At 35.8% G+C, this 141873-nt stretch overlaps 8 protein-coding genes, 1 long non-coding RNA gene and 1 pseudogene across 10 annotated transcripts; 5 read left to right on the forward strand and 5 right to left on the reverse strand.

Annotated features, from left to right (window-relative positions):
- The first annotated feature begins 9927 nt into the window (after window positions 1-9927).
- Window positions 9928-13209, forward strand: LOC109011628 (probable WRKY transcription factor 31). Its single transcript, XM_018992914.2, has 5 exons — window positions 9928-10465; window positions 10562-10660; window positions 10786-11376; window positions 11467-11580; window positions 11924-13209. Exons 1-5 carry the CDS (start codon window positions 10118-10120, stop codon window positions 12638-12640), a joined length of 1869 nt encoding a protein of 622 aa, XP_018848459.1. The 5' UTR covers window positions 9928-10117; the 3' UTR covers window positions 12641-13209.
- A 3784-nt stretch (window positions 13210-16993) lies between these two features.
- On the forward strand, window positions 16994-23594 carry LOC109011629 (aspartic proteinase A1-like). Its single transcript, XM_018992915.2, has 14 exons — window positions 16994-17224; window positions 17833-18206; window positions 18293-18353; window positions 18979-19073; window positions 19160-19272; window positions 19479-19647; window positions 19753-19792; window positions 19908-19972; window positions 20426-20539; window positions 20679-20743; window positions 20892-21048; window positions 21124-21243; window positions 21608-21696; window positions 23261-23594. Exons 1-14 carry the CDS (start codon window positions 17176-17178, stop codon window positions 23343-23345), a joined length of 1596 nt encoding a protein of 531 aa, XP_018848460.1. The 5' UTR covers window positions 16994-17175; the 3' UTR covers window positions 23346-23594.
- A 4107-nt stretch (window positions 23595-27701) lies between these two features.
- On the forward strand, window positions 27702-29120 carry LOC109011630 (mitogen-activated protein kinase kinase kinase 18-like). The gene has a single exon (XM_018992916.2). The coding sequence runs from the start codon at window positions 27729-27731 to the stop codon at window positions 29019-29021; it is 1293 nt and encodes a 430-aa protein (XP_018848461.1). The 5' UTR covers window positions 27702-27728; the 3' UTR covers window positions 29022-29120.
- A 6894-nt stretch (window positions 29121-36014) lies between these two features.
- On the reverse strand, window positions 36015-36560 carry LOC109011633 (dirigent protein 22-like). The gene has a single exon (XM_018992918.2). It carries the CDS (start codon window positions 36558-36560, stop codon window positions 36015-36017), a length of 546 nt encoding a protein of 181 aa, XP_018848463.2.
- Window positions 36561-37989: 1429 nt separating this feature from the next.
- LOC109011631 (B-cell receptor-associated protein 31) lies at window positions 37990-45079 on the reverse strand. The gene is made up of 2 exons (XM_018992917.2): window positions 44551-45079; window positions 37990-38602 (listed from the first exon to the last, which is right to left on the reverse strand). Exons 1-2 carry the CDS (start codon window positions 44831-44833, stop codon window positions 38220-38222), a joined length of 666 nt encoding a protein of 221 aa, XP_018848462.1. The 5' UTR covers window positions 44834-45079; the 3' UTR covers window positions 37990-38219.
- A 13195-nt stretch (window positions 45080-58274) lies between these two features.
- Window positions 58275-60333, reverse strand: LOC109011627. 2 transcript variants are annotated; one of them, XM_018992910.2, is made up of 2 exons: window positions 59927-60333; window positions 58275-59304 (listed from the first exon to the last, which is right to left on the reverse strand). In XM_018992910.2, the coding sequence occupies exon 2, from the start codon at window positions 59001-59003 to the stop codon at window positions 58374-58376; it is 630 nt and encodes a 209-aa protein (XP_018848455.1). In that variant the 5' UTR covers window positions 59004-59304; window positions 59927-60333; the 3' UTR covers window positions 58275-58373. The 2 variants fall into 2 exon arrangements, with proteins under 2 accessions (XP_018848455.1, XP_018848456.1); XM_018992911.2 differs by lacking the exon at window positions 59927-60333 and adding an exon at window positions 59679-59783.
- A 1388-nt stretch (window positions 60334-61721) lies between these two features.
- On the forward strand, window positions 61722-65670 carry LOC109011654 (annotated as a pseudogene).
- Window positions 65671-67129: 1459 nt separating this feature from the next.
- On the reverse strand, window positions 67130-67810 carry LOC109011653 (glycine-rich cell wall structural protein 1-like). The gene is made up of 3 exons (XM_035695132.1): window positions 67707-67810; window positions 67396-67640; window positions 67130-67290 (listed from the first exon to the last, which is right to left on the reverse strand). The coding sequence occupies exons 1-3, from the start codon at window positions 67808-67810 to the stop codon at window positions 67130-67132; spliced, it is 510 nt and encodes a 169-aa protein (XP_035551025.1).
- Window positions 67811-89742: 21932 nt separating this feature from the next.
- Window positions 89743-90621, forward strand: LOC109018257 (aquaporin SIP1-1-like). The gene has a single exon (XM_019000420.2). The coding sequence runs from the start codon at window positions 89837-89839 to the stop codon at window positions 90554-90556; it is 720 nt and encodes a 239-aa protein (XP_018855965.2). The 5' UTR covers window positions 89743-89836; the 3' UTR covers window positions 90557-90621.
- Window positions 90622-103731: 13110 nt separating this feature from the next.
- On the reverse strand, window positions 103732-108504 carry LOC109011626. The gene is made up of 4 exons (XR_001999354.2): window positions 108317-108504; window positions 107652-107851; window positions 107414-107568; window positions 103732-104806 (listed from the first exon to the last, which is right to left on the reverse strand). It is a non-coding gene; the product is annotated as an uncharacterized LOC109011626 (long non-coding RNA).
- Window positions 108505-141873: the final 33369 nt, after the last annotated feature.

Below are 141873 nucleotides of genomic sequence, written 5' to 3' on the forward strand. Positions count from 1 at the left end.
ACTAAAAATAATAGTTAAGATAAGGAAAATAATGAAATGCTATTGTTTGAAAGAAAAGAACTTTGTAGCAGTTAAATCCTAGCTAGTACCACAAGGAAACAAGTTCTCATGATAGATCTCTTGGTCCTCCTTATAGTAACTGCGACAGCTAGCATGATGATCATCATGTTCTAGTCTTCCTAGCTAGAGCCTTTTTATTTTACTTTTCCCCTTTTTTTTTAAATACTAAAAGGGCCTATGGGGTTGTTAAGATCCTCGTCAGATTATGGATAACTTACAAATAAAAATCAAAGCCATTTTGTATAATTACAAACTAACCCTAAATTGCCAGCAACAACACCCTCATTAAACTTGTTATCAAAGTTAACATGTTATTAAACATGCTAAAAGCCAACATGTTATCAAACTTGTTTTTTGTCCCAAACTGATGAGATATTACGGCCTCAGGGCGGGCTCCATCTCAGGAGCCGAGGGGGAGGTTGAGATAGGGAAGCGGCCAGACGGAACACGCTTTCTCGAAGGCAGCGGCATATATGATACTGCTTTTCCAGGGCGGTGAGGCATATTTGTACCAAACTATAAACTTGATTAATGTTTCAAGGGCGGTGAGGCATATTGTACCAAACTAGCTAACTAGCTAACCGGCCTTTGCCCAAATAAAAGGACGTATATAGCTGCGGTGTAGTTGACACTATATAGATCAGTAAGCAAGCATACGGACCGGGAAACCTCTTTGAAAAACTGATTCCTCTTTTAACTTTAAGTAAGTAATAATGCGCGGCTCATGGTAGGCGTGCAGGCCGTAAGGGTTAACTTCTCTCTTTCTCATCATGTGTCTTCAAGTTCTCACTGCCGTTTGCGTGTACTGCGCGCGCGCGCACATGCATGCGTCATGCGTGCATGCATAATTTGAGGCAGAAAAGATTTGGATAAGATGCATTATGTGCACGCAGATGGGCAAATTGTTCAAAGGGAGAAACTTCTGCTACTTAGACTCTGATCATGATCCAATATATACTTTGGAGTCGAGTTTCCAACCTTTCACAAGACTTAGTCAACCATTTTTAATATGATAGCTAGCTAGCATGATAGAGAGATCAGAGTATGGGTCTTGACTCTTGATCACATGTTTCACTAGTCCATTGAACTTGGACATATCTTTGAAAGTGGTGATCAGTACAAGACCTACAGAGTTAGGCGGAGGCATGCACTTTGTTAATCGTGCAATGTGAACTTGACTCATCGAGTTATTCTCTATACACAATTCTTCCACTAAAATTTCCACCCATTTGAATGGCTAAAAAGCTTGCAGATTGATAGTAACAACTTATAAACTCATTCGAAGGAATTAAGGTTAAAAAAAAAAAAAACAGAAAAAGAAAACATGATGAGCAAGTAGATCATCATTTTCTGTTAATACATGTGTTAATTAAGATCAGGCCTCTTCTACTATTTTTATTATTTAGTAATTTACACAGCAGGGAAAAAAAATGGGTTATTTGAACTCACCTGATTAACTTGTTAATTTTACAGTTTGTGTAAATTAATACACTAGCTTTAAATCTAACGTTACATTTACGCTAGAAAACAAGGAATATATATTCGGCGGTAGGTTTTGCCTTTGGTAGGTTATAAATATTCCACAATTCTATATAAAAGATATGCGACTCATGATGTTTAGGGATTTCATACTGTTGAGAAAACTGAGTTTTTTAAATATCTCATTATGCAAATAAATAAATTCTGTCATTTCACTAATGTGGAGGACAAACCCTAACGTGCAAGTGTTAGAAATGTTTTAATTAGTGGACCTAGATAGATCATTAATTTTACATTATACAAATTGTCAAATATAAGGTTTGAATGATGTCTATAGGCCAGCTCATTATAAGTGTGATTAAAATATAATAATAAACTGATATAATCGGGTTGTTGACACATCAATCGATATATCGTCCATGATTTTAGTCAGATTATGAGCTTTCAAATTTACAGGTCTAATTCATCTGTAGAGATCCAATAAGGATCCATATAATTCCATTATTTTATAATAGTCAAAATTGGAATTTGAGCACTATATATGGTAATGGTTTCCACTCCAAATTCATTATTGATCTTGATTCCTCTGCATCTCATTGCAATGATATCAAAGAAAGTGAATATTGGAGTAGAAGATCATTGAACTGCGCGGTCGTCTTCTCCACAACAATTTGACATGTCATGATACATGTCATGATACATATTATCGTAACAGGATTCTCTGATTCTAAGAGCAAGCAAAGGTCTCTCATATGGAAATTATTTTTGAAACACTACTAGGTATTGTTTTTGTGTATAAAATAAGATATTTGCATTCAATTAATAATTTTAAAACAAAACAAAAAAAGATGTGGTAAAATATAAAATAGTAAAAAGAAATTAAAATTTTAATCTTATATATTCTTTTTATGTTTGAGGTGTCATTTTATTATAAATATATAAATATAGTTCCTGGAAAATAATTAATTAAATTGCAGTTTGGATTTTGGAAAGATATTAAAATCTGGTTTATCAATATATAATTGTCTTTTTTTGTAAGCTCAGGTAGTACTTGATTAATTGGTCAGCAAAGTGCCTTTGAATCTTCAGAGAAATCCGTTTGAACATTGACAAAAAGTGATTTTTAATATTTTATTATTGTTGCCGACTCTTTTGTTCTTACGAAACTTTATATTTTTAGTAATTAAATATTAGAAGTGTTGAAAACGAGGCCTGTAATTTGGAATAAATTAAATCATACACGTCTTTCCCTCGTTTCCAACAGGAAATTCAATCCGAGTCTGGAAAGCATCTTTTTTCTTTCTGGCACGTACGTCATAAGATGTACACTTGAATATTTAAGGGCTGTTTCGAATTGAGCAAAGATACAATGACAACGATTCATTTACAACGTATTAATTAATACTTTTTTATAATTTAAATGCATCAAATCAAAATTAAAATATATTTTTTAAAAATTATTATTTTAAAAATTGTAGACAAATAGTAAAGTCTCTGGTGTTTTATCATTTCTCTTTTGGATTATGTTAATTGTCTTAAAAAATGTTTAAATAATTTTAAAAAAATTTTATTATAAAAATTAAATTATTTAGATATTACATACTAAAATACTTAATATTTTTTAATCTCAAATAAATTAATTTAGAAGATAAATTTTCAAATCTTACAATTTTAAATGATATGGATGCATTGTGTGCTCTTTATTATACCCACCGAGTTGAAAATAAAATAATTTTTTAAATTTCATCTATTTCTTATTATAGCTCCTGTTGTACATTAAGTTAAATTAAAATTCAGCCGTCCATTATGTTCTATTTATTCAAATTCTGAAGTTGATAAGTGTATCCTTATCTCTCATGATAATCTGTCTACTTCGTTTTTTTAATAAACCAATCTTTTACAGGTAGACACTACTAATTATTATTATTTTTTTTATAACCAAAAATTCATTCATAAAACATTCAATACAAACTATTTTGATCAACCTAAAGAGATTGACCAACAAACATAAGAACATCATCCCACCACATGTCAATATTATTAACATTCATTCTCCATGCGATGTACATGTTGAATATCAACCTCATGAAAAAGATGCAACAAGCTCTTTGCTTCCTTGATAAGATTACCATATGCTGAAAAAGAATATTGATATTCTTTCATTTCTTTGACCATCAACAAACAAACACTTTCAATAACAATTTTGGAGAATCCCAAATAGACACAAAGTTGTAAGCCCTGCAGTAAAGCCAGCAATTGAATAGTACTAGGATCCTCTGCCTCATTTTCCATCTTAGCAACCATCACCAACTTTCCTTTGTCATCTCTAAAAATAACACTCACACCAACTTTTCTCAAGTCAAAAAATATGGCTCCAACAACATTCAGCTTGAAAAAACCCACTGGAGGTGGCTTCCAACAGCACATACTTTTTGCTATCTTACCTAATGAATTCATGAGATCCTTATTTGTTTTCTACAAAGACAAAACATGATTAATAATCTGGTTAGGCTCAATTAAGATTTTATCCATCTGCATTTTCTTTCTATTAAACCACAATCCCCAAGTTATAAGAAAGAAAGTAGAGAAGTCTGAATTGGTTCCTTTTTCCAGTACATATGTAACCAAAGCCAAGAAATCTATTTTTGAATTCATATTCTGCATAATAGGCACATAATTCTTCCACAGATCCTTGATGGCAGGACAAAAAACTAAGGCATGTAAAACATCCCTAGTGTTGCCTTACAGAAATAGCATATGTCCTCCACCTCAATTTTCTTCTTTTTAAGGTTACTAAGTGTAGGCAAAATATCTTTACAGACTCTCCATGCAAAAGTTTTTATCTTTCTAGGGACCTTCATCTTCCAAAGCTTTCTCCACAGTCTAGATTGATCTATACTTTTAGAGCTTTCCTCCTAACTTCTTTTGCATTATTCTTGAATGAATCGATAAGCACTTCGAATGCTAAAGTTGTCATTTTTTTCTTGAGTCCATATCCGCCATTTATCTTCATACTGATTTGTTGACAGCATGATTTTCCAGTGAATTTGTTGACACTACTAATTATGTTTGTAATGGAATATAGTAAGAACTCCTTTTAATAATCTTTATTATATGCATGTAACATCCCTCGTAAATAAGCCTTTTGGACATCCTTAATTACCTTGGTAATTTAGATAAAATTTACCAAATATTAGCAACAATTTGATTACATGCAATGGCTAATAATTTTCTCTGTGGTCCTTACTTTATTTAGACTCAACAACATTATACATCACAAAAAATTTAACAGGATTTCTGAAATATTGTTTTTCTAATTTCTAATTATGTTTTGTTATCACCAGTCGCATATGCTTTTATTTTTTCTAATTATTTAAATAAATAACCACTTAGAATATGTCATATCAACAAGTATGATCAAGCATTAAAAGAAAGAAAAATGATATTTTCACTCTCACACACACACACACACATATATATATATATATATATATATATATATGGTGTGCAAGCCCCGAGCATGACTCCCTTTAAAAAAAAAGTAGTTAAATATGAGATCCACTTGATCAGAAAATTAATTTTTTGATAGTGGACTAATCTACCCTTTTTAAAAAAGAATATTGTGCAAGACTAGGAGTGTAAACTTAAACCGGAAAACCGGTCCGGACCGGACCGATTTTACCGGTTTTAAACTGGTCCGGTCCGGAACTGATTTTTAAAATGTAAAAACCGGCCGGTTCCGGTTTTGAGATTTTTTGGACCGGACCGAACCAGACCGGACCGAACCTGTTAATTAAAAAAAAAATAATAATATTTTTATATATAAGTTTTATACAAAATATTTTAAATATATATTAAATATTAATATAAATAAGTTTTATATATAATGTATAATTATAAATTTATACATTAAATGTTAATTTATAATTTCATATATATATACATATATATGAAATAATTTCATATTATAATTTATAAATTATTACATTAAATGTTAATACTAATATATAAGTTTATAAATAATACTAATAGTCTAATATAGATTATAGATTATAGTTATACTTATAATTAATACTAAAAATTTTTACTAAAAGATTATAACTAATATGAATACTTATAATTAATACTAAAAGTTTTTTTTTTTTTATAAATAAATTTTTAATGACAAATTGTGAAATTTACATTTTAAAAAAATAGGAAAATCGGACCGGAAACCGGTAAAACCGAAAGTACCGGTTTAGGAGGGTAACCGGTGCGTAATCGGTTTTGGAAAATACAAAATCGGTACATATCGATTCGGTCTTAGATTTTGTCCAAAACCAGACTGGACTGGACCCGTTACACCCCTACGCAAGACTACACTCTAAGTACATTGTACCTAATATTACTCAGAAAAAAATTCTTAAATACATTTTTTTATCAAGAAGCTAGATCTCTTTGTACCCACAATTGTCCAATATTTTCACATGACAGACGCAAGGGACTGGAAACAAAACTAGTGAACAACAATATCAGTTGGGCATGCAATTATAGAGAAATAAGAAAATGCTCACTGGTACTCATGCATGGCTTTTTTACAAGCTGCTTAGCTGCATCACTCACGACTTTCTAAAGTTATAACATCTCAGATTAACAGCACCTAATCAAGTAGAAGTACATCATCATATATTCCCATGCATGCATATTAATATATATGACTAGAAACAACTCATGAATTAATTGAATCACGTTTTGGTCATGTTCTCTTTTAATTACTATTGGACTTTTTAATCATTTTTTGTACGTGACTATCTTTTCAAGAAGAGCAGTAGTACTAGTACTGCATGCATGGTCTGCTTAATAATTAGTTCAATTGTCGAGTACTGCCGCCAAGCTTCCTTTTTCTGGGCCTAATTGTTGGGACAACTTAGATCCACCTTTAATTCTCTCAATCTTCAAGATAGAAATCTTAAGGCTATAGTCTCAATCAATTAATTGCTTTAAGAAATTATATATCACATGAAGTGATCACGTGATTCATGTTGATCAGGGAAAGATCAGAAATTAGGGCAACTTGTGAAGAATGTACGTAATTTGGGTAAGGAGATCATGATCAAGGAGCTAGCTCCTTTAATTTTGATCACTACTTCGTGATATCTTAATTCAAATGATGCGGCCGCCTCCTTTTTGTTTAGGTTAGCAACTTTATGAGAAATTATAATCGAACAAACAAGACTAGGCCTAAGATCAGATCTTGCATGCATGGGGTCCCCCAACTATTCAATATATATATAGAGCTAGCACACAAAGAAAGAAAAAACTAGACATCCGGCCAGCTATGAGCTGCCCGAGCACATGATCAGGAAACAATGGCTAATCTTGAATAGCTATGTTAGGATGCCGCAATTAATGTTCTACATAGATAAATAGATCATTGAAGTGAGAAGAATAATGAACAATGCATAATCAGAAAAACTAAAACACAAGAGTTACGTACGTACCAAGAGTAAGGCCTCATTTATTTTCACAATTCATCTTAACTCAACTCATATCATCTCATCTCATCTAATCATTATTATTTATCAAATTTCTAGACAAAATAAAATAAACAATTCAATTTTTTCAAATTCAAAAATAAAAATAATATTACAAAATATATATTCTAACAATATTTTATTTAACTTTTAAGTTTAATATTAACTCATCTCATTTCATCTCATATCCGAAAACAACCGAGACCTAACATTCGAGAAAAAAAAAACAAAGCGATTGAAGCAATAGCTAGCGTGATCATTAGCCGAAATAATGGGCAATGGATCTAATATATAGATTGAAGATTGGCTTACTCTAGAATGGGCGCGTCATCATGTAATCCTGTTGGTGGACTATGGAATATGGTTCGATCGAGGTTAAGTCGGAAAAGGGCAATATTAATGTAGTCAGCTATTATACAATTTCTTATAAACAAAATTCGAAAATTAAAATTTGCAATGTATCGGTTTTGATAATTTGAGGTATAGACTATAAAATGCTTAATGATTTAAGAGTGAAAGTATATTTAACCTATACAAATGGAGTGAATTTAAGATTAATCAATTAGCATGAGACAAAAATGTTATGTTTTTATCATGATGTTTCTCTTCAACATGTATATCAGGAATGGAGAAGTACTAAGAGCATTGGTATTGGTTTAGTCAAATACTAGTAAAAGTCATATTTTGAAGAATGCCGGCCACTAAATTTTTACTATATTGGATTAGCTAAACACAATTCATTTAGAAGATGAGCTACAATAACTTCATCCTTAGAGTCAAATATGAAGGGAACTGTAGCATCTTTATTCTAATATTTTATTATTTATTGTATTTTCCTTTTCCTTCCCTCTAGTGTAGCTTCATTCCTGAAATTACGATGCATTTTCTTATTATATATTAGGTATATTTTTATAAAATAATATTAATCATTTTTCTTTTAATATTTTTTAAAATATAAAAATTATTTTTTGCATCTATCTATAATCATGCAAAAATTATAATAATATGAGAAAATACGAATAAAACTTTTATTAATTATTTATAAAGTAAAAAATAATGCAATAATCTTATCTTATAACAAATTATAATATAACTAATGTTCATCTATATAATTTAATTAAAGAAATATTAATAAAAATAATAATATTTTATTATTATAAAGAATGTGATGGCTAATTCAATGTAGACTTTAAATTTTGAGTAATTGACTAAAAGTACAAAAGTTTCATATTAGTCAAATTTTAAAAATTGAAATGACTAATCAAATGCCAATACTCTAGGCGGGATAGTATTATATAAAACAACAAAGCAGCTAGGATTGCATGAATTAATCCTTACATAATATTCTACAACAACACTTGATCGAGAAGCCACCGTAATTGTTGAACATGCACCGTCTCTATTAGTCACTATATATATATATATATATATATATATATATATATATGTTTTTAACAAATAATTATCTATAGACATGCATATTAATGTTGTGTTTATATATTAAACTCATCTTAATTTAATTATTAATAACATTCACTATTTTTTCAACTTCTTATAAAAAAATTAAAATCATCTTAACATATTTCATATATTTAAATACATATATCAACTTATTTATATTTAAACATATCTCAATAGTATCCATAAAACATTACTTTTTATAAATCAACTTAGATTATTTCAATATCTAGATACAGCCTAATTGTCGAGTAATGATATGCTAAAGTCTATAAATTTGATTTGAAATATAAATTTTATAAATTAAATATTATTATTTAAATAATATTATGATATTTTACACACATACCTAAAAATAAAATAATTTATTATCATATCCCATCATATTAATCAATCAATCCATATATATGACTTTATCAACCATGATCAATTATGATCGTGTCAGGGCAGGGCAGAACAAGGACTTAATTAGTTCATTTTGGGGACACAAATATAATTAAAAAAACATTATTTTTGAAGGTGACAAAGTTATTTTTTATAGAGTTAATCTTATAAAATAATTTCTTTTTATGATATTTTAAAAGCTTGTGGGGCTGAAGTCCTCAGGACCAAACGTAGGTCCGACCCTGGTTTAGGTACAATATTAAAATCCATGCGTACACAATTAAGCAACCAAATCAAGAGTATGGATTATTTTAAAACAATATTATAAGGGAAAATTAAAATAATGTTGCGAGAAAATAAATAATAATGCTGTCATATACAAAATTGGTTTTTTCTCATTAAAATGTTACGATTTTAGTTTGTGTATTAGAAGGAGAGAGAGAAATTGCAGGTTCGGAAAGGGCGGGTCCCGAATTCTGGACGGCAATAGACGGTGGGCCTAGGGTCCCCACCAGCAGGACGGTTGACTCAGACAGAGTAGTACCTCTTTTCTACGGGGGAGTGTCATCGGGCCAATCGGGGCGGTGAATATTTGGAACGTGTCAATGTTCCTCCAGCCCCACACTTTGACCCAAACCAAGCATCCCAAAAAACATTATAAAAAAATTCTTCAGGTGGGCCCCAACTGTGTCGTGGACCACACAAAGCAATCTGACCGACCTGATTTACCACCTTTTATTTAGAAATATGTGTCTAATTAATATACATCTGTTTTTTTTTTGTAAAATTCTCGAAAATATATATATATATTCATATGATATTTTTAAAAAGAATTTAAAATAAATATTTAATTTTAAAAATAATAAAGTTAAAAATTAGAATGTAGTTTGTATTGTTGAATGGAAAAAATTAAAAAGAAAAGGAAATTAATTAGGAAGGAATTAAAGGAAGAAAGTGGCAGCACGTAGTAGATACACGTACCTCGAGGCCTGGCCTTAAAATCGATGGCAGTCTCTGATCTCCCATCACAAACCAATATTACAACATTGAACACAACACCAGCACCACACTCACAACTACTACTACTCCTTGGTCTTCTTCTAAAGGCTCAACCCCCCCTCTTTTATTGCCGAGTCCATTGCACCGTTTCATCCAAAGACTTTGTAATATCTCTCTCTCTCTCCCTCTCTCTCTCTCTCTCTCTCCCTCATTTTCTTGCATTTATGGCCAAAGGAAGTGGACTTTCTGTTGATTCAGATCCGATTGGGTTCTTTTGCCACCAGCCAATGGTACTCAACTCGTTCCCTGAAGACAACCCTGGCCGAGAACCCAAGTGGAAGCTGGGTGCCATGGATGCCGCTCTCACCAGCTCAGCTCCCCCGACTATCCCATTCAACCTTAACTGGTCCCGTCGCCAAGATTCTCCTTCATCGTCAGACAACAAACGCACTGTTATCGACGAGGTGGACTTCTTTGCCGAGAAACAAGGCCGAGACAACAAAGCTTCCTCTACCGATACCGACAGAAAAGACTCGCGGGACTGTCCGGTCGCGTTAGAGTTTAACGTAAACGTACGGGATCGATCCATATTATGTTTGTTTTATCATATTATATTGGTTTTCTCTGATAATCGGATTGAATATATGTTTCTTTTTTTACATATATAGACTGGTTTGAATCTTCTTACTACCAACACTAGTAGCGACCAATCCATGGTGGACGATGGCCTATCACCGAACGTGGAAGATAAAAGAGCTAAGAGTGAGGTAAGGGAACGAAAGTCTTGTTGGATTCTGTCATGGGCTCGTACGTTTTAGAATTTATGTTTTCATTTGATTCAATTTTAAGTTTGTTGCTGATGATGATTTTGTATCACTATGTTGTGTTTCAGCTGGCTGTTCTTCAAACTGAGTTTAAGCGAATGAAGACCGAGAATCAGCGTCTAAAAGAGATGATTGATCAGGTTTCTACCAATTATAATACTCTACGGATGCATTTCGTTACTCTTATGAAGGCTCAGACATCCAAAAACCCTGAAGAAAGTGGTATATTGGTGGATGGCAAAGTAGATGGCAAAAACAATGGATCATTAATAGTGCCAAGACAGTTCATGGATCTTCGGCTGGCGACTAATGGTGACGCTAATAATGAGAACTCGTTGTCTACATTAATGGAAGGAAGAAGCCGGGAGTGGAACCGGTCAGGATCGCCAGGTAAAACGGCAGAAGTCATGGCGTCGGAGTTTATAATGAGTAAAAGTGGGAATCTGAACGAGGAGCTTGCGTTTCATCAGGATAAAAAGGAAGATGGTAGTAAAATTGGGAGAGGGGATCGTAGCCCAGATCAAGCTTCACAAGAATGGAGTCCTCCTAATAAGGTTCCTAGATTCAATCCTCCAAAAGATGTACTTCATGATCAAACGGAGGCCGCCACCATGAGGAAGGCGCGCGTGTCGGTTAGAGCTCGATCTGAGGCGCCTATGGTAGGTGATAAAGAATGAATTTACGGTCATAAAGTGGTTTACTAGATCTTAATTCTTGCAGTTTATTGATTGAAAATTTGTTGATGTTAGATCACTGATGGCTGCCAATGGCGGAAGTATGGACAGAAGATGGCTAAGGGAAACCCATGTCCTCGAGCTTACTATCGCTGCACCATGGCTAATGGTTGCCCCGTCCGAAAACAAGTATGTTCTCTTCTCTTTTATAAGAGTACTACTACTTCTTAAGGACATCTTGAGGGTGCAGTGCATTACCGCTGAATTATACATTTATTTGCCAAATTTCTCTAATTTTGGGGCTAACTAAGCTTTTGATCAAACCCTTTTTACCATTTTAAGGAAGTAAGCTGCAGCTAGGCACCTTTTTCTATGTTTTAATTTAGACCCGACGTTCGAGTTAAGAAAATTGGGAAAGAATCGAAATAATTTCAATCTGTTATTTGATTTTTTAAAATTCAGTCATAAACTGCTAGCTTTTTATTTAACAACGAATTATAGCTAGTTTAAATTAAATGTGATTCTTAAACAGGTACAGAGATGTGCAGAAGATCAGACGATCCTTGTAACAACATATGAAGGCAATCATAGCCATCCCTTACCCCCGAACGCCATGGCAATGGCATCGACAACTTCATCAGCAGCACAAATGCTGCTGTCGGGCCCTATGTCTAGTGCTGATGGAATAATGAACTCAAATTTCCTCACTAGGACACTGCTGCCATGCTCCTCTAACATGGCAACCATCTCAGCCTCGGCCCCATTTCCCACTATTACATTAGACTTAACTCAATCCCCCAACCCATTACAATTCCAAATCCCATTCCCAAACCTAGCCCAGAGCATTTCCAATGCCCAGACCACATCGCTGCCTCAAATATTTGGTCAAGCACTTCACAATCAATCAAGATTCTCTGGTCTTCAAATGTCCGGCCAAGATATGGACCGGCCTTCTCAATTGGGTCACCTTCAGCCACACGCATTAGCATTAATGAACCAGTTGGGGCAGCAGAACTCGCTTTCTGATACCCTCAGTGCAGCCACTGCTGCCATTGCCGCGGACCCGAACTTCACTTCAGCTCTTGTAGCAGCCATCACTTCGATTATTGGTGCTAGTTCTCAAACGAACAACAATAGTAACAACAATGCCAACTTGACAAGCACTACCAGCAGCAATGCCAACTTAACTTCTCCTAGCAACAGCAATGGCAACAATAATATCAGCAATTCAAGTTTCCAAGGCAATTGAGGCGAGGCTACTTTTCTTTCAGTTTTCTTTTATTGGGAAGAATTCTTTAATGAGTTTTTGTTCTGTTTTTATACTTTGTTCCAAATTGTATGTCGATACAAGTGAAAACAATAGAATGGAAAATTAAAATATATATAGAAGAAAGACATGCGTAGTTTCCTTGTTCTGTACGGATACAAAAACCAAAGGAAGGGTGTTTTGTCTTCCATCTTTTATTTTTGTCAATGTATGTTATAAATTAGATATTTTGTTCCTAAAGCTAGCTAGGACCGAAACAAAGCCAAGAGGAAAAGAACAAGCTGGAAAAGATAAAGGAAGAGAACAATGGAGTTCATTCCAGCTTCTTGGAGTTACGTGCATCATATGGCACTCGATCGCCGAAAGGAAAGAAACGTATCACTTGGCAGTCAATAGAGCTCAGAAAAATGAAAAAAAGAAATGGGATCAGTCTGTAGAAGAGGTCAAGAAAACCGTCTGAGTGAGGTTAGCAAACATCATGGTTTGTTTGACACGTTAAGAATATAGAAAGTAAGCATGTTTGCGTGTGAGAGCGAGAGAGAGAGAAAGAGAGCGCGACTTTCTCGCAAATTAACATATTTGATCTTGTCTTAAGGCATTTTGTCCCATTTGACAGTGGTTAACTAGATAGATACATTTGTTTCCATTCATTCATTCATAATGCTTTCGTTTTTCCTTTCTTTTCCCGCGTACGTACATTCCTTATCCATTTACTTCCAATCATAAAATAACGAAAAAACTTGTAGTATTAATTGCAGCTAGCGTATTAGTCTACCGATCGAGCCAAGAAGAAGAAGAAGAAGAAGAAAAATGGACATGTCAATATATTATAACTTATATATTATCAATAATATTTACGGCTTCGCATGCAGCTTATAATTAAAACAAGTGATCCAAATTAAGAGCCCCAGCTAGATACGGACTGCAGTACTGCATATATGCATACATAGATCAGGAAGTACTCATGTTCTTTAATTATATATATTATAATACATGCAGCCGGCTGCAGGCCAGTTATACGTACGTACGTTATAGTTATATGCTTATAAATTTGCATGTTCAATGCATGCAACAATATATATATATATATATATATATCGATATTCATTAATTATACGTTGTAGGAGTAGTGAAATAAAGTCTAATCTGATATATAGAAGTTTCAGATCATCTGGTTAAAGTACTGTTCTCATATTCATGCGCTCTAGGTAATCAGTCGTCGTGATGATTTGAGAGTACAAAACCGCAAAGTTTAATTAACAGAAATCAAACTAAGAGATCATACGAATAATTAATAGCCAAATATATATATATATATATAAATATAAATATATACACACACTGAAGACCCAAGATCATATTAATTAATGAACGTACGTAGATGCCAAGGCCAAAAACTTCAATATTATTAATTAGTTGACATGATCATGAAGTTTTCCCAGTTGGTACAGGTAATATATTTCTTACCGATTTAAGTATCATGAAATATTTCTTTAAATTATGCATAATGGTTGAAAGTGCGCTGTATCTATGATATGTTAGATCAGTTGGTTATGAAATAAGCAGATTAGAGGCTGTGTATTTTGTCTTTGGTTTTTGTGCCTTGAACTCAGTTATTGATCATTTCTCGAAATGGTAGGTTTAAGTTGACAAGAAATGAATATGGCAATTTATGAATTCTGATTTTATTTTTGTTTTGGAATAAGTGTAATTGTTGCAGAAATGATAGTTACTTGGTGAAGAGTGAAATCATATAGAGAAGGAAAGAAATTATGAATCCTAAGCTGTAATTGATGGATTTATGAACTATATATAGATAGAAATAAATGTAGTACTATCCGGTTTTGAGGAATGGTAATTGTCAAGTTTAAGTATTAGCTTGAGTTACAGATGCCATGTTTCTGTGTTAGTATCAATATCAACAGCTCTGATACAAATGGAATGTGCAAACGTTACTATGTCAAACTTGATAAACATATATGGAACCTCACTAAACTAATCATGCTTATGATCATTGTAGATCCTGACATGTTGGAAGTGGGAAATGGAGGGATGAGTATTTACTATTGAGGAGTATCGATCTCATTTTAGTATTTGGGCTGCAATGAAAGTCCGTCTCCAATTTATTTATATCTTTCCCGTTTTTTGTTGTGATCCAAAATCCTAAATGTGAGAAATGCTAGGTAATTAAATTTTAATTTTATTATGAATAATAATCAATAAATTAACATTTCTATTTGAATATTTAGATATTTTAGTTGTTGCAATCAAAATTAAGCAAACTAAAGAGATAACGATAGTATTTGGACCAACAACAATCCAAGAGATATATGTTATTGATGAAAAGTAAAAAATTCTTACTTCTCATTTCTTTTAAAATTGAATTTCAATATTAATTTTGATAAATTCTATTAACTTACCATGTAATTATAATTCCAATTTTTTAACCGTGCTAGGAGTTGTCAAGCCTATGTTGAAGTTGATGATGTTACGGGACTGCAGTAGTATTAAGTGAAATTGCAAAAAAAAACGTTGGATTATTCAGCAATTCATTTTATGAATCATACTGGCAATGTAATATAATATTACATTTTTTTAATTCTTTCAATTTAAATAATAGAATTATAAGTCAAAACATAAATTTTTATAATAAGTTTTTTATTTTTTTACAGGAATCTACCAGTTTTGGGTATGGCCAAAGAAATCTTACGAAAAGAATGGATAATCAACTTTGACCAAATGAACCAAAAACACCACAAAAATTTTATTATTTTATCAATTAAGTCTGCAAAAGAAAAAGAAACATTTTGATCATGATTAGATGATAATATGATATCATTTTCTAAACTTCATTTCCTCTTTAAAAGTTAAATCAAACTATATTTTGTAAGTTTATATCAAACTTCTTTAGCATATATATTACTATCATTGTTGCATATATTTTTTGCTTTCTTTTCTTTGGAATTTGCTAATCTTATTTCCTTCACATTTCATTTTTTTCCTAATTAAATTATGGTTTTCTTTTACTATGTGATTTATAAATTTGTAGGAAAATATAATCTTACATATAATGCATATGTGTTATTTATATTTCATCTATATATAGCTCATATATATATATATATATATATATATATATATATATATACTAGGTGAAAGTAATGTGCAATGCACGTTTGCTTAATTTATGTTTAATTTTTTTGTTAAGAATTATTATTTTTTTATTAATAAGGACATAATATTTTAGGTTAATTAAATAACGATGTAATATTTATGTAATTTATAAATAATTACACGCTGCGATATATTATAAAAAAAGAGCATTAATAGAAGTTTTAACATGATTCTATAAATAAACATCACAAGTAAAATAGATCATTACATACCAAAATATCTATCTCTACAGCATTTCTAGAATATGCAGGAAAAAATAGAAAAACATGTGGTGCAGCCGGTAAGACCAAATGTGCATTATTTTGAAATTAAACTTGGGAGGAAAAATATTTTTGTACTTTCTCTAAACAAAATTGAAATATTGTTTCCAAGTAACAAATAATTAAAACATAAATTATTTGTGGAAACATCAAAAGATTTATATTTTAAACTAATGTTTTTATTGGATTTGTATTAATCTTATCGCAGACAACTTTGTTAAAACATTACGCTCAAATATTTGCTAGAAGAAAATAAACCCGACAATTCATTTAATAAACCAATAAACCCATAAACCGACTTCATACGTTTATCAACGTTTCCATTAAAGTTTTTGACGTTTAAATTTTTTTCTCTTAAATCATTTATGCAGGTCGGTTTATTTTTAAGTTTCTGTGCCGTTTGTATTAATGTCTACCTTCCTTTTTAAATTGGAAAGAGATTGGCATCTGGTGGGATCTATCTTTTCACTATAAAAGTAGTCACAAATAGAATATAAAGAGAAATATAATTGTATTCCTGTGTTCTGTAATTATTAAAAATGGAGGAAAAATTAATAAAAACTAGCATATTCTATTAAAATAAAAAATTTCTGTTAAAAGAAGAAAATTTTATTTCATAGGCTCTTTATATATATATATATATATATATATATATATAAACTGTAACTTTCTTCCGAGAAAACAAGCGAAGACCCAGGAGACTAATTATGGGCCTGAAGTTTAAGAATAGAAAGGCCCAGAACCCAGCTTCCAGTCCCAGACAGATCTAAGACCGTTGTGGAGATACCCGTTAAGGGAGGGGATCGAACGGCCAGGACTCAAGGCCGCCATTACTTTCTTTCGAAAGTGGACTGGTAGTTGGAGCCTAAAAAAGTCCGTTCTCCGAATATTTATTTATGACTGACGATGGCAACCAATCAATCACCTCCCGCGTCTTCATTTTGAAGCCACCGAAACTGCACTGCCATATTAACCGTTGGATCTATAAACCCTCGAAGTCAAATCAACGCTGAAACGCCCGAGTGCACTACTCCTGAAGCAGACAAACTCCCCCTCTCTCACATTTCCTTCATTACCTCCGATATGGTTTCCTCGAGTCCACTTCATTCCTCTCCGTTCGTAGCAATTTCAGGTGTGTTTCCAATATTCTTTTGTCCTTCCTTTTCTTTCAACGATTTTTTTCTGTTATAACTTTCTGTTCCTTGATCGCATAGTTGCTGTTAGATTCCGATATTCTAGTTGAATTTGGTACTTTTCTAGCGTTTTGATTGATTCGCGGCTCCATGAGCTCCGTTTGGTTGCTGATATAATACAGGAACAAAACAAAGGGAAATTTGAAGGATTTTCTTTTGGTTGATCCTATTTACTAGTGGGTTAATGGTCGTGTGACTGGCAGCTTATCTACCCCCCTCCCTTTTGACATCCAAATCAGATTCTACAATCAAGCCCAAGATTGTATCTCAGTGGTTTTGTGATTTACTGTAATTCTTTGCTTGGATTCTGAGAATCTGGAGTAGAGTTATATTTCAAAAAACCGGTCTACTCTTATTTGATAGAGAGAAAGAGAAGAGAGAGAAGAGAGAGAGAGAGTTGGCTTCATGGATTTTTCTTTATTAGCTACGTGGTTTTAGTGATTGATCGTATTTAATCTCGTTATTTCAGAATTGGTGTAAGTTTTGGGTTGACAATGCCTTTGTCAACTGATCTCTAAGAAAAAAATGTGCATTAATTATTTTGCAGTTTCCAAGATGAAAACCAGATCTAGAACCACTTTGGCTGCTCTTCTTCTCTTGTTCCTTCTGTCCCCAACGGTGTTCTCCACGCCCAATGATCGGTTGATCCGAATTGGACTCAAAAAGAAGAAATTGGATGAAAGCAACCGGCTTGCTGGACAAATTGACTCTAAGGAACGGGTAACAGTTCGAGCTCCTGTCAGAAAATATTATCTCCATGGTAACTCTGAGGATGACACCAGTATTGTCGCACTAAAGAACTACATGGATGCTCAGTATTTTGGTGAGATTGGAATTGGTACTCCTTCTCAAAAGTTCACTGTGATATTCGACACTGGAAGTTCTAATCTTTGGGTGCCCTCTTCGAAGTGCTATTTCTCAGTAAGCATCTTTAATATTTTCTCAATGGATTTTCATTGCGATTGGTTGGGAAGGACCAAAGTTGATACTTTTGTGTTTTGGTCTAGGTTGCTTGCTTTTTTCACTCAAAGTATAAGTCCAGCCAATCAAGCACCTACCAAAAGAATGGTATTATCCATTTCCTCGGTTCAAAGAGTCTATTTAGCCTGCTTTCACACCTCATTTTCCTCCTTGTTTATATTTTGATTGCTTACAGAGATTGGAATCTCAATTTCCTGAGATTGGATTAAAATGGTGCAGGAAGTCTGAAAGAGAGCTAATCAAGGCATTTACTTGTTGAACGACAAAATTTTTGAAACGCTAATTTTAATGAGTTTTCTCTTGTTTGTCATTGACAAATGTTCTTCATATATTGTGATGAACCACAGCTGTGCATGGTGATGTCTATCGGGACACTTTACCATTGCAATGAAGTTTACTCCACCTATGTGGAAATTTATGTTTCTTGAATAGTCCATGCATATAAAAACTCTAGTTAGGGTTAATTTCCACCAGTGGGCAAACAAATGTGGGACGGAAATGAGAGACACTGATAGCTGAGAGAACCCATCAATCAGAATCGCTGGGATATGAATTATAATGTAATTGCTAAACTTTTTGTGGCTACACTTTCTATTTTCTAACATACTTATAGTCAATATAAGACTGGTACTCTCTGTTTGCTAGTATAAATAAATATGTGTTAGGATAATTCATGTTTCACTTTCTTTATTTTTTAATAATCTTTTGGCAGGGAAATCTGCTGAGATCCATTATGGAACTGGAGCAATTTCAGGTTTCTTTAGCCAGGACCATGTCAAACTTGGGGATCTTATTGTTACGAATCAGGTAGTTTTGATAAAATTCTAATTTTGGTTGTCTTCAGTTCAGCATTGTAGTTGGGGTTTATCTATACTAATGCTACTGCATATTAGGATTTTATCGAGGCAACCAGAGAGCCTAGCATCACGTTCTTGGCTGCCAAGTTTGATGGTATACTTGGACTTGGATTTCAAGAGATCTCAGTTGGTAATGCTCTCCCTGTCTGGTAAGTGAAGGCATCTCAGCTGCTAATAGACTATGAATCACGTGATTATACTTGAAATCTACATGGTAAAAGTGTGCTTAGCTGACCAGATTAATCAGTTTGGTTAATGATAATCTTCTCTCAGGTATTGAACTCTGCTATCTTATTGTTTTTGGTACTGGTTCAGAATGATTAACATTTTTCAACTGTGTTTGCAATTATGATAGGTATAATATGGTCAATCAAGATCTTATAAAAGAACCAGTTTTCTCATTTTGGTTAAACCGCAACATTGAAGGGGAAGAAGGGGGTGAGATTGTGTTTGGTGGAGTCGATTCTGATCATTACAATGGTGAGCACACCTATGTTCCTGTGACCCAGAAAGGCTATTGGCAGGTTAGCCTCCCCAAATTCCCACCATCATTGTCACAGTTGTCCATGCTCCATTCATCATATATTTTTTATGTTTAATTTTAAGTTATTGGTTTTTCTTATTGGCAGTTTGATTTGGACGATGTACTAGTTGATGGCGAAACAACTGGTAATTAATTATATTGAGCTTTTGTTTCAGCCCTTGTTTTATTGATTCTTACTTGTTAATGATATGAATCAAATCCACTTCTTATTGTTTTTAAATTAAGCACATCATTTTTCAGGATTTTGTGGTGATGGTTGTTCAGCAATTGCCGATTCCGGAACCTCTTTGTTGGCTGGCCCAACTGTATGTATTTTGGGCGGATATACATCCATTTCTTATTTCTCCATTAGGAGTTCTGCACCATGTTGAGGAGTAAAATGATACATGTTTCTGCCAATACTTCACGTGTATATGTAGTTACTTTTCATAGATGATTATTATTCTTTTTTCTTTTTCTTCTAATTCAAAATTCATAAGGTATATAATTTGATTTACTATCTGATATAGTTATTTTAGGGCTTCTGCTTCTGCCCTAGTTTCGATTCCATAATGGTATAATATATCAAAAGGCCACGTTTAAAATAAAATGGTAGTTTTTATTGCTAATGAAAGATTTCTCAAGTTTTAAGACAGCACCTCCTTTTTCCTTGGCAAATCTAGGCCCTTTCATGCTTCACTGTGATTGTGCTTTTTTTTTATACCCATTGAAATCTAGCAACTTTTGAAGCATATCATGTTATAATATCTCGTTCACAGACTGTCATTACACAAATCAATCATGCAATTGGAGCTTCTGGGGTTGTAAGCCAAGAATGCAAGGCAGTGATTGAGCAATATGGGAAAACCATTCTGGACATGCTGGTAGCTGAGGTACATATTTATTCTTTTTAAAAAAAATTCTTATGCATTTTATAGCATGTTATCATTCTCCCATTCTAGAATGGAATGTGTGGTGCTATTTTCCTCTTCCCCCACAACGAACTGACTTCTTACCTGTGGCTTTTTGTAGGCACAACCCAAAAAAATTTGCTCCCAGATTGGTTTCTGTACTTTTTCTGGGACTCGCAGCGTTAGGTCAGAGTTAATTTATTTTCTAAATTTTGTGAATTAATTTATGTTGTTGTTATAATAAATAGCAGGATGATATTAGCATTTTCTATGATAGTCAACCCGCTATTACTTATATTGTCATAGTCAAATAATTTCTACCATGTCTGTGCAGTATGGGCATTGAGAGTGTGGTTGATGGGAACGAAAACAAGGTATCTGGTGGGGTGCATGACGCCATGTGTACTGCTTGTGAGATGGCAGTGGTTTGGATGGGAAATCAACTAAAACGGAATCAGACAGAAGATCAGATATTGAATTATGTCAATGAGGTAAACTAGCCTTTTTATTTACACTTCGGAATAAATGCCCTTGCAGCAAGCTTATGCCTGTAATTGCACTTGCAGCTTTGTGACCGACTTCCCAGTCCAAATGGAGAATCAGCAGTTCAATGTAGCAGTCTATCTTCCATGCCTTCTGTTTCATTCACCATTGGTGGTAAAGTATTTGATCTTGCACCAGATGAGGTAGGTGTCATGCTGATTTTTAAATGTTTTCAGTTGCCTAAGTCATATGATTTTCCTTAAAGTTCAGTTTGATGAAGCTACTGCTAGTTGTAGTCAAATGCTTTTGTCACTTTTTATTCTGCCATCAAGCTTCTTTAAATTCAATTTGGAAAGATATAATCTTATATACTTGGTGATATGTATATGATTGTTCCATCAATGTAGGTTGTGAGAATGAGCTAACTAAAAATAAAAGTAAAATAAAATTTGCGCCAGTTGTAATCCTACTACCTGGATTACCCAAGATTGTTTTTCTTCACCCATTGCTAATATTTCCTCTCTGGTTTTTTTTTTTTTTTGTCTGGACGGTGGTGCCATGAATCAGTATATTCTTAAAGTGGGAGAGGGAGTTTCTGCTCAATGCATTAGTGGATTTATTGCTTTGGATGTGGCCCCGCCCCGTGGACCTCTCTGGTATACTTCTTTCGAAAATATTAGCATCCTTTTAATATTTTCTCCCTCTCTTGATGGTAAAGTAGCAAGTATAGATTATTGAGCCCAATTGTGAAGGGTGAGAAAAGGGGAGGGGGTAGGGATTGCCCCTCCAGATGGGCATCGTGACTTTGCACCCCCTGCATCTATGACAGCAAGATGTCCTTCATCTTGACAATAAGTTGTCCCCCACATTCACCAAAGATTACTTCATTTAAACGAGATTAGGTTCCAAGCATATAAAGATTACAAAAAAACTTGTGTACTTCTTGTGTACTCGGGCTTTGCCTATTTATGTGGATCAATAAAACTTCTTTTTACCTATTAAAAAAAAAAAAAGATTACAAAAAGAGAACGAGACTACCTTCCAAGAATAACAGGTTAAGAACTAGTTCGGTGCATTGTTAGTATCTAAAAAATGTATAGTAACTATTCATTTCATTATTATCTGATGACTGATCGCATTGCTAGCAAAAAAAAAAAAAGAAAACAGAAAAACTGATCATGTTGCTGTACCACATGCCAAACGCCCCTTCATTAATTAAGTAAAAGCGTTTGTTCTACTCTTACCCATTGAATTTTCTTTTAATTATGTTAAGAATCCTACTTGTAAAATTGTGAGCAAGGAAAAAGACAAAGGAAACCTCCCATCCTTTGATAAAAAACAAGAGAGTTGTGGATCATTATGTGAAATATCACAATAACATGAAGTAAGTCTTTCAAAATTTTTTGTTCTGTTTTCTGATCTACTTTTAGTAGTATTGTATTTCTCACTTTTGCTCTATGTTTATATTAAATAATTTTTCTTTGAAATAAAATAGTTTCTCAGTTGGTTAAAATGTTGTAAATTGGATGATTGTATAATTTCTTATGAGAAGATTGAACTGTTTATTATTAGTGTCTACAATTTCTAATCATGAGATACTAAATTATCTTTTCTTTTCACTGTTATGCTTCACACCAAAATTAAAATTGACAAAGTATTGATCGGTTCTTTGATTTTTAGTTGAGAAAAGTTTTTTTGTTGTTTATATCAAAACTAAATTAAACTAAAAAAAAATGGGGTCATATATGATTAAAAATCAATCCATTGGCATAACAAAAGAATGATAATTTAATTTCTCTATTATTTTACCAAGCGGTTAAATTCTATTTTGGAATTATTATGTTGTATTGTTTATGAAATAAACAGTTTTAAAATTACATTTTACATTGTTTGACTGCCTTTTAATCTCGCCCTAAACATGGTAAATCACTCAGCACTAGCTCCCATAAGTAGATGGATAAATCTATTTGCAAGAATCTTTATTGATACAGCAAATACACCACTGATGTTGAAGTCTGCCATATCAGCTCATATAAAAAAGTGTTGGTATTTTGACTGTTTTTATGAAAATAATGAGTCTGGTCCCACACTAAGTGGTGTGTTGTTACACACTAAGCTTGTAAATAGCATAACTCAATTCATTACTTACTTTCTGCTAATAATCTGCCTCTGTTTACGATGAGCTCATTAATTCACTATGTTGCAAATGATGGAATGCAGGATTCTGGGAGACATTTTCATGGGCCGCTATCACACAGTGTTTGATCATGGGAATCTTAGAGTTGGATTTGCTGAAGCAGCTTAAATCACTACTACATCTATGTTTCTCTTTTGCCTCTTCAGTGCAACATACTCATGTGAAAAAAATGTGCACTGTTGTGATGTTATGATCATGTTATGATATGACTTGTCTAATCGATCAACCATGGCGTTAAACTTGTTTTATCTGTAAATATATGGAGACAATGTGCTTGTTATTGTACACAATAGTAAGGGAAGGCACCTTATGAAGTTATTAAACTCTTGTTACCAATATCTGAAACCCACTTTACTACTTCAATTCGTTCGACATTTGACAGGTGGGTTCTTTGATCAGCATTTGCCAACAGAAATTGGAGCACAAATGGTGGCACATATGGTATGGTTATGATGTTAGCTAATGATATATCTGAGATTTAAGGCTAGATAGCAAATTCTAAACTTTTTATGTTATTAGTTCTGTTTGGGAAATCTACTATTTAGTTTGGAATATAGAGTTGTCAACTTCTCAAGCTATCATACTTATTTGATATAGAAAGATGTTTCAATTATCATCTTCTTGTGATTTATGAAATGATTGCAAAATTAGCAAAAGATAATAAATAGTTTTTCAAGCATTTGATGTTGGAGGATGATGTGTGGATAATGATTGAGGCCTCGTTTGTTTTCACAACTCTTCTCAACTCATCTCATCTAATTATTATAATTTTTTTAAATTCTCACACAAAATAAAATAAACAATTCAATTTTTTTAAATTTGAAAACAAAAATAATATTAAAAAGTATATTCTAATAATATTTTATTTAATTTTTAACTTTAATCTCAATTCATATTATTTTATTTCATATGCGAAAACAAACGAGACCTTAATGGATGATAAGTAGCATTTATTTTAACTAACTTGTCTTGTTTTTTGTTTTATTGGAACATCTCTTGACATAAGAAGATGTTATCTAAATATATAATTATAGTTTTCTTTAAACTGCTCAACTGAATTGGATAATTTTATTTGGAAAGAAATAAACACAACATTAAATTACTTGTGAAGTTTACATAATGGATTGATACAGACCCGTTGGAACCCCATTTCTATGGAATTGCAAAATTTAATTTGGTGTCAAACTTCCCAAACTCATATGTGCCAAAATAATAAATGTATCCAAAAATAAGTGCCATGCTTATTGGTAAGGAAATGACAGAGAGTAATGTACACGTGTTGACGTGTGACACAGAGAGCCAAAAAAAGGTATCTGAATCCCCCAAACAGCACTTTGTATAAATGGCACGTCAAAGCAAACTCAAAACTCAGATCTATATGCACTAAAATGTGAGAGATGAATGATGATATTCTCTTTTAAATATTATTTATCTTTTCTAATTTTTTTTTAATTAAGAGATAAGAAATAATATTTATAATTTTAGAATGTGTAAATTTATTATATATTTTCTAAAAAAAGTGATTAAATCTGAGACATATATAAAACAATTATTAATTTTAACTAGTAGATCTTACTGTATCCACAAAAATATACAACTTACAAACACAGAGATAAGATTCGTTTAAAAATAAAAAATAAAAATATTTTTGAGTTGAATTCACATTCACTGAATTTTAAAGTACACCATGGTCACACAATTTTCACATTCATGAAAACGCATTCACACACATAAAACGTGGCCCTTTAGTTTCACAACACAAACGTGTTGCCCCGCGGTTGGTTCAAAATATGGGATGGATGGACCACACTCTCTAATTCCCACAATAGACATAAATAAGTAAAGGCTAACTCTCAAGTCACTATATATTATATAAATATGCACATAATTATATAATGCCCAAAACTTGCGTACGAGAAAACCCTCTTCATGATGATTCCCACTCTTACAACATACGCACGCATTTTACGTTGCTCCAACCAACTTAGCTAAATTTGTGTTAGGAGAGATTATATTTTTTTTGGATATAGAAATAGTTTTATTTTATCTTATTTTATTTTTATAATTTTTTTAAATCTTCATTTAAAATATAATAAATAATTTAATTTTTTCAAATTATTAAATTATAATAATATTAAAAAATAATATTTTATTTAACTTTTAACTTTTATTTAAAATTATCTCATCTTATCTCACTATTCAAACGATGCCTATATTAAAAAGTCAATATAGAAAAGATTAGCGTGTGGATTAATTACAAAATTACTATATGAGTTTTTATATTTTGAAAATTTTTTGGCTCAATTCTTAATTTTTACAAAATTGATATCTAAGTTTGAAGCCCACAATTAAGTACGTATTTCTGTTAATTTGGATATTCACGCGTAGCATCAGTATGCCACATGTCAACCTTAGATTGGCTGACCTTTATATTTACGTGTCAGCCAATCAAGTATATATTGACCATGACATCCAGTTAGTTTTCTAACGGCATGCATCCAGTTAATTGCAAGTTTATTAAAATTCAGGTATTAATTTAAAAAAAAAAAAAAAAAAAGGCTGAGAGTTCAAATTAGGTGCTAATTTTACAATTAATATTTACATTTAACAAAATTTTTGTTAAAATTTATTTTTAAATTTTTCTTACAAAACAATTATTATGTTTATATCGTAAGCCAACCTCAATGTAAAAGTTTGAAAGATATGATCAGATGCATAGTGAGAAAATTAAGACAGTGGAGATAGGATTTTATTCCAAAGGAGAGGCTGATTGTTGTTGGGTTTTGATCTATAATCAACTAACATCCCCCCAACCCACCTGCTTAAACAGTAACGTAATATTTTTTTTTTTTCCTTTTGAAATCACTACCAATAAAATATTGAGGGAGTTGCCAAAATGGTAGGAGTATCTTAAAGTGTTGATCAAATCATTGAGCTCAGTTTTTATAACAGCTAGCTGACTATATAACAAGCTATATATATATATATATTCATACATATAATATGATTAATTACTTGATTGATTTGGAGATAAAAACCAACCTGCATACTTACTTTCTAGAAGAATGTAGAATTTTTAAATATTTTGGTGATTTTTCTTAGTCCTGATTATAGACTTGACAATCGTGACATGTTGTTGAGATGAAAATAGCACATGTTTTTTAAAATTATCATATATTTCACTTCGTTCTTCTTGAATGGGGGCATGTTTTAAGTACGTACACGTGGGAAAAAAGAAAAAGGGGAAAAAAAAGGTGAATGTATAACCATTTGACTATATAAATATTTTTTTGTCAATTATGATTGACTTGTCACAATTTGAAGCAAAAGATGGTGTGAAAGCAAAAATAATGTCAATATATAAAAAACGTGAGTTCAATAGAAAGAAAACAATATGCATTTTAAGACATCTCATAAGGAAATAAAACCATAATCATCATCTACTGCTTGCTGGGTAATTGTGTCTTATTTCTTACCTCTCTGAATTTATATTCTATTCTATTCCCATGTTTATATTTGATATTGTTGATTGATTTTTAGTAGTCCATACATTTTTTTATTTTTATTTTTTTAAAAAATTAACTTTTTCACAATTCTTCTCAACTCATTTAATCATTAATATTTTTTTAAATTTTCATATAAAATAAAATAAACAAATCAATTTTTTCAAATCTATGTTTCTTTATCATCTAATAGTGATTAATGTGCCACATACTATTTAGTATGATCAAAATAGAATGAAGTGTGATGTATATAATATTACTCAAATAATATTTTATTTAACTGTTAACTTTAATCTAAATTCATCTCATCTGCGAAAATAAACAACATAAAATACTAAAATGCCCTTATTCCAATTTATTGACTTCTAGTACTTTTCATGATCCTAAAAAACTTCAATTTTGGTACATACTAATATTCAACTATTTTCACCAAAACAATTAAAAAGTGTTAAAGATACCAACTTTCAACCAATTCGGTGGTTCAAGTCTTTAGACATCCCAAAAACCTTTGATTCTTCAAGAGTCAAACAGTCTCGAACAAAACAGAGAATCCCAATACGGATGGATTATCCATCTCTCCAACCTCTCCCATCAATCATCATCCCACGCACCAGGTTTATTTCCCATTTCCAGGCTCTTTACGTTTACCTTATGTTCTTAACACGTGTGACCTGCCCAACGTGCCCTTTTCCAAGCCATTGCCGACCAGCCAGGCACTCGGGCTGCCCCAGGCCGCCAATTCCACCCAAATTTTGACACCTCGTAGCCGTAGACATGCGACAAAGGAAGTGTCAAAGTGGGCTTTGGATAGGCGCAGAGAGAGAGAGAGAGAGAGAGAGATGACCGACCAATAAAAATAACCGTAAGAATTTCCCACACTTTTTATAATTAAAGTCCTTGTGTATATATATATATATATAGACGTGCATTGGCAGATTGGATAGAAACAGCAAAGCCTTGAGCCATCTCATTTCAGCTCACCATTAATATGGATTGGACCAGAGGACAGGCCATCGGCCATGGCTCATCCGCCACCGTCTCCCTAGCCACCTCTCACCTTTACGGGAGCGTTTTCGCCGTGAAGTCGGCGGAGCTATCCCAATCTGAGTTCTTGCAAAGAGAGCAACAAATTCTCTCCTCTTTGAGCGGTCCTCATATGGTCAACTACAAGGGTTGTGATGTTACCATGGAGAACAACATGCTCATGTACAACCTATTCATGGAGTATGTCCCCGGAGGCACGCTTACCGATGTAATTCGCACCTGTGGAGGCCGGCTTGAAGAATCGGTGATCGGATGTTACACGCAACAGATTGTACAGGGGCTGGAATACTTGCATTCGCTGGGCTTTGTGCATTGTGACATCAAAGGCAGGAACATTTTGATTAGTGAAGAAAATGGTGCCAAAATTGCTGACTTTGGATGTGCTAAGTGGGTTGATGATAAAGTTGGGAAGGACAGGGAAATGCCGAAGATTGGCGGCACGCCTATGTTTATGGCCCCGGAGGTGGTGCGTGGAGAGGAGCAGGGGTTCCCTTGTGACATTTGGGCACTTGGGTGCACAGTTATTGAAATGGCTACAGGCGGTGCACCGTGGCCTAATGTGTCTGACCCAGTATCGGCCTTGTTCCAGATTGCATATTCCGGTGAATTGCCTGAGTTTCCAGGTTTTCTATCCGAGCAAGCAAAGGATTTCTTGGATAAGTGCCTGAGGAGAAGTCCAAAGGAGCGGTGGACAGCTAGTCAACTTCTTAAGCATCCATTTCTTGTGGAATTCAATTCCAGTGCAAAGATAATTCAAGAATCCAGTTATTCAAATTCTCCTACAACGATTCTTGATCAAGGCTTTTGGAACTCGCTGGAAGACTCAGAATTAAATCTAGGCAGTCTTATTGAGGAAAACCCGGGTGCTGATAGGATCAGACGGTTGTCGTTGCTTTCAGAGGTACCTGATTGGACATGGGATGAAAAATGGATCACAATAAGGGGGAATAATGGTGAGGAAATCAATATGATTATGGATGTTGCTGAAGCTGAAGCTGATGGTATAATGTGTTGCAGTGGGTCAGCAACAGCTTCCATTAGTAAAGCAATGGTAGAACTGAAAAGCACAGTTGGTAGTGAGGGGTTGATTAGTTTTTCAGATAGTAATGTATATAGCAGTAGTGGGAATTTAATTAGTTTCTTTCAATGTGGGAAAATTAGTGTAGCTTTGAGCCATTTCAGTTTTGAGAGGGACAAAGATAAGTTGTTTCTTCCGGCTTCAATTCCAAGTTTTTAAGTTCATAAAATCCATCTCTCTCTCTCTCTCACACGCAGAGTTTTAGATCTTTGAACAGGAAGTTCCAACTTCCAAGTGTAAACACTAACAAAAATTGTATGATTTTCTGGAAGCCAATCTGTCCACGTTTTGACTTTCTCAATTCCCACACTTTTATCCAGCACTTGTTGCATTTTTCCTTTAATTGCCTCACCCTATCCTCTGTTTCAGTTTGCCCCCACAATCGTACTTTGGGTACGAACAAGAATAGTTGGGGATAGTTCCAACTAACCCATATAAATCCTACACCCACCCTTAACTTCACTTTGTTAGGTAATGGCAATGTGGAATTAATTTTCACAGCTAAGAAGGATAGCCATGTCTTAAGATATAAATTCAATAATAAAATCTATCTCTAAATTGTAATTTCATATGATATTATAATAGAGATTTTAAGTTTGAATCCTGATTCTATATTCTATCCCATTTAATTAAATATTCTATATGTTTGACTCACTCGTTGAATATGAATTTGACCCACACATGAAGAGAATTGTTAAGATATAAATTAAATAAAAAAACCTACATCTTCCAATTAGCTTGAGACAAATAGGTTAAGTGACCTGCAATGTATATGTAACTTAATATTGCGGACAGTTTAAACAACTCCATTGTTTTGGGTAATTAGCAGAGGCAAATTCAGGGAAATCTGCTTATTTGAATACGTACGGCATTTCTTTGCTTAATGTCTTGATCAGTTCCCCGGCTAAACACAATAGGAATGTTGAAGTTCTACCCGAGTTGAGATATTTGGAAGGTTCTTTTATAGCCTGATGAAAAGGAGGTTTTGAAGTACGGCCAGAATCTTCCAATTCATACATCATTTTCTCTTAAATCTTCTCTCTTCTTTCAGTGCTGTTCTTAGAAGAATGTTCTCATGCTTCTCTTTAGCAAAAAGATAACAGAGTTAACCATAAATCTTTCGAGTCGGTAACTTTGGAGCAAAGTGAGCACACCTGAGGGTAAGCACGGCCAGATCACTAAATGCCATGCATGGAAACATTACGGGTCTAAACAACAACCTGGCCCAGGTCAGGTTATGGGTTATGGTAGGAGCATGGCTTCAAGCAAACAAAAGGAATAGTCCCAATTTTGAATGTTATTGATCATGGGCTTCCGCTTGAGGACTGTGGAGTATTTGTCATCCACCGGGTATGTTAGAAAGGGTGTCAACCATTTAGAGCAAAGATCACGAGCACATGGCTGCACGTGTGGAAAGACTCGAGTATTGGCTTGTTTATAGGAAAAACAGAAACTCAGTTTCAACTTAAGTCTATAAATAGAGGCCTTTATTTGTGCTTGAGGCATTGCATTAAAAATAGAAAATACAAGAGAGAAAAAGAGAGAACAATCTGTGCAAGGCTCTAAGAAAGGTAAGGTGTGTATGAGAGAGTGTTCTTGTAATCTCAAGACTTGTATTTTTTATCATCATTCAATAAAAGTCTCTTGATTGTTGCTGCCGTGGATGTAAAATCACTAGGATTGAACCACGTAAATTCTTTTGTGTTCTTTTACATTTCTTTTACTTTAGTTTATGTGCTGATTACAAGTTCCATATAAGAATTCATTACATATATTGGCATCTGAGTTGAAAGTATTAACACAACAAGCAACTCAGAGTTATAACAAGTGGTATCAAGAGCTGAGGTTCAGATGGGAAATGCCAAATTCGATGTAGAGAAGTTCAATGGAAAAAATGATTTTGGATTATGGAGGATCAAGATGAGAGCTCTCCTAGTTCAGCAAGGCCTTCAAGATGCACTTCTTGGTGAAAAGAACATGAGTTCTTTGTCTGAAAAAATGAAAATTGAGATCTTGCAGAAGGCCCACAGCACTCTAATTCTTTCCCTTGGTGACAAAGTCTTGAGAGAGGTTGCCAAGGAAGAGACAGCAGCAGGGGTTTGGCTAAAGTTAGAAAGCCTCTATATGACTAAATCCTTGGCAAATCGACTCCATAAGAAGACCAAGCTTTACACCTTTAAAATGAACCCAGGTATGTCTATGGAAGAACATCTTGATGAGTTTAACAAGATCATCTTGGATCTTGCAAACATAGACATTAAAATTGATGATGAAGATCAAGCTATTCTGTTATTAAGTTCTTTAGACACCTCATATGCAAATCTTAAAGAGACTATAATGTATGGTAGAGAAAGCTTGACCTTAGATGAAGTGCAGTCTATTTTGCACTCAAGAGAATTGCAAAACAAAACTGACACAAAAACAGAAACTGGGGAAGGTTTGACAGTAAGGGGTAGAACAGAAAAACAAAGTCACAAGGGAAGGAATAACAAATCAAGATCAAAATCAAAAGGGAAACAACTCAAGTGTTTTGTATGCCACAAAGAAGGGCACTTTAAAAGAGACTGCCCTGAGAGGAAACAAAATCTTGGAAATAAAACTAAGGGAGAAGGAAATACTGCTGTTGTATTAGATGGATATGACAGTGCTGAAGTGTTGAATGTCTCTGAGGTAGATTCTGGCAAAGAATGGATCTTAGACTCAGGGTGTTCATTTCACATGTGCCCCTCGAAACCATGGTTTGAGACCTTCACTGAAGTAGATGGAGGGCAGGTGATCCTTGGTAATAACAAGACCTGCAAGATTCTAAGAATAGGATCACTCAGATTGAAGCTACATGATGGTATGGAAATGCTACTAAAGGAAGTAAGGTACATACCAGATTTAAAGAGAAATTTAATTTCTCTTGGGATGCTTGACCAATCTGGTTGCTCCTTCAAGTCAGAATCAGGGGTATTAAAGGTGACAAAGGGATCTTTAATAATAATGAAAGGCATTATAAAAAATGGCCTCTATACACTGATAAGAAAAACAATATGTGGTGAGGCATCATCTGTTCATATGAAAATGGATGACATGGCAGTGTTGTGGCATAAAAGACTAGGGCATATCTGTGAAAGGGGTCTTCAAGAACTTCAGAAGCAAGGCTTGTTAGGTGGAAAAAAACTGGGAGAACTACCATTTTGTGAAGACTGCATACTTGGAAAATCCACAAGGACCAGTTTCAAGTCTGCAGTCCATCACACCAAACATGTTCTGGGCTACATCCATTCAGACTTGTGGGGACCTGCAAGGGTTAGTTCTCATGGTGGAGGAAACTATTTTTTATCCATCATAGATGACTACTCAAGAAAGGTATGTATTTATATTCTCAAAAACAAAAGTGATACATTTGTTAAGTTTAAAGAATGGAAAGCTTTAGTTGAAAACCAGGTGGGAAGAAAGGTGAAAAAACTCAGAACTGATAATGGACTAGAGTTCTTATCAAAAGAGTTTAACACTTTCTGTCAAAAGGAAGGGTTGGCTAGGCACAAAACAGTGAGAGAAACCCCTCAACAAAATGGTCTAGCTGAAAGAATGAATAGGACCATTTTGGAGAGGGTAAGATGCCTTCTATCAAACTCAGGCCTACAAAAAATCTTTTTGGGCAGAAGCTGCTGCTACAGCAGTATATTTGATAAATAGAAGTCCCTCATCAGCAATTAATTTCAAGACCCTTCAAGAAATGTGGTCAGGAAAACCCTCAAGGTATGACTACTTGAGAGTATTTGGCTGTGTTGCCTATGCTCATTCAAGAACAGACAAGCTTGAACCTCGAGCACTCAAGTGCATTTTTGTGGGGTATCCAGAAGGGGTCAAAGGCTACAAATTGTGGGTTGATGAACCTGAGAAACGTAAGTGTTTGATTAGTAGGGATGTGACCTTCAATGAACAACAAATGGCTCGAGTACAAAAGGAAACAACTGAGATAACACAGAATCCTGTTTCTGACAGCATGCAACTTGAGGTGGAGCAAGGAGAAACCACACCAGCTCAACTTAATGAACAAGTTGGAAAAATTGAAGAATCAAGCTCAGATGACAGAAATCAAGGTGGAGTGAATTCTTATAACCTGGTAAGAGACAGGCAAAAGAGAGTCATAAAGCCACCTCAGAGATATGGCCATGCTGAGTTGACTGCATTTGCTTTGACAGTTGCTGAAGAGATAGTGGAATTAGATCCAAGGTCCTATCAAGAAGCCATGGGGAGTAAGGAGGCTGATAAATGGTTACTTGCAATGCAAGAGGAAATGGAGTCTTTGAACAAAAATAAGACATGGGTACTAGTTACTAAACCAAAGAAACAAAAATTAATAGGGTCCAAGTGGATTTATAAGAAGAAATAAGGGATACCAGGGGTTAAGGGTCCAAGGTATAAAGCAAGAGTGGTAGCCAAGGGGTTTACACAGAGAGAAGGGATTGATTACAATGAAATCTTTTCTCCAGTGGTCAAACACACCTTCATAAGGCTACTGCTTGCATAAACTGCCTATGAAGACTTGCACTTAGAACAACTGGATGCAAAAACAGCCTTCTTACATGGAGACCTCGATGAGGTCATATACATGCAGCCACCAGAAGGATATTCAAATGAAATCAATAGCAATCAGGTGTGTTTACTCAAGAAATCCTTATATGGACTAAAACAGTCCCCTAGGCAATGGTACAAAATGTTTGATTCTCACATAATTAAAAATGGTTTCAAGAGAAGTGGATATGATAGCTGTGTGTACTACAAGAAAGTTGGGGAAGTCTTAGTATATCTATTGTTGTATGTTGATGACATGTTAATAGCATGTAAAGACTCAAAACTGATCGAACAAGTCAAGTGCATTCTGAAGTCAGAATTCGAAATGAAGGAACTAGGGCCTGTAAAGAGAATCTTGGGAATGGAAATAGTTAGAGAAAGGGAGAAAAGGCTACTCTACTTATCACAAAGAGCATATATCTCAAAGGTTCTTAAGAGGTTTGACATGAATCATTTAAAATCTGTAAGCACTCCTATGGGACAACACTCAAAACTGTCAGTAACACAAGCTCCTCAAACAGATAAAGAAATAGAGTTTATGCATAAAATACCTTATGCTAGCATGGTGGGAAGTGTAATGTACTCTATGGTCTGCTCTAAACCTGACTTGACATATGCTGTTAGCATAGTCAGCAGATTTATGAGCAATCCTGGAAAACCCCATTGGCAAGCAATCAAGTGGGTATTTCAGTATTTATCTGGTACATCTTGTTTGGGACTGAAGTTTGGTGGAAACTCACAAAAGGGAAGTGGAATAGAAGGGTTTGTTGACTCTGATTATGCAGGAAATATAGACACAAGGAAGTCATTGACAGGGTTTGTATTTACTGCTTTTGGAGGTGCCATCAGTTGGAAGGCAAATCTACAGCCAGTAGTTGCCTTATCAACAACCGAGGCAGAATATATTACAATGACAGAGGCTATAAAGGAGGCTATATAACTAAAGGGTATATCACATAAATTAGGCATGTATGAAAGGAATATCACAGTTCATTGTGACAACCAGAGCACAATTCATCTTGTTAAAAACTAGGTATACCATGAAAGAACAAAACATATAGACATTAGGCTACACTTTGTGAGGGACATCATTTCAGCTGGAGAGATTGGGATAGAAAAGATCCCAACAGAAGAAAATCCATCTGATATGATGACTAAGTCATTGCCAACAGTCAAGTTCAGACATTGTCTGGACTTGATTAATATGGAAAATTGCCAAGCCAATTAGATGGGATCTGCAGCAACAGTCAAAGAGGAGTAAAGGCAGCTTGGAAGTTCTAAATGATTTCCAAGGTGGAGAATGTTATAAAGGGTGTCAACCATTTAGAGCAAAGATCATGAGCACATGGCTGCACGTGTGGAAAGACTCGAGTATTGGCTTGTTTATAGAAAAAATAGAAACTCAGTTTCAACTTAAGTCTATAAATAGAGGCCTTTATTTGTACTTGAGGCATTGCATTAAAAATAGAAAATACAAGAGAGAAAAAGAGAGAACAATCTGTGTAAGGCTCTAAGAAAGGTGAGGTGTGTATGAGAGTGTTCTTGTAATCTCAAGACTTGTATTTTTTATCATCATTCAATAAAAGTCTCTTAACTGTTGCTGCCGTGGATGTAGATCACTAAGATCGAACCACGTAAATTCTTTTGTGTTCTTTTACATTTCTTTTACTTTAGTTTATGTGCTGATTACGAGTTCCATATAAGAATTCATTACATATCTTGGCATCTGAGTTGAAAGCATTAACACAACAAGCAACTCAGAGTTATAACAGGGTATTTGCAAACCGCCTTTAAAGAATAAGAAAAAACTGTTGATGGTAAGTCAGTAAAGTTCGAGAGTACTGCAAGCAAAGCAATTTCATAATTGATTGCAAATCCCGTGATTAGTTAGCAGCATGGATCAAGATTTCCTAAAATTTTTATCCGAATTTGAAGGGCTTCAAACGAAAAAGAGGTAAACACATAAAATGGATTCTACATAGCTTCACTTAAGAGACCTTCTAGATATATATGTATTTGGAGAGAGTTAAGGGGTCATTTAGATAGTGAAAAGAGATGAGATAGTTTTAAATGAGTGAAATAAAATATTATTAGAATATTCTTTTTCGTTAGAATATTGTTAGAATATTGTTTTAGAATTTGAAAAAATTAAATTATTTATTATATTTTGTGTAAGAATTTGAAAAAATTATAATAATGAGATAAAGTGAGATAGTTTCTGTATCCAAACGAGTCCTAAGTTTCAGCAATTACATATATAAAATCATATTGAAAATGTGAATAAGACTGAATGCGAAGAAGCTCCGGCCCCTGAGATCAAATGACTCTCGTTTTTATTAGCTACATAATACGTCGAAACAAGCTGAAGCGACAAAGCATGTCAATGCATGGTTTCACAAACAAAAACAAGAACAAACCAATTATGACAACTAATACACAAACAAATTAAGGACGTGAAATCCGAGCCTCACGTCCCTGCCTTAACAGCATTATTTATATTTCTTGGCCGGCCTCTGCCAAGAACCAACAGCTCTAGCTCGATCATGCTTTATTTCTGGTCCGACCCCAACATGTTCTACACTACTACTAGTAATGTTGCACCGTGACATTGCACCGGATGATCGCGTACTGGGTGGGAATGTCCAAGAAGTGTGTCTCAAAAGTGGCATAGCCCCTAGCAAACCGGAATTTCCCTGTTCCTGCCACAACCGCAACCTCTCTAACAGGCTCAAACTGCTTGCTAATACCTTGTATTTGTATGGTGCTTCCACTGTACTCGTCGTTTGTGAACACTAATGATATCATAACATGTGAATTCAAGCCGTCCAACCCGGCTGTCACGTACATGCCTTGGCCACGGCCGACTGCAGCTGAATTTGGGTCTGAGGTTTCGGTGATGTAGTTGTCGGTGACATAGACCGTTCCGAATTGGGTGAATGTCCAAGCCTTGCCGGCAACACCTGCAACTGGGACAACCGTGGCATTGGCAGCGCCGTGGGCTGAGATGTCTTGGAAGTAGAGGGACAGGTTGGTTTCTTTAAGTTCCGTAGCTTTGGTTAAATGTACGGCCGTGGCTAGAACCAAGATAAAGAGCAAACTGGTTAGTCCTTTCGGTACAAGGTTTCGTGCCATGGATGGGTTTGGAGGAGGCAAATTAGGTAACCAAGAGCTGTACTAGCTAGTAATTTGGACTGTGAGTTTGTATTTGGGAATGGTCTCTATTTATAAGTAGGAGAGGGATAAATGTTTTGTTGGGTAGTCTACAAATTATTCTTCTGTTGTTCTCTTGTTCGATGGGAATACTATATATGGTCATCTCTGGCCGGAGCTAGCTAGAAGCCAGAAGAGGGGATCAGGGAGCCTTATTTTTCTAGTCAAGAAATGGTTCTGTATTTTGTTCTCTTGCTTTCTCATTAAAGAAACAAAGGAAATGCAATATAATTTTAAGTTTTTGTGTGAATATCCAATATCAAGCAACCTGCATATGTCATATGACATGTAATTGTCGAACCCAAAACATGAGAATTAGAAAAATGTGTACAGATTTGGATAAAATTATACACATATTATATGCATGTCCCACACAAATTCAAGAATTCTGATCACTTCGTTTGAATTTCATTGTTCAAGATCTACAACGAATTTAGTATTGTTTTGTGTGCTTCACGCCCCTTAATTTAAGCTCTAATTGAGTAATTAATTTAATGAAAATTAAGCCGTGATGTAGCCATTCATGGTGATAAGTATATATGGGGGTGATGTTAACCATTCATAGAGATAATTTACTTTAATAAGATCTCTTTGTGGCTAAAGCATTTCTCAACTATAAATGGAGCACCTTTTACCCAAAGGGTGAGAGGACTTTGCTTGGTGGAAATTACAGACCAATTGCCTCCGGCTAATATTAAAAACTAATGTAGCCAACAGATTATGTAAGTATTTGTTTCGATAAAATAGTATATATGGTTTGATGAAAAGGATAACTACTCATGACATGAAATATGTTTTACATGAATGTGTATTCCATCCGTGATTGAATTCTATATTTGAATTAGATGGTCAAAATTCATAAAGGAAAACACAACGTGTGGGATATACATACATATATATATATATATGTGGAGAATATATACCACATTCTGTGCATTAAATATTGTAAAATCCGCACACTTTATATATCACTTTCTCAAAATTTAAATCTAACCAAAAAAACGGAACCTCAAAGAATGTCCTAAGAAATTACGCAGATCCAAAGGAGCCCGGCAAACTCATGTACAAGAGGATCGTCCAAGCCTTTCCGGCACTAACTGCAATTAGGATATTGGTAGTGTCATTGGGGCCAGCAGAGATGTCTCTTACTACTGAAATAAATTGGTGACGATTGGTACAAAGTTTTGAGGGATAACTAAATAGGCAACACAAATAATTACTTACTAGGCTACGAATAGAATCAGAGATAAATAGTTTTTGTATGATTGCTTGTTTTTGCAGCTGTGGAAATCGTTTGCAGTCATAGGCTCCAAAAATTAGATTCGTTTCATGTTATCTAAATTTATGCAACTGTCTGTCAAGGATTCTGCTTTAATTTTATCTAATTGCATGTAGAAATTGAAAGGGTAGCAATCACTCAATTATGTGCGTTAGATACACATCATTTTACTCTACTTTGTATATAAAGCTAACTGTGAACAGGTAGGCACCCTACATTTTCTTCCCACTTCTAAATGCAATCTTTAAGTTCTCATACATATAAGTAGCTGAGAATATTGTTCATTATTAGCCTCTGCCCACTCACATGTTACTTTTGTGATCCGGCTGTGACAAGCTCTGATCGATTGATTCCAACTGGTTGCGAAGGTTTTGATTGTCTGCTAGCAAACGGTCATATTCCAGAAGGAATCCTTCAGATTGCTTTCTTAAAGCCTCTGCTTCAGCTTCAGCGGCTTTTGCCTCCTTTGCTTTCGCATCACATTCAGATCCCAGCTTCTTGATCTTTGTCCTCAATACAGCAACCTCTTCTCCTAGGGCCTTAAGCTCCTCTGCACTGCCAGTTTTGGAATCCTCAAAACTTCGATTTTGTTTTTTTGCAGCCTCCATGGTCTTCCTGAGTAAACTCAGTTCTCTTATGTAATGATGTAATCTATCAATCATCAGTGAGAGGAATAGCATGAATCCTGCATGTAATTGATTGCACTGATTAAAAACTCAATAACAATGGTACTCGAAACAAATTGAAACTGAATGATGAAAGCAAGCAAATTGAAAAGGTAAGGATTCTATTTCGAAGCAGCTCAGAACAAAATTAATTAGTTATGGCATGAATCATAAGAATGACACTAACAAAAATGCTAATAATGGTCTATCTTATCATCCAAAAGCAGCAATAGCTGCTGAAGCAAATTGGTTGTCTTCCACTTCATATGAAGGTGGTCTACTGTTCACCTCGTAAGGGGACAGGCCTTCTTTGATAGCAAGGAGATGCCTGCTATCCTCTTTAATGTATCCTTGATATGTTCCCAGATTCAGCCAAAAACTAAAACATAAACCTTTGAAATCAACAAGGATGAAGGGTGTAAATTCAAATCGGAAAACCGGTCCGGACCGGACCGGTTTTGAATCGGTCCGGTCCAGAACCGGTTTTAGGATTTTTCGGTTTTAGGATTTTTCGGACCGGACCAGACCGGTTAATAAAAAATATATATATAAAATAATATTTATATTATTGTATATATAACTTTTATACAAAATATTATATATATTAATATATATAAGTTTTATATATTATGTATAATTATAAATTTTTATGTGAAATTTTTATATATAATATATATAATTATATATATTCATATATGAAATAATTTCTTATTATAATTTATAAATTATTACATAAAATGTTAATACTAAATCACTAAAAGTTTATAACTAATATTAATAGTCTAATATAGACTAATGACTATAGTTATACTTATAATTAATACTACAAGTTTTTACTAAAATTTTATAACTAATACAAATATTAAATATATAGTTTATAACTAATACTAATATATAACTTATAACTATAGCAATAATCTAATACTAATACTATTATATAGTCTAATATATTAATAAAAGTATAAAACAGTTTTTTTTAAATCAATTCTTTTTTTTTTTATATAAACAAATTTTTAATGACAAATTGTGAAACTTACATTTTAAAAAAACCGGAAAACCAGACCGGACCGGACTGGAAACCGGTAAAACCGAAAGTATCGGTTTAGGAGGGTAACCGGTGCGTAATCGGTTTTAGAAAATACAAAACCGGTACATACCGGTTCGGTCCTAAATTTTGTCCAAAACCAGACCGAACTAGACCGGTTACACCCCTATTGACAACCGATGTTTAGGATTTGGATAGTGATATGAGATGAGATGGTTTGTGAATAATAGTGAAATGGTTTAAGTTAAGATGTTTATAGAGTTTTGAGAAAGAAGAAAGAAAAAGTTGAATAAAAACATTATAAAGTTAAAATATTATCAGAATATAATTTTTTAAAAATTTTTTGTTTTGGAATTTAATTATCAAAATTTTTGTTTTGGGATTTGAAAAAGTTAAATTGCTTTTGTGTTTTGTTTGGAAGTTTATGAAAGCTGTAATGATTAAATGAAAAAGTTGACAATTGGAAATTAAAATGTTTGTATTTATGGTGTTTGGATATTGAGATTAGATAGGATGAGAAGGGATGAGATGAGACCAAATGAGAGTATCTTGCTATCCAAACTAGACCTAAGGGGATGCTTGGAGAATGAAATGAGATGAGATGAAAAATCTATGAATAATAGTGAAATGATTCGAGTTAAGATGTTTCATTGCATTTTGGGAAATGAGAGAGAAAAAGTTAAATAAAAATATTATAAAAGTTGAAATATTGTTAGAATATAATTTTTTAATACTATTTTTGTTTTGGGATTTAAAAAAATTGAAATTTTTTTTTGCTTGTATTTTGTTTGGAAGTTTGGGAAAGTTATAATGATTAGGTTATGATTAGATGAAAAATTTAAAAATTTGAAATTGAAAAGTGTTTGTATTTGAATGGTGTTTGGATGTTGAGATGAGATAAGACGAGACGAGACGAGCTAGAATAATGCTAAGTATAAGCCCCAAATAGACAAGCTTCACATAGCCCTTTGTAAAAAAGTTGGTCCCACTAAAAGAGAGAAGGTTTTTTTACACTTTTTAATGATGGGATCCACTTTTTTACAAAGAAACTGCACGGGACTTGTCTATTGGGGGTATGTACAAATCATTGCTCTTTAGACAATACATTTGTGGCTTTTTCTTTTTTATTATTTTTTTCAGTAATCTTCCATCAATCTGTAAATTCAAAATCCAGCGAACTAGCTTAAAATGTACAGCCCTAGGTATTTAATAAAAAGCAGAACTCTTGAAGCAGATCAAAATAGATGCATGATATCAAAGAAAAATCAATACAATTGCAGTCAAGCAACTTTCACACTAGCAGTTGTCTCTTCAGAACACTTTCTGTTGTCTGATTCCATGTACAAGCTCAACAAAATGTTAGAGACTATAATTATTGCATGTTCTGCTTAAGAGAAAAAAATGGATGACTTCTAATGAAAGATCATCAAAATGTTTTCAATAATTAGCCAAGAATACTTATCAAAAAAAATAATTAGCCAAGAATAGAACAGGAATCCAAGAGAACAAAAAACTTTCAATCGAGCACCCTGTACAGTGTCCAACATTATATTTCCAGTCTTTGCTTTATCTAAACCCACTTATACACAGGAAAGAAGGTCAGTCATGCAGGGGCATTAACAAAATGAATCACAAACAATGAGCAGGGAACCGCACACAGGGGATGACTGGAACATAATAAACCCTGAAATGGGAAGTATTGATCATCTTAAAGCAAACATCCAGAACTTCCATTTCTAAGCAATGAATTCACTGAACAGATATAATTGCATGAAATGTAAAAAGGCTGGAAAAATATTTTTTTTTATAAGTAATAAAAAGAGTAAAAGTATACAAGAGGGAACCTTTCTCAAAACGGAAAACCAAGGACTAGTTTAAAAAAGCCAAATAATATTAGTGATGAGCCCAGCATTGAAAAACAGAAAACCTGAAAAAATATAGATCTTTACTGCTGGACTTCATCTTAGATAATCAGCATAAATGTTAATTCTTTTGGGTTAAGATACTTGGAAGTTACCCTGCAAAAGCCACATTTCTTCATCTATGCCACTGAAACCAGGTTTCTACATCAACCATGGAGTGATCTTAGATGGCCAACAATTTTTCATCTTCCTGGTGTTTTTCTAACCTTCCTTATCTCTTGGGTGGATAGAATCTAGATTGTCTACCCCCAGGACATACAAAGTCGGTATGCATAAACCATAGGTTTTTTTGTTTTTCCTTTTTCATTTTTTTGCAACCATTCGCTGTTATGTCTATGTGGTCAATAGAATAGATGACAAAACAGCAATCACAGATGAACCAAAGACAATTACCATTGCACATTATGTGTGCATGCATAAAAACTGCATCAACTGACAAACTGAAATACAAGACATCAAAAGGAGGCATCATATGCTTGTTATGAAAGCTTCCCTTCTGTCAGTCTATTCCCATCCAATTCTCCAATACATGTAGGATCAATATATATCAGGCCATCATTGAGTCACAAACTTCCAAAATATGCCTTCAGACAGATCTTCTAAGTTAAATCCTTACAACTCCATACAATGTTGGCCAATCTCAGCATGTTAATCTTGACATGTGTGCACCTAAGGGCCTTGTTTTTGCAGAGTGATTTGTTAGTAAAAATAAAAAGTGGCACCAAATGATGCAACCCAATAAAAAACAACAATAATCGGAAGGAAATTAATAAACGTTTCACTTTGGCCTGGAATGCACCAGAAATCTCACTTAGGAGTTAGGACTGGAAATACCACTACTCAAACTACCATTTTCTTCCTCAACCCTTTTCTCCACACTTCCACTCTATTCAAACAACCCACTACAAGACACCACTATAGCAGTAATGGAAACAACAACTACTCCCTAACACACACACAAAGACAGGTGCAGGACATTCTATGACATATACTAACCACTACAAAAAGTACACCAATCATGAAATCTACCCCATAAAAAGCTAATTAAGTTACTCATGTCCATCCCCTATTTTAGCCAGTGACAACAGAGCACTGCCCATGATCATTCTTTGCCATGCCAGACTTGTTCAGTTGGGTGCAATTTCAAAATTTCGACTTAGTAACAAACCACACCTACTTTTATTTTTTATTTTTTATTGGCACTAGGTGTCCTGGAACAGCATCCCGACTAATCCCATGGTTGCACAGGCCCTCAACAAAGAGGTTCCCGCAAATGCACCTCAGGTAATTCAATGGAAAAATCTCCCAGTCTAATTGCCCCTAGAGATTGTTTGCATTTTGCACCCAAGGGGATTTGAACCTTAGACTTAGGGGGAACATACCCCCAAACAACCTTTACCACTTGAGCCAACTCCTAGGGGTTCAAACCACACCTACTTTCAATAAAAATCAATAATTTGTCATATCAAGCAACTAATTTCCAAGATAGATTTCGTAAAAAATCTGAAATTTTATTATGCTACCTATTGTTGGCAAACAGAAGCACCAGTATTTTGAAACCCCATATGATAAGAGGATAGAGTAGGTAGTGTATGGGATCCCACATTGCCTGCAAATGAGAAGTTCTTGCTCTTTATAATGTTCTAATGGGGTTCCAATTGTATCAACGACTAGTCTTTTTAGAGTATAGGCTATATGGTTTGGGCCTTTCATAGGGACGTTACAAATGGTATCAGAGCCTATCTCAACCAGAAATGTGAGACTTGAGCCGTGCCACCTACGACGGATAGGGCCGACAATGACGTTGAGAATTTAAGGAGAGAGATTGTGATACCCTATATGATAAGAGGATAAGGTAGGTGGTGTATGGGATCCCACATTACTTGAGAATGAGAAGTTCTTTTTTTTTTTTTATAAGTAAGAGATAAATATTATATATATGAATGAGAAGTTCTTACTCTTTATAATGTTCCAATGGGGCTCCAACTATATCATTGACTGGTCCTTTTGGAATATAGGTCATGTGATTTGGGTCTTCCATTGGGGCGTTACAAGTATATTATTTTTTTCACTTAGCCCATAGGAAATTAATTATCATTTAACATTGTGAGGAGAAAAGTTACAATATTTGGGATCCCAATAATATAAAGAATTTGAAACTTTCAGCCAACCAAGCTACCATCCTCATCAGAAGTATTAAAGACACCACCTCAATCTGTCATATCAACAAGCCAACATCACTGATCCCTTGCGTACATGGCCAAGTGTTGCTACATGAAGATTTGAATAACAAATGCCTTAGCATTTGGCATGCCAATGAAAAATGATTTCCCCTTTTAACCATAGTAGTCAACCTCAACTATAACCAGGTGTGTGGCCCAATGCTAAGCCATATGATGCTATATGAGATTGATTGGAACAACATGTGACATGGAACATTTCAATCTGGGCAAAGTATAAGAGCGCATGCCAAACATCCGTGTATGAACCCAGATTAGTCGGGGATTTTTTCCTGGAAAACTGGTGCCCAACAAAAATAAAAACATCCCATATATTCAAGGGAAATAAAAACTCATAATCAAGCATCATATGAGGGTGCACCATTTTCATATCAATCATCAAATCATTATCGCACTTGAGCCGACATAACTGAATTATTATTAGATCCACCAAAGACACCTAATACTAGTAAACTAATACTCAATAACCAGTTCATAACACCAAAAAGGGAATATGGAGATAAAGAAGCACCAAATTTTCAATGCAAGATTGATACACACGCACACACCTAGACCAATATTATTTCAATTGGAAGATTTGTATGGCCAGAGCAATGAGTATTGGATCATCTTCCCAAAACTGCACAACCTAAGATATATACCTAAAAATGCTATCTCTGTTTTTTTTCTTTTTGACGAAACAAAGGATAAGAGTCAACTGCTAAATGAGAAAGCATCAAATTAAAAAAAATAAAAGTAGCGAATGAATGGAGATAAGTTACCCATTAGAGAAGCTTCGAGCATGTGCTGGGACATGAGGACCTGGTCGGTGGGATTCGCCACGCCTGCCTCCATCGTGCGGCTCTGGATCTTGACCATGCTGTAAACGCTGGATGCAAGCACAATTAAGATGGTCCCGCCTACGGTCTTGACCATGACTGGGCCCCGCCCGCGCTTGACGCGATCCAAGGTTAAAATCACGAGCTTTCGCAGAGGGCTCTTAAAGAGGAGGGTGAGAATGAGAGCCATTTGGGCGACGATCACGGAGTAAAGTAGCTGTATCATCCCTCTATGGTGGTGCTCAGCCCGGATATCACAGTAGAAGAGAGAAAAGAGAGAGAGAGAGAGAGAGAGAGAGACCGGAGGGTTTGAAATGAAGTTGCGTCGGTCAGTTACGTCAGTATGCCCTACTGCGTTAACTTTTATTGGCAAATTGAATTATTGTTGCCGACTACATTTGAAACGTCACCGAAGACTCGAAGAGGATTGAGATATGGGGTACGGTTGGATAGGGAGAATACTTAAAGAAATGTCGAGAATGTTTGTGTATAGTTATGAATAGATATTAGAGTGAGTTTGTTGATCTTATTGAAAGTATTTTGAGTTATTTAGATGTGTAAAGTATATTGAGTTGTTGACTTTTAGGTAGATAATTGAAAAATGTGTGGGTTCCATAAATATTATAGTGATTTTATTTTTAATAATAAATATTATAATAATTTTTTAATATTAATAAATATTGTAGTAGTTTTATTTTATTTTTATATATAATAATGGTAAATATTATAATGATTTTATTTTTAATTTATATATAATAGTGATAAATATTATAATGTTTATATATATATATATAATAGTGATAAATATTATAGAAATGTTATTTTTTATTTGTATATTATAATGATTTTATTTTTTATTTATATATTATAGTATTTTATTTTTTATTTATATATAATAGTGATTTTATTTTTTATTTATATATTTTAGTGATTTTATTTTTTATTTATATATTTTAGTGATTTTATTTGTGAATAGTTATATATAATAGTGATAAATATTATAGTGATTTTATTTTTTTTATTTATATATTATTTTATTTTATTTTATTTATATATAATAGTGATTTTATTTTTTATTTATATATTTTAGTGATTTTATTTTTTATTTATATATTATAATGATTTTATTTTTTATTTATATATTATAGTGATTTTATTTTTTATTTATATATGATAGCGATTTTATTTTTTATTTATATATAATAGTGATAAATATTTTTTATTTATATATTATAGTGATTTTATTTTTTATTTATATATTATAGCGATTTTATTTTTTATATATATAATAGTGATAAATATTTTTATTTATATATTATAGTGATTTTATTTTTTATTTATATATTATAGTGATTTTATTTTTTATTTATATATGATAGCGATTTTATTTTTTATTTATATGTAATAGTGATAAATATTTTTTATTTATATATTATAGTGATTTTATTTTTTATTTATATATTATAGTGATTTTATTTTTTATTTACATATGATATCGATTTTATTTTTTATTTATATATAATAGTGATAAATATTTTTTATTTATATATTATAGTGATTTAATTTTTTATTTATATATTATAGTGATTTTTTTATTTATATTTAATAGTGATAAATATTATAGTGATTTTATTTTTTATTTATATATAATAGTGATAAGTATTATAGAATGTTTGTGAATAGTTATGAGTAGAGATTGAAATGGGTTTATGGGTCCCATTGAAAGTATTTTAAGTTGTTTGGCATGTGAAATATTTTTAAAAGTACGAGAATACTTGGAAAGTGTTGGGAAGACTTTGGTAGCCAAACATAACCTTAAATGAGTTCCGCTTTTGAGCGGTCCTGCTGCTATTGAGCGATAAAAAGCCACTAATAGTATTGCGCCGTATCAACAATTGTAGAGATTTTATAATAAACTCATTGTACTAGATTTTCTCTTATCACAAAAAACTTCATCCCTTCGTAAACTTTCTCAATCCGCTATATCTCGCTCGATCTCCATTTTCTCCTCAATTCTGCTGCCACCTTTCGTCACTTAGAAAAGGGTGCTTAGAGATTTATAAACGATCAATCAATCTCATATTTAGTCAATATAAGATCGTAACAACTACCACACTCAGCAACCAACGTCCACGACGGTTTCTACACTCACAAGGGCTGGCTGTGTACTAGGTCTTTTCCTAACTCTGAGCGAATACTATCATGCCGGCATCACCCCCGTGCCGCAAGATTGCAACCGTGGTTACATGGTCTTAGACGTGGGTGGCTCTGATATCATTTGTTATGAACCCATTAGCTATAACTCACTCTTGAAAACTAGCTTACAAGGGAATAGTGTCTAGAGACTTATAAACCATCAACCAATCACATACTAAGTCGATGTGAGATCGTAATAGATTCACAATTTCTCTTATCACAAAAAATACGCAAACCCAAACTACACGAAGTATCACAAAAAATACTCGAACCCAAAAATCATTCCAAATTGTAATCACTATTATCAGAAAGCTGCATGTGTAGAAGCTTTCAATTCCAAGATTTTGTACCAAGCAGACGGAATCCAATACCTCACTCTCATAGATTTTATCGGCAATCACATTCATGAAATGAAGAATTCAGTACCTCACTCTTACAGAAACCAAATTGACCGTAACCTTATTATTGGAGACGGTGTTCTTCTGGGCATGGCCGAAAGTTGTGGTATGCAAGCAATGCGAGGGATGCGAGGGGTGGCCGTGTCGACGAGGCAGTGCGATGGTCTGGTGTGGCTGTGTCGGCAAGGGGGTCACTCCTCTCAGCTAGGGGTGCGAGCGAGGGATGCCTAGCTTCTAAATGGGAGGGATGTGAGGGTTCTGAATGGAAATTCCCTGATGTGTGGCCACATGAAACATATGGTGTGATGTCTATGTGTCATCATGGAATTGGGGGCTGTTATTTGGGGGTTATAAGACCAACCGGTTATAAGATTTTCTCATCTTAAGTTTTTATTTAAATACTGTTAGAGTTTTAGCATGTACAAGTTCTACGCACTTTTTTTAAAAAAATAAAATTTAATATTAAAAAATAATTATTTTAATGTGAATCTCATATTTACATACTTTTTAAAAAAGAAGTATAGTAGTACTTGCATATCCTAGGACTGCAAATATCATTTCTCTTTTTGTTGTCTTTATTTTAAATTTTTTTTCCTAATTATTTATGTTAATGTAACACATTTTATAAAATGTGTCAGTTTATTTAAGTAATTGACATATAAAACCATTTAAAATAAAATACATATAATCGAGATAAAGCTTATTATTTAATATTTCATAGACGACTTAACTCGCTCAATTATATCTCGATTAACAAGGCATAGGCGAAAGTTATTATTAAGTTCAACCCACATTTTTCAATTTTCAATTTACTAATCCACGGCATGTTATTTGTTATTTTCTTGTGTGAGGAAAATCATTTTAGCTATACGAGAATATCATGTTGATATATTTCTTATGAATTAGTAAAAATTGTTAATACAAGTCTAGGGGTGAAAACCAAACTGACTGATTTTTTTATTGGTATGAAGTTAGCCAAAACAACCGATTAAGGGGGAGAAATCGACAGGACCGGTTCCAGCTGATTTTCAGTCAGTTTGGCAGTTTCCAATTGGTTTTGAGTGGCATGATGAGAGAGAGTGAGAGAGAATCGAGAGAATAAAGTGAGAGATAAGAGAGAGAGAGAGAGATGGGCCGGCGAAGGGAGTTGCTTAAGAGAGAGAGAGAGAGAGAGAGAGAGAGAGAGAGAGAAATGAAATGAAGAAAAGAAAATGAGAGAGGAGGACTCGGGTTAAACTCTTAATGCAGTTGCACATATGATAATATGGCATGATGATGTAGCACGATGTTGTGGTGACCTGACCTAGTAGCTGAGGTGATATATGGCATGTGTGCTGGATAGAATCTACAATGGGCAATTATTTATTTTGAATTTTGGATTTGAGCATTTATGTGTCTTGTATGGTTTGTTAGACATAGGAAATAGTTAAGCACTTAATATTTATGGATGTTGTTGGAAGTTGTCTACAACAATTACTAACACATTGAGAAGTTGTATTTGGCCTTAAATGATATCTCCTGCCATTAATCATGTACTTTATATTTAAGCATAAGGAAATGGATGAAATTGGGAGATCATTTTTTAGTTTAAAACCCTCTTGCAAGTTTGCATTTGAAGTTGAGTTCGTCTCCTTCTTTTATCAAGTGTTTAACTTGGTTGTATGGGTGACATTCATAATTAGAATAGTGTCAAGTGACATCTACTATCTCCTGGTTGAGTGACATCCTAGGTTATCTATCATTGTTTTCCTTCATTTGTTCTTAGATCAAAATCCACCAAGTCCATTTGTATTTATCCTTGTAGCTTTTGGGTTGCATCAAATTGGCATATGAGCAAGACTATCTTGGCTGGAGAAATAGCTCCTAGAAGAAGAAAGAATTCAAGTAATGCAGAGATGGAGGCTGGAATTGAGCTGAGTTGAAAAAAGCAAATGAGAACCTTCAACAAATGTTGAATGATGTTCTACAAAGGCTATCATCCTCCTCCTCAAGTCAAAGCTATAGAAGTGGAGGTCAATTTTTCTATAATGGAGTTGGTGTAAAGGACAATGTCATTCTTCTTTAAGCTTTTCAACTCCAACCCCATCCAAAGTAGCTTAATAGTCTATGGAACGACTGGCTAGGGATTTGGAGAGCACTGATCAGACTATTTAAGTGCACGTTTCAGACTTTGAATGGAGGCTTAATGCAGATGAATATTGCGATTGGTATTGAGATTGGATTGCTTCTTTGATGGCATTCTTTGAATGGAAGGACTACTCGGAGGAAAGAAAAGTTCAATTCATGGCTACAAAGTTAAAAAGTCATGCATTGATATAGTGGCAACAATACTAATGATCAAGAGAAAGGAGAGGCATCCCAAGGATTGCACTGTAGGCTGATATGAAGATGAAGCTGGATGAGAAGTTTCTACCATTGGACTACTCTCAATCTCTCTACCAAAAGTTCCATACACTCCATCAGAGTGCTTACCAATCCATGGCTAAATATATGGAACAATTTTACAAGCTGATGAGTCATGTAAATGTGCAAGAGCCAGATGATCAATTGGTGGCCAGATATGTTAGTGGATTGAGATATCATTTTAAAAGTGAACTGATCATGCATTTTCTACATACACTTGAAAAAGCTTATCAAATGGCACTCAAGGCTGAGGAGAAACTGAAATGGAGCACATTCAGAAAAAATAACCAAATGCGTCAAAAGAGAAAGGCAAGAAGGTGGTGGCTCCTCCAAGTTCCGGCCGACCAAATCCACCTAGTGGAGGAGGGAGTAAGGACAAAGGGAATGATGCTTCATCCTCTTACAAATGCTTTAGATGTGGTGATTAGGGGTGATTAACGGTCCGGTCGGACCGAACGGACCGACCGTTTCGGTCCGGACCGGACCGACTTAGACCGGTCCGGTCCGGTCCATATTTTAGAGGACCGAAATCATTCGGTCCGGTCCACGGTCCACAGTTTTTTCGGACCGGACCGAATGAAAAATTAAAAAAAATATATTTTTTATATATATTTTATATATAATAATTGTACAATTAACAATATAAATTTTTAAATATATTATTAATACTTGTTAATATTCTATAAATTAACAATATTTTATATATATCTTCATTTAACCTATCACTATTAACAATATAAAATTTTAAATATACTATTAACACTTGTTAATATTCTATGAATTAATAAATATATAATATCAATTAGTTAATTATATAGTAATTATATAAATTAATAATATAATTTTCATCTAATTTATTATCATTGACCATATAAAATATTTTTTTATTGAGTTTGTTACATAATCCACATTAATAAGTCACTTAGTTTAATTTAGTATTTTAAATAAATTTTTTTATTAATTATTAAAAAAAAAAAAAAAAGAGGGCGGACCGACAGGACAGGACCGGACCGGGTCCGGTCCGGTCCCTTTGGGTGTTCGGTCCGGTCCGGTCCGGAAAAATAATGGACCGAAAATTTTCGGTCCATAGCCGGACCGGACCGGCCCGTTTGCAGCCCTAGTGGTGATATAGGGCACCAATCATATGAGTGTCCTACTAAGAAGGCCAAAGTTCGTCTTATGTAAGAAGAGTTTGAAGAAGATGAGAGAGCACCAATATTTGATGAAGATGAAGGGAAAACTGAAGACAAGTACTGCGAAAGTGACTGTGATGCCGAGAGTTTGGTGATCCAAAGGGTAATGACTATCCAAGAAGATGAGTAGTAGTTTAGACACAACATTTTCAGAACATATTTTCTTTCTCATGGAAAAAAGTGTCTTTTATGGTGGATTCCAGAAGCTGTGAAAATATGATATCAAATGTGATAGTAGAAAAGTAGAAACTATCATGTGAATGTTGTCTTAAACCTTACAAGGTTTCTTGGTTCAAGAAAGGGAGGCTTCGATATTTTACCTATGGATGTATGTCATTTACTACTTGGAAAATCATAGCAGTTTGATAGAAGTACTTAACATAATGGAAGGAGAAATACCTACATCATCATTAGGGGAGGTGTGAAGTAAGTTTTAAACCCTCTTAAAGATGCATAAACTAATGTCTCTTCTAGCGTGCTAAGTTTGGATGTTGAAGTGAGTTGAGTTGAGATGATAAAATATTGTTAGAATATTATTTTTTAATATTATTATTATTATTTTAGAATTTAAAAAAGTTGAATTGTTTATTCTATTTTGTGTTGAGATTTGAAAAGGTTGTAATCATTAGTTGAGATGAGTTTGAGATCCAAACTCCCCTAGTCTTTTGTCTTACAAGCAGTTTGAACAAGACTTTCAGTCATCTACAACTAGTCTGGGGTTCACAATTAGGTTTACAAAATCATATAAATTATAAATAAAATAATTAAAATATTAAAATTATGTAAATAATCATTTAAAATCATAAAGTTACCTGATTCAAGTCTATACCTCTCGACATCAACAATATCTAATCTAATGAGCGATGAACTTAACAAGTTCTGTGTGCAAACGAGGGTCTTGATAGTAGTCAGAGATAATGAACTTCGATAAACATCCAAGACACGACCTCCGGTGCTAAGCGCCGACTCAGATACAACTGTAGTGATAGGAATGACTAGTACATCACTGGCTATTCAGGAAAGAATTGGAAACTTGCCAGAATTTACCTTCCACCAAGTTAATATATGGAATGTATCATTAGGTGCCTCGAAATCTTCCATAAAAAAATCAGATTTACACTACATAATATCTTTCGATGGACGGTTTTGATGATATCGTCGTAGTCGCAATAAATTTGAGATTTGTGCATGTGTGTCATCCCAGGAAGATGTCGAACCGGTTGGGTGAGAAGCTATCATTTGTGGTTGAAGACTAACCAATGATCATGTAATGACTATATAAATCATCAATATCACATTTAAACAATCTAATAAACTTTTTAGCGTCCTCATCACTGAGGATGTCCCTAATCTTATTCTCTACAATCGCCAATTTATATCAGGAGTCAAGGATCATAGTCATAAATAATAATCTATTTATCTTTTCCACATCCCCTAATATTTATTATATTTATATTTCATCCTCATAGCCATTGCAATCAACAAGCCTACACTATCAGCACAACTCTTTTACAAATGGTCATAAAGTCTCGAGAGCTCCTTGAAGTACATGTTCGTAGTAGGATATTTTGTTCCAGATATCCGCATAGTTATGTCATAAAATAACTTAAAAAATTGAACAAAATACCTGAAATTGGCCCAATCAACTATGTCTGACACACCGAGCCCCCTTTCCCCCAATTGACTCCAGCAAAGCATACCTCATGCCTCCATTCTCGACCTTCATCCGTTCGAATGTTATTTTGTACTTCTCCACTATATCTAACATCATGTATGTAGAGTTTCATCAAGTCGGAACGTCCAGTTGCAACATACGAAAAGATGAGATCTCAAATTGTTCGGCTATTGCCTTAAACTAGCAGAGTCGTTAGGGGAAAGCCCTCACATATCTCACAAGATTTCAGACTTTAATAATGGAATCATTAACCTCTTTGAACCCTTTAGAAACTATAAGGTTGATGATATAGACACAATATCGAATATGAATAAACTGGTTTTCACGAATGATGTCTTCTATTACTGTCGTATTCTACCTAAACTAATCAATGGCAGTGTTATTCACACTGTCATTGTCAACTGTGATGCAAAGTACTTTTTTAATCTCTCAATCCTTTATACAATCATCCATCTTCTTGCCAATGGATGAACCTTTATAATCAGAAATTTCTTTGAAATCGATAATTCACTTCTGCAGGTCCACTCACTATCAATAAAGTAGGTTGTGATACACATGTAGCACATATTTTGTATGGAGGTCCATGTATCAGTGATAAATGACACTCTGGTAAGTGGAGACACAAAATTTCCTTCACCACTGCCTTCTCCTTGGCATGCCTCTCCAAATAATCACGCATAACAATATACTGTGAAGGCATGGAAAATCGTGGCTCTAACGTGTGCACAAATTTGCGGAAACCTGCCTTATCAACCGTGATAAAAGGCATCTCATCAGTGATGATCATCTTCACAAAAACATCCCTCAACATATTCTAACTATATTGAGGGATTGATAACTTCTTAATCTACGTGCCATCAGTAGCCGTAGAAGTCTCGTAACGTAGCTTCATCTGATCAGTTGCTACCAGCTCTTTGTGTATCTTATATCGTTGGCAACTCATAAGATGTGCTATTAATATTGACATTCATTACTTGTTCGAATGATAACCACATAGTTGCCCATAGTATTGACATCGAGCCTGCGTGTGCTCACTATCACCGAAAACTTTGGTGAAATGTTCATATGTCCATAACCTTTTTTTATTAGGTCATGCTGGAGGGTTGACCTCAAAATTCATAAACTCTTTTTCTTCATTAAGCATATCAACGTCTTCTAGATCTATTGGGACTCGATTACTTGCACAAGAGGTACTTACTCTAGATAGAGGTCTATGGCTTGAAGTACCAATTACTGATGCCAACGGCTGTGCGTCATCCTTTTGTGGAGAATCGCAGCGAGAATAAGATGATGTAGCATCCATAATTTGAACAAATAATCTAAAACAATTAACAAAAAATTATCATTTTAAATTTTATGATAATTATCTTTAAATTAGAAACACATTGAAAAGGAAAAAACATATGTGTCTAGTCGTGTTTGTGGTTTTAAAAATAAATAAAATACAAAGAAACATATGTGTCAAGCCACACTCGAGCGAAGACTCGAGTGAACAATGTGTGTGACGTTTGCTCGAGCACACTCGAGCGAATGTCACTTGGAATAAAAAATTTAATTTTTCCAAAACCTAAATTCCTCAATTTTTAAATATAACAACTTAAAAACTGAAATCATTGAAATAAAAACAACAAAAAAATTAAAATAAACAACAAATCATACACCTTTTACAAATGGAGTTACAAATCACATTTCACATTTTACAATTACTCAGAAGAACAACATATATATTAGAGGAGGAAGTTACAAATCATTCTACAATTACTCTAGTGACGGCAGAGTCGTAGATGGTGGCCTTAGGTGACGACAGACGGCGGGAGAGGTGAATTAAGTTGTGCGAAAATGAGGGAGACTAAAGACAGTTTTGCGAAAGTGAGGGGGAAGAAAGGGGTCTTGCGATTTTTACCCCCTTCCTTCACAAAACAACGTTGTTCCGCTTAAAGCATAACAACGTCGTTTACTTACCTGAACAAGACAAAACGTCACCCTGCCTTGCAAAACAATGTCATTTCTCTTGAAGTGGAACGACATCATTTTGATCATGAGTATTTTTTAAAAAAAAAATTCCGAGTTCGGAGCCCATGTGGGCTCCAACTATTGGAGTCGAAGTAACTCCGACTTTGACTCCGAATTTCGCAAACTCTGACTCCATCGGAATCAGAGCCTTGTCGTAACTTGGACAGAGTTCGGAGTTCGGAAACTTTGCCCACCCCTAACTAAGGGGATGCCTAGGGAATGAGATGAGATGATAAATCCGTGAATAGTAGTGAAATTGTTTGAGTTATAATTTTTTATTGAGTTTTGGAAAAAGAGAGAGAAAAAGTTAAATAAAAATATTTTAAAATTAAAATATTGTTAGAATATAAATTTTTTAATATTATAATTGTTTTGAGATTTGAGAAAGTTGAATTATTTTTTGTGTTTTATTTATAAGTTTGAAAAATTTGTAACGATTAGGTAATGATTAAATGAAAAAGTTAAATATTTGAAATTGAAAAATGTTTGTATTTATAGAAGAAGTAATTTTTTAAAACCAAATTAAAATCTTTTGAATAAAAAAGTTATTTATCATCATAATAAATTTTAACTCTAATTTATAAAATAAAAGAAGAAAGAATGTAACATTACAAGGAAAGAATCTACACCAAGGATTAGTCAATATTGTTTTATATGATTAAGATAAATTTACTATGAAATAAAAAGAAATATCCAAGGAGAGAGTGGGGGAATCAACAAATGCCTCAATTCATTTTATAGAATGCAAAAAAAAAAACCTAGGGCTGCGTTTGGTTCTCAAACTCAGTTGAACTAATTTTAAGCTGATTCTAACGTCCAAACATTCAGCTTTCAAATTATTAAATTCATCTTAACGCAAAACTTTCTTACACATTAGACACACAATCTTTTTCAACTTAAAATATCTTTATACGTGAGACCCATAACCTTTTTCAATTTTCTATAAAAAGTACTAAATTCATCTTAACAGCCAAACACACTTTAAACTTAGTTTAGATGGATCCCTTGTAATTTATTTCACTATTCAACTTACTACTATTTATAAAGAATTCAACTCAGCTGAGGTCAGCTTAATATCCAAACACGAAATGGTACTAAATAATTGGTATTATTCTCATGGTTGATATTGTGAAGACAGATTTTAGCTACCCATTGATTGGAATGCTTGAAACATCTATTACGAGAAGATCTCAGAATAGAAAGATTTTCACTAGCTCTAAATCTCTCGGTGTATCAGTTAAAGATCTCTAATTTTGCATTTTTGAATAGAGTAGGTGGACAAAAATACTTCTCACTAAAAGAAACACCCATGGATTTTAGGAAAATGGCAAGAGAGTTGGACATAACAAGAATAGAAACAAATGAACTTCCAAACACCTACACAAAACACAAAAAAAGCAAGAAAATATAACATAATTGTTATCATTGAGGGGTAGAGTGTGAGGAAAGGATTGCATATATGTGGGATTGATTTGGATGAGGAAGAGTGGTGGTCATGTCTACGGATAGGTGGTGCATGTAAGATCCATATACAGTTGTGAAGCTCACACGCCCACCAATTGGGGTCAAGGCTTAGTTCACCAAAAGGAGAAGAAAGATATGGTCATGGTGTGTTTGGGTGTGAGGGACAATGGAAGTTAGGAAGCAACAATAAAATCTTTAGAATAAGAATAATGCCTAAGAAGGGAAGAAAAACTTAAAAGTGTGGCTGCTTGACTGTAAAGCAAAGCATTTAGTTAGAATAGGGAGAAGGGGAGGACCAAAGCTCCTCCCCCCACTCTGAACGGGGGCTCCTTGGTGGCTGCTACTATAGATGTGCAATTCTAGGGTTAGAACGAGAGCAAGACTTAGGGCGATTGATTGTCCGTTAGAATCATTATAGAGCAACAACTTTTCTCTATATTTGTAATGTAAGATATTATTCGTCATCTGTACTCACTATTTTCAACATTCTAATTGAGCTATAGCATCATAGGCAGGACATTCAACTTTGAAAAAGTTGTTAGAATATTATTTTTTAATATTATTATTATTTTGGGATTTGAAAAAGTTAAATTTTTATTATATTTTGTATTAGAATTTGAAAAAGTAGTAATGATGAATTAAGAGAAGTTAAGCATCTAAACGTACCGACTAAACCTTATTTGAATCCATAATTCAAGCAAAAAAATAACAAATTTGGTAAGTAAAATAACAAATAATTTTATAACCAAATGACATTATGTCAAGGAAAAAAAGATTAGAGGATTGCTGAATAATTATATTTAATATAATTTCCAAAAGTATTCATGATCAAGAGAGAGGGGAGCTCGGGGGCCATGATACCTCCGATGCTCATGTTAGATTGAGGTTGAAGATGAAGAGAGAGAGAGTGAGGGCTAGAGTGAATAAGTCGAGAAGTGTTCAAGAGTGTAATTAACCCTCTTCTTGGCACAAAGATGGGTATTTATACCTAGTCGGGGTGGGTCCCAAGATGATGGTGACCGGTGTGCGATTCCGTACTAGGTTCGTGTGTCCCTGCCAGCCTCTTGCTTTCCGTTAGACTTGTCAGGCCTGGCGAAGGTTGTCATTGACACTTAGGAGAGCACGCCATTGCGTGGTGACCCCCAGGACGCATTGAATGCGGCGTGGTCCTGCCATGAAGTGCTAGCTCCTGCTCCATTAAATGTGGTGTGGCCTAAGACAGACTTGTTCCTGTTCCATTAAATGTAATGTGGCCTTGGACAGACTCACTCGCTCTCCTGTGCCATCTGGACAACTATGTCAAGGATAGAGATGTCCCTGACGGTCGGCCAGTTTGGGGTGTCAGGTTGTCTTATTGTGTTAGGGTTGAGGGCGTCTTTGTTCGTCTATCAGACGTAGTGCCAGGTCGCACAATCTTCCGTCCTCTTGTCAGGACTTTTGGTCGGGTGTCCTTCCTCCTAGGACTCCTTGGCCGTCCCAACCCATCCCAAGCCTTATACGAGGCCCGAGCCTTATCTTGGGCTTGGCCCATGAGAATTTCTCCCCTCGTAAGCATTAACAAAGTTCGAAAAAATAACTTTTTTTTTTTTTTAATGAATAAACTCAAAAAATAATTTAATTTGACTCGAGCTCACGTTTTGACCAGCTCAAGCTCAACTTAATTCGACTAGGCGAGCTATCAGGTTTACAAACTGAAGAATTGTAATCTTTGATTGAAGAATTTTATCGAACAGGTGAGAGTAATCTTTGATCCGCAATCCATTAAACGAAAATGGATTGTAACAAACAGTATCAACTACAAATAAACCTAATCAATCTGAAAAGTGAACAAACTCAGATAGCAAAAAATTTAGGAGAATTAAGCTATTGTTGCTGACAGAGGGATTACGTAGTAGATGCTAAAAAAAACAAAAAACAAAGTGTCAAGAAATATTGCTGACAGAGGAAGAACAGATTACAGACAAACAAAGAAGGCACATTGTCGTGGATGACATTATTTCCTGATATCATGTCAAGAAATATCTAATATCATGACATTATTTCAGAAAATTATTTAAAAAAGTATTGTCATTAAGAAAAGTAGAACGTGTGTTGATGCAGAAATAAGTGCCTGTTTATTCATAACTTGTAATGAATTTCTATAAAGAAAAATCAATTAGGGAAAATAAAAAAGTTGAATGAAGAAACTATAATGAAAACCAGCTGAATATTTCTATGAACAGTGAAATTAAAACTCTTTGAAAAAAAAGAAAAAACAGAAAAGAAGAGTGCAAGATACGGCATTTTGAATACCATTATACCAGTAATCCATTAAATAAGGACAAATGAAAATAGTGGAGTGAAATATAAAATGAAGGACGAAACAAGATTCTGAATCAAATTACATTATAAGGACGAAACAAAAAGAGTATTTACTAGTTATATTTAAAGTTTTGTCTTATACTTGCAGCCTTGATTGTCGATAGTTCGATTGGAGATGTAGATGTTGAAATCACAAGATGAGGATGATACGGCGTGTATTCTAAACAAAAAAATCTTGACTTTCCCAGAAAGTCTGATGTAGGTGTTGAGGGGCAGGACACCGGAGGTGACATCGGAGTAAATCTCAGTGTTGGAAAGCAAGCGGTCGGCCATGATGGTGAGCAACAGGTTCATGTGCTTGGTTTCGCCGGCAGATATATCACCAGCGAGAAGTGGGACTTCACCGACGAGCTCGCCTCTGTAGTTGAGGAGGGCGGTGGAGTTGGAATACTTGAAGCCGACCTTGTTGGGGTTCTTGACGGAAACATCGACATCGAGAGTGACGTTCAAGTCCACGGTGAGCCTGGCAATGTCGAGAGACAAGTCGAGGTCTTTGATGCCTACGTCGTCGAACGTTGTCACGGGACGCTTGGCCTTGAATACCGTGAAAGCCAATATGACAATTAATATTACGATGCCGACAGTAGTGCCGATCACCGCCAAACAACAAGTCTTTCTGCGCTTCCCAGATGAACCCAGACCTGGACTTGAACTCGAACCACCTGCTTTCAAAGCTTTTCCTTCCACATCCATCACTTTGCTTTGCTACTAATGTTCTTCAGGTAAACATAAAACTTAGCCTGCCTCTATATATAACTGGTTACAGGGCACATGATAAATGAACAAGGTAACATGTAGTTCTCAGGGGGCTCAAGGTTGCTTTGATTTTACCCATAAAGAATTAGCCTTCCAATATTTACTACAATCGATCTTCATCAAATTGCACAATTCAGCATCTGAAAAGCAACAAGCAAAATATTTGGAGGCAATAACGCAACAAGAATCTGTCTACTGGAATTAGTGTCTGGAGCGAATTCTCATTGCAAGCAACATCCTGCAAGAAGCAACCTCGGTTCAATTTTTATGATGGGAATTCAAATTTCAGTACAAACATTGGACTGCAAAAAAGCTTTCAATCCGTTATACTCGGAGTGAAATAATCACAACCCGTGACTAACAAATAGCCACACCTCAGCATGATATACAGGTCTGTAGTGCCCAAAATCAGAACTCAATTTTTTCTTTCGTTTTCTCGTAAACCAAACAACTTTTTTTGATTGGTTCCCATGAACCAAACAACTAAACCAAAACAGATTCTAAGTGAAACATAGGGAAACAAATCCACAAAACCTAGAAGCTTGAAGACTCATTGAACCAAAAATATCCATAGAACTCCAAATCTGTAGTGGGAATCAGAAAACACTTAACCCCATGTCATGCAATACGAAAGCCTTAGCAGATCCGCTTACAAATTTCCGGTAAAATCAAAGCTCAAAGGAATCCGATTCCAGGAAAGGAACAACAGAGAGGCCTCTTGTGAGCCAGAAAAAATCATGGGCGTTCAGGGAAACAATTAGAACAAACACGAAAAATGAGAAGTTTCATCGAAAGAGAGAAAGAGAGGCAAAGAGACAGAAATTATCACATTAGGGAGACAGAGAGACAGATAGAAATACCTGGTGGGTCTTTCCGATGAAGAAGCCGACGTTGAGGTGCGAAGTGAAGAGGCCGAGGAGTAGTTCTGCGAGGTGAAGAGTCAAGACGGTGGGTCCGTGAGGTACAAATTGGTTGCGTTGGAACTAGAGATAGGAACATATTTCGTCAACAAAACAAGAAAAACAACTTCTCTACGATAGAGATAGGGAGCAAAAGCTCCACCAATACTAGGGGTATTTTCGTCCGCACACTCGGATATCGTCGGTCCTCTAGAAACCCCTCCGCCGACGCTTCGAATCTCCTCTTCTTCTTTTTGCACCGTTTTGATTCGAACCCGGTTTAAAGTTTGGTTTCTCTGATCCTCTTCGCTTTCTTGTATCAGGTGCTAATTCCTCTTCACCCTTGTCATTCTCATTGATTTCATAATGATCAATGATTTCGGATAGTGTATATACATATTGTTTTTTCTTTTGTTTAATTTGTATATTTATTCCTTCGAATTTATTTGCATGAGCAATAGTAAACTTGAAATTTACTTTTTTAAAAAGAAAAAAATGGATATTTTGAAATTCAAATGGGCTAATCGATTTTCTTTTTGTAATTATAAAATCATTGTAATTTGAATGGGAATTGATACTGTAGTTAGTGATCAGGGAGGGTTCAGGTCAGCTCAAAAGTCTGTTTCGACGTAAATCTGTTTCGGTATCGGTCCGAGTTTTGCTCAAATTTCTTTTCATTTTCCTCTTCCTTTCCTTGAATGGTTGAGGGTGGTTTTGACTTATTACTACACGTTATTCTAATTTAATAGTTTTGTTTTTTCAATGTAATTTTTTTACTGCCAGAAATGGGCTATGATGGCCGCTTACACGCTTAACTAGCATTTACAACCAAAGAAAAGTGATTGAGCAACAACATCTGGGTTTAAATTCTGATCCAACGTAGCTTTGCAGGGTGTGTTCATCTGAGTTAAAAAATAGGATTAATTATACTTTGCTCTCTTAAAATTTCACTCAATTTATAATGTACTCCCGAAATTAATAATTGCATCAAAGTAGACCCGTTTACTTTGAAAACTAATAAATTCTCCCTTTCCGTCTACCTCAAATATAACTGAAAGTGCCTCCACGTGCTGTTCACGTACATAAGATTCATTATAAAGATGTAATTTTTATTTAATTTATTATCATTTACTATATAAAATGTAAAATAATATATGCTATCAATAATTATTAATAATTATGCATACTAAAGAGTAAAGTTTAAGTCTAATTTATTATTATTGACCATATTTTTAATTAATAGCATATATTATTTTACATGATTTATGATTTATTATTAATTGATAACATATATTATTTTATATGGTCAATGATAATAAATTAGATGAAAATTATATCTTTGCAGTGAATGTTATGTACTTGAACAGCACATAGAGGTACTTTCCGTTACATTTGACGGTGCTGGTAGACGGAAGGGGGGATTGATAAATTTTGAAAGTAAGTGAGTTCACTTTGATGAAATTATTAGTTTCGGAAGCATATTGTAAATTGTGAATACTTTCGAGTTACTTTTCATGGTGTTTGAAATTAAGAAAAGTTTCTTCCTCACCTTTCATCGACTAGCCACAATATTGTAGACGGCTTCCAATCTTTGACTGTTGACATTGCAGGCTTTCCTCACTGGGAAAGGATTTTAGCTCGTCTGTAACTCTAGTACCACATTTTGTTAGCTGATCTTTTGAAAACTTTAGTGAACAAACATCCTACTTGCTAGAAATTTATTTATATCTGTGGTCTGTTTTCCAATGCTGTACCGATGTCTTCAAATTCCTTTGTTATAGGAGGTCATACCCATTCATATCCAAGGTCAGTGTGGTTTCTTCTTTTATATTAGGATAGTTGTTTCGAACTGTACTTTCGTGTTTATTTCTCTGTTTGAATTCGTTTTCCGTTTTTTCTGAACATATGAAGATTGTGAGTGCCGTGCTTGGATAAAACTTAGGATGCTTCTTGACATTTGCAAATTCCATCTCTTCTTCTAGAACTGGAATTCTTTCCTATTTGCTATCTCTGACATCCTCAAACTGAGAAGGGTCCGGGTCTTCCAAGATTGGAATCATTGAAAAGAAAAAGAGGGTTTTATTACCAATGTGTCTTGGTTTCTTGTTGATGTCCTTACCTTTTTCTTTCTGCACGCAGGGTAGTTACTGAACTATTTCAAACAGAGACCTTGCTCCAATCAAGGAATCGATCATTCTCTTCAGACTATGGTACTTTATAGTTTATTTGCTTGTGCAGATGTCTCTTTATCTTAATTTTGATGCGTTGTATGTGTTTAGTGTACTCACACATGTTTGATAATATTTCAATTGCTTAGTTTTGATTGTTCCATCATCCATTGTAGGGGACCTGGTTGGAGCTGTTGTTCCTTTTATGGGTGAATCTGTAACTGATGGCACTTTGGCAAAGTTCCTAGAGAGGATGTTATTCTATCAGCTGCATTATGAACAGCAATTGTTACAATTCCTGAGATCATGTTGTGCAATTATATGTGCTTGAATTTCTTACATTCTGGGATGCTTACAATACATTGTGACCAGAACCTGGCGACAGAGTTGAAGTTGATGAGCCTATTGCTTAAATATAGACCGATGAGGTAACTTTTAAGGTTCTTTTTTTCCCCCTTCACTTAATTTATAGAGCTTCAATTTCTGAAGTATCAAGAAGATTCATTGAATTACTTACCATCAATATGATTGATTTTGTTTGTCTCCTTGTAGGTGACAATTGATGTAGTTCGTCCTGAAACTGGCACCCTTCAAGAGGTAACATTGAGTGATGTGGCAATATGACTTCGAATGCTAATTGCAGTTTTACTTTTTATACCTTTGAAAATGGAACAAATTATATTGTTGTGCTGATCCTTCTCTATTTTCCCTCTTGTAAATGGATTTGATTGTAGTTTGTGGCCATTTAAGGTGATACTGTGGAACCAGGTACAAAGATTGCTGTCATCTCAAAATCAGATGAAGGCATGACAGAAGCTCGGTCAGAAAAGGCTTCTGCAGAACCAACACCTCCTGAGCAGAAGGTTAGTGTAGAGAAGCAGATCCCCAAAGAAGAAACTGCCCCTGCCAAGGAGAATATTAAAGATCCATCTCCATCACAAGCCAAGGCAAAAACACATTCTCCACCTCCTAAACCCACAGCTTCAGAACCCCAGCTCCCTCCTAAGGACAGGGAAAGACGAGTAAGTTTTATGTTTTCTTCTTCATGTAGGAAGATATATCTTTGCAAATTTATTATTTATGCTCCAATGGTAAGGAACACTGAAGTGGTATCTTATCTTCTCCTGTCTAGTTTCCAATGACAAGACTTAGGAAATGGGTTGCAACACGCCTAAAAGATTCTCAGAACACATTTGCTTTACTCAGCACATTTAATGAGGTTGATATGTAAATTTGAATTGTCTTTCCTTTCCACATTTAGGGATTAATGGTATATCTCTTCTTTAGAAGTTTTTTTTTTTTTAATGAATAACGCTAGATACAGTCGTGGAATACACAAGCGCCGTACAATCTTTTTGAAAAAGAGTGGAGTCTACAATTAAAAAATTAATTTTTTTCATATGGGTCTTGTATTTACTCACTTTTTTCAAAAGAATTACACGGTGCTTGCGCACTCCACGATTGCAAATATCATTTCTTTCATAATAAAGTTTATATGTAACTTTTTTTTTTCCATTCTCTTAAAACTTCTTTAAAATCTGATTCTAGGCTTTACACTAAATTTGAATAACAGTCCCAATTTTTAGTGAATGCAGCCATGCCTAAAGAAAAAAGAAAAAGGAAATAAACTAATGAATATCATAGATTCATAATTATGGCTTCAAAGTGCTATTTATCTGTGTTCTTTTTTCCCTTTGTGTTTGTTGAATGACTGTTAAATAAATCTCTTTCTCTCCTGGTTAATTTGCCTTATAATGCAGGACAAACATAATGAATCTCCATTAAGATTATGAAGATGCCTTCCTCAAAAAGCATGGAGTCAAATTAGGAATTATGTCAGGCTTTGTGATAGTATGTTTAAAGTAGTGCTATTTGAAGGCATTTACACCACACACTATCCACATGACATAATTTGATTTGTAAGATTCAAATTTTAAAAATTATCTTCTAAATCAAATTATGACATGTGGATGGTGTGTGGTGTAAAGGCCTTCAAGGAGAATTATTCTTAAAGTATGTCATTTGTGTAAAATGCCCTTGTATGTTTGATTATTTTGGATTTGTGCTGTTTATATGTATTCATAATCTCATTCTAATTTGGTTCAGGCTGCTGTTAATGCACTTCATAATCAGCCAGTTGTCAATGCTGCTGACGGTGATGATATCATTTATTGAGATTACATACATATCAGCATTGCTGTTGGCACTTCTAAGGTATGCCTGAACCCATTCCTTTTGTAGGCAGCTATTGCTATTCTGCAAGGTTCAATATATCTTAAGCTGTTCTTCAACCATGTGACATGAGCTTTTAGTCCGATGAACGTTACACATTGAATTCCTTTTTAGTCTACCTATAACGAACCATTATCAAGTTCTGTTCTTTTTCAAGGGCCCCGTTGTTCCAGTTATTCGCAATGCTGATAAGATGAATTTTGCTGAGATAGAGAAGGAGGAGATCAATATGCTAGATAAGAAGGTGAATGATGGTTCTATATCGATTAATGAGATGGCTGGAGGTACATTCACAATATCTAACGGTGGTATCTACGGAAATCTTTTAAGTACACTAATCATCAACCCACTGCAGGTACTGCTATATACAATTTTGTCTTGAAAATATTTCTTACGTTACACCTGTGCCTGTGGTTCCATAACATAAATGGTTGGAAAATAATTATTAAATATGTTTGCTACTCTTTTTAATAGTTGTAATATGGTCATTGCGAAGCACTTCAGACTGATACAGCGAAAGATCCAAGCTCTCGCTGAAAAAATAGATTGCAATCTTCTTGTTTCGATTGTAGTCTTATTATGTGCATGATCTTCTCCAGTTCACTCCATTTCATATTTTGGCAGTCGGCTATTAGGCATATGCACTCAATAGTGACCCGCCCAATTGTTGTTGAGGGCAATATCGTTCCAAGACCAACGATGTGTATCGAATTGACTAATGATCCCAGGCTGATTGATGGGAGGGAGGCTGTGTTTTTCCTGCATCGTATTAAAGATGTTGTAGAGGACCCTGGGGGCTGGGAGGCTTCCCCTTGATGTATGAAGAAATCCCATCTAAATTCCTACTTTGCTTGCGAATATGCGATTCAGTATTATCAAGAATAACACCCATGGCTTAAAGTTTTGCGTGGATGTCTTTTATGATCTGCAATGCCATTAAGTTCCCAACCTTGCTTTTATTCACATGTTTGCAAGGGAGAACTTTATCAAGTCTCATATTTTGGATACTGGATTTGTATATCAAACTACTTTTTTTATTAGTATAGCAAAGTATTTTCAGATGTTTGCATTCATTCTAGCGTCCTTTTGACCGGATAGTGAATTCTTTGAAGGATCATGTAAAATCCTCGAATCTGTACAACACAAGATCCTTTGATTAAGGGTTGACACAGTATGTGTGACAATGCCATTTATCTGTTGGGCGGGGTTTTATAACTGCTTTATATCTCGTGTAATTTTCATGGTCTTCCTAAGATTTAGATTTGAACCACCCAGATCATCCCATTTTCATCAGCTCCACAACTCGAGGCACTACCTGAAGTACCATTTTTGGAGGACTTTGTAGAGTCAGTGCGGGAAAGTTGATAGAAGTTCCCTCTCTCTCTCTCTCTCTCTCTCTCTCTCTCTGTGAGTAATTGTCATTGTTTTGTTGGCGACTTTTATCTCTTTTGCTTTATTCTGTTTGATCGAAATCAACTGCTGCCAGCAGCTGTTTCTTTTATAACTTGGGCTACCTGAATAGAAAGTCTCTTTCTTCTTTTGGCGAGAGTAACTCTGTATATTGCCTTTTCTTTTTTGGTATTTGGAGGAGAAGGAGAAGCCAAATCAGTTGGAATTAACACCTAGAGAAAAAAAAAAAAAAAAAACTCCAGAGAAAAAGAGAGATAGACACATGAAATGAGTCTTACATTGTTTATATGAACAACAATAAACAAACTCTTGTTCTTCTTGTGGAATAAACAATTTTTTCGAAGTTGAACAATTTATTTGAACTTGGTATACACCGGCCTGGCAAGTTTGTAAGACAATATAAGAGTTCAGAATTCAGATAAGCCACTAAGATTGTTACCAAAAGAGAACTGATCAATTCTATATGCTGATTATTATTTCTGTTTGGTTTTTAGTTTGAAAGCTAGAAAAGTACTTTTTATAGTCTAAAAGCTTTTTTTAATGAAAAAAATAATGTGTGTGGAAATTATGAAAATTACTTTAAGCACTTAAAAAAAAAAGATTTTAGATGATCGCCTCAAATGCTGGGTTGATGAGATAATTGACCTCTTGACTTGACCATTCCATATATAATTGAAAATAATTAAAGCCTTACAATTTTAATATCATTTGAAGGCACAACTGTCTTTCCAAATAGTTTTTTAAGAAAAAAAGGGAGAAAAGTAAATGTATGCCACTGCAAATAAAATGACCCTTAAGATGTCATTTTCTGGAAACCCAGATGCTAACTAACTTAACTGTAAATATTTAGTTTTTTCTCAAGTCTTAAGAGAAATTTGAAGGGATTTGAATGAGGTATGCGATGGTTTGATATCATTTCTGCACAGATTCTAAAACACCACCACAGTACAGATGATTTGAGCATAAAGCCATAGACATATATGCCAACATAAACGTGCTTTCCTGGCGTGTTGGACTTCAAAGGGTTGTAATCATATAGAATAAATAAGCCGAAGCAGAAACAGAAAGAGTGCTTTTACTTTGGATAAAACAGATCAATTGATATGATTATGAAGCTTCTTATTCGAGAGATGATGATTGTTTAAACTCACCTCTCAGTTACACAATTTAAACTAATGATCACAAGTGGATCACAATCTGTAGTAGTGCAATGACAACTATATAGGCTCTTCCACACACAAGTTCTGTTTCATAGATAAAGATAACAAGGAGACTCTAATGCAAGAATTGATGTTTGAAAAACTCTTCCGAGTTTGCAGAGGTCTGGTTTCTGATTCAAAAAAAGTTCCAACTATTAATTTCCACCACCACCACCACTGCCGGACCCACTTCCAGATCCATGGCCTGCACCAGCTCCCACTCCAATGCCAATGCCTATTCCAACCCCAAATCCTCCGCCATGGCCTCCACCACCACCACCTCCTATGCCTCCTCCCGCACCTCCGACACCTCCTCCTGCACCAAAACCACCACCATGACCTGACCCTCCACCTGCACCACCACCACCACCACCACCACCACCACCTCCTCCTGCTCCTCCTCCTCCTCCACCTCCAATACCACCTCCTAAACCACCACCAGCACCGAATCCACCCCCATGGCCTGATCCTCCGCCTAGACCTCCACCTCCTCCACCTCCGCCTCCGCCTCCACCTCCACCGCCTCCTCCTGCACCCCCACCAATGCCACCACCTACACCACCTCCAGCTCCAAAGCCTCCACCATGTCCTGAACCCCCACCAACTCCACCACCTCCACCACCGCCTCCGCCACCACCACCACCAGTGCGCTCATCCGGCTCACCACTGGACCATCATCCCGGCTCCAGGCCTCCACCGGCGGGCCTGTTGGCTCCAGCGCTCACGCATCACCGCAAAGCCCCCACCTGCTGGCTCCTCGGCGCCGCCCCCCGGCTCCGAGCCTCCGCCGTGCCTCCCGCCGCTCCGGGGTCATCCGCCGCCGCAAAATTGCTCATCACTCATCGCACGCTCCCCAGTGCCGCCGCACCGCTCATCTGGATATCCTCCACGTACTTACCTGCACCCGTCATAGATAGATGCCTTGATCGACAATCATCTCTGTATCTAGTTTTATCAAGCTTGTCATCTCCAAGAGTGATTGCACTCAAATGGAGTACAATGCATAGGACAAGAAGACTCAGAGAAAGCCACTTCGAAGAATCACTCATGGCTTATTTGATATTGCAGCCGGCTTAGTTTGCTATATATCCTATTGGATTAGAGCGTTCCTTATATAGACTTCACCACTGAACAATGCTCGCAGCTCAACTAAACAATCATTAATATTTAATGGGGTGCAATATGGTTGAAGCAGTTGGGGGATTGGCCGGAACATTAATTGAGAAAATGGAAGTCAAAGGAGACTTTTTTTTTCCTTTCAGAAACCGCGGCGGGGGGGGGATTATGGAGTACTTTGACTCCGAGTCCGACGTACAGGTAAAAGACCATAATAAATGCTGAACTTATTGTAGAAATATCAACTAATTTCATGAACTTTAATGCCGTCGGTCTGTACATTGCCTGGTACTTGACAACTTGTTATGCCTTGGACTCCAGTAGTGCCTTGTTTAGCAAAGACGAGACATTATCGACGAGTCTAAACCGACTTCATTTCCTGGGTTTCAGGGACCATATGCGACAAGTATATATTGAAAAATATCGCTACGTACACCATCACTTTCTACATGTGTATTATACATCATAATCAGCTCTACCGACACTCAAATCCTAGTTAATTAGTGCATCCTTTCTACAACTCCGAATGTCGGCGATGGAAACTGGATGCAGAGATCCTTGATTTGTTCCCATACTGCGTATTATTGATCTGCATGTGACTTCATTTATGATTTATATTTCAACCTCATTAATATCAAATTAATGTTGAAATAAAATAAGGAAACTATTGCTTGTTGGCTGGATCTTCCCTCTTTTTGGTAAGATGAAGTTGAACATAGATGGTGCCTCAAAAGGCAACCCGAGACTTGCTGAATGTGGTGGTGTTATTAGAGACCATGTGGTTTCCCTTGTTTCTTAGATCATGGCACTAACGTATTTGCTGAAATTTCAGCTTTGTAAAATGGCTTAATGCTATCATGTTACAGCTAGTAGGACTGTTCATCCGGTTGAATTTTTTTCAAGCCCAATCTGAAAACTGGGTTACAAAACTCGGGTACACCCGGACTGAGTACCGGGTTTTAAACTTGGAACTCTTCAAACCTTTTTTTTTTCAGTTTAAATGTTTTGATTTTGATTTATTTATTTTGTTCCTTTCTTTGTGGGGCATTATCCGCTTGGCCTGCCTATTACTTCTCCAAAAATTTATAAACAATGTTAAAAAAAAAAGAAGAAAGATAAATGTTCTTAATATATATATTAATGTTTGTGAGGTGTATACAGAGAGCTAGAGAGATTATTTCAAATTTATATAAAGTAGATAAATGTTTGTGATATGTATACAGAGAGGTAGAGACATTATTCATCTGAATTACCGAAAATCTTGCAAGCACATCTGCGGAGGAAAAAGGGAAAGCTTTTCTTCCAGTAGGCAGTAAAGTGTCTTTTAAAAAAATTAAAATAGGAGTAAAAGTGCGCATGCCGGGAAGTGTAAAATAGGCAGTAGAAGGCAAGGTACAGACCGTAACAAAAATTTATAAACAACGTAATAATAATTTATAAAAAAAAAGAAAACCGGGTTCAACCCGTAATTCGGATTTTAAAAAATTTAAATTCATCTAGATTTCGATCCGGATTTAAAACTCGAGTTTCGGTCCAAATATACCCGAGTTTCTAGTTTGGAATCCAAATGACCGGTCCTAGTTACTAGCTTGGTATTGATAACCTCATAGTTGAAAATGATTCTTTATTGGTGGTAATTGGTTCCAACAAGGAAAACAACTGCCATGACAGTTTTATAAACTTTGGCACCACATTCTCGCTTTCCAAAATATTATATCCTTTGAGATATGATATCGTTTGAGAAACTCTGAGGGGTAGTTCAGCTGGTCCTATTTTTAATTTGTTCTCTAATAGTCACCAGTTCGAGTCTCCTTAGGGCCACTGGAGATTTACCTGATCGTTAACTTCAAGATCCCAAAAAATTAGTCGAGGTGCACGTAAGCTGACCCGAACACCTACGGTTATAAAAAATATCCTTTGAAATATGTCACGTTTTTAGAGAGGGAAATGATTTAGTGGATGGATTTGCAAATCTAGGGGGATTTACCTCTTTTTCTTCAGCTTTACTACTTTCAAAACATATCTATGGTAATTTCTTACTTGATAAATCTGGTTTACCATCTTTTCGATTTAGGTAACATGTTTTTAGATTTGTTCCATTTCTATGTTGGTATAGAATGACTTCTGTTTTTTTACTTAGTTTGAATAGTTGAATATAAATTACTTGGTTTTGGGATTTTTAAAATGTTTAAAGGTATTCTTCCGCCAAAAGTAAGGGCAATTAATAAAATTTGACACTGCATCCCTCGTACTAAAAAAAACACAGACACACAAAGACATGAATCTATAAGTATTAGAACTGGAAGTGAATGCATGTGTGATACGGTAGAGTGGAGAAGGAGATGTAAGAACTGAACTACTTCTGTCATGAAGATGAGTTAGGGTTAAGTTACGGTCGTGGGCTAAGGGCCATGGGCTTCGTAATGGGCCACAGAAGAAATAAAGAGGCATGGTGGACCTGGGAGACGTTGTGGGTCTTGGGCTAGGTAGGGTGGGTCCAACTATGTTAGTTACTTGTTTAATTACATTCAGTATTATAAGGGCCTTGAGTCCATATTAGAGTGAGGACTTTTTAGTAATTCATTGATTTCTAGTATATTAGCAGGCATAGTGTTCAAGCTTGAAGTACTTGGACTATTATTCTGTTATTATCTTGTGGAGGTGCTTTCCCTCGAAGGAAGCGTGGTTCTCTGTTTCATAGAAGAAATACAGTTATCACCATTCCATTACTCATTTTATATCCATCAATCTAGTACATTCTATTACAACATGCATGACACTAATTCTGAGGGCACATTCAAGGCTGATTATCAATCCTGGGCTGCCCAACCGACCGATTGAAGTAGCGACCGAAGCTTTTGATTTAACCGAAGAAGATCCATAGTGCATAAAGCCATTTCTTTTTTATAAGTTTATCTAATGAAATTAACCTATGGTGGGGAAGGAACCCTGAATCCCTTGCCGATCGCTTCAATATATATAAATATATATATATATAGTTGCATTTGTATGGGTTGATAAAAAAAATGTTCTGGAGCTTGTGAACTCTTCCACTTCTACCAGCATGCATGCAGCATTTTGTGCCTCTGAAGTTTGAGATTGATAGATGTGGTAACCCCCACATTTGATGAGACCCCGCAATTCAATGCACAAAAAAGAATCAAGTTAATCCCTGCATTCCTGATTATCTTTATTAATTACTTTTGATAACTGTGAGCGCGACCCATTTGAACCACGACAAGTTATGTGAGGCCCATTAGGTAAGGGAAGATCACTCCCACTTTCTAAATGTAATTTTTCCTATCAAAGGATTACTGTCTCAAGCAATATTATGTTTCCTTGATATCAAAGGAACTCCCACTATGAAGCACATATGGAATCTATTTGCTTGTGGGTGGGTTGGATATGAGGAGAACTTATTAAGGAGAAGTTTCAGGAGTGCTAAAATGCCTCAGAATTGTACATGGGGATGGAGAAAATTCTGAAGCTAAGAGATTAAAGCAGATCTTTCCTCAAATTTGCAGTAGGAGATGGAGATAACATCTATCTTTGGTTGGATGAGCTGATGGATACTGAATATCAAGCATGGTCCAAGAGTTTCAAACTCAGGATATCTGTTTTGATACCTTGTTAAAACTTTTGAAAATGCTTCCCATAGCTATTTTCGGGAGTTTTGATCTTTATTTATACAGATAATTACATAGAACTAGTTATAGTAAAACTACATTAAACAAAAGGATAAGGGCTGTAAGATATTAAAATACGGAAAGAGAATATAATTGGAAAAGTATGTTTTGGCAGGATACCAAAACTGTGTTATATTGAACTGTATATATAGAAGTTTTCAAGTTCGGCCACATTAGTAGCAGTAGTCGAGTTTAGGAAACTATTCAAAATACTAACAAACATACTATCCTCGAGATTTACACAACAGATTACAACCAATATTCTACAACAGACTATGGGACAGATTCTAGAGATTAGGATGATCTTCTGCAGTTACAGAGTGTAATAGAATAGGATCTTTGGCAATATCCTTAGCACCCTCCTACAAATTGGAGGGTAGGGAACATACCAACAATTTGTCACGTAAATAACAGAATCGATTGGCTATGTGTCCTTTAGTGAAGATGTCAGCAATTTGATTGCTAGTATTGATGTAACGAACAATGACATCCTTGTTGGCTACCTTTTCTTGAACAAAATGGTAATCAATCTCAATATGTTTTGTTCTAGCATGAAAAATAGGATTAGATACTAGTAACATAGCACTGAGATTATCACACCAAACTGTAGGAGGAGAGGGTACAAATATGCGCAATTCACGAAGAAGCATTCGAATCCAGTACACTTCTGCAGTTGTTAAGGCCAAACTCCTATATTCCACTTCAGTGCTAGATCGAGAAACCACAGGCTGCTTCTTGGAAGACCAGGAAATTAAGCATTTCCCAAGAAAAATCCCATAGCCACTAGAGGACCTCCAATCAACCGAATTACCGGCCCAGTCTGCATCACAGAAAGCATGTAGAGCAATAGTACTAGGCTGATAATACAGACCAAAGTTAGCAGTGAGCTCCAAATAATGAAGAACCCTTTTTGCGGACGCCCAATGTGTACTGGTTGGAGCCTGCATATGTTGGCACAACTAATTTACATAATAGGCAATATTAGGTTGTGTAATAGTAACATACTGTAATGCACCAACTGTATGCTAATATTTAGAGGGGTCATCTAACAGGTCACCATCAAACTTGGACATTTTGCTACCAGAATAAAAAAATACAATTTATCTCTGTCAGGGGTGTAACCGGTCCGATCCGATTCGGTTTTGGACAAAATCTATGACCGAACTGGTATGTACCGATTTTATATTTTTTAAAACCGATTACGCTCCAGTTAACCTCCTAAACTGGTACCTCTGGTTTCCGATCCGGTCCAGTCCGGTTTTCATTTTTTTTAAAAATGTAAAAAACATATAATAAAGTGTTACTTCTTATGATAAAATATTATTAATAATTTAATATATATATTATGTTTAAACCATATGATCAATAAAATTTTCATTTTTAAGATTAAATTTTTATTTTATAAATTATAAGAACATTATTTTATATATAATTATATTAATAACATATGATCAAACAAATTACAAATGTTCATATTTAAGATTAACATTTTATGTTATAATTTATAAATTATAATATAAAATTATTTCATATATGATATATAATTATATATAAAAATTTAATATATAATTATATATTATATATAAAATTTATATATATAAATATTTTGTATAATATATAAAATTAATTTATAAATATATATATATTTTTTCAACCAATCGGGTTCGGTTTGGTCCTGTCTCGAAAACTACGGAACCGAAACTAGACCGGATTCGGCCGGTTTTCATAATATAGGAACTAGTTCCAGACCGGACCGGTTCAAAACCGGACCAACTGGTCTGGACTGATTTTGCGGTTTGCCGGTTTAAATTTACACCCCTAATCTTTGTGAAGGATGAAGAGAGAGTAATCAACAGGTGAATTAGAAAAACCAAGATAAAAAAGTGCCTGTGAGAGACGAGTGAACCAAGCTCGTGGTGCTTGCTTAAGACCATATAGAGAGTGATGTAATCGGTAGACAAATTCAAGATGCTCAGCACTTATAAATCCTTTTGGTTGCTGCATATAAACTTCTTCATCAAGGTACCCTTGAAGAAAAGCATTGGAGACATCTAGCTGCCGTGTAGTCCAACGAAACTGGACAACCCAAGTAAGAATAATGCGAACAGTTGCCGGTTTAACAATGGGGCTAAAAGTCTCAAAATAGTCGATACTAGGCCTCTGATCAAACCCTTTGGTGACCAACCTCGCCTTGTAACGTTCAACAGAACCACCAAGTTTCTGTTTGATCTTGTAAACCTATTTGTTGCGGACAATGTGATGAGCATATGGTCGTGGACAAAGTGACCAAGTGCCATTGTCCAATACTACTTTAAACTTAGATTCCATTGCTGCATGCAACTCAGGTTTAGAGACTGCCTGTGTGAATGTTTTAGGCTCAGGAGGAATGACATTAGAATGAAACAATTTAAGAGGATGTCGGGATGAATAATGAGTGACATAGTCAAGAAACTGTCGAGGGCGTGAGTGACCAGTTTGTGATCGTGCAATAATATGAGAGGTAGATGAGGCAGTAGGAGCTAAGACAAGTAAGAAATCAGGGATATTTAAATTTGAATTTGAATTTGAATTTGAATTTGAATTTAAATCCGAATTCAAGTTTGGAATTTGAAGTGAGTTAGAAGACTTACCAGCAGGAGACACGACACCAGCAAGAGAGTGAATCGGAACTTCAATCTTGGTTGGAAATAACGTCTTGTCAAACACAATGTTACGAAGATGTAAATATGCTCATTGATGGGGTCAAGACTCAAAGCACCTATAGCCCTTTTGACTTGAGTAGTAACCAATAAAAATGCATGGGACATTTCGGTAAGACAATTTATTAGTTGCATGTAGACGTAACAAAGGATAGGCCCGACAACCAAAAGTACGGAGAAATGAGTAATTTGGACTTATGTTGTATAGTTTTGGAAATGGTGTATCATTATTCAAAACTGGTGTTGGCAATTGATTTATTAAATACACAACAGTGAGAAAGGATTCGACCCAAAATTTCTTAGCAAGACCAGATTGAGCAAGTAACGTTAAGCCCATTTCAATTATGTGGTGATGTTTTCGTTCGACTGTCCTATTTTGTTGAGACGTATGTGGACAGGTGTGCTTATAAAAAATACCATTGTCACTGAGATATTTAGTAAAGTTTGAAGAAATGTATTCACCGCCATTATCAATTTGTAACTGTTTAATGGAGTATGAAAATTGTTTTTCCACAAGAAAGCGAAATTGAATGAAAGAACTAAAGACATCAAATTTATTTTCAATTGGATACAACCATGTATAATGACTGAAATCGTCTATAAATGTAACATAAAATTTAAAACCAGAATTGGAAAAAAGAGATGCAACCCAAACATCAGAGTGTACTAACTCTAAAAGACTCAATGTCTCACGATGGGAAGAAGAAAAGGGTAATTGTTTTGATTTGCCAAGTTGGCAAGATTCACAAAGAACACCCTTTCTCATCGAAGCATCCAGAGGTGTATCATAATTTCCCAAAACATGAAATAGGATAGACTCAGACGGATGACCTAAACAACTATGCCAAAGAGTGCTAAATGCCTTGATTCCCATGAAAGCAGTTAACCCTCTGCGCTTATTATGTGACAAGTTGGTCAGATTGATAGGATAAAGTCCATTTTCACTCAGATCCCGAAGGAGTGTGATTCTCGTCTGATTGTCCTGAAGAGAATAAGCATTATGAGTTAGGTGAAAAGTAACATTATTATTGAGACAAAATTTGTTGATAGAGAGTAAGTTGGTGGCTACTTGAGGATAGTGAATAATATGATCAAGAAGAAATTGATTGTTATTGGAATGAACAATAGATGAACCAATATGTTTTATGGACAAACCTTGGAATAAACAATAGATGAACCAATATGTTTTATGGACAAACCTACACCATTACCTACACCAACAGTCTCATTACGATCAAACTTACGCTTAGAATCAATGTTTTCAGCATTATTGGTCACTTGCGCATTGACACCACTATTTGCAAGCCACTGGTTGTTAAGAAATTCAGAGTTTATATTAGCCACCATTGCAGCAAGGTCGGTAGGGGGATGACGTCCTTGAAAGGAGAAATCCATACGTCGAAAGCACTCCAATGCCTGATGATTAGTCCCCTTGCAAATTCGACACATAGAACGTGCATTAAAATTGATGAACCAGCCGCACCTGTATGAGCACAACCCTTTGAAGACACAGGAGCTACGGGCTTTAATGGTTTGGTCGAGTAGAAACAGTAGAATTTGTAGTGGAAGACGTTGTGAAGGGCAGCTTGCTCTTCATAGGCTGAAACTTCCGATTGGTGTAGAGGGCAAATGAGAAAGTCTCTGAAGCAGCATGCACTTGAGTATGTCGGTTCAACATAATCTCATGATTCATCAAATCTGACCTAAAATCAAAGAAAGACATGGAGGCATCTCTAGTGTGAAAAGAGCAGGAAGTTATAAATTGAGTGTAGCTAGGATTAAGTCCACCTATGATGAATGAAATGAGGTCATCATCATCCACAGGTTTTCCAACAACAGACAGTTGATCAGCCAAGAATTTGACTTCAGATAAATATAAGGTACACGTTATAGAGCCTTGCTAGAGGTTCTGTAGTTGACGTTTTAGGTGGGAGATCCTAGAGTTTAATTGAGAGGCATAATGAGCAGTAAGAGATTGCCAGGCTAAAAAGGACGTGTCCAGCCCTTAAAGAGATGCAACTAGGGAATGAGAAATAGAAGATATAATCCAACTGAGGAGAAGTTGGTCACGGTTCTGCCAACAAGTATAAGCTGGATTAATATTCCCATTTTCCTTAGCAGTTTCATCAAGAAATATAGGAGGACAGATGGAGGAGCCATCAATAAAACCAAGGAGATTGTGGCTTTTGAGAATAAGTCCACGCTAGGTAGTTTGTCTCATCAAGCTTGATGGAGACAAGTTGTGTGGGGTTGGGAAGAACAAAACTAATGAGGAGGAGGAACCAGACTTAGCCATGATGAGAAATGAGGACGCAAGATCTAGAAAAAAAATAGCGTAAGCTGTTGGCTCATGATACCATGTTAAGATATTAAAATACGGAAAGAGAATATAATTGGAAAATTATGTTTTGGTAGGATACAAAAACTGTGTTATATTGAACTGTATATATAGAAGTTTACAAGTCAGGCCACATTAGTTGTAGTAGCCGAGAGTTTAGGAAACTATTCAAAATACTAACAAACATACTATCCTCGAGATTTACATAACAGATTACAACCAATATTCTACAATAGACTATGAGATAGATTCTAGTAGATTAGGATGATCTTCTATAGTTACAGAGTGTAACATAATAGGATCTTCGGCAATATCCTTAACAAGGGCTACCTTATGCAGGTTGGTTGGAGTACCACAATCTATCATATGCAGATGAAGTTAAGCATGGTATCAATTAAAATTTGAGGAAAATTTGGTGCAGATTATCTCTTGGGAAGTTAAAGCCCGAGTTGACGCAAAAGGGAGATAAAGAAATCTGTTGAGAAGAGCTCTGTTACAAGTTTAGGTTTCCAGCCTCTAATCTCTCTAAATAGTGCTACTAGGTGTTATTTAGTCTCCCTGTCAAGGGAGCTTTTGTTGTGATTAGTTAGCTGCTTTGTATTTAATGGTTGCTGCTGATTGTTTTAGCAAATAAGGTCCAGATAAAATATAGAGCATTGTCCATGGTATTTGCGGATAGAGGTTAATTCTGATTCCAAAGTGGCGGTCCGATGTCATTAGAATATAGAGCATTGTTCATGTCATTTGAGGGAGTTATGTGAACAGTTTGAAGAGCTGAAAAGTAAAAATAATGTCATTGTCCAATATGTTTACCGAGAGGTCAATCAAGTTGTCGATAGCTTGGCAAAATCAAGAGCTCAGGGAGAGTCTTGTATTTTTTGTAATTGGAATGAGTTACCACAAATGGTGAGGGATGTTTTGGCAATAAAGAGAGCTTGTATCTCTTATTTACGTTGTAAATGAGGTCATATTCAATTTTTTAGTAAGGCTTGGTGCAAATGTGCAATAGTTGAAGTTTGTAATCACGATTTTGCTTTGAAATAAGCTGTAGTGTTTGTCTAGTATAATTTTTCTTGTGACTAAAAGAGTTTAGTCGTTCTTCAGAGATAAACCTCAGTCATTTTCGTTAGAAAGCATTATCAATAATAGTCAGTGTCATGGTATTTGATAATTTGTAGAATTCTCCATCATTTTATTAAAATAACTTCAATTTGACATAATTACTTCAGATTTAAAAAAGAGTTGTAAAGTAGTTACAAATTTATGATTTTATAGTAATAAATAATAACACAAATTTTGTCTTCATCCGTGTAAAGCCCATACAAACCGTCTTGTTTGTATCATAGCTCTTTTCCTAAATCAATAAAAATTTTAAACCAAAAGTTTTATTTTTAAAATATAGTGTCTTATGTTATAATTAGCAATTAAAAGGTCACATTCAAATTAATTACTCTATAATTAGTTGTGTATCACATTGCCACATGATTGGTGCATGAATAGTATGAAATTATTAGATTATGAAACAAAATCCTACAACATATATTTTAAACATAATCCATTGTACTTACTTTAGAACATATCAGCCAAAAAACCATGCAATATTATTTGAAGAAATTAAGCTATAGTATAGATTACAACGAGAGCCTGATTTCCTCTTTTTTTGTTTTTTGGAAACAGAAACTTTCATTAATCAACCAGAATTACAATCAGCAGTCAAGTGGATAAACAAATTTAGGGACTTCCACAATAAAGATAGTATCACTTAGAGCTTCCTTGGTAAGGCAATGAGCGACTTGATTTCATTCTCTCGTTAGATGACATTATAAGTTTTCTTGTGTCTTCCACAAGTTGACCCCAATAGCTTAAATCTCCTAAGACATTCTTGAGAGCATCTGCTATTTGCTTAGCATCACCTTCCAATTCCATGTCAGGGGATCCCAACTCTAGAATAAAACATGGTACTATATATGCCCCCTAAGTTTTTGCTATTGGAGACAAAGGACAGAAAAATCTTAGTGACATTCTTGACGCAAGAACTTGGCCTCGATAATCCCTTACAATAATTCTAATATCCATCATTTGTTTAGATAAGTCTAAAGCTATATCCCAATTGGTTTTAACTGAAAATTCCTTTAAAAACTAGTAGGTATGGATGAAAGATGGTCATTGTGTGGCTAATGTTGGGCTGATCTATTGTTATAACCAGATTATTAGGATGTTGGAACTTGCTTTCATAAATTAGTTTGCTCTTGCGGAGCCAAATAAATCTTGCTATAACTGAAATTAGATCCATATATGTTATTATTTTTAATAATTACTTTTCTTTCCATTGGCTTTTGTAGCCGTTGGTTAACGGGTTTATTTTTTTATGGCCTCAATTTTTACTTTATTGGTTTTACTTTATTGTGGCTTTATTACATTTAGACGTTGGCCTTTAATTCTTTTTCTTTATGTCCATGTCGTCCCGTTTTATTCTTTGTTCCGTCTATATATATTTATTTTGTCTTTTGGTACGGTGTGTGGCATATATTAGAGAATAAGTGAGATAAGAAAAATAAGTTTAGAGAGTATATATTTTTTAGAGTATTTCCAGATAAAAGAAAGGTATTTTTTTGGTGGAACTTTGAGCTCAACCACTTGTGCAGAATTGGTTCGGTCTATACGACGATCAGTTGAGCTGCTGTATCTTGGAGGAGTCAAGTCAAGAAGAGTTTTGCTGTACCGGTTAATTTGAGATTTTGTACACTGCAGAGGGCTTGAATCTCCTTAAAGAGAACGATATTTCCGTGCCTCAGTCCAAACTGGTTTCGTTTGAATGTTAATTTCATTGTAATTTTTATTACATTATTATATATTTCACTAACAATTTTAAGGAGATTTTAGATAGAGCCTATAATTGAAAAGTGCATGGAAAGCGATGGACGTCTCAATAAGCCCTTTCAATTTGTTGAAGGGTGGTGGGCAGATTCTAGTGCCAATAGGCATATCTGCTATGATAAAGTTATGTTTAAAAGTTATACTCATTTTAAAGTAGAGAAAAATATTACACTTGGTGATTCTAGTAAAACCAAGGTTGTTGGGAGTGGTGAGGTTGAACTAAGATTTTCCTTTGGGTGTATATTGACGCTTAAAGATGTGTTTTATACGCCATATATGAGAAAAATTTGATGTCAAGTTTTTTACTCAACAAAGCGGGTTTCAAACAAACTATTGAATTTGATAATTTTGTTATAATGAAAAATTGAGTCTTTGTGGGCAATGGCTATTTTTGTGATGATATGTTTAAATTGAATGTTGAGCATAAAGTATTGAAAGTTTCTATTTACATGCTTTCTTCTTTAGATTTTTGGCATGCACGTTAATGTCATATCAATAGTAGATATGTTGCTATCATGAGTAGTTTAGGATTAATTCCCAAACTGACAAAGGATTTTAAAAAATGTGAAGTTTACAGTCAAGCAAAAATTATAAAACGGCCTCATAGAAATGTTGAAAAAAAATACCAAATTGTTAGATTTAATTCACACCGATCTTTGTGAATTTGAAGGAATTTTAACTCGTGGAGAAAATAGATATTTTATCACTTTTGTTGATGATTTTTCAAAATATACGTATGTTTATTTATTAAAAAATAAAAGTGATGCTTTTGAAAAATTCAAAGAATTTCTCTATGAAGTTGAAAATCAATTTGGTAGAAAAATTAAAAGATTTAGAAGTGATCGAGGCCGAGAGTATGATTCAAATGAGTTTAATACTTTTGTTCAGTCCTTGGGAATTATTCATGGAACTACTGCACCATACTCACCTGCATCTAACGGTGTAGCTGAGAGAAAAAATAGAACATTGATTGAGTTGACAAATGCTATACTTATTGATTCAGGCGCTTCTTTAAGTTTTTAGGGTGAAGCAGTTTTGATTGTTTGTCATGTTTTAAATAGGGTGCCTTACAAAAATTCAAAAACTATACATTTTGAATTATGGAGAGGGTATAAGCCAAATTTGGGGTATTTTAAAGTTTGGGGTTGTTTGGCTTTTATAAGGCTAACTAATCCTAAAAGGCCCAAATTGGGAGTTAGAACTACCACTTGTGTCTTTCTTGGATATGCAAAAAATAGCACAGCCTACAGATTTTTTTGATATTGGTAATAAAGTTATTTTTGAATATGGTGATGCAATTTTTCATGAAGAAAAATTTCCTTTTAAATCAAAAAATAGTGGGGGACAAGAATTTAGAGAAAATATTTTTTTTTGAAGTTACTTCTTCTACTCCTTTAGAAAGTGAAGAAATTTTTGAATTAAGAAGGAGTAAGAGAGCTAGAATTGAAAAAGATTTTGGTCCCGACTATTATATTTACAATATTGAGGAAAATCCAAAGAATTTACAAGAAGCCTTAGCATCGCCTGATTTTGTATTTTGGAAAGAGGCTGTGGATGATGAGATGGATTCACTAATTTCTAATGAAACTTGGAAATTAGTTTAATTACCACCGGGTTGCAAATCCATAGGGTGTAAATGAGTCCTTAAAAAAAATTTAGACCAGATGGAATAGTTGAAAAATTCAAGGCCAGGCTAGTTGCAAAAGGTTTTAAACAAAGAGCTGACTTTGATTTTTTCGACACTTTTTCTCCAGTTACAATAATAACATCCATTAGATTATTGATTGCCATTGTAGCAACTTTTAATTTAAGGATTCATCAAATGGATGTTAAAACATGTTTTTTAAATGGGACCTAGATGAAGAAATTTATATGGACCAACATGAAGGCTTTGTAGAGCCTGGCCAAGAAAGCAAAGTATGTAAGTTGACAAAATCTCTATATGGCTTAAAACAGGCCCCTAAACAATGGGATGAGAAATTTGACTCTTGCATGATTAAAAATGGCTATAAGTCAAATGAAAGTGATAAATGTATTTATCATAAATCTTGAGAAAATTCACATGTTATTATTAGCTTATATGTTGATGATTTATTGATATTTGCTTCTAATTTGCATGTCATAGATGAAACAAAAAGCATGCTTAGTAACCATTTTGATATGAAAGATCTTGGTGAGGTTAATTTTATTTTGGGTATGAAAATTACCAAAACATGTGATGGTATTTTTCTTGATCAATCGCATTACGTAGAAAAATTATTGAAGAAATATAATTATGTTGGATGCAAGCATGTTGTTACTCCTTTTGATTCTAGTGTTCATTTATTTTCTATTGAAAATGATGATAATGTGATTAATCAAGAGAAATATGCTAGCATGATTGGGAGTTTACGTTATGCGACTAATTGTACTAGACCTGACATTGTTATTGGGTAGGAGTACTTAATAGATTTACAACCAAGCCTGGAAGAGACCATTGATATGCAATGGATCGGATAATGAAATATTTATCCGGTAGAAAATATTATGGCTTATTTTATAAAAGGTATCCTGCTATACTTGAAGGTTTTAGTGATGCTGATTGGAATACCTTGTCAGGTGATTCTCTTTCAACTACTGGTTTTATTTTCACCTTAGGTGGTGGGGCTGTGTGTTGGAAGTCTAAAAAACAAACGATTATTGCTAACTCAACCATGGAAGCTGAGCTTATAGCTTTAGCTTCAGCAAGAGAGAAAGCAAATTGGTTGAGGGATTTATTATACGAGATTCCCTTATGGGAAAAACCAGTTCCACCTATTTTAATTCATTGGAGTACAAAACCGTTACTATAATGGTAAATCCAGATCCATAAGAAGAAAACACAGTACTGTGAGATCTTATTTGACTGATGGTATTATTAACGTGGATTATGTTAAGTCTTGCGATAATCTTGCAGATCCACTTACAAATGCCTTGACAAGAGAAAGGGTCTGGAATACATCGAGGGGAATGAGATTAAAACCCATAAATTCATGAGTCATGTATGAGGATACCCAACCTGAGGACTAGAGATCCTGAGAACCAGGTTCAATGGGAAAAACGAATCATATGATGGTCGTAAGAAATACACTATTTATTTTATTTCTCATTTCTATGATGTGGGTGCATTATCCTGTAATTTTGTGGAAGATGAGCTTTTGTTGAAACTCTTAATGAAATTATGTAGCTCTTATGAGTAGGGTGTAAGAATTACAGGAGCACCCTAATAGATTTCACCTATGTGAGTGTGAGAGTGGGGCCCCTCTCTATGAGATTTGAGTTTATTCTCAAATACACTCATGAAACCGAGATTAGCACAAGGCCGTAATGTGCTGACTAATAAAGCTCATGTCAACACCTGGGTTATTGTGTGTGAGTAATAATTCTTTATTTCCCTTAAACAGTCATAGTTCAAGTCCGAGACTACTACTGTCTCTGGAGTAAATGTTTTTATTTTACTAAGTGAGGGTTCAATGCATAACATACCTTCATGATGCATAATAATCATTCTTTGTCTGAAAGTATCTCTTATATATATTTTATTATTATTAAAAATAGGGGGGAAATGTTATTATTTTTAATAATTACTTTTCTTTCCGTTGGCTTTTGTAGCCGTTGGTTAACGGGTTTATTTTTTTATGGCCTCAAATTTTACTTTATTGGTTTTACTTTATTGTGGCTTTATTACATTTGGACGTTGGCCTTTAATTCTTTTTCTTTATGTCCATGTCGTCTAGTTTTATTCTTTGTTTCGTCTATATATATTTGTTTTGTCTTTTGGTACGGTGTGTGGCATATATTAGAGAATAAGTGAGATAAGAAAAATAAGCTTAGAGAGTATATATTTTTTAGAGTATTTCCAGATAAAAGAAATGTGTTCTTTTGGTGGAACTTTGAGCTCAACCACTTATGGAGAGTTGGTTCGAGCTATACGACGATCAGTTGGGCTGTTGTATCTTGGAGGAGTCAAGTCAAGAAGAGTTCTACTACACTGGTTAATTTGAGATTTTGTACACTGCAGAGGGCTTGAATCTCCTTAAAGAGAGCGATATTTCCATGCCTTAGTCCAAACTGGTTTCGTTTGAATGTTAATTTCATTGTAATTTTTATTACATTATTGTATATTTCACTAACAAGATCTGTCTTGCTAAGCTTCCTTGATAGAAGAGAAAAATCTTCAAAAAAACTTCCTCCGACGGTCAAAGACTTCTATAAGCCTTTCTGACAAACACTCCAAATATCTGAAGATGATGGCCACTCCCAAAAGATATGCATAGTTGTATTGCATATTGGACAAATGGAGTCTTGGAATATGTTCCTCCTAGATAAAATTAGGCAATATATTATCAAGAGCCTTCCACATAAAATGTTTAACTACATTTGGAACATTCAGATTCCAAATTGTTTGCCAATGTGTAATACCTCTCTTAGTAGAAGAACTCCCTCTATCTTGATTCCGAATGTCCAATTGAAGATGTTATGCACTTCTTACAGAAAAATAATCATTTTTAGTGACCCTCCAAGCTAGTTTATCTTCTGCACTCAATGGGCTCATGACTCGCAGTCAAATGATCTCCTTTGCTTCTTCCTCCAGAAATAGTTCCTTTTTAAAGCTAGCTAGTGTGTCACCAATTTGTCGTTGAATCTATCAAAGCTGCAACTTTTGTATCCCTTGAGAGAATTGTATGTTGACATTATATATTTAAAGAAAGTGGCCTATATTTCCATATCCTTATTTTCTATCCATTCCCAACTCTCCATATTAGACCTTCTTTAAAATAGCTCTAGCATCCCAAGCAAAAGAGGGCATACTGCACAAATTGGACTCCAAAAAATTACCATTCGAAAAATATTTTGCTTTAAGAATAAGAGCTGATAATGACTCTGGTTGCTATATAAGTCTCTACTATTGCTTTGCAAGATTAGCTTTGTTAAAAGCTTCTATGTCACGCAAACCCAGACCTATTAATGATTTAGCCTACCCTAAATTCTTTCAACTCATCCAATGGACTCTTGTTGTATTTTCCTTGTATCTCCTGGAAAAGCCCTTTATAAGTTTATTGATCTACTTATAGAGAGTTTTTGGAAGTTAGAAAATACTCTTGCAATATGTGGGAATTGTCTGTATCATTGCTTTCAACTAAATTTCTTTTCCAGTTTGAGATAAAAACTTCAACTTCCAATTGTTAAGCTTCCTTTGAATCCGAGAAATTATGTAGTTACAAGTTGAACTTTCAATTTTCCAACCAAAGCAGGAAGGCCTAAATATTTGTCATAACTCCTTGTAGAACTGACCTCAATTAAAGAAGAAAGATTATCTTTTACTTCTTTGGGATTCTTGCTAAAAAATAATGATGTCTTATCTCGGTTCACCTTTTGGCCATACACTCTTTCATATACTTGCAGTATACTTTGTAAACTACTCCATTCTAGAGAGTTGGCTTTACAAAAGAGAAGAGAATCATTTGCAAAAAAAAAAAAAAAAGAAGGAAAAAAAAAGAAAAAAAAAAGAAAGAAGAAGAAGAAGAAGAAGAAGAAGAAGAAGAAGATGAGATACTCGCATTGATCCTCCAGCTATTGGAACTCCTATAATGACTCATTTCCTTCCAGAATTTTTAAGAAGCAGTTTAAAACTTCTGCACAGAGAATAAAAATGTAAGGGGATAAAAGGATCCCCTTGCCTAAATCCCTTGTTGTAAAAAAATGCAATTGAGGTTCTCCATTAAATAGAACCGAGTATGAAACAAATATAACACAACCCATAATGAGATTAATCCACTTCATATTGAATCTCATTTTCACCATTGTAGCTTTAAGGAACTCTCATTCAACCCTGTTGTATGCTTTACTCATATCTAAGTTCACTACCATATAACCCACCTTTCCACCTAAGCATGTATTCATTGTATGGAGAGTTTCATATGCTACTAGAATGTTGTATGTGATGTGTCGACCTAGAATAAAAGCACCTTGTGTGGATGAGATAATAAGAGGTAACACCCTTTTGAGCCGATTTTGCTAAAATTTTAGAAATGATTTTGTAAAGCACATTACACAAACTCATGGGCCTAAAATATGTTAATTTTTGGGGACCTTTCACCTTAGGTATAAGAGCTATATAAGTTGCATTGACTGAGTTTAAAGAGATACTCGAGTTCAATGAAGCTCTTATAATATCTTTGCCAACATCGTGCCATTGAGATTGATAGAAACTTGCAGAAAAACCATTGGGTCCTGCGAATTTCAATGGGGCCATTAGGAATAAAGCAGTTCTGATTTCATCCTCTTGAAACTCCTGTATTAGCTCTTATTCATTTCTTCAGTCACACAATGTTCCACCACAACAAGACTAGCTTCTATGCCTTCATAACCATTTGTTGTAGAAAGCTTCTTAAAATAGTTGGTGAAAGCACAACTTCTATTCTTCAGTCACATGTACAATTTCATCTTCCTTCTTTGGTTTGCACAAATGTGATCAAATAGTGTATTTCTATCCCCATGCTTGAGCCTACTTTGTTTTGCCCTCTGTTTCCATTTCAGATCCTCTTTTCCATCAGATTATTAATCTATTGTTTTGGAGAGTTTTTTTGTTTTAGATAGAGAAGCAGCATCCATATTACATTGCACTCATTCCAACTCCTTTGTTTTAGCCATAATGCAGGTATCACCCAAACCTCTCTCCTTAACCTTGTGCCACTTCAGTAGTTGTTCTTTACTTCTACCAAGCTTTTCCAAAACTTGTGACATTGATTCACCATGATCATCTCTCTTTGACCATATTCTTTGAATAATTGCATAACATTCCTCCTCCAAATCCCACCTAGCTTCACATCGAAAGAGGTTTTTGTTTTTAATAAAGACTTGTCCTTGAAGAGAGACATTACAGAACAATGGATTATGATTTGAAGAGATAGCAGGTAGTACTCAGACTCTATTGACAACAAACTTGGAAAACCATTCCTGGTTGGCTACAACTCGATACCATCTTTCTCGAATGAATGCTGGACTAGAATTATAATCGCACCATGTATATCTGAAGTCTGAGAGACCCATATCACTCAATTGATAGTCCACTAACATATCTTGAAATTCTTCCATTTTTTTTAGAGATCTAGAAACCCCACCTTGTTTTTCAGCCATGTTCAAAATTTCATTAGTCACCCATAACCAACCATAGAAGATGAGTATCTTCTTTTAACATTCTTAATAAATTCCAACCCACGATTCTTCTTGTTGCATCAGGATGACCATAGAAACCAGTTAATTTCCATTCTTCTTTACTTGTACCATATCACATCTTGGCATGTATATATCTTTGAGAATACTTTGGATTTGTAAATCAACCTTATCCTGCCAAAACATGGCTAAACCCTCACTCCTTCCCAAACTTTCAACTTCAAAACTACTCTCAACTCGTAATTCAAGATTTTTCTGGTTTAACTCTCTCAATAAGGAACAAAACATCCGACCTCTTTTCCTTTACCATGTGGCAAAGGGTTTGAATTGTTTAGGGGTTTCCAAGCTCTCGAAATTTCCACATTAATTGATTTATGGCTATCAGCGAGGTTGACTAGCAACCTCTGCTGATATTTCCATGGTTGGCCAACCCAATCTTTCCTTTGTAGACATATTTCTTACACTTTTATGATCATTCTATTCTACTTTGTTATTCAAAGAACCTGACTTCTCATTAGATTGCTTCATCTTCCGATCTACTTAATTTTTCTCAAATTGCATACCTTTAAGTGTATGATTCTTGGCATGCCTCTTCCATTTTTGTTTCAGGGAGTAAACTTCTAGTTGTGAAGATGAATGAGAAAGTTGATTTGTCTTTGCACAATTTTCCTCATTTTGCTCAATAGTTTCCTGCACAAAAGTTAGCAAAGCAAAATTCTTACTATATGTTCCTTCCTCGCTACCCTTTCCATCATGTTCCAATACATCATCTGTATTTGCCATGTTTTCATTTTTCTTTGCATGGAAATAATTGTTCTGTCCTTTAATGGCATCTTTCATCATTCCTTTTGGACTTGGCAGTTTTCCATTTAAGTCACATCATTACCTTGTTAGTTACCAACTATCTCCCTTCAATAATGATTGGGGATTGCAGTCGGAAAAACCCATAACAGAAAATGTCGCCATGCTCCATATTGTGTAAAATGCACATTATCCCTTGAAGACAATTGAATTTGCGCCAGACAACCACTACCACCATGTTTGATAATTCTACAGCTGGAACAAAATTGAGGTAGACGTACATAACGAAAGGATATCAAAAAGATTTTGCCACCCACCTGAAGTTTTCAACTTCTTGCAAAAGATTTGGAGATATTCATATTAACCATTACCCTTAGAAATTTCCCTTCCCCTCCCAATTAACGTAGATTAATACATTACCAATTGAAGAACCGAGACGAAATCCTACTTGTTTGTTCATACAAAAGAGTAGGTTGACCACACACTACTCGCTTGAACCCTAGAGCTAAAGGCAAAGTTAGGGTTCTCAAGAGCCCTGATTGTTGCATGGGCAACACACGAGAGAAAAATGAGGGTATACAATATTTTTGTTAATTGAGTTTTATGGTATTTGACATTGTGTCCCTATTTTTAGAGTAATAGCATGGAATGTTTCAACAACAATTTCCTTCTCTTGAGGAAGCTCCTACAACTCAAATACATGACCTATATGGCTATAATACCATTTGTTGGACCATTGAACTGTTAATCTACCTAAAAGCAATTGATGTTAGATAAGATACACTCGAATCTTTTATGGTATTTAACATCTTACTGCCTATTTTTAGAGGGATCATAGGGAGTAGTATTGTACTGTGACATACCAGAACAATTTATTTTTCCTATTTGAGAGCGGTTCAACCACTTCAAGAGATTGGATTTTTTGAGATAAAAAATTTTGCTTCAAAAAACCAATATTTTGTCTCGAAAAGACCGTCTCAATAAGTTTTTTTTTTTTTTTTTTTTTGTGTATCAAAAAATAATTTTTAAGGATGAAATTGAGCGGAATCAGTCGAAACTGTTCAAACGGGTAAGTTTTTTTGAGACGAAAACTTTTTATCTCAAAAATACGTTCGAATGACATAATATCAGTTCGAAGAGACAAAACACTAGAAAGAGAATTTTTCTCGCACTCTAACTCTTGGATCTCATGTGGATCACCAAGCCCTCTCGAAATTCACTGCCCAAGCAATAATATCCTCAGCCGAAATAATGAATTAAATACACTGCCCAGTATTTGATCTGTAGTTGAACTCTGCTGACGGGCTGAATCTGTTAAGAATTTCAGGTGCAGTAGGAATCTGTTGGCGGGATAACTGTGCTGACAGCTAGCGCTGAAACTTCATCAGATAACTGCTTTAGATAACTTTTAGATAGTTCAAAATTCTTTCTTGTTCGATATCTTCTTACAGAGTGTTTTATCCAGATCACTTGATATCTCCTATTTTTTCGAACCTTCAATCTTGATCAAAAAGTCTTTTGAACATTTATCTATTCAACCACTTATATTCGAATTCAATCATTCATAGATAAAGATAAAAACAAACATTTTATCTATTAATCTACTTATTTTTGAATTTAAATATTCATAAATAAAGATAAATGCAAATTACATTTATCCAATAAATCAAATAGATCATAGTCATCTAATCCTAGCCAACAAACTTTTACATCAACACTTTCCATGCAGAAGGGTCGTTAATAAATACCAATGGCCATGCATACATATCATGTGATCTGGACTTTCTTTAAAATATTTTACGCATCGCTGTTATGGTTGTTTTCTGCTACGTATTAGGTAAGCACAATCGTGAAGTGAAGGGTAGGTGCGGTGGAAGCTCTTGAGTCAACAAAATGGCTTAATTAAAGAATAAACTCAATTATGTTATTACTCTATATACCATATAGCCGGCCACCAAAATAAGTAGATTATACATGTACAGGCTTCTTGGCATATATATATATATATATATATATATATATATATATATATCCGTCTTAATTTGTTTCTTTGGACAGGCCGGCAATTTGATGAACTTCCCTGTTGGCTACTTTCTTTGAACTCTTTTATACAGGGCAGGTAAAGATCAGAGAAAAGAGAAACATAGAAAGATGGGTGTGGTGAAGGCTGCAATAGGAGATGCAATATTGACATCTTTATGGGTGTTCAGCGCGCCAATGATGGGAATTCTTACCCCTATCATAGCCGCATACCTTGGCCTTCATGCCATACCAGTGGCAGGCCTCTTCATCGCCACCGTGCTTGCTTCCACACTTGTACTTTTATTCAGCTTGATCGGGAAGGTCTTGGGTGGCGCCAGCTTCAATCCTTCTACCACGGTCTCGTTCTACGCTGCAGGCCTTAATCCTGACTTATCTCTCATCTCTATGGCCACTCGGTTTCCTGCACAGGCGGCCGGTGGAGTTGGGGGCGCCATGGCAATATTGCGAGTGATGCCAAGCCAATACAAACACATGCTTAGAGGGCCTTCCCTGAAAGTGGATATGCATACAGGAGCCGTTGCTGAGGGTGTGTTGACCTTGGTGCTAAGCTTTTCACTCCTTTTAATCATGCTCAGGGGTCCCAAAAGCCCACTTTTGAAGGTGTGGTTACTTGCTGTCACAACCGTGGGATTGGTTGTTGCAGGGTCTGGTTACACGGGGCCTTCCATGAATCCAGCCAACGCCTTTGGCTGGGCATTTCTGAACAATCAGCACAGTAATTGGATACATTTCTACGTTTATTGGATCTGTCCCCTCATTGGAGCAACTTTGGCTGCTTGGATCTTTCGGTTTCTTTTTATTCCAACAATCAAGCAGAAGAAAGCATAATCTAGATAAGCTCCAGTACTCGTCTCTCTGTGTAAAAGATTTTCTAGTTAATATTCTGTTTTCCATTTTCTTTTCTTTTATCACCCTGATGATTTTATAGCTTAACAAACAGTGATATGATATGATCCGTCAATGCAGAATTCATTTATCATACTTCCAAAACATGGTATTGTACATGCAGTAACGTGGAGGAGATTGAAGAAACTGTGCAAAGCAGGCAATTTGAAGCATTAATTTGTGGCTAGCATGAATTTTCTTGGTTCTGATTGTAAGCTAACCATATGGGAATTCGAGGAGTCCAAACAGGCAGATATCATGTGTTATATATGAATCTGCTCTTTTTTTCCTTTAATTTTTTGAACCTAATTTCAACGTTCATTCCAATATACTACTACAATCTTTGAATCAGGTTCAAAATCTACATAGCAAACATTCAAGCTCTTATTCATGAACCTCAGTCCATCCCTCATGACTGCCAACAACTCAGCTTAATTTGGCATCAGAACCCCAACCATAAAAAGATGAAAACTCCGCAACAAAACAACCCTCAGAATGCCTCATGATTCCATGGTACCATCCATCAATATTAACTTTCAATATTCTTCCCGGCCCTGGCGGCCTCTATCTCAGTACTTAGATTAATAAACATTAATATTGCAGGTTGTCTACATGAGGATATATATAAAATGAAGTCAAATACAAATTTAAACTTGTTCCATAGGCTATATATATAATATAGTACTGCACGCATGGCAATTCAAGATCACTAAGAAATTAGGAATATTAATCGTCAGTATCTCAATAAAAATACGATCCTATATATATTGCAAGAGGAAGCCATAAAATTATAGTTGTTACCTAGCTCATGTATAGGGCAAATTCAACAACATGATCAAGGATATGTATTGTTTGAAATCATTAGCAATATTATATATATGGGGAAAATGATTTGTAGTCCTATAGTGTAAAAGACTTGCGCACTTTTTTTTTGGGGATCCACATGAAAAATTTCAATTTTTAATAATGGATCCCATTATTTTTTAAAAGAGTACGCATGATTTGCACACACTATGTCGATAAAGAAAAATTCTCTTTATATGGTATGATCCGATCACTTTCAAGAAAATAGAAATTAATGCATTCCAATTTACTACATATATCAATTAACAATGACGTTTAATCGATCACGCCAATTGCATGGTCAGTTAAATTACTGCGATTAAAAAAGTTTGTTTGTTTTTTTTTTTTAAAATGAAATCCCTTTTGTGCTGATCTGTACTAGAGTACCATAAACTACGGTTATCTAGTTTGCAAACAACCTTTGAAGTGTCCAGAAATCCAGGCTATTTTTTGGAGCTTCAAGATCGCTCAATGTAGAATGTACTATAATGGATGATCTAGGTATTGATAAATGTATCACGATTTATATAGTAGGATGAAAGTAAGATGATAGTGTGGTATTGTATAAAATTTTCCAATTTCAATAGTAAGCATTTCAAGTTATTTTCTTTCCCCAAAAAATGATAAAAACATGGATCATTGAGTTTGTTTTTCCCCTTTCAAATCAGGGATTTTTGGCCCTTCACCAAATTTGTACTTCCTATGCGTTTCCACCTAAAACTTGAGGAAATTAAACTTAAACATCAATCCTAAGATTTTCACTCCAAAAATAATATTAGAATTCTAGTCCAAATTTTGACTAGAATTTGAAGTTTTGGCTATAGCCAAAATTTTTGGCCTTGACAATTAGGTCATTGCCAATGTTCTTAGAAGGTGAATGATACGAATTTTGGAGAGGTTAATCCACATTAGACTAGCCATCTTAAAATCAAAATAGTAATATAATATTATATATTTTAATAATATTTTAAAAAAAACTAATATTTTGTAAATACACTTTATTTAATATTTAATATTTTGTATTAATATTAAAATTTAATATTAAAAGAGAGAGGTAATTGGATGGGAAAATCATAAAATATTGATTTGGTCATTCTACCATAACTTCCCAAATATGATTAGGGGCCCTTAATTACTGTAGCTCAAAGTTACACTAATATCTCTTTAACTAGTCCAATGGAGTTTTAATTCAAAAAAAGTTAAAATTTGGACTTGAACTTGGCAATGGCTAGCCATTGCCAATGCTCCTTCCTTCAAAATTCATCAACGATAGGGTTTGTGTCACCTCATACCCAACGAACATGCATGTTACACGCGTGTGATATGGAGGAAAACTTGGAGGAACTCTATCAACGTTTGACGTTGACGGAGTGCGAACATGAGGAAATCCAAGTGGAGACACAGAAATTAGAGGATGCTATTATTCGGGGAGGAAAGTGTTTGATTGCTCAACTGTTGACGTCAAGGCATTACAACAGAGAGGCTTTTAAACAAATGATGAAAAGAATATGGAGACCTGTTAAGGGTGTTCAGTTTAGAGATTTGAATGCGACACTGATGTTAATTGAGTTTGATGATCTCCGGGACAAGAGCAGATCAGTTATTCGGGAAGGCCCATGGTCTTTCGACAAACATCTGGTGCTGATCAAAGAGGTAGATGGTAATCAACCAATTCATCGAATTCAGCTTACTGAGGCACTGTTTCAACTTACTGAGCCACTATTTTGGATTCAACTGCATGCTCTTCCTCTTAGTGCAAGAAATGAATATGTAGGCAATCTCATTGAGAGCAAGGTGGGGCAGGTGGAGTAAGTGGATCTTGAGAAAGGTGAGATGGCTTGGGGGGAGTTTATGCGGGTACGTATTAAGACTGATGTTACAAACCCTTTACTGAGAGGCAAAATGTTAAATCTAGGATTACATGAACCAGTCTGGGTCCGCTTTTCATCTGAACGACTTCCAGATTTCTATTACTATTGTGGTCGAATTGGTCATGGCCATAAAGATTGCGAGAGGTGGCAGGCTGACCATCCAGAAGATGAGACAGCTGATTGTCTTCCTTATGGGCAGTGGCTGCGATCAAATAGTACTGGCAGACGTGGGTGAGATCGGCATGAGCAGAAACATCAAGCTGGTCATGCCTCTCCGTCTGAAGCTCTGGCAGGGGAGAAACGGACAGCAGGATTCACAGGGATAGAGAGAAACTATGGGAGTCAATCACGGCCAAAAGACTTTACAATCAATGATAACCAGCAATATCCCTGCAATTATGGGATAATACAAGATAAGAAGACAACTGTAACGGCAAATGATTCGGAGTTGGTAACAGAAGATGCTGAGATTACTCGAAGTTTGGAGGGAGATCAGTTTGATTTGCAGGAAGTAAGCGTGGGAATAGAAGATTCTGCGATTGTGGATTATGGATTTAAGGGGCCTGTTGAGGGAGATGGGCCTGGGGAGGATTGTTTGTTAGAGAGTAGAAATTAAGGCTCATTGTCTTGCAAAGCCTGATGTGTTGGAGGGTAAAAGATGGAAACGGTTGTCCCAAATGAGTCAAGCCCAGAAACATAATCTCCCGTTGAAGGTTGGTAACAGAAAGAGAAAGAAGACACAGGTGGCTGTGGAAGATCAAACTAGAGGGTCGAAGAAGCATCAAGCTTTGAAGGAAACTTATGAAGCTCAGAGAGGGTTTAAGTAGAAGCTATCGGCAGTGGCTAGCACCCAGCCTTGCCGGGAGCCATGAAAATCCTCAATTGGAATGTCTATGGGCTTGGGAACCCATGAGACAGTCGTGCTCTTTGCAATGTTATTGTGAAGGAAGCTCCCGATATGGTGTTTTTACAAGAAATGAGATTAAAGGCTCGAGAAGTGGAAACATGTAAGTATAAATTTGGTTTTACCAATTGTTTAGCTGTAGACTGTGTGGGGAAGAGTGGAGGCATAGCTTTATTTTGGCATAAGGAAGTTGATATTTCTGTTCTGAGTTTTTCTATTCATCATGTTGATACTTTTGTTAAGAATGTTAGGGCTAATAAAACGAATTATTATCTTACTAGGGTATATGGCCATCCTGAGGCTCATCTAAGATATAAAGTTTGGGATATTATTCATAGATTACATAGCAGTCGAGTTGAGGCATGGCTGTTGTTGGGAGATTTTAATGAAATCTTGAATCAAACTGAGAAGTGGGGAGGGAGGATGAGACCTGAGAAACAACTTTCAAATTTTAGAGAAGTGCTTCATAACTGTTCTATGTGGGATCTAGGTTTTAGAGGACCTATGTTTAACTATTATAACCATAGAGAAGGAAAACATTTTATTAGTGAAAGACTAGATTGGTTTCTTGCAAATCATCAATGGTGTGCTGAATTCCCACACACAAGAGTCATACATGGGTCTGCTGCCTATTCAAATCACCTGCCAATTTGGATTGAGCTAGAAGGTGAATTTATAAAAAAAGAAAAAAGGAGGCCAAAGCTTTTTCTGGTTTGAGGCTATGTGGGTAGGTGAGAAGGGTTGTGATGACATTGTTAAAAACATTTGGAGGAGAGTAGATGGCAAAAATGATATGGTAGATATTATGAACAAAATTTCAGAGTGTGGACAAAGGCTGCAGGGGTGAAATCAAGCTGAGTTTGGTAGGGTTCAAGTTAATTTGAGGAATGCACAAAAACGCTTACATGATTTGCAAGTTTGTGATCCTAGGTTTGCTGATAAGGAGGGACATGCATTGCTAGAAAGGAAGTCCAATTATGGTTGGAAAGGGATGAGTTGATGTGGCGTCAGAGATCTAAAGCATTGTGGTTGAAGGAAGAAGATCATAATTCTAAGTTTTTTCATGCTAAAGCTACACATAGGAGAAAAAGGAAGAACATTCTTCAAATTCAAGATGACAATGGGGTATGGAAGAATGGGGATGGAAGAGATCAAGTTATCTTGGATTTTTTTACGAAGTTTTTTTCCACTACTGATCTAAAAGGACTTATGGATTTTTTGGGCAATCTGACACAAAGAGTGACAAGTCAAATGAATGAACAGTTAGCAGCAAGATATGCTGAGCAAGAGGAGATATAAGCTTTGAAGCAGATGCATCCATTGAAAGCTCCAGGTCCAGATGGAATGGTACCACTTTTTTATCAAAAGTTCTGGCCTAAGGTGGGTGGATCAGTTATTGCAGATGTTCTGAAAGCTCTAAATATTGGTGAGTTCCCCCACCACCTTGAATCATACTTATACCAAATTGAATCCTAAGAAGAAATCTCCTACTAAAATATTTGATTTTTGACCTTTTAGTCTATGCAATATTGTGTATAAGTTGATGTCTAAAATCAATTCAAATAGATTGAAGAGTGTGCTCCCTTGTATTATCTCAGAGTCTCAAAGTGCTTTTGTACCTAGCCGTTTGATTACAGATAATGTGCTTATTACTTATGAACTAATTCATTATTTGAAGCACAAAGGGGTAGGTAAGAAAGGTTTTATGTCTCTTAAGTTAGACATAAGTAAAACATAGGATCGTGTTAAGTGGGATTTCTTAGAAGCTATTATGATGACCATGGGATTTGAGAGACAGGTTCTGGCTATGATCATGAAATTCATTTGCATTGTTACGTATTCTGTGTTGATCAATGGTGTTCCTAAAGGTCCAATTATTCCAACTAGGGTTTTGAGACAAAGGGGATCCATTTTCCCCTTATCTCTTTCTATTGTGTAATGAAGGTTTGATTTCTTTATTGAACAAGGCTGAGGCTGAGAATAGAGTTTTTGGGCTCAAGGTTTATAGGGGTGCTCCTCGAGTTAATAACTTATTATTTGTTGATGACAATGTGATTTTCTATCTAGCAAATGTGGAAGAGAATATGTGTGTGCAAGGGCTATTAGATGTTTATGAGAAAGCTTCTGGACAAAATATTAATAGAGAATAATCTCTATCGTTTTTAGCAATAATGGTACTGATGATGTGCGTGAAGAGATCTTGAGTATGTGGGGTACAAGTTGTGAACAACAGTATGAAAAATATTTGGGGTTATTACCAGTTGTTAGAAGATAAAAAACTAAAGTTTTTTCTGATATCAAACACAAAGTCTGGCATAAGCTACAAAATTGGGAGGAAAAATTACTTTCTCAAGGTGGGAAAGAGATTCTCATTAAAGCTATAGCCTTTTATGTTCCTACTTATTCCATGAGTAGCTTTCTATTACCTGCTACACTATATTCAAAGTTGGCATCCATGATGACTAGATTTTGGTGGGGTAAAAAAAAAAAAAAAAGGAGGAGAGGAAGATTTATTCGGTTAGTTGGGAGAAAATTTGTGAGCCTAAAGTTAAAAGTGGTCTGGGTTTTAAAGATTTGAAATCTTTCAATCTAGCATTATTTGCAAAACAGGGTTGGAGAATCGTTCATGCTAAAAACTCTTTATTACACAAAATCTATAAGGCTCAATACTTTCCTAAGGATAACTTCTTTGATTCTAAATTGGGAGGTAACCCATCCTATATATGGAGAGGAATTTGGGAAGCAAAATCTTGGCTGCTCAAAGGTTGTAGATGGAGAATTGATAATGAGAAAACTGCAAGGATTTGGAAAGAGCCTTGGATTCCAGGTTTCGGTAATGCTTCTTTAGCTATTTCTGATGGTGTTGCAATAAATAAGGAGTAAATAGTGGATTCTCTACTGGACATGAATAATAATTGGTGGAATGTAGCAAGAGTAAGAGCTCTATTCAATCCAAATATTGCTTCTGAGATTTTGAAAATAATAATCTGCCCAGGTACTTAGCCAGACAAGTGAATTTGGTCTCAAGAGAAAAATGACCTATTCAGTGTGAGAAGTGCTTATAGGTTGGTAAGAGAGGGAGCTCAGAAAATTTTGGGTGAATGCTCGAGTGCCAGTTTATAGCAAACTTTATGGAATGCTATTTGGCAGATGCAAGTTCCTAATAAGATTAAGGTCTTTGTATGGAGAGCTTGTAAGGATGGTTATCAACACAAAATAATTTGAGAAGAAAGAAGATTATAAGTGAGAAGGTGTGTTGTTTCTGTAATGCTGGTTGTGAAGATTTGATTCATGTTTTGCTCAATTGTCCATCCATTAAATATCAGTGGGGTATATTTCTGCCTGTTATGCAAGATGTGGAAAGGAATAACTCTTTTTTGAAGATTGCTATGCAAGTGAAAGCCTTAGGTAAAATAGAGGACTAGTTTTTTCTTAATAGCTTTGGGGTTATGGTATATAGGAGGAACAAGAAGATGCATGAACAAGTGACACTTGAGCCGAGACAGGTTATGAAGCATGCTCTTTCTCTTCACAGGATGTTCACAGGTGCAAGACAGAAATCTAGTACAGAGACTAAGAAGTTTTGTGGCCTGCTGGTTTTTTGAAGTTAAATGTGGATGGGGCTATGTTTAGTGACGAACACAAAGTTGGAATTAGAGCTATACTCAGAGATGTTAATGGAAAAACTGTTATGGTTGTTAGCAAAACTGAAGCTGAGGTTGCTACTCTTGAGGATATAGAGCTGCTTGCTGTGTTTCGGGGCCTGCAATTATGTGCTCCTATGGGTATTAAAAAGCTAATCATAGAGAGACTCAAGCTTCAACAGAGTCTTCTTCAATATTGGGGATTTTCTTGCAAGAAATAAAGAAGTTATTGGCTGCTTTTGGTGAATATCATATTCAACATGTGAGTAGGTTGGGAAATGAGGCTGCTCATGATCTAGCCCAACATGCTTGGTCTGTTGAGTCTATTGAGATGTGGTGAGATGGTTTTTCAAACTTGATCTTTCAAGCAATTTGGCTTGATAGTTGTCTGTAATTTTTTATCATTAATATTATGTTTCTTCTTATAAAAAAAAATTAATTTAATTCTTTGGGTTAGTTGTCAATTTTAAAAAGATCACTTCCTTGGAACTTAGTTTAGTAAAAAGAAAATGCTAGTGTGATTTTCGGGTTTGACTACTAGTATATTTTATTTATTTATTTTTATTTTAAATGATTAAAAACATTACTATTAATAAATTTGTGGGTTTCTTTTTTTAAAAAATATTAAAAAACAAAATTTATTAGCAATATAGTCCAACGGTGGCGGCATATGAGCATGACTCTTTAAAAAACATTAATCTGACTCTTTCTTTAATTGTTTGTATTTATGATATTTAGATATTTAGATGAGATAGGATGAGATGGGATGAGAGACTCTTTCTATCCCATCCAAGCCTAAACCTATCATACTTTGCAAGTGAAATTACTTTTCATATTATATATTGGTGGCCTCTCATACTTTAGATTATAATTGCATGCATTTTCTAGGCACTCATCTATTTTGGTTCTTATATACCCAAACATATAACAAAACTCAATCAATGGTTTGTTTCGTTGCAAACAAGCTCTTTTATCTCTTTGTGGTCTGAATGTTTGGTTTTCATTTCGATGCAAACTATTTGTATGATAAAATCTAAGGTTTTGGGTGCATGTGGATTAATTTCAATATGGTTTCGGCCAAGTTTTTTCTTTTTTGAAAATAAAACTCCTGTATTTCAGTATCAAGCTTCAAACAATACAAAGTTTGTCTTTTTCCAGACAATTTACAACGAAATCTAAAACTTCTTCTATCCACACATTTTCTTCTTCTAATCTTAAAACTTCCTTAGGTAAAGTATGAGCCACAATATTCTTATCTCTATATGCAAATTCTAAATTCCAATCTAATCTGTTTTTTAATCCAATCCTGATATCTTCAACTAAAGAACAAAAAAAGACAAATCATCCTCATCACTTCTGACTGCCATTACAACAACCTTAGCATCTCCTTTGAAAATTGCCTTCTGTATATTAAGAACACTGCAAAACTCCAGGTCCTTCCAGAGTGCATGACATTCTGCTACTGTTGGATTATGCACATTATGCCTTTGATCACATACAACAACCAAAGCCTCTCCCTCCTCGTCTCTGATCATGATCCCCACTCCTATTCTTTTCCTCTTGGTATCTAGGGAAGCATCCCAGTTAACCTTTACAAAACTAGCCTCTGGTTTTTCCCATGTCTGCTTGTTAATGACAACATTCGGTAACTAACCATCCTTTCTTTGTGTTCTCTGAAAATGCTGAACTCTTCAAGAACTTCCTTTGCTATTTTTAATAAACTTCTTGAGCAAGTGAGTCTCTTTTCAAACACAAATTCATTCATTCTTAGCCAAACTTTTCTAAATAGCACTATTGACTTTCAATTTGTTGGGATTGGTCAGTCCGGTACTTCTTTTGTAAATAACACTCTATATATTGGCTTGGATGGCGGGCAAGGCTGCGAGAATTAGGATGTGCTTTTCTATGATGTTGGGTTATTATCTTGAAATAGCTAGAGCTCGATCATGGGTCCCCTCATAGAAATGATTTTTTGGTTTTGATTGTCATGCTATATTGGTTATGAAATTTTTCCGCGTATGTGACATCACCTAACCCACTTAAACGATTGCGTTTGAATGGTTCAATATTGCATTCGAATGGCGAAAGTTTATAATAAATAGTGATTTATATAAGCAGTGGTTGGTGACAATTTTTCCCATCAATCCTTACGACAAACTCTTTCGTTCGAATGCTCGTATACTGCAGTAGCGTATTCATTCGAATAGATCCATACACCGTTTGAATAGTATAATATACCGTTGGAATGAAATATTTTTTCTTGCATTTTATGACATCTTATTTTATATGCATTATATAGTATAGTATATTATAACTAGTATACTACTAATAGTATAATATTAGTAGTATAATATCACTAGTACTATTATATTATAGTATAACATAGAAGTATAATATAACTAGTATATTATATTGAGTAATGCTACATACAGTCATAAAGTGCATAAGTATCGTGCAGTCGCTTTGAAAAAGAGTAGGTCTACTATTAAAAAATTATTATTTTTTCATGTGAGTCTCGTATTTATTCACTTTTTTTCAAAATAATTGTACAACGATTGCATACTCACGACTGCAACTATCATTTCTCTATTATATTATAGTATAATATAAGTAGCTAGTATAAGATAACTAGTATAACATAACCAGTACTATTATGTTATAGCATGATATAACTAGCATATAACTATTACTATACTATACTAGTATAAATATAATATAACTATACTTTACCTTACTATTTATAATAGAGTTATTTTACTCATCATCCTTACACTACACACCACATATGGTTTTTTATTTTATTTTTTATTTTTTTCCTTACCAAATGTGTGGTATATGGATGATGAGTAGAGTTCTTATTTATAATATTTGTACTTAAGAGTATAATATAAATATACTATACTATATAACTACTATATTATGTTAAAGTATATATACAATTACAACGTATTATAACTAGTATATTATAAGTATTATATCATATTATAGTATAATATAATTATGCTATACTATAAATTACAATGTATGCAATTAGAGTATAAACTATTCGAACAAAGTATATGCTTGTTCGAATGTACTAGGGTCCTTTACCGTTTGAATGCTCATAGTTTGTTCGCACAACTAAAATCCCACTATAGGTCATTTGAAGGTAATTAGTTACACATTCGAAGATCTCATACGCATGTTCGAACGTACCTGAGTCTTTGACAAAAATGAGTCATCGTAGTTTATTCTATGCATTGATGATTCAAAAGAAATAATTTTTGTTCAAACTGATAAAAAATTTCTATATCCCATTCTAACAATATAACACCAGCTTCGAATGTACCTAGGTCCTTAACAGACCCACGGTGATAGTTTGTAACGTATTATGCAAGCTTTATCAAACTCTGGTTCGAATGGTTAAATTCTATTCGAACAACTAAAATAATTGTAATAAACCATTCAAACTTAAAAATACTAGCTCAAACGTGATTGTTTCGAGGCATAAGACTCAGTTTTCAATAGAACGGTTCATTTTCACAAACACCGTTTGAAGCCACCACCGTTGTTCGCCACCACTCTCTACCGTAGACTGACCATTGGCTACCATCTAAGAGGTATGACCCACCATCCTTGGTGTTGAAAATGGGGTTCAGATTTTGAATCTAATCCAACCCCTTTTTGGTACTTTCCGATCGCCACAAACGATATTTGGTCGTAGAAATGATGGGGTGAAACCTAGGCCTCACTCCATGTTGATTTGTATGCTTAAAACCAACGATTCATCATATTCATGATGAATCGTTGGTTTTTACATTAGGTATTGAGTCGACTCAGCCATGAATCTTCATGGGTTTGCTTGTTCGAACAACTTCAAAGCTGTTCGAATAGTTTTTTGTCAAACAGTCATTTTTTCAGTCCGAACATGGCACCACACGTTCGATCATACAAAGTTGAGTCAAATATTTGTTGAATCAATTTTTTTTCAGTTTGAACAGATAAACAATAGTACAAGCTGAGATACACAGTTCATGGCCATATGATGATTTTGTTTGAACTATATATTTATTTGTCCGAATGAAATTTAAACAGATCGAATAGGGTCTCATAGTTATTCGAACAATTTTATTTAATGTTCGAATAGGCTAAATGTTAGTTCGAACTATATATTTTCTATTTGAACAGTACCCATTATAACATAATTAGAACTTTTTATTTTTTTTTATATTCATTGTTTATTTGTTTTATGAACAACAAATTAACGGCATATGTTGGAAGAAAACGTGGGAGGGAGCAACCTAGTGGTGAAGCTAGTGAGTCGAGAACGCAAAATTTGGTTGAACGGGAGATCATTATAGAAAAAATTTTGCGATCTTGTCTGGGATGGAAGGAGCTTGTCTTCTATAATCAGCTATATAAGATGGAGCTTGATCTGTGAGCAGAGGGGGGTGGCCTATCCTGATATGGTCGGTAAGTTTTTTCAGGCCATATCAGAGATGGGGGCTGATGAGGACTCATTCTCGTTCGTTATTTGAGGAGTCCATATTACTATCTTAGCAGACAATATCGTTGAATTTTTAGGGATCCCCTGTGTGGTGGGTGCATACCCTGCACAACAACCAGGGACAGAAGATGAATATGCCATTGAGGATGAGGCTCCAGCAGACGACGGTCCAACGCATGATGATATTTGTCTATTGATGCATGATGATTTGGCTCCTCCATATGATGGTAGCAAGGCAATCAAACAGGTTATTGTCAAGTATTTTTTTCGAATGCTGAATTTGATTGTCTCACATAATATCGATCCGAGGAAACACAAGAAAAATTTCAGCATCGAACAGACTCGATTTATGCTACGGATAGCACAAGGAGAGCCAATTGATCTGCCTCTATACTTCCTCATCCGCATCCAATTTGAGTTGTGGTATTTGATTGGAGGTAGTCTACCGTATGCATTGATCTCCAACCTCCAACTTAATTCGGGAGTTGATGTACTATTGACAGAGCGGAAACAACCACAAATAGAGCCCTTAACAAGATCACTTTCAGCAAGAGTAAGAGTCAGTTACGGAAGGCTCGCATTAATTTTGAAGTGGTGACCAGTACTGGTACGGAGCATGATCCAGCTTCTACGGATGTCGATGCTGATATAGAGATTGCAAGGACTACTACCAGGGAGATGTGACCCTTGCTCGAGGAGCATCGCACACTTTTGATATAGGACATAGAGAGGATGTCATTGCGCCTATCATAGTTTATCGAACATTGTCAATTTAATTTTTATATCTAGTTAACTTGTTTGTTATCAAAAATTAGTTTTCTTATTTTACTTACCGTTTGACAATATAAAAAATGAATTTCTCTAGAAGGAATTTTTTTTAATTGTAAATTTTTATTTACCATAAAAAAATCGTTAATTAATTTTTAAATTAATTATATAAATTTTCTAGTATGGCATATATGATACATTTTAATTTACCATAAATAATAAATTTGTATAGGTAAATTTTTCATCTTTTAAAACTGATAATTAATAGAATCAATAATATTTATTTTTAAGATATTTGAGTTTCTTTCAATAAATTTTTATAATTAAATTTATTTCGATTGTCAACATTACAGTTTAAACCAATTTTATGAGCATTCTAACGGTTTATAAATCCGTTCGAACGTAACATTACCATTTGAACGGGATTGCAAGCATCCCCCAATTTATAACTTCCTATAAAAAAATCATTCAAATGATTGACTCTACATTCGAATATTTCATACCGTCGAATGATCTCAAACTCTCTTTGAATGAAAATAGTACTTTCGAACGATTTCTAACCTTCCCTCACCACAACTGTGTATAATTTCCAGTCACGAATATTGTTCAAACAATTATGTCAACATTTGAATGTAAAATAGCATACGGTTCGAACGAATTTGAAACCGTTCGCACAGTTTTTTATTTTTTTTGATGAGATGCTATATTTCATCCCAGAATCTCCAGCCTTAGTACTTTACTTGTAAATACGACATACGTGGAGTTTCAACCGGAAGTCTATGATCTCAACGTACCATGAAAGGAAAGAAAAACAAACTCACAAAGTACCACTAGTACACGAGTAGTAGTACTTATAATTAACAACTAGCTGCAGATTCTTGTGCGAGAAATGATAGGACGGATCGATGAACACATCACTACCACCATACGGCTCCCTTTGTTCGGATTTATTCAAGGCAGGAGAGTAGAACAAAGGGACAGATTGACCGGCCTTGGACCATGTTTACAGTCTGCAATACATGATCACAAAAGCTTCACGAACTTGAAGTTGTAAAGGGGAACTCTTCTGACTGTAATAAGTACGAGAACTCGATCGGGATCTTCAACAAGCACATCACCGGTGCAGTTTATTGATCCTAGTAATGTACCAGAATTAATTGGAGGACATTTGCTAAAGCCATCGAACGATCTTTCCCATAGCCTTCATGTTAAAGGCCATATGTTTCTCAGCCACCGTACATGGCAAGTGTCCTCTCGCCGGCGCCATCACATCCCAACTTTCTCACCCTGCCATGGCAGTACTGGTCTGTGACATGGCTCATTCCCAATTGATCAGAGTGAAACATATGTGTAAAAGCTCGAATATTCATGGTTATCCACTTTGGACACTGCATTCCACTTCAAGAAGCTACCAATTAATCACACCATATTCCCTTCCTTCGAATGAAGGGTCTAGCTGAACAACTGGAAGGCTTAGCACTCCAGAGAATGGAGACTGATTTTTTAGTGCAATTATCCACCTATTTATTAGATGACTCCGAAGAGCTAGCCCTCCAAAGAACCGTCACCTTCATCAGCAGTACTACTTGGAAGCAATATTAATCTTGGTACTACAGATCGGCATCAAAGTACTGATGGCATGAAGAGTTTGAGTTGAGTTCCCAAGTACTGTCTAAGCTGAACAACATAAGAAAGCAACAAGTTAGCATGCATGATTCAATTAATCGAAGTACATCCTCATACGTACGCGTCAGCTCCGCTTCACAAACAGGGCTTACGTGAGTTCCATGCATGTATAATGTATTAATGTGGTACTGGCAAAGGCATTGCGACAAAGTCCTCAATAATTCTCCAAGTACCCAATAGAAAAAGGAAAATGATAGTATTTCCCTCATTTTACCGCTCATCTATTTAATTTTTTTCCTTACTTATTAAAGAAGTAATTATTAATATATTTTTATATTTTTTATTTTTTAAAAATATTTAAAAATGTGAAAAAGAAAAGGGAAAAAAAATAAAAAAGTGTGACTAGCTAGGGGGCACGCCCACCGCTGGCCGGCACAGTAGCCTGTCGATCGCACTGAGGGCTTTTGTCGATTATGGAATATAATCGATGTTGGGAAGATATTTGGGGAAGTGTAAGTTTTTGGAATTAGATCAATATTCTTATACAATTATCTATCTAAAAGGTTTAATTTTTGCAAATAATAAAGAGAAAGACATACCAGCTGGCCGTGAACCTCAGTAATTTATAAACAATCATTTTGATATATATTATACGTAGAGACTAACCTCATTCATGTGAAAGCTTAAGCCTATAGTATTATATTCCGTTTCGCTCATGATTCTTGTGATAAAATATTTAATAGGAGTGGTACGATCTTAATCAGTCATAGTACTGAAAGCTTGTCTCGTTTATTTTTGCAGATAAGATGAATTGAGATTAAAGTTAAAAGTTGAATAAAATATTGTTAGAATATATTTTTTTAATATTATTTTTATTTTGAGATTTAAAAAAGTTGAATTGTTTATTTTATTTTATATGAAAATTTGAGAAATTTATAATGATTAGATGAGATGAGATGAGTTGAGAGAAGTTGTGAAAACAAATGAGAATCTTAGCTAGTGTTCTTAATCACTCACTTTGCTCCTGTGTGCTTCATCACTTAACAAGTACGTACTTTGAAAAAAAATATATTCCCAAATGCATGATGGTCAATTTTGAACAACCTAAACTAGGAGTAGTGTAATCAGTTGGTTCGGTTCGGTTCAGTTTTCAACATATTTTGAAACCGTACCAATTTAAATTGGTTTTAGGCCTCGTTTAGATAGTAAGATGAGATGAAATTAGATGATCTGTGAATAATAGTGAAATAGTTTGAGTTAATATGTTTAATAGAATTTTGAAAAAGGAGAGAAAAAGTTGAATAGTTGAATTAATTTTTGTATTTTATTTATACATTTGAAAAAATTGTAATGATTAGATAATAATCAGATGAAATAGTTGAAAATTTGAAATTGAAAAGAGTTGAGATGAGATAGAATGAAATGAGATGAGATTGTTCGGTTTAGATTACAAGTGTGATTCAGTTTTGGGTTCTTTTTTATGGGCTGGTTGGCTTCTTTAACCCAAATGAATAATTTTTTAAGCCCAAATATGATAGAGCCAAAACATTATTTTCAGCTCAAAACACCATGCATATAAGCAATTAACCAAATAAATATTAAAAATAATTAGTCAAAATATACTAATTAGTTTAATTAAAACATGCATTTAATATAACTATATATATTATATATGTAAGTATGTAACTTATAATATGTAAGGATACATAATATGTTAATAACTTAATATTAATATTTACGTTTGAGAATAAATTTTTATAAAGGAAACATAAATAATAAGATTAAATTAATGTCATGTTATAAGAGTCAAGGTCGTCGGAACACTCTACAGAGAATAATGACTAGTGGGTGATAAAGCGCAAAGACTTGAAGTCCATCTTGTAAGAGAGAAGCACTAAATCAAATTCCTAAGTTTTTCTTCGAGAAAAATGAAAGGGGAGAGGAAGAGAGGAAGAAAGGGAGAAAGTAGAACCCAGTTGTGTCAGCCGGTTACACAAAGGTTGTAAATTGCCGGTTGTATGTAGCATTATTGATTAAATAATACGTGACAGTTCGGATTTGGGGTAGAACATTATTAATTCAGAGATGATCGATAAAGACAAGGTGATTGTAGATACGACTAAAAAAGACAGCATATATATTGATTGAGATATAAAACATAAATATAAGTTATTAGGGCCAAAATGCATACATTTGTCTTATAGACTATGATAGAGACGGTGGAAATAAATATATTTTACATCCCAAGATCAGGCTATAAGTCTAGATACCATTTTTTTCTGGTACATAAGTTCCATTATAAGAAGTGAGATGATCACTAGCTGTACTGGATATCATGAGTTGATATATGAAAGTTAATCATGTCACGCAATAGTCAAAATGCAAGGAGGGATTAATTAAGAAACCTGTAAATCATCAAATTAAAATGCAAGTTTATTACTTAAACATATAGCTGTGTGGATGGAGCTAGGAGATGCTTGAGGATATGTAAATTAAACTCTAAAGTTGAGAATATTCATGTGTACTAGCCTCTTATTCTGGATATATAATAATATTTACTGATTTACGATCAAGAATAAGAAATAATTAACACTAATGATTTCTTTAAGATGATCAAGTAAAAGAAAGACTAATATATATAAAGGGAGTTCAAAATACCTGAGATCGATCTACAGGAATATTAATGTCACCGAGCTTAATTCCCGAGGCCAGGTTTCTGCTGCGTACAAATATACATCTAGCTGTTGCTTATCATAATGATCATTGCTAATACTTCCATCAACCTTCTCAACGACTGCTGCATGCTGCAAATACTACAAATATGATCTGTAGCTTATCATATTGATCATGTTCGTATTAATGCTCCTACTTAAATTCCATGAAAAGAGTAACATACCAGGAGCAGATCAAAATGTTGTTGCTTAGCTAGCTAGGGGACGTTTAGCTCGTTCCTCGATGATCCTCTTGTGCTACTCCTGAGTAAATAGGACGTTTCACCCAATATCGACTTCCAGTACTGATATTGCCTGCCCAATTAGCTAGCAGCTTGGAAAGGTGATCAATCCAATGGTCAAAGAGAGCCTCTAATTTGTTGTGCTATACATACATAAATAAGCGGCAAATATATAATCGATTATTATGAAGACCAGGTCAACAGTTTCGAACTATAATACTAAACAGAAAAAGAATTTCTCCAAGATCCAGAGAAAATAATTGGCAACTTGAAACCCATGATCTATATATTTATCGTGGTATATGTGGGAATATTATCATGAGATATGAAAGATGGACATGTATATATAAGGTGCTTCTTTGTTGGCTTTGAGGAAATAAAAAAACCCCCCTTTGTACAGTAAAGCCTAGTCTCTCTAAAAAAACCTTTTCCATCGTAAAGTTTTCCTCCAAACAAACAGAAGATAACTCAACCAACCAAATGCTAGCTACATGATAATTCATAATATTCATAAAGAAAAAAACAAGTGCATCAGTGGGAAATCTCAGATTTGAATAAGAAAAGAAAGAAAACCCACTTGGCTTATAAAAGAAAAAGGAAAAAAATACCATTTAGCTCAAAGATTGAAGTTGAAGCTGAACCAAGTCCGAAAGGAGCAGCAGGCCGGAGCTAGCAGCAACCAAAGACATAAAAGGAGTTGTAACTCTCTCTCACTTTTGATCTTTCTGTGTCCCAGAACTATATATTAATAGAGAAATGCGGTGGGAGAGAGACTGCATTTGAGGTTCATTGAACCTGGTCACTTCCCAGGATGGTACGTACAAGCCCTAAAAACAGTATAGTCTGGACCGTGGGAGTCATTGGACACGCTGATAAGGCCAAACCATGCACGCTTCCCCTCAAGCTCGTGCCCAACCTCCCTTTTTGTAAAGTAATATTAAACAAAAGGCATTATATATATATAGGTACTCATTGTCCCAACTTTGGGTGGTTTTTTTTTTCTTCTTTTGGGTAAGGAATATTACAAGTTTTTTATCGACCAACTATATATATATATATATATATATATATATATAATATTCCTTGATGGTGAAAGAATTTCGAGGCTCATTTTATAGTCATATGTTGTTCGGCGTGCGTTTAGTACAATTGTTTTTTTTTTTTTAAATAAATTATACAAATACATTAATGGTAATTTCTTTAGTCATTAAAAAAATTAAAATATATGAGCAGTCAAATTCAAAAGACAAAATAAAAGAACAAACTAACATTTTTTATAGCCTTTACGATTGGTATTAGGGTTGTAAACAAACCAGTCTTTTCAATAATCCACTCGATACTCGCCTGGTTAAATTTGAATCGATCTCGACTCGTGAAAAAAAATAATCGCCCGTGAAAGTAAATACTCGTTTGATTATTAAATGACACATACTCAACAAAACTCAACTTGACTCTGCTAAGGCTAGTTAAGACCCACTCGTTTCTGTCCGAGTTGACTCGTTAGCTAGACTCAATTAAAACTCATTCATATATTGATAAATATATACATCTATATGTATTAGCTAATAATATAAGCATAACATGTTTATAATTAAATAAATAATATGTAACCTGATTACTTATGTCTATATATTGAATATACTTCATAGTTATATTTTATAATTTGTATAATAATTAGTTGATAAAATTTAATAATTTAATATACTAGTATGTGAGAACCATGTATGAAATATATATATGTTATCATATTATGTGTATGTGTTAATAATTTTTGTATGCATATAATATATTGTTATTATGGATAAATATCAACTAGATATATATTAATTATTTATAAATTTTAAAATCTTATAATTCAATAGAGGTTATACTTGTTAGTTGTATAAATTCAATATTAGACTTTTTATTTTTTTATTTATCTAATTTATAAATTATTAAATCTTATTTAAAAAATAAACAATATTCGAGCCGAGTTTGAGCTCTTTTTTAATAGTAGACCTCTACTTTATTTTAAAAAGATTATGCAACATTTACACACTCTACAACTGTATTTAGAATTACTCATTATCTATAAAACTAGTTAACGTAGCTATTACATCAGCAATGTCATGTCACTGAGTTCATATAATAACGACTAATAATTACACAAATTTTAAGTATATAAATTTTGCTTAGCTTTTTATAAAATGTAGATTCTATCATTAAAAAATATTAAAAATTATTTTTTTATGGGACTTATTTTTTTAGAGACGAATTCTTTTAGGGATGAATTAAATTTCATCCCTAAAAGTACTTATTTGGGACAAAAATTAAATTTCATCTGAAAACGTAAAAGCGGTTTTAGCTTCATTCGAACTAGACTTTCTGGGATGAAATATAGCGTCTAAAAAAAATCGTTTGAACAGTTTCTAATTCATGTTTGAATGGTTACATAACTATTCGAATAATAGTCATGGCAGAAAAGTATAGACAATTATGCCGGAAGAAAGGTCGAAGCCGTTCAAATGAGATATTTAATCATTCAACCTAATTTTTTGGTGGGAAGTTAAAAATAAAGCTGGCAGGGATAGTTGCTATACTATTCGAACGTTCCCATATATGTTCGAACAGTATTTTTATTCACGTTTGAATGATAAGATAACTGTTCGATTAATATTCGTGGTGGGAAAATATACACAATTGTGCCCGAGGAAAGTTAGATCCCGTTCGAATGCTATATTTAATCATCGCACAAATGTTTTGGTGGGAAGTTATAAATAAATCTGGTGGAGATGGTTGCTATAGCATTCAAATGGTACTTTTATGTTCGAATGGATTTATAAACCGTTCGAATTGTCATAAGAGTGGTTCGAACAATGGCGTAGAAAATCGAAATAAGTTTAATTATAGAAATTTATTGAAAAACATTCAAATATTTTAAAAATAAATATTATTTGAGTCTATTAATTAATAACTTTTGTTATGGTAAATAAGAATTTACAATTAAAAAAAATTACCTTCTAGGAAATTTCATTGTTTATATTATTATGAACTGGTAAGTAAAATAAGGAAAATGGTTTTTGATAAGAAACAAACTAGCTATATATAACAAATAAAAACGATATAATAATTAAATCGATAACGTTCGATACAAAACAAAATGTCAAATAAAACTATTGTGTAAGACTATCCAGGTCCTCCTGGATGACTGTAATGCGTCCCTTAATTTCTTGCAGTAGAACCATGATGGGCACAGTGATCCTCTCCACGATCCTCTTCATGTCCTGGATCAAAAGTGTACAATGCTCCTCCAGCAGAGATCGGATCTGGTTGTAGCCCCTGCAGCCTATCTATCAATATCGACATCCGTAACAGCTAGATCATGCCCTGTGCCACTATCTCGTGCCGCTGGAACATTAATGAGAGCCTTCCGCAAGTGGCCCTCACTCTTGCTAAAGATGATCTTGTTAAGGGGTCCGATCTGTCATTAGCACATCAACCCTAGATTGGACTAGGAGGTTAGAAATCATCAATGCATACGGTAGACTACCTCCACTAGAATATCGTGACTCAAAACGGATGCAGATGAAGAAGTATAGAGACAGATCAATCTGATCTCCTTGTGCTATCTATAACATAAATCAAGCTCATTCGATGCCAAAATTAGTCTTTCGTTTCCTCATATCAATATTATAGGAGACAATCAAATTCAGCATTCGAAGAAATGCAATACAATCAACTTGTTTGATCACCTTGTTGCCATCATATGGAGGAGCCGAATCGTCATGCATCAACTGATGAATCTTATCTTGAGTGGGACTATCGTATGAGGCTTCTCATCCTCGATGGCATCTTCACCATCTGTCCCTACAACCGGTTGTTGTGCAGTGTATGCACTAACTCACTAGCCGGTTGGAGTGAGATAGTAATACTCACTTCCCAAATAACGAACGAGAAGGGCTCCTCATTAGCCTCAATCTAACCCATGGCTCGATAAAACTCACTAACCATATCAGGATAGGCCACCCCCCTTTGCTGATAGATCCGGCTCCATCCTTTATCGCTGATAATAGATAATAGGCTCCTCTCATCCCAAATAATGGATAATAGGCTCCTCTCATCTCGCTCAACCAATATCGGCCTTCTCGGCTCACTAGCTTCATCGCTAGCTTGGCCCGCCCTCCCATGTTTCCTTCCAACATGTCAATATGAGTCGCCTCGGTTCACTACCCGATAACTATGTCTCGAACATGTCAAAATGTGTGCGAACCCATGATTGGAAGATAACTGGTTTTAAAAGTCATAACGATCATGTATTTTTTTAGCTTTGTTGCTAGTTGGTGTGCGTGGAAAGCTTACTCGAGATGTTCATGCAGCTCTAATAGAATTAGGGGGATTTTTTAGGGACATTTGTAGTAGAACATTGAAAGTTGATGTATTAGTAAATATGGAAGCTGACATTGCAGTGATATTGTGCAAATTGGAGAATTTGTATCCACCTTCATTCTTTGATGTAATGGTTCATTTGGTTGTGCACCTACCTCGTGAGGATCTAGTTGCTGGCCCAATCAAATATAGATGGATGTATCCTATTGAACAATTTTTGGAAAAACTCAAGCTATACGTGGAGAATAAGGTTCAATTACAGAGTTATACATTGATAATGAATGACATACATTGATACCAGATTCACGCAACCAGACCGAAACTATGAAGGTAGACATTTGGGAGTTAATTCATCATTTTCCATATTTTCTCAAACCGTACGTGTAACGCCCCGATCCAAGATAAAGTCGGAGAGTCACTACATGTCGCCTAAATAAATAAATATTACAAAGGCTCCATAAACATATCTTCATCCATTTTCAAAAAACTCCATAACCGTAAATTCGACAACTCAAGGCTTAATATAATTGTCAATATCCCAATAAATCTAGTCAATACAATCAATCTACAAAATAATAACCTTACAATAATCTCAGTACTTATTCCCTATACTTAGCAATCTTATACCCGCTTTCTATTCTTGATCCTCAGTCTAAGCATTCACTTCATCTGAAAAATATTATAGAGATAATGGGTGAATTATCAACAGCTCAGTAAGTAGAGAACATATGCTTGTATGTAAATATGAGCATTTCCGCATAGTTCAGAATGCTTAAACAAAACATTTTAGTTCTATAAATGTGGATCCAAAAACATGTTATCAGAGCTACAGTTCAGAACTTATCATATTCAAAAATGTCCTCTTCATCTTATCATATCATATCAGAGCATCATATCAGAATAGAGACCATGTTTAATTCTCATGGTAGGGTTGTACATTTTGCAGAAAGCCAAGCAGAACATAAATTGTCATATTACCAAAGCAATTGCACTCAGAGTAAAGACAACTATTATATCTCATGGTAAGGCCAGGGGTCACTATTATATCCCATGACAGGGCCAGATATTAAAGCAAAACAGAATCATAATCTCCATATCAGAACCAAAACCAGAGGCAAAACATAATCAGAAAGTCATGCCAAATGGTTTTCAGATACCACAGCATATCAAAACAGAGTACTGAAATAAATTTAGATCATTTCACATTTTCCAAAACAAATTCAGAATATATTCACATCACATGCAAAAATTATCAAATTTCATATTCACTCCTTTTTCTCAATTCAGTAACATAATGTTACAAATAAGCTCATGTTTACACCAGTCATGCCAGAAGATACTTTATTCTTATAGAGAATTTCATGAGTAATTCAAAACAAATAACTGAGGTTGTTTCAATTTCTTTTGATAACAAAACATACATATTTTTCAAAAATCAACCTTAGTCAATTTTATTTTTATGCAAAATCTAGTATTGGAACCCCGCTTACCTAGACTTTTAGCTTTTAAGAAATTTTCATCAATAATGCCAAACAAAAATACTCATCATCTATAAAATAATCACATAATTTCCTTAAATTTTCATTCGAACACATACTTGGTAACTAAAATGGGAGATACAAAATTCTACATTTTTCCTTAATGTCTAAAAATCCTTGAAACTCTAAAATATCGATTCTCTCCAAAATATTTTGATTTTCCCATTATTTCTCCAAACCAATACATGATTCAATTCTATGATCATATTACTACATACATTGATCTTATAAAATTGTCCATGCAAATATGTGATCTCGACCCCCAAATATACATAATAAAACAAGGTATCTAATCGTGGCCCATAAACCTGTGCAGCCCATAATGGAGAATTACATCCAAAATAGAAACACAACTTTGGCTTATGACTCAAATGGCTTAAGTGTAATTTAATAACAAAAAATTACTATACTGTACGCAAAGCCTTAGGGGATTGGGAAAAATTAAACAAACCAACACTTAAAATAAAACTAACCTAGCATCGTTGTGGGTAGAGGGCAGCAAAGGCTTACCAAGAGGAAGAGCATGTAGTGGAGAGTCGGTGGAGTTGGCCAACTAAACCCTAAGAGAGAGAGAGAGAGAGAGATGAGAAAGAGAGGGAGAGAGAGAAAGAGAACACAGTGAGAGGAATATGCACCATGCATGACAAGACGTTATGGACTAGGGTGGTGGCATCGTCCGGGGCAACGTCAGAAGGTAGAGGCTCATCCTCTGGATATCATTGGGTTAAAGTACATGGGGGCTTATGGTCTGGTTGTTTAAATGTAATATTTGGGATGTCTCAAATCCTAGGTTGGAGCGCGTAATAATGAATATTTTATGAATGTCAATACATCTCGCACATGGTATAAGAATGATTCTTTCGTTTTCGCTTACCAAGAAAATCAAATTTTTTATTTAGATAATCTGGAGTACGGAACCCATGGCGAGTAGTACAAAAGTTTGTACCAAAAAATATATATGATTACATTCTAGAGACAGATGGATAACATGAAGAATTTGATGGTCCAACAAATGAAGAAACATATCAAGAAAACGAATTAAGCATCAATTTATTTGTTGATCCCAGCCAATATGAAATGGTTCTATTGTGTAAAGAAGATGTTGAAGCAGAAGTAATTGACGACAGCTTGTCAGAGGAACATGAGTCAACTGAAGTGGCTAGTGAGGATGAGGGTGACTGGTTGAGCAAAACTAATATAATAACATTTTTGCGAATAATAATTTATTACAGTTTAAAAAGAATATGCCTTCTAAATTTAAAGCAACTCGTGTGCCACCTCCATTCATTACCAACTCCCCAATTGGTTTGCCTGTCACGAATGGTGGGCCAACATCACCAAACCCAGAAAAAAGTATTTTACGTAGAAACTTGTAATAAATTATGTGATGATTTAAGTAATAGTGTTTTAAAAATAGAATAATTTTTTGATATGATGTGCTTTAATGACAATATAGCTGTTGTAAGTCATCGCCGAGGTCCAGGTGCTACTAGAGGTATCTGCATAGAGAAAGTAAGGAAAACAAAAAAAATTAAAGTTGATTTCCTGATTATCACAGCGGTCGCTCTGGAGATTCGGCAGCTTGACTTGCTTCTTATGTTGGTACTCTTAGTCGCATATATGCACCGATGACTACATCCACCTCGGCTAAAGTTTTCCAAAATGTGAAAGACTACTTAAAAAATCGTTGACTGGTAATAAGTTACTTAGAAAACAATTAACTATAACTTATTACTTAATTTATAATTAGTTTATATTTGGACTAATCGTTTATAATTTTTTCAATGATGAGTCTGAAGTTAATTTTGGCCGGCAAAAGGATTGATTAATGGTTGATGAGTTAATACCCAATGCATTGCGAAAGTACAAAAGTAGATGTTATGCACACTATCAGAAGTTCAGTAGTGCAACAACAGCGCTTCAAAATCCATTCCAAAACATGCTACCAAACAAATGAGAGAAGTTTTGTGATATGTTTGAAGATCCCGCATATCAGGTAATTTTGCTGCTATCTTTCTTTATGATAACTGCTCCAAATCTGGTACTTTTGTGATATCTTTCTTTTATGAGAAGTTTCGATGCTATCATAAGTTTTGTAATAATCTTGCTGCTACAAATCTTAATGGTGTTTGGACCAGTCCCGAATCAGAAATAAATTATATAAGTTTAGTTTTTTATTTGTATTGTCTAATAATATTTTTATTATTTATACTATCTCTAATATTTTTTTTTATAGGACAAGATGGTATCACTTATGGAAACTGTTGCGGCTCCATCTGATAAATCATTTGTGAACGATGTTCAGATCTTTTCTCAGTTTTTTGGACCACGTTCTAGATATTTGAGGAGCTTAGGATGTTGTGTGAAGCCTTCCTCAACATCATCATCTTCTAAAGTTAGATCGAATACCAACTCTTGGGAATTAGAAGAAGCAAGGCTTGAGATTGAACATTTAAGGTCCAAGCAAAGAGAGTTGCACAATCAATTAGATGAGGCAGCAGATATAAAGGCGAGATTATAACAAAATGTGCAGAAGAAGTTGGAGATTCAATCCCAAAAAATGTTTGAATAATAGCAATTAATGATGTATCAAAACTCTATGCCATCACTATTCTTGAACGTATTTTTTTTAGTTATGTCTTTTTATTATTCTGACTTGATGCAACATTTGAACAATTGTAATGTTCTAATTACAATACTTATATTAGTTTCATATTTTGAATTTACAGCTTAATGTATCATGAGTACCATTCCAACTTAAAATACTCAGTTTGAACGATAATTTACAATTTATTACCCTTCAAACACATTTTAGCTTCCATTTGAACGATCAATAAAAAACCATTCGAATGAACTGAGAACCGTCAATATTGTTTGAATAGACTAATTGTTTGTTTGAACAGACTGCATGTTTAGACGTTCGAATAAATAATAATTTATTCGAACAACATTTGTCATCATTCCAATGTACCATACACCATTCAAACAAAAATACCAAATCAATCCTTCAAACAAATGTTTTCAATTTGAACGTTTCTTAATCGTGTTAAATCAAATTATTGTTGTTCAAACATAAATATATATGTTTGAATGCAAATAAATTGTTTGAATATTCTTGTTTGAATGCTTTCAACCGGTTCGGCCAGATTTCGTCCTTAAAAGTATCTTTTAGGATGAAATTCAAATTCATCTCCAAAAAACTTTTGAGACAGACATTTTGGGATGAAATAGAGATGAAACGTTTCCGTCTCTAAATTTCTTTTGGGACAAAAATGAGATATTTTGGGATGAAATTTTTCGTCCCAAAAATCGCATTCTCTTGTAGTGTTGCATATTTAAAACTTATATTTACACATATTGGTAACTTATACTTTTTTTACTTTTTTATAGTGAAATGTTCTTTATCGTCCCACACTATACACCAATATGTAATTTGTTATTTTTATCCTTTTATTTAAATACACATATTTACACATCAATGTGTGTGTATTTAAATAGAAGGAAAAAATTAATAAATCATATATTGATGTGTGGTGTAAGAGATGATAAGTAGAATTTTTCTTAAAACTTATACCTAGTATTAATATATACTACTATAATAAAAAAATTATATCTAAGAGATTTCTCTTACTTCAAATTCAAAATTCAAAATCCTATTTATTATTGCCTTTCTCCATCTCAATCTCGCAATCCCCACCGGCCGCCACAAATACCACCCTTGCCACTTCCAAGTCTAACCCTCTCTCTCTTGCTTGAGTGTGTATCCCTACACCCCATGTCTAGGTGAGCAATCTCAATTCTCGTTAGGGGTGTGAAAAAAATCAAAAAATAAGTTGAACCGAACCCAGGTTCAATTTAGTATTCGTTCTTAAGAAATGAAATTGGTTTAGTATCGATTTTTATATTTTGAGAATCAGTTTAAACTGAACCAAATCGGTATATATATATATATATTAATTTTTTATATTATAAACAAATTATATAAATTTTATATTATATTATATATATTACATGCTAAATTGCTAATTAATATATCATGAGATTTTAATCTTATTATTCATGCTTATTAATGATCTTATTATTCAATGAGGATGATCACGATTTTGTGGCTTTCGGGTATTTTGTATAGCTTAATGTAAGATATTTTTAGAGTTTTGACTAAACTTCCCAAACACCGCAACTTTTCTCTCTAAACCCAGCATCTTTCAGACCGGCTAGAGGGGGTGAGAGCTTCGGCTCCTTCTCCTTTCACTCCTTCCCTCCTCCTTTCTGGTTTCCTTTGTATATTTGCATTTTTTTTTTTTTTTCAGGCCAAATAAAGGGAGAATCGCCGTTCGTGATCTTCCGGGTCCCTATAGCCAACACGCGCCCCACCAGGAGGTTGCCCAGCTGCCGATCTACACGTTCACCGAACACGGCCCCAACCGGAGTGGAGCGTAGCCTGCACGGGCGGGACGAAAATTCTGGAGCTCGTCGGCGCTTGGCCCTCATGCGCCACCAAGGAGCTCTTTGCCGTTGCAACGCGTGGCAGCTCCTGAACCGGCGACTCTGGATCTTCCAAGACCGACCGTCGGTTTTCCCTTCTGAGGCATTTTTGTGCACTATTTTTCCCTTTTTACAGTGTTTTTAATGTAATTTATTTATGCATTGTCTTTATTTTCAAGAAAACAAAAAATCCAAAAATATTTGTCCCTTCAGACTTAGGTCCAAAGGATGTTGTCCCCCCTCCGCTTAGTCGGTGATGTTGGGGTTTAGTTTCTCCATACCCCGTCTAGTTGGGTATGGAGTTTTTGTGTTTGGTTGCTTCAAATTCTGTCAGGAACAGAGTTGTGCTATCTCTTAGACTTCGGTCTTTAGAGATAAGCCGTCTGGCTAGACTATGTCAGTCACAATAATCTACTGGGATTCTACTAATGTTTGTAATTGACTTGTTGTTTGAAGTTAAATCTGTATGTCCTCTTTAAATGAATGGAAGGAGATCTGTTATTATAAAAAAAAAAGAAATGTAAGATATTTATATTCCAATGTAAGATATACCGAGGGGTAATAGGGAATATTTTATCTCTATAATGGGCCGTTTTGGTGTGAGTGCAACTTTTTTTATTATTATTATTCGGAAATGATTGGTTGTAGGAAAGATTTTTATTATTGAGATTGAGTTACTCACAAAGTTTGTTTATGTGATAACCAAAGGAAGAAATTGGAGAAGCTTGCTTCATTTTTTTACAAGTACGCAAATATTAGGAAGTGTTAGGTACAAATTAGCATCTATTGATTTTTTCTAGAACGTTAAATTCTCGTCACATTCATTTGAGAAATATGAATTTCAAGTGTTAGGTACAAATTGAACCGAATTGAAATCGAAAAAATCGAATGTTTTGATTTAGGTGATGAATTAGTTCATATCGATTCTTAAATTTTTAAAACTAATTTACATAGATTTGATTCCAAACTTTATCCAGAACCGAACCAAATCAGATCGGTTTTACTCCTAATTCTCGCTGCCCCACTCTCTCTCTCTATGGCTCCATGGTTTGGCAGTTGTGACGTAGCTTAGCCAAGCTAATTAATCAGTTGCATGTCAAATTGCTACTGCCATGCTTAGGTTGACGCACCATCTACCACGTTAGTTTTGTGGCTAATAACATCTCTAATTCAAAAAAGATAAAACACAGAGAAGAAAGAAAAAGAAAGAAACCGTTCAAAATTTTGTTTTATTTTCATTCTCTTAGTTTCATATAGTTGAATCGTTGATGATGTGGTTTCTAATTTGAATTGTACTAGGATAGTAAATAGATAATTAACTGTTCTAAAAAATTAAAGTATTTGTTAATCGCTTATTTTTTCCATTTCACCTTTGAATTTGAAGCCGTCTCTTTGCAAATTTGAATCGTTTTTTATTCTTCAATTTATATATGCATTTATGAGAGTGTTTATTTCATTAAAATATATCATATTTGTAAACTCCACATTGAAAGTCTATTTCCATAAACTACTAGAAATGCACTTTAAATTTTATTGTTATGTTATGTTATGATGCATGAGTTAGAGTCACACCTATTCACGTGAGTCCATGACATGAGTCAATCGGGTAGGTTCGAGTCATGTCATTAGGATTTGGGTTGAAGCAACACCACCCATATGACCTATTTATTTTATCAAGATCATGTACGTTAAGTCAACCCTACAAGGCTTGTTTAAAACTTAAAAGAATAAGTCGAATAACATATTTTTGGCTGATTGGAAAACCCTGGTCAATTGTGTACATGCAGATTGACCTAATGTGACTCGATTATTAATTGGGTCAACCCGAATTTACCTAAACCCAATAGAATCTGTTATGAAGCCCTAGAAGTGCATTTGGGGAAGACGAAGTACTTCTAAATTGGAACAGGAAGAGATCGGGAACTTATTTGTAGTTGAAGACCATTTTTGGTGTAGGCACCAAAACGGTGTGTTTTGTCTGTTATAGTAGCTCATGTTGTCAGTGGTTATGTTAGCCTAATCTGCAGTTAGTTATGAAATGCACAATGCGTATATGGAGGAAATCAGTGAAGGTAAAAGTATCGAGAATCTTCTGATCGTTTTTCTTCCATAAGGAGGTTTGGGTTACCTCGAATAACCCAATGAATTTATGCATTTGTAAGTCATCTTCTTCCTTTGAATTTTCTGTGTTTTGTGTGTGTGTTTATTGAGTATTCTTACTTTTACATAAAGGACCTTAACAATTGGTATCATCAGAGCATTCTATCCTAATGGTTGACGAAACACATTCCAAGCAGCAGACTGAGGTCTGGTTTTCTTTCAAGACTAAAACCTAAAACTTTGGAAACATTTCATCTAATCATTACAACTTTCTCAAATTTCCACACAAAATAAAATAAACAATTCAATTTTTTCAAATCTCAAAATGAAAATAATATTAAAAAATATATTCTGACAATATTTTATTCAACTTTTTAACTTTAATCTCAACTCATCTCATCTCATATCTGAAAACAAACGAGGCCTAGAGGTCTTCAACGTCAGATTGATATTTTGGGGGAAGGGATGCATGAAGTGTGTGGGAACCAGCAAAGCGTCGACACTAGAATGGACCAATTGACGGATATGGTGTGCATGTTGGTAGCAAATTAGAACAACATTGGCGCCAGGGACTTGCAAAACACAAATGATGTTGATCAAACTCGGAATAGGGGCTTTCAAAGGGGAATCAGATTAGATTTTCCTCATTTCAAGGGGAAAAATCCATTAGGTTGGATATTCAAAGCATCACAATACTTTGAATATCACCAAACAAACCAAGCTCAACGCCTATTAATTGCTTCCTATCACATGGAGGAGGAAGCTTTGGTGTGGTACTAGGATGCTCTTAACACAACCCAATTTAATAGCTGGGATACAATGGTTCGAGCCTTGCTGGTACGTTTTGGCCCAACAACTTTTGATGATCCTATAGAGACTTCAACTTGTCTTAAGCAAACTTCATCAGTAGCTAGTTACAAAGCATAGTTCGAGGCTTTATCCAACAGATTACGTGGACTCTCTGACTATCATAACCTGAGTTGTTTTCTCAGTAAATTGAAGGACGAAATCAGGTTGCCCCTACATTTGTTTAATCCTCTTAATTTAAATCCTACCTTTAGGTTGGCTCGGATTCAAGAGGAATACATAAGTAGTACAAGGAAACCCATTAAGTTGAACAATGAGAGGCGAATTGCGCCAACTGGTCACGGTTTTCAAAAAGTATGACCTCACTGTCTATGGATGAGAAACGAAAGAAGAGTTTATGTTATCATTGTGAGGAAAAGAGAAACCCAAACCACGTATGTAAATCCCCAAGGGTTTACTTAATCCAAACTATTGAAGAATGTGTAGATAGTGGGGCAAAAGCCGAGGATACCTCAGCCTTGGAAATAGAAGGGGACATATCAACTCAGGTTATGAATGTGGAACCTAAGATTTCTTTTATTGCGATTACGGGCACTCCAAGTGCTAGAACTATGAGAGTAATGGGGCTGATTGGGAAGGTGCAGGTGGTAATTTTGGTCGAAGTACGCACAACTTCATTTACCCGTCGGTGGTACAAAAAACCAGATTAGTAATGGACACTTCTCAAAGGGTGGCTATGAAGATAGCTAATAGGCAAGTTATCACAAGTGAAGGTCATTGCAAGGAGGTCACCACACGGGTTCAAGGTACTAATTTCAATCCCTCTTTTTATGTACTGTCTTTGGGTGGATGTGATGTGGTATTGGGCATTAAATGGCTAGAAATATTGGGGCCTATCATGTGGGATTTTTCAAATCTCACTATGAAGTTTATGTATAAGGGAAGGGACACTCAGTTGGTTGGAATGGGGTTGGAACAACTCACACTTGAGGGAAGTAATAAGGCCATGTTGAATTCAGTTAAGAGGGGGAGAGGGCTATTTTTGCACTTAGTGGGGGAGGAAAAGGGCATGAAACACTGTCATTAGGGGGATGATATCCAGAAAATCCTGACCACTTTTCAAGGGGTCTTTGACGTCCCTAAGGGATTGCCTTTGTCAAGGGAATATAACCATAAAATTACCATCAATGAAGGAACTCATCCTGTGACAGCTAGGTTCTACAGTTACCCACATTATCAAAAGGCAGAGATTGAGAAAATCGTTGCTGAATTGTTGGAAACAAGGATAGTGAGACCCAGTAACAGTCCTTTTTCTTCACCTGCACTATTGGTCCGTAAGGTGGATAGGAGTTGATGCATGTGCATCGACTATAGGGCCCTTAACCAAGAGACGGTTAAGGACAAATTTTCAATTCCAGTAATTGATGAGTTATTGGATGAGTTGTTTGGGTTGGTAGTTTTTTCTAAATTGGACTTAAGGTCAGGTTATCACCAAATAAAAATAGTCCTGGAGGATGTGTCTAAAACGGCACTTAGGACTCATGAAAGGCATTACGAGTTGTTGGTTATGCCGTTTGAGTTGATGAATGCTCCATCAACCTTCCAAGGATTGATGAATCATATTTTTCACCCTTATTTGAAGAAGTTTGTACTAGTATTGTTTGGTGACATACTATTATATAACAAAGGGTGGAGTGAACATTTGGGGCATTTAGAGAAGGTGCTGGAATTTGGAAGAAAATCCAATTGTTTGCCAAACTTTCTAAATGTAACTTTAGGGTTCCGGAAGTGGGTTTTTTGGGGCATCTTATAAATGCAGAGGGAGTGATGGCCGATCCTAACAAGGTGAAAGCAATGTTGGAATGGCCTACTCCAACAAGTGTGAAGTCTCTAAGGGGGTTTTTGGGCCTCACTGGGTATTATTGGAAGTTTATCAAGATCTACGGTACAATTGTTGGCCCACTTACAGATTTACTTAAAAAAATGCTTTTTTGTGGTCGGATGAAGCCTTGAGCGCTTTTAATGAGCTGAAGTCAGTAGTTACAAGTTCACTAGTCCTTAAGTTGTCAAATTTTTCTAAATCCTTCACTATTGAGTGTGACGCTAGTGGGAAGGGAATTGGGGCAGTGCTAATGCAGTCGTGATAGCCTCTTGCATATCTGAGTAAGGCAATCAAGGGAAAAGCCCTTCTCTTGTCCACCTATGAGAAGGAACTCTTAGCCCTAGTCACGGTTGTGAGGAAATGGAGGCCTTACATTTTAGGGCAGTCGTTCATTGTTAAAACAGACCAACAGGCCTTAAAACACCGATTGGAACAAAGGGTTAGTACAGTGGCTCAACATAAGTGGGTGAGCAAGTTGATGGACTATGACTTCATGATAATGTACAAAAAAGGGAAGGAAAACTTAGTGGCCGATGCCTTGTCGAGGAGAGGGGAGGAAAATGAGTTAAGGGAAGGGTCCTTATCCATGATTTCTTTTCCTAACAGTGAATGGGTTGTGGAATTGAAGGAGAGTTATGAACACTCCCCTGAGGTGCAGGAAATGTTTAAAAAATTGCAAGTGGACAGCTCAGCCTTAAAGACTATCAAATTCAGCAAAGGATGCTATTAAAGAAGAAGAGAATTGTAATTGTACCCAACTCTTCCTTCAAGAGTAAGGTACTGCATTATATTCATGATCACCCATTTGGTGGACACTCGGGTTATTTAAAAACATACTAGCGAGCTAAGAGGGACTTCTATTGAAAAAGCATGAAAAAAGACATCAAAAGACTGGTTCGGGAGTGTGACACGTGTCAAAAGGTGAAGTACGAGACAACACCACCCGCAGGGCTGCTACAACCCAAGCCCATACCCCAACAGGCTTGCACAGATATCTCTATGGACTTCATAGAGGAACAACCCATGTCCCAAGGCCAGAATGTGATTTTTGTGGTCATCGAAAGGTTTACAAAATATGTTTATTTCATCCCTCTCTCACATCCCTATACAGCCTTTGTTGTGGCTACTAAATTCATGGACCATATTTTTAAATTACATGGGTTACCTCGAACAATAGTAACTGATAGAGACCCAATTTTATGAGTGCTTTTTGGAAGGCTTTTTTCTTGTTGCAGGGAACAGACCTCCACCAAAGTTTTGCTTACCATCCGCAGATTGATGGACAAACAGAGGCCCTAAACAAGTGCATGGAAGGGTACCTAAGGTGTTATGCAGGGGTTAAGCCACAATGTTGGGCCTAATGGTTACCATTTTCTGAATGATGGTATAATACTCCTATCACACAACTACTAAACTCACTCAATTTGAAGCATTATATAGTTATCCACCCCCTCAGCTAGTGAAATATGTTCCTGGAACTTCATCTAATAACCTAGTTGATCAAACACTACAGACCTGAGAACAGATACTGAAGCTACTAAAGGAAAACTTAACAGCATCACAAGCTAGAATGAAATTCCATGCAAATAAAAATAGATCCGAGAGAAAATCTGATGTGGGAGATTGGGTGCACCTACGATTGCAACCCTACCGCCAAGGCTTTGTTGTTGTCTGTCGTAATCTCAAGCTCGCCCCTTGCTACTATGGTCCTTTTCAGATAGAATAGAAAATCGGACATGTAGCGCTTACTGACTAAAGCTTCCAGCCGCTTCAAATATTCATCCCACTTTCCACGTGTCTTGCCTCAAACGGAAGATTGGAAGTCAGGTTCAACCCCTTTCCACCCTTCCTCCCATCAACCCTTAATGTGAGATCCAGCTAGAGCCCGAAGTTGTGGTGGAGCGGCGCATGAAGCAACTTGGAAACAGAGCTTTAATAGAAGTTTTAATCAAATGGATCAGTGCTAGTGAAGATGACAATACCTGGAAAGTTTTGTAGAAGCTCCAGCAAAAATATCCTCACCTTGTGGGCAAGGTGCTATAAGGGGGAGAGAGTTGTTATGAAGCCTTAGAAGTGCATTTGGGGAAGACAAAGTACTTCTTAACTGGGACTGGAAGAAATCGGGAACTTAAGTGGGAAGCATAGGGAAACTCGAAACGGCATTGTACATCATGAAGAAGCAAGCAAGATGTTGCATTGGATCAAGGTGAAACGCGACATTCAACTTAATAATTATGTTACCGTTTAAGTAAGTTTGTGTCTTTTCGAGCTTTAAATAAAGGGTGTTGTTATTTGTAGTTGAGGATCGTTTTCTGTGTAGCCACTAAAACAATGCATTTTGTCTGTTACAGTAGCTCATGTTGTCAGTGGTTATGTTAGCTTACTCTGTAGTTAGTTACGAAATGCACAATGCGTATATGGAGGAAATCAGTGAAGGGAAAAGTATAGAAAATCTTCTGAACGTTTTTCTTTTGTAAGGAGGTTTGGGTTACCTTGAATAACCCAATGAATTTATGCATTTGTAGTCATCTTCTTCCTTGGAATTTACTGTGTTCTATATGTGTGTTTATTTAGTATTCTTACTTTTACATAAAGGAGCTTAACAGTATCAAACCTTGACTCTATTGTTACTTGTCAAATTCACGGGTAGTGTAAAACATTGACAGCCCATGAAATATTTTAAGTTGTTGTTCATTTGGGTAATTGGCATATAAAACTACTTAAAATGTGTCTCGTCAATTTAAAGAATAACATGTCTATCTTTTGTATCCTAAAGGAAAATCATAGACACAATCTGTTGATGTCGTATTTCGCACACCCTTAGGCCAGGCACCGGCAACTCGAGTCTTCAAAGCTGGCCTCATTCGGTGTTGTATGGAGCCCCTGGCCGTGGTCCGGTATGGCTGTATGATATCGGTTCGTACATCCTTGGCGATGAACACTATTTAAATGTAGAAAATGAATAGATGAATACACAAATTTTACGTGGTTTGGCACTAGGCCTACGTCCACTGGAGTTTGGGGAGAAGAGATTCCACTATAACAAGCTTGTTTACAGTCTCTCGTGACCTCTCATTTCTCACTGTACTATAGAATTTGTAGAGCTATTTCATGGAAAAGATGTCCACTCTGGAGTTCTCTAGAGCCTTCAAGCTCCTCTCTCAAGTTCTCTGGAGCTCTCAGACTAAAGAAGAAGTTCCCCTTCCAAAGAAGTCGAAGTCATCCCCAAAGAGAGTGTGTTCAAACCCAAAAGTCCAAGAGATCAGATCAAGAGTCCCTCCGTAATCTGTAGGTTTCCCCTACCTTTTATTACCTGCCCCCATTTATTTTAAGTCACTTCCATACTTCTTATCTCCTTACACCTTACACCTTATATTTTCTTGCTCTATGTCAAATTACCATTTTTCTCTCCTAACGTTGCTTTTCCCTCATTCTTCTCCGCTTACACCTCTATGCCTCTCCTTTCTTGTCCCTCACTCTTCTTTATTGTTTGATCTTCTAGTGAGTCCCCTAAGTGGCTGGGCCTAGGACATTCCATGGGCCAGCGAAAAACCCCAAACATTACCCCACCAATTCCCATCGGACTTGCCCGATGGGAATTTTATAATTTGCATTCCATTTTCTTTGCTTCATTCTACTAGGCTGTCTATTTTTCCCATTGGTCGGTCTTTAGGTGGAGTTCTACCCCACCAAGCCTTTATGTCGTCGCTTTGTCATTATGATTTCCTTTAATCTTCTTTCCCTTTTTCTTTTCCTTTGGTCGCCTTTCCCATCTACTTATGCCTTTCCTTTCGCCGCCTTTTTTCCTTTTGCTCTCATTTCCTTTAGCCACATTCATTTTGCCCTTTTTCTTTAGTCGCCTTTTTCCTTAGTCGCTCCTATTTTGTACCCCGCCGAGCCTTTTTTTTTCTTTTTCTTTGTCCCGCCGCTTTTCCTTAGTTTTTGTTTTCATTTGCTCAATCCTGCATTATAAGAGTGTTAGTTTATGTTTGCAAAGATTCATTTGATGGAGAGTCCGTTGAGGAAGATCTTGTTGGTAGAGATTCCACTGATAAATATTTTGTAGATGCTGATAAATATTTTGTAGATAGAGATTTTGAAGATGCTGATAAATATTTTGTAGATGAAGATTTCGTCGATAAAAAATTTTTAGGTGGAGATTTCGCCGATAAATATGTCAGGTGGAGATCCTACTGATAAATATTTCGTAAATGAAGATCCTGTTGATAAATATTTTGTAAATGAAGATCCCGCTAATAAATCTTTTGTAAATAAAGATCCTACTATAAATATTTTGTAAATGAAAATCTCGCTGATAAATATTTTGTAAATGAAAATTCTGCCGATAAATGTTTTGTAGGTGGAGATTCGCCGTGAGGCAGGCCGGGCCGCTCTAAGGCTGGTCCCTCCTGTTGACCCTCACAGGAAGGTAAGTAGGAGATGTTGCCCCAATAACAATAAGTAATGTCAGGCAGTTGAAAGATTGAACCCGCACTTCGTCATTAGGCAAGTCGGGTTGCCCTAAGGCTAGTCTCGCCTGTTGACCCTCACGAGAAGGTAAGTAAGAGATGTTTGGTCATGCCACACCATCTCGAAAGTAATATCAGGCAGTCGAAAGATTGAACCCGCACTTCACCGTGAGGCAGGCTGGGCCACCCTAAGGCTAGTCTTGCCTGTTGACCCTCACGAGAAGGTAAGTAGGAAATATCCAACCGTGTTGTGCCGTCTCGAAAGTAATGTCTGATAGTTGAAAGACTGAACCCGCACTTCACCTTGAGGCAAATTGGGTCACCCTAAGGCTGGTCCTGCCTATTGACCCTCACGGGAAGGTAAGTAAGAGATGCTGCACAAGTCAAACCTGTTAGTGAATTTGCAAACCTGAGTTGCTTTTGCTGGGATGTGGGGAAGGTCTGAAGCGCTATCCTTTGGCATTCTGTTGTTGGAGATAATGTTCCGTTCATAAAGATGTCAGGTGGCTGAAGGCTGACCCGCACTCCTCCGTGAGAGGGATAGAGCCGCCTCGGCCTGACTCGTCCATTTTGCCTCACAGGGAGGTAGGTTGGAGCTGGTGGAGTTTTCTTTGGTGGTGATTCTATTGTTGGAGATTCTATTGTTGAAGTAAAGTTCGTTGGTGGAGATTTTGTCTTCGGGTGGCCAAGGGCCGACCTGAACTCCTCCGCAAGAGGGATAAGGCAACTTTTAAGGCCTACATTTCCCTTTCGCCTCGCGGGGAGGTAAGTTGCTGATGACGATCTCGTTGATGTAGATTCCGTGGATTATGTCTGTGTCTTTTTCTTCATTATTCTGGTAGTCTATAGAATCGGCCCACTCTCTGTCAGGGAGAGGTCGGAATGCCTCATGCCATTCTACCTCTTTGTCTCCCGAAGAGGCAATTCGTACAACAATATTGCTGGTTCGCTCCTTCACTGCGACAGGGGCTTGGGTAAGTTATTCAGGTAGTCGTGAGGTTGATCCAGCTCTCCACTGTGAGAGGGATAAGGCAACCTTAAGGCCTATCTTTCCCTATGGTATTCCGCAAGGAGGTAAGTCGTTCCAACAATCTGTTACTGAACCTGCTCCAGCCCGTTGACATCACATGAAAAGGTAGGTTTGGGTCAAGCTAGTGCTGATCCCACATTTCATCACAGCAGAGGTCGAGATAAGTGATTCGGGTAGCCGTAAGGCTAATCCCGCTCTCCCGGACGAGGAGGCTGAGCCACATACTCGCCTATCATCCTTCGTGGGGAGGTAAGTTGTTTGATCAGTCTATTACTAAATTCACTCTCACTTGTTGATGCTTACGAGTAAGGTAAATTTTATCTTTGGGTGGCCAAGGACCAACCCACACTCCTCCGCGAGAGGGATAAGGCAACCTTTAAGGCCTACATTTCCCTATAGAACCCCGACGAGAGGTAAGTTGTTGAGGGAGTTCCCGTTTAGTGGAGTTGACTTTGTTGATGGAACTTGATTGATTTTTTCATTACAAAGTCGGGTCGTACAAAATAGAATTCACACCACAAGATAATCACGTTAGCAAAAAACCAGAGCGCGTAGCTACCGCGACTGATTTTTTGCTCACTGTTGTTTGATTTTTCCCTTCTTCTTCTTATATCTTCTTTCTTTTTTTACTGTTCGTCTGCTACTTGTGCCTTTCTGCATGCCCATTGTGCATATGGCCGCAGAGAGTGGCTGTTGTGCTTGGTGATAAGTTCCTGATGAATTCTTGGTGACAAGTGTCTTGGCCGTGGTGTAGTGGCCGACATGCAGTGATCGTGCAGGCCTTGGCAGTGGTGCATGGAGTGCAAGCAGTGACCATGCGGGCCTTGGTGTGGTGCATGGTATGTATGCAATGACAGTGAAGAGGTTGTTAAGGCCATCAAGTTCCTTTGGCCACACTACATGGAGGCCGCATAAAGTGGTTGTGTAGAGTGGCCCCAATGCATGGAGGCTGCCATCTCAAGGCCGTGGAGTTACCTCAACATTGTGCGAGGCCGTGGAGAAGCTCCGTGGAGAGTCTATTGAGGCTGTGAAGGTTGGTCATGGAGATTAGTCACCGAAAAGGTCGGTGGCCGAGGAGAAAGGTGCCGCCTCGAGCTGTTAGTAGAGGTGAGGCCATGTAGTTGCTGGCAGAGGAAGACTAGCCGAGGAGGAGCTGCCTGAGGAGTAATGGGCCGACGTGCCATTGTGCACAGTTGAGGAGTAATTTCCCACTAATATTTGGCCGTGGAGAGGGAGCCACTGTACTTGGCTTCATTGCCTACCCGTGGAAAGGAAGGGAGACCGACGTGTAGTGGCCATGGTTCTCACTGCGCCACAACCGGGCTACGCTGAGGAAATTTAACGCAGCCCATGCGTGTGGTGACATGGTGGTGTCCTCGCCTTGAGGGGAGGTTGCAGCCCATCCCCCCAGGGACTGACGGTGCCGGCAATTCAACAGGTGACTGCCGATGCTGCTCCTGTGCTGTGCCACTGCTTGGCTATGGTGCTCCTAACTTGTGCTATCGCGTGTTGTCGTGTGCAGCCACTGGCGGCCGTCATTCTGCCAAAGTGGTTGGAGCTCAGTCCAATAGGGACATAAATCGACAACGGTCCACATGGTGGTCGCCGACACCCCCATTGAGCCACGGCGAGATTTGGCTGTGGTAATCTCAGCCATGGATAGTTCCGTTCGTATGGTCGTGTGTGGTCCTTACCTTGAGGGGAGGTTGCAATCCATCCCCACAAGGACAGACGGTGCCAGCAGTCACACAGGTACTGCTAGTGCCACTCCTGCGCTAAGCCACGACGAGATTGTTGGGCTTCTCTTTATCTCGCTGCTGTGTGCAGTGCGGATCTCGTTCGTCAGCCGCCAGCTTAGGGTGTCCTTACCGTCAGGGACAGAGGGCATCGGCGGACGTAACAGTGGCCGCCAGTAGGTCTTGCAAGCTCACGACGGGCTGTCGTGAGCCACCCATTGCACTGCCTTGCATAATCTGCACTATGCATGGCAGTGTGCATGCCATGCACAGTCGAGACTTGAAGTCCATGCGGGCATTGTGCACTTAAGTGCACAGTGTCTGCCCACTGTGCAGTTATACGCCCAATGTACATTTGAGTTCATGTGGCCAAGGAGTTTGGGACCCCGGCCCTACATGTTGGATGTATAAAAAATATTCAAATTCAGTGCGCTTTTAACTCCTTATTGACAGCAGTGCTTTTTATAAAAATAAAAGTAGAAAAGTCGAAGATATTTATCTGGAGGATTTTTTATGGGCCATCGTGAAAAAGACTACCCCAACCCCACAACCCTTTTGTTCCTTGTTGAGAGCCAATAGCTCTCAAAACACAAACAAATCAATTCTCAAAACCAAACATAATTCACCCAATTATTCACTCAACTCTCCACTACACACCCATTCCCAACCCCAACTCTCAAACAATACTTCCACACCTTGGACCACTTCAACTCCATACTTATCATCATTACCCAGCATATGCCATAATAACCACCACATCGATAAACCTTGCGTCTTCCCCAATACCAATACCATGCCCATACCAAAGGAATTCATAGAACATTGGATCCATGCTATCCCTTCGAAGAAACAAAACAATACTATCAACTCGTCACAAATCTTACTATTCACAAGTCAGACAAAACAAACTCAACCCATGAAATCAACCATTACAAACAATATCCCTCTAACTAAAAGGTTTCCTCCCAATCCATTGGACCCCACCTCCATTAATAATACTAGATCCTAGTTAAATGCTTTAGGTTTCGTTTGGTTACTAAATATCTCACAATTCCTCTCAACTCATCATTACAATTTTTTTAAATCCCAACACAAAATATAATAAACAATTCAACTTTTTTAAATCCTAAAATAATAATAATATTAAAAAATAATATTCTAACAATATTTTATCATCTCAACTCAATTCAACATCCAAATACAACCTTAACCTTCATTCCAGTTAAACCACTACACAACCATACAAACCATACGTCAAATGTCAATATCACACTGTCATATCCTCAACAAACTAACTATTCCCACACAACTCAGAAGCTGCATCGATCCCTCCCCACCTCACCTCCTACAAACCATCACATCAACTCCCACCAACTCCACTCCCAATACACATTCCACCCCAAACCTCCAGCTGTCCCCCAACACCAATTCCCCTGCCTCATTTCCTGACATATATGCCAGCAATAAGCCATACAGATCCACCCCTGCAATCCCCCCTGACCCAATACTCGAGTACTCCGTACCAACTCCAACCTTGATACCATACAAATACCCCTCCCGAGTCCCCACCATACTCCCCTCTGCCGTACCATCACATTTCATACCCCTTCCTCCTTCCCACCAATATCAACCATCTATAAATGACCCCATCTACCTAAGAAAAACCACTCATAGAAATCAACAACCCATAAACCTCTTTCTATCCTTCACCCTGATAACATCTTCACACACCAAACCAACACCACCTCCTCGCATACTCACCCCTCAAACCTATGTTAGACCCCATTACACATCACAATCCTCCCCACAACTTTTCAAACCCAACTTCGAGCCTCGAACCCTCCATACTCAGTCATAACTTGGGGTTAGCCATCACCATATTACAACTAAGGATTCCCCCACCACTTTACCCCCTCGGGCCCCTCCCCATACCCCTACCCCTTTAATGAACCCACATTACTCAATACCCCAAACCTCCCCCCTCCCCTCTCCCCCCCACCCCACCATCCGATCCCATGGGTATCCTCGTTACTCATGTGGGAGCCATAACTGAGAACAATGTCCAACCTAAAACTAGAAAATACCACAAGAAAAATACTATTCACCACATCATCTCCAACTACTATCACTGCCAACATGGATGAACACTAAACTGAAAAAACAAAAAGCCTCACTCACAAAGAAAAAAGATTGGCCCTTACCATTGCAGAAATCTTGGACTGCCAGATTCCCACATTTCATATGAAAATCAAAGAAATATTCATAAGCATGAAAGCCAAAAGTACAAGAAAAGCATTGCCCATACCTCCCACATGTCAGTTGAAAGCACCACTCCTCCCGTCACTAACCTAGTTCATTTGGCCTCGGTAGCGAGCAACAAATCACCCCCACCTACACCATGATAATACTATCGTGGACCTATAGAGGCTTAGCCCAAGCTTCCGCAGCTTCCACTCTAAAAGGCCTCATTAGGACACACAATCCAAATTTTATTTTTTGTTAGAAACAAAGCAACAACAAGACCCCTGCTTCTTTAATTCTAACTCGGCTTGATTTTATTTTGTACATAGTTGTCCTTGTTGATGGGACCAAAGGTGGACTTGCAGTCTGTTGGCGCCTAGAACACAAATTAGGTCTTTTGTATAAATTCTCTTATGTTATTATGCTTTTCCTATACATATATTCCAATAGTCAGTCATGTACCTTAAATTTTGTATATGGCCCCACTGCATACCAATGGGAAAAGACATTTGGACTCTTCTGACTGGTTCTATCCAAATGCATCTAGGCCCAAGGCCTGCCCTCGGTGAATTTGAATCAATAACTTCTCAACATGAAAAAAGAGGTGGGACCCTTTTCAGCTCTGGCTCTTCGATCAGGTGGTTTACAAAACTTTATAAATTCTAACGGGCTCATTGACCTAAACTTCAGTGGTAATCAATATACCTGGACCAATGGTTGAACTGGCAATGCAAACATCAAAGAACGACTGGACTGTGTCGTAGCAAACTAACGCTATGTCCCACGCAGTGGTCCTCCATGTCCCAGCCACATCCTCGGATCACAATCCAATTTTTCTTTACACAACGGGCTCGGATCTATCATTTCTAAAACCCTATAAATTTGAAGAATTCTAGACCGGGGACCAATCCTCTTTCCAGGTGGTAGTCCATGCATGGATTCCACCATTCAAAGGTTCTCCATCCTATATTTTGTGCAATAATATCAAGGCCACCAAACTTGCACTCAAACAATAGAATAAATCCTCCTTCGGTGTCATCCAAAAAAAGACTTAAAAAAAAAAAAAAAGAACCCTCTACCAAGAGATTGATAGGCTCCAACAAGAAGAGCCAAAACTAGAGCATAAAATCCTCGAAGACAATATCAAAATCAATTTCTTCAAGCAATAAAAAAGAGGAAATTCTCAAGAAGCCAAAATTAGGGTTACGTGGCTTGATTCACCACCACCCAACATCATATTCTTTAATCTCAGCACTACCACTAGAAGAAGACGAAACGCCATATACCTACTCAAATTAACCTCGGGTGAGAGGGCCTCAGATTGAACAAAAACCAGGCAGGACTTCTCCCAATACTTTCAATAATCGTTCATCACTTTAAATCCCACATTTCCATATCAACTTGAATAGTTGTTCCCAAACATAATAACAGATGATGACAACACCCTCTTCTATCCATCCCTGAACCCACTAAGATACTCTCTGCCCTAAAACAAATTGGCTCTTTAAAAGCCCTAGGTTCTGATGGCTTCACGACTATTTTCTATAAAACCTACTGGGACATTATTCATATTGATATCATCACATCCAAACAAAGCTTCTTCAAAGGGAATTTTTTACACAGAGAAATGAATCATGCACACATGGCTCTTGTCCCAAAATTTGAAGCACCAAATGCAGTCACTCATTTAAGACTCATAAGCCTCTTCAACGTCAACTACAAGATCATCTCCAATGTTATGGTTATTACCTCTTTGTAACTTGTAAATTTGAGTGATTTGGTAGGCAATTCGAGGTGTCTGGCCTCCACAATTGTAAACACAATAATTCTTGAATATGATACATCATGCATTAATAACTGCCATATAAATAAAGCTTTACATGGACTTAGTCAAATATTAAACTGCCTCACGACACCTAACTGACCCACTAGACATAGACTCAAAACAGGAACTGAATAACAAATACTAAATAAAAACGTGGTCCAAGACAAATACAAGTTGGAACCATTGCATAACGTGGCCCGTGAGTTACCTGATGGACTTAACTAACCACACAATTCAAATAAGACCCAAAGTAAATAAGATACGGCCCGTAGTCCTAGACCCGGCCCATGACACTTCAGACAATAACCCTAAGATTAGGGTTCCTTCACATGGCAGCTCATAATACACGCCACCTCTTCAGAAGACCTTGCCCTCAAGATCTGGAAATCTCCTCTGCAATTCTTCACAGTCCACCCATGTCGCATCGTTCTCGTCCAAGCCTTTCCATTGGACTAGCATCTCCACACCAGCCCTGTGTTCTTTCTTGATGATATGCCTAGCGAGTATGATTCTTGGCTTGGGTTCAAGATGCCCTTCGAAGGTAAGTCTTGGTAACTTTGTGGATGGTTGAACTTGTTCTCCCAAAGTCTTTTTGAGACAAGAGACATGAAATACGGGAAAAATCTGTGAATCTGGTGGAAGATCTAAATGGTATGCCACTTTGCCGATTCTCTGAGTTATGGTGTAAGGGCCATAATATCTTGGAGAGAGCTTGAGGTTCCTCCTCACAGCTACTGACATCTGTCAGTAGGGGCGAAGGCGGAGGTAAACTTTGTTGCCGATCTGAAATTCTCGATCCGTCCTGTGCTTATGCGCATAAAATTTCATCTTTTCTTGAACTTCCTTTAAATTTTCACGGACTAACCTATTTATGAGCTCTCTGCTTCTTAGTTCTTCCTCAACAGCTTGAACCTTAGTTACTCCCGATTCATAAGGCATCATCCTTGGAGGTGGTTGTCCGTAGACCACTTCATACGATGAAATCTTTGTGGAAGTATGTTCTAAGGTATTGCAGGCATACTCCGCCAGAGGTAGCCATCGTGCCCAGTCTCGGGGTCTATCTCTTGAGAAGCTCCTGAGGTAGCCTTCTAACCCTTTGTTGAATATCTCTGTTTGGCCGTCTGTTTGGGGGTGGTAAGCTGAGCTAAGCATTAACTCAGTGCCACTCATCTTGAAAAGTTCTCTTCAGAACTAGCTGGTGAACACTGGATCCCTGTCACTCACAATTGTTAGAGGAAAACCATGTAATTTAAAGATAGTGTCAAGGAATACCCTTGCCACCGTGGCTGCTATGTATGGGTGTGATAGGGACATGAAATGAGCATACTTGCTCAATCTGTCTACTACCACCAATATTATAGTTCGTCCTCCTGAAGGTGGCAATCCTTCAATGAAATCCATATTGATATCAACCCAGTTCCGTGTAGGGATGGGTAGAGGTTGGAGCAAGCCTGCTAGATGAATATTTTCCACCTCATTTCTCTGGCAAACATCACATTCCCGAATGAAGTCCCTGACATCCCTTCTTAAACCAGGCCAGAAAAACTCTTTTTTAATTCTTGCATATGTCTTATACATCCCCGTGTGACCTGCTAATGGGCTGCTGTAGAATTGTTGTAGGATCTCACGCTGGAAGACCACCAGGTTCCCAAGGTGCACCCAGCCTTTATAAAAGAGCAGGCCATTTCGGACTTGGTAAAAGGATTGGTTTTCCAGGGTTCCCTGATGGCAGTTTCTAATTAGCTCCTGCAATTGGGAATCCTGCAGGTAAGCTCTCTTTAATTCCTCTATCCAATTTGTTTGAAGAAGGCTTATGGCTTGAATGTGTGCTGGTTTGGACTGTGTCTGGTTGGTAATGGAGTTTGTATGTTTGGTTGGGCTCTGTGTATCTGGAGGATTTTTTGAGGTGGCTAATTAGTTTAGTGTTTCGGGTTTGTTTATGAGGGGTAACCTGGATAGTCCATCAGCCACCTAGTTGGTCTTCCCACTCTTGTATTCCACTGAAAAATCATATCTCAGTAGCTTGGAAACCCATTTCTATTGTGCAGGAGTCCCCACCCTTTGCTCTAATAGGTATTTCAAAGCTTTTTGGTCTGTACGAACTTTGAAATACTGTCCCAATAAATAATGTCTCCATTTTCTTATTGTCATTACTAGTGCCAAGAGTTCTTTCTCATAAGTTGATAATGAGAGGCTCCTTCCCTTTAGTCCTTGGCTGAGGTAGGCTATAGGTTTCCCTTCTTACATTAATACAACACCTAAACCTTCACCTGATGCATCACACTCCACAATAAATCTTTTAGAAAAATCAGGTAAATTTAACATTGGGGGGCTTACCATTGCTTTCTTAAGCCTCTCAAAGCCTTCTTGTGCCTTGTTGGACCATAAAAAGGCATTCTTCCTTAAGAGAGCAGTTAAAAGGGCTACAATGGCTCCATAATTTTTTACAAGCTTCTTGTAATATCTTATAAGACCCAAAAATTCCCTTAAGGCCTTCAAGTTCCGAGGCAATGGCCACTGTTGCATTGCTGATATTTTATAGGGATCAGCTTTGACTCTTTCTCTAGAAATTATATGACCTAGATATTCCACTTCCCGGAAGCCAAACATACACTTAGACTCCTTTGCATAAAGCTAATGGGATCTCAAGGTGTCTAAAACCACTTGCAAATGTTTCACATGATCTTCCAAAGACTTGCTATAAATTAATATGTCATAAAAAAAAACCAAAACAATTTTTCTCAAGTAAGGTTTAAAAATTTCATTCATCAAGCCTTGGAAAGTTGATGGGGCATTAGTAAGCCCAAAAGGCATAACCATAAATTCATAGTGACCCTTATGGGTTCTAAAAGCAGTCTTTTGTATATCCCCCTCATGCATTCTGATTTGGTGATAACTTGAACACAAATCCAGTTTTGAAAAATTTTTAGCCCCATGGAGTTCATCAAGCAACTCATCAATGTTAGGAATCGGGTACTTATCTTTTATTGTGTCCTTGTTGAGAGCACGGTAGTCCACACACATTCTCCAACTCTCACCCGCCTTTCTAACCAGCAAAACAGGGGAAGAGTATGGGCTTTGGCTTCCTCCAATAATCTCACTCTTAAGCATCTCTGCCACCAGCTTTTCTATTTTTGTTTTTTTATAGTATGGATACCTATAAGGCCTTACACAAGTCAGCTTTGCTCCCTCCAGTAGCTCAATCTTATGGTCATGACTCTGGGGTGGAGGCAATCCATTAGGTTTAACAAAAATATCTCCAGACTTCTTAATAACCTGTTCCAACACTGGTTCCTTGTGTTCCCCAACCTGCATCACAGTTTCACCTATTAATTGTAGCCAAATTCCTTTGACTGAACCTTTCTGTAAATTAGGAACATCTTCCACTACTTCCAAGGCTTTGTTTGGAGGTTGTAATTTCTGCAGTTGAACTTTAGTACCCTTAAAATCAAACTGCATAGTGAGGTCAGAAAAGTTCCATAGGATGGATCCTAAATCTCGCAACCAATCAACTCCTAACACCACATCACAGCCTCCTAGAGTTAATAAATAGAGATTAGCCATAATCTTTAAACTTTATAGTTAAATAGGACCTGCCCTATAGTAACCTTGACCAGGAAGGCTAGCCCCATTAGCTACTTTAACTGTCAGTTGGCTTTCCCCCACTGGTAGTTTTGATTTCCTTGCTACATAAGGATCCACAAAGCTGTGCGTGCTTCTTGTGTCAATAAGAATCAAAACTTTTTGTTGATTAATAAAGCCTTATACCCTCATTGTTTTAGGGGATAGTGAACCAGCTATGGCATGTAGAGAAATGCCAAGTAGTTCACCCGTCTCCTTATATCCTTCCTCCATTTCCTTTGGCTCAATGATGGCCAAGTTCCCCTCCTCAAGCTCGGTTTCTTCATTCTCACCCTCTTCAATCCCTTCCAACAAAAACAACTTAGGTTTATTACATTTGTGACCAATGTGAAATTTTTCATTACAATAGTAACATAGACCATTCTCTCTCCTTTCTTGCATTTGGGCTAGGGTTATTCTTTTTATGGGCATTATGGGTTTTCTGTTTGGGTTGTATGGAGTTTGTGGGGTTCTATTTTCTGCTCTAAGGGGTGGTACTGATAATCTGAGGATTGGTGGAGTTGGTGGAAGTTTTGGCAGGTAAGTATGAGTGGGTTGGCTTGGGTTTTGGGTTCTGTTTGGGGTTGCCCTGCTTCTCCTAGCTACCTCCTCCTTTTGTAACTTTGCTAACCCAAATGCAGCTAAAATTGTATTTGGTTTAAGCATCGTTACCATAATTTTAAGATCATCCCTTAGGCCACTAATGAAGGTGCTAATACGAAATTCCTCTATAAGTCCCTTAATTTTATTCGATAAGATCTCAATTTCAGTTTGGTATTCTTCTACCGTAGAGGTTTGTCTTAGCTTTGTAAAGGCTCCAATTGGATCCTCAAATATTGAGGGCCCAAACCGCACCATAAGTGCTATGGTAAACTCCTCCCATCTACCCATAGACCCGAATCCCTAAGCCAAGAGAACCAAGACAAAGCCTTGCCTTCCATGTGGAAGAAGGCAATCTGAATTTTTTGGTCTTTGGGTGTGTTAAAATATTCAAAGAACTGTTCAGCCATAAGGATCTATTCCATAGGATCTAACCCATTAAATTTAGGAAAATCTAATCTTAGGGACCTAGCATGTATCCCCCCATTTCCCTCAAATAATGGATTATTGAACTGACCTTTAACATTGGATGGTCCTTCTCCTAAGTTTTGCTTATTGGCCTGTAGAGCTAATTGGTCATAGTTTGCTACCAAATTGTTAAGCTGCTATAACACGGCTTCCAGCATGCCTTTTTGTCTGCTTTGTTCTTTCCGTAGGTGCCCCGTTTCAACTTTGAGCATTGAGACTGCTGTAGAAAGTTGAGCTTGGCATGTACCCTCATCCATGGTGCAGGAACCTGGCTCTGATACCACTTTGTAACTTGTAAATTTGAGTGATTTGGTAGGCAATTCGGGGTGCCTAGCCTCCACAATTGTAAACACAATAATTATTGAATCTGATACCTCATGCATTAACAAATGCCATATAAATAGAGCTTTACATGGACTTAGTCAAATATTAAACTAACCCACAACACCTAATTGACCCACTAGACACACGGACTCAAAACAGGAACTGAATAACAAATACTAAATAAAAACGTGGTCCATGACAAATACAATTTGGAATCATCTTATAACGTGGCCCGTGAGATACATGCTAGACTTAACTAACCACACAATTCAAATAAGACCAAGTAAATAAGATACGGCCCGTAGGCGTAGACCCAGCCCACGACACTTCAGACAATAACCCTAAGATTAGGGTTCCTTCACATGGTAGCTCATAACATCCAAAATTATCTCTAACATATTAACACCCTATCTTGAAAAATCATCTCTCCATCCCAAATTGCCTTCATCCCTAGAACAATTATCCAAGATAATTACATTCTAGCCCATGAGATCTTCTCTTCCATGAAACATAAAAAAGGAGCTCGTGGTTGGATAGCCCTCAAAATTGACATGGAAAAGGCCTTTGACCAAATTGAATGGAACCTCATTACCAAGGTCCTCCACCTCCATGGCTTCCACCCCCAAGGTCATCCACTAGATCCATCAATGCATCTCTATAGCTACTTTCTCCATCCTCCTCAATGGTAGTTTGGTGGACTTCTTCCCATCCAAAAGAGGACTTAGACAAGGATATCCATTATCCCCACCCTCCTCATACTCGGAATGGACCCTCTTATCTAGGTATCTCTCCTTCAAAGAAAATCGAGGCAACATCAAAGGCATCAAAATCAATCAACAAGCATTGCCCATTACTCATCTCTTCTTTGTAGATGATCTTATCATCTTTGGTTCTACAACAAGAAAAACGGCTACATCCTTTCAAGCAATGCTTAGAAGTTTTCTCCCTTGTCTCTAAGCAAAATATCAACCACAACAAATTTGGAATCTTCTTCAGCCGCAACACACCTCCACAAACCTCAAGATTACTCTCCACACTCTTATCGCTCTGCAGAGCCGATCATATGCCACAACACATTGGCCTACCCTTATTCATACCTAGATCCCATAAAGAATTCGTCCAAACAATCCAAACCAAAATCTCTCACAGACTCACAGGATGGAAAGAAAGACTTTTGTCTCAAGCCACCCGCACCACCCTCATCAAATCCATAGCCACAGCCATCCCAACCTACACAATGTCTACCTTTCTTACCCCCAAAAAGCTACTTTGTGTCCATCAACAAAATGTTCAAAAATATCTAGTGGGGTTTTAAAAAAGAAAAATACAGAAACTGTACCCCATAATCTTGGGTATCCATCAATCTTCCAAAGCATATCGGTGGAGTAGGCATCAGAACCAGATACAGTCTTAATCGAGCTCTCATCACCAAGTTAGCATGGAATACCCATACATCAACACCACAGTCGTGGGTGTCCCTTCTCACAAGCAAATACCTTCGGCACACCACATTTAGCCAAGCAACACCGAAGTCAAAAACCTCCCTAGTCTGAAGAAACATTATAGGAACCAAAGATCTTCTAGCAAAAGGCACATGTGTCTCCATGTCATCAAGAACTAATGCGAAGATATAACATGTTCTGTGAATACCCTTTCAACTAGGCTAAAAACCTAATCTCGCCCATCACCAAATCTTACCAAACACAAAGCAATGAATGAACTCATCCTGCCGAACCAAAGACAATGGAACATAGCAACCCTTCACCACCTATATGGAGACTAAATATCCAAGAAAGACTAAAAATGCTCCCATGGAAAATAATCTGACCATCAGTTTTCGGATGGTAGGTTGAACTGTAATGTAGTGTAGATCCTTGCAACTCAAATGAGGCCTTCCAAAAAGTGCTTAGAAAAATAGGGTCACGGTCAGAAAGCATGATCTTAGGAAGACCATGTAATTTAAACACTTCTTTGAGAAATAATTGGGCTACACCAGCAGCTGTGTATGGGTGTGCCAATGTCATAAAATGGCTATATTTTGTTAATCGATCAACAATCACTAAAATTACACTGACCCCTTGGGATTTAGGCAGTCCTTCAATAAAGTCTAATGAGATCGCTTCTCATGCTTGTGTTGGAATGGGAAGAGGTTGAAGAAGACCAGAAGTAAAATGTGTTCTGTTTTATTCACCTGGCATATATCACATTCACATGCTAACTGTTTGATGTTTGTTTTCATTCCATGCCAAAAAAAATCCTTTTTGCTCTCTGGTATGTTTTCAAATACCCATAGTGACCAGCTTGAGGATCAGAGTGGATAAATTCTAGGACCTTAGCCTTGAATGAGGATTGCGGATCAATGACCAGTCTACCCTTCTTCAAGATCAAACCCTGCCTTAGAACATATCCTTTAGGCCCTTGTTGATTTGTAGTTAGCTGCTGTAAGATCTCACTCAACTCAGGTGATGCTGCATATGTCATCTTGAGTTCCTCTATCCAATCTGGTGTGAGGGATGTGATAAGGCCCAAAAATCCCTTGGACTTCAATTATGCTTCATGCCTCCTCAAAAGGGCATCAACCACTTTATTTTCTTTGCCCTGTTTATACTGGATAGAAAATTCATACCCCATTAGTTTCGTGATCCATTTTTGTTGTTTAATCGTGCCCACCTTT

This window comes from Juglans regia, chromosome 10 (genome assembly GCF_001411555.2).
Source record: "Juglans regia cultivar Chandler chromosome 10, Walnut 2.0, whole genome shotgun sequence".
NCBI classification, from domain to species: Eukaryota; Viridiplantae; Streptophyta; class Magnoliopsida; order Fagales; family Juglandaceae; genus Juglans; species Juglans regia.

Coding starts and splice junctions, on each gene's coding strand:
- LOC109011628 (XM_018992914.2), top strand. CDS start 10,118: ATGGCCAAAGGAAGTGGACTTTCTGTTGATTCAGATCCGATTGGGTTC. Junction 10,466..10,561: donor CGTTAGAGTTTAACGTAAAC/GTACGGGATCGA, acceptor TTACATATATAG/ACTGGTTTGAATCTTCTTAC. Junction 10,661..10,785: donor ATAAAAGAGCTAAGAGTGAG/GTAAGGGAACGA, acceptor GTTGTGTTTCAG/CTGGCTGTTCTTCAAACTGA.
- LOC109011629 (XM_018992915.2), top strand. CDS start 17,176: ATGGTTTCCTCGAGTCCACTTCATTCCTCTCCGTTCGTAGCAATTTCA. Junction 18,207..18,292: donor CTTCGAAGTGCTATTTCTCA/GTAAGCATCTTT, acceptor GTTTTGGTCTAG/GTTGCTTGCTTTTTTCACTC. Junction 19,074..19,159: donor ATCTTATTGTTACGAATCAG/GTAGTTTTGATA, acceptor ACTGCATATTAG/GATTTTATCGAGGCAACCAG.
- LOC109011630 (XM_018992916.2), top strand. CDS start 27,729: ATGGATTGGACCAGAGGACAGGCCATCGGCCATGGCTCATCCGCCACC.
- LOC109011633 (XM_018992918.2), bottom strand. CDS start 36,560: ATGGCACGAAACCTTGTACCGAAAGGACTAACCAGTTTGCTCTTTATC.
- LOC109011631 (XM_018992917.2), bottom strand. CDS start 44,833: ATGATACAGCTACTTTACTCCGTGATCGTCGCCCAAATGGCTCTCATT. Junction 38,603..44,550: donor GCTCGAAGCTTCTCTAATGG/GTAACTTATCTC, acceptor AATTACATGCAG/GATTCATGCTATTCCTCTCA.
- LOC109011627 (XM_018992910.2), bottom strand. CDS start 59,003: ATGGATGTGGAAGGAAAAGCTTTGAAAGCAGGTGGTTCGAGTTCAAGT.
- LOC109011653 (XM_035695132.1), bottom strand. CDS start 67,810: ATGAGCAATTTTGCGGCGGCGGATGACCCCGGAGCGGCGGGAGGCACG. Junction 67,641..67,706: donor CAGCAGGTGGGGGCTTTGCG/GTGATGCGTGAG, acceptor ATGATGGTCCAG/TGGTGAGCCGGATGAGCGCA. Junction 67,291..67,395: donor TGGTGGTGGTTTAGGAGGTG/GTATTGGAGGTG, acceptor GTTTTGGTGCAG/GAGGAGGTGTCGGAGGTGCG.
- LOC109018257 (XM_019000420.2), top strand. CDS start 89,837: ATGGGTGTGGTGAAGGCTGCAATAGGAGATGCAATATTGACATCTTTA.